Raw genomic sequence first — 140410 nt, 5'->3', positions numbered from 1 at the left:
TGCTGTGAAGCACAGATTCAGTGCGACTGTTCAGAGCTGCTGGTAGTGGGCAGTCTGAAATAAATTGGGCCCTGACTATAGCAGTAGGCATTCAAAACATTTCAGGACTGCATGGGTGGTTGGTTTTGCCTCATCTTCCCAGATGCTCTCAAGCAAAATACATTGTATGTTGAGTATCATGGTGGATCTGTACTGCCTTAGCCAGAGCCTGAGGATCACGGCCATTGCTCTGTCCTGACACATGGCTGCCCTCAGCACTGCAAAAAGGAAGACATAAACAGAGAACCGTGAACAATTGAGCCAAGCAGCATTTAACTAAAGCCTGTTATCTAGCTACCAAGACAATAACAGGTTACAGCTCCTCACCTGTCATGATCCTTGTCCACAAGATGGTATCTGGCCCTAAATGCTACCAGCCTAGCATAGTATGCAGGAGCTGGAATAGAGACTGATCGTGTACACCGGACATACGTGTGACACAGCTGATACGTCAACAGCTGTAGTTCATCTGCAGTAAAACAGTTGTCATCCCACAAGACCTGATAGTGGGAGGGACGGCTGGTTCCCTGTGGAGAATAGATGAGCATTCAGCTGGATCACATCAACAAAAACAGAGACATAGTATTTAAAGGTCAATACACTGATTGAAGATTTAAAGAGTACAGCGCCAAACAAAACTGATGCAATTTTTAGTCTGCTAAACTATAAATAGAAGCAGCATTACTCATCAGGACAACTGTAAGGATTCACTCTCAAGCCTCAGTACAGCAGAGCTGAAACATTACCTGAATTCCTGCGTGACTACAGAGGTAAAAGTCAAATTCAGAAGGATGTGTTATTGTGCTGTCCACAGTAGTGCCTGCTGGTACATTGCCACTTTTACCCACCTATTTGAGATAAGATTATAATTAGTCCACACTTTTCTTTGGAAGTGACCCCAAAATATCTCCTAAAGTAGGCTTCTATTTTAAGCTATTGGAGGATTTACTGCTCAAAAAAGTGGAAAAATATTAAGGTCCTTTATACAGGAAGAATGAAAATGTTCTCAGGGTTCATTTTTAGAAACTTCGCCAAATCCAGCTACTGCATAATCAGAGGGGAGATAAAATTCTTGTTAGCACCATTAATATTGCAGAGTGGAATAAAGCCTATGCTAGTAATTCAGGAACAGAAAGTGCAAGTGCTCTAAAATGAATTCATTTCACACCCTTGTTTGCACTCACTCCTCAGAGATCCATATTTTCAGGCAAACCTGAGATCAACAACTTTTTAAGAAAGTTTCCTTAGTTGTCTTGTGGATTTGTGACACAGGCAAATCTCACAGTTGCATCTAGAGACAAGAGAGGCAACAAACTGAATAACTGGAGTGTGTCAGGAATCCCGGGCTATAAAAACCCAACCTACACACCCAGATAGAGGAAGAGAGGAATATACTGTACGCTCACCCCAAGAGGGGCTAGAACAGGACACCCCATCTGACTGCTTGATTTAGAGCAAGGGAGGAAAAAAAAAAAAAAAAAAAAAGAGAAGTTGGTCAACCCCATTTTGGTCTTGTAGAAAAAGCCTGTCCCTGCACAAGATTGCTACTATTTGTACAGATTAATTCTGTTCCAGTGTGTGAGACGGATTCTAACCAAGCCATCTACTTTCTCATTGCCATTATCTTCTTGTTTATATATGCCCAACACTACTTGCCCTTTCAGTTTTGTCAGCGCAAAACAGTCTGGTGTGATGCCTTTTCTGTACAACGATATAAGTTATTCCTGGTCTATAATCTTCTTCCAAACTAATACAGGCCTTCCGGATTGCTATAAGTTCTGGCCAAGCTACCTAGAAATAGAAGATTTAAGTATTAGGTGTTGAATTTGGCATATATAATACTGTTCTCATTCTTTTCATGAACAAACGCCACTTCATAAAGAACACGTTCAGAAACACTGTACCTGTACCCTGTGTTTTTCCCCTGGAAAGCACTATGAAACTGCAAGTTGTCTCATTAAATAAACATAATCCACATATAGATTCTGAAGGGCTGACCTCCACTCACAAGCAAAGAGAAATCATTAGACAATACCTGTTTCATTTGCCCTTCTGATACTCCCCCTCTGTAGTAAATGATCCTTGTAGGCTTGAAACGAGTGGATTTGTAGAACTGGATCAATAGTTCTCGCACCATGTTAGTCAGGTCCTGTATCACCTCCTGACTGTATAGCAATTCCTGGGAGGTCTCCTGACGGGAGGTTTGCACGCGCACTGTAGCACAATAACGGCTAGGATGGCCATCCATGCTGCCTACTACAGCAGCAATAGATGGCTTCTTTCCATCTCCAGCAGGAGGGTGAGTGACATCTGCTCCCAAAAAGATCACTGGCTGCTGGAACACCGAGGGCCTGTTTAATGTGATTAAAGTTTATTAAGAAGTAATAATAAATAAAAAAAGGAGAGGGGGGAGAAGAGATGAGGAAGGAAGAAAATTACAGCAAAGGAAGGTATATCCAAACCATTCTACAAAACTGAAATTGCACCAGAATCTTTAAGGAGCAAGGTCTCTGCCTCAAGCTCTTAGAAGTCCAGAGACAATATAAAAAGCAGAAAGGAAAGGACCAGAGGTAAACAAAGTTACAAGCATGTATCCGCTCTTTCAACTAGAGGGAAAAAAAGCAGTATGTTTAAGGAGATGGTAGACAGACTGAACTCACAAGTATGGAGAAGATAATTAAAAAGACACACGGAAAATAAGCCTTTGTCAGATTGTTTTCACACATAGTGCTGGACACCTTTAACACTACAAATGTTCTTCAGTATATGGCTTACTAGGCAGATTATGAATAAGGAAGCATTTTTATCTGTCTGCTTTAGACTGGGGCTATGTACTGTTGGTAACACGCTTATTTTGAAGGGTATAATTTTAGCTAATAAAACAAAATAACATCATTTTGCCTGCCTTCAAGGAGGGATTTAATCTCACCTTTGATGAGGTACAAGTACATTGTTGATTCCGCCAAGCTTTGCATTTATCTTCAGACAAAGGTTGGACAGTGTTTGTGGTGAGGTTTTCACCACATTCTTTACCTGAACACACTGAGTGGCCATTCCTAGAAGAGTGTCACCAACCCGTTTTACTTCAGCTGTAACAGAAGAATAAGTGAGTGGTTCAATTACCTGAACAATCAGTGGTTCCTTCTGCTGTTTCTTATTTTTTCTAAATGGTGTACTAGTGTGCTTAAGGTTGCAGTGACAAAAAGCCCATTCTTTGTACTTTTTCGGTGTACTTGTATACAGCCAGTCTCCTAATCCCCCCTTTTAAACGAAGATAGTGCCTGTTCTTTCTCATGAAGTGCATAATGAGATGTCCACTTACTGTACAACGACCTAACACTTTACAATCACCATTCCATACCATACACAGGTGTCTTTCCAGGCAAAATCACCACAATCAGCTGCAGACCAACGTAAGTCAGTTTCAAGTGTTTAAACATGGGCTCCACACTGTCTGCTCCCTGGGCGTATTTGCAGAAACAGGGCTGCCCCTGGATTGGCATCCCTGCATCCTTGGAAATCTTACGCAGCTGGTCAGTAAAACTCCTGTGAATGAAATATAAGTGGATTTGGCAAGTGAGACTGGATCTGGTCTTTTTGCTGGTATTTCACTTTCCACACATTTAAGTTGAAAATTCTGATGTAGGTTCCCAATCTAATATTGATGCTCTGATAAGTTACTACTTATCCATCAAACATATCTGAACAATATTACAACCATAATTTTTGCTGAACCATTTCAGTGGTTCAAGTGGTTCAAGCCTTTGTTCTTTGGGATTCTGTAAAGCAATTTGAAGGACATGGAAAACAATCTACATGGTCTGGGAGGCAGTTAAGGTTAACATGACAGACAAATAGTTCAGGATTTCAGATGAAAGACTACTGCCAGTTATTTGCAAAAATAGCAAAATTCAAGCAGAATATAATCTCCAGAGCAGGAAACCACCTCAGGGGTAAGGAAATTAATCCTTTTCCTAACTTGTCTATTAGGTTATGAATTCTGTCAGTCTCCTCCCAAGCTGTAAATATTTACAACATTGCAGAATTATTGTTTCTTTTTACTGCTGGATGCATTAAAATTGATATCAATATACAGCACAACATCTTTCAGAAATATGGGGGAAAATAAACCCTAAAATAGTCATCTTGAATAAATGGGAAAATACTTACTTTAATAAGTCTTCCCTGCATTGTTTTTGAGGAGCAAAGCAGGCAACAGCCCAAACTTTAATCTCAATGCCAGCATAGAACTGTTTCCCTCTCATGTCCCACACACCTTGGTTTGGTGTAGCCACAGTCTTGTTCTAGGCAAAAATCAAAGGCAAATTAAAAATAAAGCGCTGCTTCATGTTGACTACAGCAGAACAGCACTCAGACGCATGCAAGCCTTATTAAGAAGATTTATGGAGCACTTAACTGATTTAAATCATATCTTTACAAGAGATCAAGTACTCACCCTGCCTCCATATTGCAGCATTGGTGCTGGTAAAACTCTGCCCGTTAACTCTGTCATTTCATTATGGACAACAATACCAAACTCCTTCAGATATGGATCAGGTCCACCAACCATACTATTACTTTTTACCTGGTGAGAAGAAAGTACTTATGCAACTAAAATAATGTTTCATGTGGCTCTACTGTTTACGTAACAAATAGACTTCCTATTTTAACAAAATCAGATTTTTTAACTTCCGCAATTCTTGGTTTTTTGGATTATCATCACATATGCTACAATGCTTCTGAAAGAGACATATAAACAGACAAATGCAGACTGTTTAGATGGGGAGAAACACAGAACTTAGTTGAAACCTCTTCAGCCGTGTTTTTACAAAAAAAAAAAAAAACAAAAAACAAACAAACAAAAAACCCCACTATTTTCCATATATCCAAACCATAACTTACTAGTCTACTGATTTCTTCCTGTCGGTCCGGTGCAGACCTTGCAGTTGCTTTAATCATAGTTGATGTCTGATTGTCTGTTAGCTTCTTGATACATCTCTGGCCCGCCACAATGTTACATACCTACAGAGCAACAGAGTTAGAGCTGGCATGATACCCTTTAATAATACACATATCACAACCCAAGAGTAGCAAAGTTAGATTCTTACTTCAAGTGGTAAGTATGTGTGTTTCTGTTCCTGTCCTACTTGAAGACAGGGAAGGTGCGGATATTTTAGCTGCAGACTGTACTTCTGCTTAAAATACTGAGCTACTGTACACTCCATAGCCTGCCCATTTTCCAGCTGCAGAGGAAACCTATAAAGGATATTTGCTCTGGTTAAGCTTTTCACACTTTTTACCTTAAAAAAAATCTATTCCAGAGTAGTAACACTTAAAACATTTGTTTTTCTTCATTATTGGATCTTTTCTTTATGAAAAGATTTTATAGAAAATATACTGAATTTATTATAGACAACTCAAAAATTATAGCCTGTAATAACTATATTTAAAAGCCAGGACAGTTTTAATTTTCTTGTGCTGAAAGAAATAAAGCAGTGGTCTAAACACACTCTATTCCTCTACTTCACTAAAATGAAGCATTCTCTTGAACCTGCAAGGCTGCTTTGCCTCTAAAATCCACCGTTCTTGCACAAATAATATATAAAAAACCCCCTCTAATCTCACAATCTTGAAAATCGTTTAAAAAAAGGATGTAACATACGTCTGATGACTAGCTGGTCGCCGAGTAACATTGCAAACTCGGTATTTTCTCTTCATCTGGCCACAGTGGGTAACCTCTACTTTTAGACCTGAAAATCCAAGACAAAAGTCACCGAAATAAAATCAGACGTAAGAGTCACCCTTGAGAAAGATGAAAACAAAAAGGAACAGGCTAGCTTCCAGAATGCCTGTGAATTTTTATTACAGTATAATATTATCAAGTTTCCAGTATTTTGTTGCAGGGCTATAAAACAGGCCTTTACCTCTGATTTCTTTGGTAAACTTGACACGCTGGGAATCTGTTAGAGGTTTTGTTTGTTCATTGATGTTCTGAATGTCCAAGACCTCACACATGAACTCAATGATAGGCTGGGCACGATAGAAAGCAGTTGCTGACACTAAGATTAAAGAAAAAAAAAAAAAGACATTAATTTAGAAGCAGCAAGAACTGTTACGTAACTGGTACAGAAGTTTCTACGTACCGTCAATGTTGAGCATCATGTTCCACATAGCAGGCCTGACAGACTGGTGGAAACCAAACCAGACCTCCCTGCCACCACCCAGAGGGTGATAATAACCTTCAGGGGGGGAGAAGAAGGAGCGACCCACAGGAGTGTACCTAAACAAACAACAACAAAAACCTCTGATCATTCCTGTCTAATAAACGCTTTTACACTAATTCCTATAGTGTTTAAAATACCACATTTCTCCAGTACGTTAGAACTGTTAGAACTAACTTCTGGAGTGTCATACAAAAAAACTTTGCAGACAGAGTGGTTGGAAAAGCCACAGTAAATTACTGTTAGAAACATGACCAGCACATACAAGTCCTGAGTTGAGATCAGATTTCCTTACTCTGCTGCAAATTTGTAAGGCAGGCATTGAATTACACAACAGCATCACTCATTCCTTCTACAGCAGAAGCAGCAGAATAGCAGCAAGTAATAACTAATGAAAATGTAAGTCAGACAGAAGACTAAACCAAAAAAGAAGATACCAAAATAACCCACCTCATGGAGGGAAGATGCCGTGTGATTACATCAAGTGCCTGTACAGAATCTTCAGGAACTTCATTCAAATGCCCTGCCAGAGCTTCCAGCAACAACTGAAGGCTGACTACTGACACCCACTGAATGGATACTTTAAATGTCTGGTCCTTCCCCTCTCCTGGAAGTGTCACCTCCATATCCACCTTACACAGGCAGAATAAAATAAAGAACAAACCTCTGTGATAGACTGAAGACTACCACAAAACTAAGCAACATTGTTTTTTTCTTGGATATCCTCTGAATGTACATTCGTGATGATTACTTTGCATAATTCTCTTAAAATATTGCAATCAGTTAGTTTTCTTAGGATTTTGAAAACTTGTAATTTATTTATTTGAGGAAACTGCACTGAAGTACCTTTACGTGTAAATTTTTAGCAGTAATTAGTATGGTAACATCAAAGCTCTGGAGAACTGTGAGTCATTTTTGTACGTCAGCCAGTTAATAGCAAGATGATGTTCTGTGTCCTTAACAGGAGGGCAAGAAACTCTTTTCAGTCAAAAGGAAAAATCATTGGGAAACGCAAATTTCAGTTTTTAACACAGTACTTGAAATTATTCTCACACACCATTAACCCAAAGGGTAAATGTGAACTCATCCTATGTACTCCTCCAGGCATTGTACCAGCAATAACCAGATCCCTGGAGAGAAGAGTAAATGGAAGTTATTTACATTTTGTATCAGGACCTTTCAATAGATATTTCAGTCTGTCAGAACATGGGTAGAACATGCCAGAGAGTATGGCCCAGAACATTAAGGGCTAATACACCTGATTTAGCTGTTAACAGCACTTGTGCCATAAGTTCTTGTGGAATAAGAGGATATATCTCAACAGCACAGCCAAACCAGAACACCATATTTGTCAGCTATAACTACTTTATCATTAGCGATAGAACAAATATTGTAACAGAGAAAAAAGCAAGTTGCATCAGGGTGTAAAACCTCCTTGCAGATGAAAAACCATAATGCAATAGTTCACACTATCACGGACAAGCTCACTGACAAAAGAGCTAGAGAATTAGAAAACTGAAGATGACAAACCTCAGTAGAGCATCTAATTTCTTAGGGAACCCTGACTGACACCACCTGTAATATCCAAACCTATACTAATACATTTAGCAGTAACTTTGGTTTATGTCAATAAAAGAACACTTTTCAAGCTAAACTGCAACATTTTTTTTCCATAAAAACTTAGAACTCCTCATAACAACACTTACTCTATCCCGGCCAATAGGTAACGGGTGTGCAGTATACATGTTCCTTTTCCCATCGTATCCAGGCTGCCGATCACCAAATATCTGCATTTTGAAGTGTCTCACCATAGTATCCACCACTTCTCTACAGAGGGATTTATTGAGTTAGGTTGGAGCACAGGAAAATTCAGCAATGACATTACACAATTTAAAATTATGCACTTGTGTTTTCTTAAAGGAGCTGGGTATCAGAAACAACAATGAACTTGACTATACCCAACTTTTTAGCAGACCCTAGAGTAGAATAAAGACCTCCAGACTAAGACACCTAAGTTTCAACACACATGCAAGTGTCTAAGCTCCCATTACTGTCAGCAGAGATACAGGCAATGCAGACAGCAGAATCTGGACAGCTGTACAAATATAAGAGCAAATACAAGCATCTATCTTCAGGTTAGCTGAGGTGTTCTATAGATTAAAATGACTCTACTGAAAAAATACCCATTTATGGACACCTAAAAACGTTGGTGTCAGTCTCCATGCTGAATTCCTTCCTCTCAGGTGCTAACAGAAATCTTTGTATAAATAGATTGTGGAACAATTATTGGGGATATTCGCTTGTAGACTAGAGAATAAAAATAGCTTTAGTTTAAGGCAAGATTCTTCTTTATAATACATTTTTAGTGCCTTCTGTATAGCAGTCCAATTCCAAAAATCTGAATAAAAATAAGGAGAAGGATAATATTACATCTCAAGGAAAGATTAGGCAGCTCCTAAGAGCAGAACATATACAAATTGTCCTTTAGCAGCAGAAAAAAATTCTAGGATGTACAGTTGCCTTAAACTGAGGAATCTAAACATTTTTTTATTAAACGATTCATACCTGTTCACTCTTCGGGGGCGTTTTTCTGGTTTGATATCTACATCATAGTGATAAACATCAATCTTAGGAATCTGAACCTGAAAATGATTGGCTAGCAGGCGGATGGGTTTCCCAACAGTTCCTAGGCCAGGGCGACGGGGTGGCTGGAAAAGGCTTGCTGGAGGCCCTGTAAAAGTCAAATAAATATGTATGAGATATAATTTACCATTCACTGCAGTATCCTTTCAGGTGTTCTTTAGTTGAAAAGGCTTTCTGACAGGGCAGAAAAATCTTATGTAGCTTTCTGAGGTTGCAAATCAAAGTGTTCCAAGGGGCTCATGGCCTTTCAACAGCTCTAATTTTCCAGGTACAAAACAACAATGTATTCCCCATTAGCGTTAAATTTCATTCTCAAAATTTCAGTGATGTTTACTCATGTCTGTCGTTTATGAACTTGACAGAATCATGAGATGGAATACAGCCATTTACATTTTTTTCTTATATATATATAATATGGCAGCATAAATATAAATATTTATATATAGATTCCTACTATCATTCATAGTGATGAGTGATACACTTTTTCACTATAGACTTAAAGTTTGGAAGTTAATGATAGTCACCCTTGGCATACTCGGGAAATAAACCCCCAATTTTACCTGAAAGCTGATATGATCTGGAAGTGGAGGAAAGGATATACTTATTCTAAACTAAATTAAAAACACATTTCCATATAGACAAAAGCAATTTTGTCATTTCCTTTACATCATGAACATATCACTGCTGTTAACAGTGAAATACTTTTCAACTGGAACACAATTTCGGCAAATTTTAAATTCTAACAAAAAAAAGAGGAATGCGAAAAAAGTTTAGGCTTTTTTCTAAAAAGAATAGTAAGGAAACAAGCATAAAGACAAGTATGATCTCTTAATAGATGTGAAGAAGGTAACATATTTGGACAAAAATAATAGCTTCAGAAAAAAAGAGTTCTAAAGAAGAAATTAGAGGCTTAAGAAAGTACTCAAACACAAGCTAGTCACTCTAATCTTTAGTTAATTTCCTCAAAGTGTAAGATCTGAGATACCATGTTAACAAGATTAAACAGACCTTAAAAAAAAAAACAACCCAAATCTATCACAGCCTCAGCTGACACTGCACACAGATCAATTTGAATTAATATACTTTCATGTTTTTTCTATATCTGCCAGTACTTGGTGTAACAGAAGTTTCTTCTCTCCATTCTATAGACAGTTTCTTGTTGCCAGTGACATTTGTTGGAGTAGCAAAGAGGAGGAGGAAAAAAGTATTAAAATATAAGAATGCAATAATAAAGTAATAACATAACTTAGGACAAACTTAGTATCACAAGGCTGTGTCAGCCTGGCAGTATCCATTTAAATCAAGGGCTCATAGTTTGTATCAGAGGAGAAGAGAGGAGACAGGATGAAGGAGAAATAAGCTCATTTTTGGATAAAATTCAATGTGCAGCAATAAACTTAAGACAATCCTAAACTAAACCCGAGACTATAAATCCAGGGAGCTTTTTATGCATTGGTTCTTCAGGCCATCCAGTGGCTACTAGCATTACCAATTAAAATTAAAGATTTGAGGATAGAAACCCCGAAGTGTTTTAAGGGCATGTAAGCAGATGCAGCCCATTTGACAGATCAGTTCTCTGAAGTCATATAGCACCGTGGCTCTTGTGCCAGACATCTAACATGACAGACACCACTGACTTTGCACTCACATGAATAATTGTAACCCATCAACAAGAAGTTCGTAATGCTGTAGTTAAACCGGTTGTGGAGTACAGTTAGTACTTTTAAAAACTACAGCTATCCACACAAGCATGAATCATCAAGGGCAATCAAAGTTTGCTGTGCTTATTTGGATACTAGGGAGATGATCCATTAATCCTGTACTAATTAGTCTGAAGTAGTGCGAGTGCTGACCTCCTGCAAGAGATTAAATGATAACTGTTTACCCATTTTGCTTCTTCAGTATTGATAAATTTTGTAAACTGACATGGCAATACTGACCTAGGCCAGTTTTGTCAAAAGGAGACGAAAGTTACATCATCTTCCCTGAAATCTTTTAAGAAACAGCTTCAAACAGAATAAGCTAGAAGTCATCTTCTTATTTGAAAAGCCAGGCTTCCTTACAAGTCACACTGATTTTACCACTCTAGCCTAAACAGCCCAGGCAGGGTTAAATGTGCTGTTACTCTTGATTTCTTCTATCGTGTGTTGATCATGCACAATTAACCCTCAACCAAGTTGCTTCAGACAGGAAGTAGTTTTACAAAACTAAAAGAGGATCTACTTCTAAAGCTAAAGTCAGAGAGTATCTACTGCAGCATGTATCAGTACATTGGAGAGTTAAAGCAATCCCCCCACTAGCTATCTTAAAATATGCTTCTGGAATTCATTTGGAATTGCATCTTCATGTTAATAACCATTTCCTATTGCACCAAAATGAACAGTACTTCGACTATATCAATGGTTTGATCACAAACATAGCCGGTAAGACACACAAGGCCACTTTGGTCAAGAAATACATCTTGCAGACACAGGTAAATGCCACACGGGAAATAATGCTATCATTTAACCACAGACAGTTTAAAAAAATAAAAAAAAATCTTTTCAGAAAATATCAACTTAAACTCTTAACAGTAGCCTAATGTCAAAAAGTTAAAACTTGACAGCTGCACAGTTCACAACACTGGCATGCTGTGAGCAGTTAGTGCGTACAGTTAAAAACCCACACGTGTTTTCCTGCCTCCATGCTGTTGCTGTTCCAACTCCAAGCCGCTTCCACGCCTAGAGCCCAGGGGCCGCACTCGGGGCACTATCCCGTGCGCTCCCACGAGGGCAGGGCGCCCCGCAGCCCGCACACACAACTTCTGCCGCTGGCAACCCGCTGCGCTCCGCGGGGCTCACGCACACCCGCCCGCCAAGTTCGGCGGCGCGGCCAAGTTCCTCGCGAAAGCAGGAGCCCGGAGCGCCGGGCCGGGCCAGGCGGAGGCCGGCGGGCAGCGGCGGTGCGGGCGCGGCCCGCGGCGCGGCCCCGCTGCGCGCCCAGGCCGCGGCGCCGCGTCCGGGCAGCCCCCGGCGGGCCGCGGCCTCCGCCGCTCCGCTCCGAGCCCGGCCCGGCCCGGCCGCCCGAGCCTGACAGGGCCCGCGCCCCGCCAGGCCGCGGCCGCCCGCCCGCGCTCCCCCCCCTCCCCCGCCGCCCGCGGCTCTCACCGGGTCCCAGCGCTTCCATGGCGGCGGCGGCGGCCTCGCTGCGGTCCCCCCCGGCCCCGACGACCGCCCCGGGCCCCGCCGCCGGCCCCGCCGCCGCCGCGTAGCGCTTGATCTCGGGAATATTGGCTGCGGGGTGGGGGCCGAGGGGGGGGAAAGGAGGAACAGCGAGGGGTGGGGGGGACGCGGCGGCGGCGGGGAGCGGTCTCGGCGCTGCGCTCCGCCGAGCGGCGGCGCAAACAATCCCCCCGCCGCGCCGCGCCGCCGCCGCCGAGCCCGCGCGCGCTGCCGCCGGCACGCGCCGCCTCCCCCTCCGCCCGCGCGCGCGCGCGCCGCCCGGGCAGCGGCCGCCGGAGGAGGAGGAGGAGGAGGAGGAAAAGGCCCCTGCACGCTGCCCGGCGCCGCGGGCGCGCGCGCTCCGCCCCTGCCGCCGGGGGCGCGCACGCCCGCACCCCTTCGGCGCCGGCGCCGCAACAGGTGAGGGGCGGTGCCGCCCTCGCAGCTCCGCCCCCGCCATGACGGTGCCGCTCTGACAGAGCCGCCCCCGCCATGATGGCACCGCCCCCGCCATGACAACGCCGCTCTGACAGAGCCGCCCCCGCCATGACGGCACCGCCCCCGCCATGACAACGCCGCTCTGACAGAGCCGCCCCCGCCATGACGGCACCGCCCCCGCCATGACAACGCCGCTCTGACAGAGCCGCCCCCGCCATGACGGCACCGCCCCCGCCATGACAGCGCCGCCCCGACAGAGCCGCCCCCGCCATGATGGCACCGCCCCCGCCATGACAACGCCGCTCTGACAGAGCCGCCCCCGCCATGATGGCGCCGCCCCCACAGCGCCGCCCCAGACCTCCCCCGTCTCCCGTCTCCCCCCAGCGTGTGTTTTAGGGTATTTTTGTCACGAGAAGCGAGCGGTTTTCCCCAGCGCTCCGCCCTCGGAGGTGGAACTCGGCTCTCCTCCCGCACAAACCCCTACTTCTTTCAGACATTTCTGCTCAGTAAAATTCCTCCACGGGCTGTACTGAACTGCAAGGGGAAAGGGTGTATTCACTTGGGCCCTGCAGAATTTCACAAGTTTAATAATTAGCTCTCCAAAAACCTAAAGCTCGGAAATAGTGACGCCACATTACACAACATGCTGCCTAAGCCCCCCGGCCCGCGGTAACAGCCGCTGCTGCTTCCTCCGGTGCTCTGCTGCGACCCAACATTGGGGAACTTGCCCAACTTAATCACACCCAGTATAACTTCCTACACCAGCTACACAGCATTAGTTGTATTTAGAACACCTGAAAAATAACATATGTAAAAGTCACCATGAACAGCTGCAAATTTGAACATTGTTTATATCTCTGTGCTGTAACCAGGGCCAGCACCTCCACTAGCAAATTTTGTGAGTGAAAAACGCACTGATAAGTGTAACAGGCTTGCTTACCAGGGCTAATGATTGATGTCTACCCAGCAGCTAACAGTTGACACAGAAATCAATAATAATTATGAGATGTCACTCAGAAGCTGTCTGAAAAGTCACTGCAGTAGGGAATTGACTGGTTTGGTTATTAAACTCTTGGTGTGCATTTTACAACTAACACTATATATCCCTTTTTGTGCCTTTTTTGGTCAATCTCTTTTCCTCCTTCCACCAGAGAAGATCCCATGGGCTGGCTTCAACAAGCACTGGAAAAGGAGTGGGCTCCCAAATAATAAATTCAACAGGCTTTATTATTTTTAATTAACAGCCAAGGAGAGGCCATTGAAATAGCACCCTTTACTGCAGAAGTAACTGCTACACCCTCTGTCTTGCATAGCCACAGAAGAGAGATAAGGCTGAGGGTGCGGGTGCACCTTGAGAAAGAAAAGGGCTGGCTGATGCAGGATTTCAGGTGTTCAGGTGCAGAGGACAGTGGGGGGGCACTAAAATCAAGGGGCCTGCCAGTGCTCTGCTTACTGAGATGCTCCGTGAGCACCACCAAGGCATGCAGCATAACCTAGTATTTTTGGTTTTGTTACCTGCAGTTTAACCCAGTTTGTCTCTGGTTTTTCAGCCCATTTTGGGGAGCCAGAATCTAAATAAAGGGGTTGCTGATGCTTTGCTTTTTAAAAACCTTTGCTGTTTTAGTGAATGGCTTCCTTGCACATCCCACTTTTCTCTTGCTATTGAGTTCTGTTGAGCCAACAACTCTCAACTGACTCACAGGGTCAGAAGTCAAAACATTCCATAAACAATAAATGCCAAGTCCATTTTATTTGCATTTTTAAGCCTACAGGGTTTGTATTTTCAAGATCTTCTCCACAAGTGGAAGCAACAAAAATATTTTAAAATAAAATGAAATCTGAGAGTCTCATAATTGCCTGGCACTAGTTGAATATTTAAGGGAAACACTAGTACTACAAGACTTGTAACAAAAACTCCATGAGGGCTGGCAACACTTCCATGCTATTATTCAGCATATGTACGTATATGTAGGACTATTTCAGATTTGTTATGCATATGTGAACTATCATAGTAGATCAGTCCATCTGTTCAGTATTCCCCACAGAACTGTGATTGATACCAAAATATTTCAGAACATATACTTTTTTTCTTTTTTTTGTCCTTAGCTTGCCTTCAAGGACAGATATCAAGTTACTGTTGTGCAGCTTCACAAGACATTCACACACTCGGGTGTGAGTGGTTATCCTTACTCACCAGGCTGGCAGCAGAAAGGCTTTTACACTCCCATTAGCAAATGCCCGCAAGAGGCACGGGGGCAGGTCCACACCGGCCCGAGAGGCGCCGGCTCGCGGCAGTCCCCGCAGCAGGCTCGCAGCCGCCCCGAGGCGCCCACCCACACTCCGAGGCCCAGTAACGCCCCCCGGTCCGGGCCCACGGCGAGGCGCGGCAGCTCGGGCTGCCGTCCACCAGCGCCATGAGGGCACCCAGCACGGCCTCGTCGGCCAGAGCGGCCGGCAGCACCCCCCTCTAGACACACCGCGGCAGACGAGTCACCCCCCTGCTCTGACAGCAGGGGAGGGCGCCACCCAATGGCGGGCTTATAGGGCGTGCAAAGCCCTGAAGAGAGAGCCACAATTGGGCGAGGCGGGAAGAGGGTGGGACTAGCCGGGGAATCACCCAATAAAGAACAGAGGGGGCGGGGCTATGGGGCAGCTCTGAGCGCCGACTGGCTGATGCCAGAGGCGGGGCGGGTCTTAGGCAGCGCGCGAAGACTCGAAGGGTTTCCTACCCGGCTGTGCGGCGGGAGGTTTTGTGTGGAGCCGGGACGCGGGTGCCGGCAGCGGCGTCATCGTCGCGCGGGCCGAGCCATGGCGGCGGCTTCTGCTGAGGTGAGTCTTGCCGCTCTGCGCAGCTGGCCATCGGCGGTCCGCTACCTTTCCGCAGGCTCAGGGCTCCTCTAGCCGCGGCGGGGAAACCGGCGGGGATGGCTAGTGAGTGAGGCCGTAGCGTCTTCTCGATACCGGAGCGCGCCGGCAGCTCCGCGCCTTCTCAGGACTCCGCGCCTCGGACAGACTACGCTTCCCAGCGTGCCTTGTGGCGCCCCCTTCTTCCGCCTTTGCCGCGCGCGGTGCATGCTGGGCGGGATCGTGCCCGGCGGGCGCGGGGCATGTCGGGAAGGCCGGTAGCCCTCCCGGGCGCTGGGCATGCTGGGAGGGAGGCTCCGGCCTAGGCGTCTGCAGCGCTGGCCGTGAGGGGTGGCGGCGGTTAGGGCCGGCCCCGGAGGCCGCGGGCGGCCCGGCCCGGCTCGGAGGGGGCCAGCCCCGAACGAGGTGTCCCAGGGCATGTGTGTGCGGGACTGGCACCCTTCCTTTGTGTCCGCGCTGGCAGCCCCTGGGCCCTTGCCCGGGGCTGCTGTCTAGAGAGCAGGCACAGGTGTCCCCGCTGCCACCTGCACCGTGTACAACGCTGCTTTAGGAGATGAAATTGCAAAGTTTCTCATTTTCTCATTGTAATAATCAGTGGAGATCTTGCTGTATGCTGGTTTTTGTTTTTTCCTGTGCAAGTTAAACATTAAACATACTTAAAAACCAATAAAGGTTGATGTTGCATAGTTTCCCCTCCTGTAAATATGAGCTAGTTCTTACAATGAATACTGTGTGTGCATATATTCCTATGTGAAGTGTCAGCCAAGGTCTTGGAATGAAGTTAAGCTCCATGAGTCATTACTGCATAAACAACATTTATCGTAATAAAGAAAATTTTACTTTGTAGCTTCACTTAGAAGATTTGAAATCAAACTTGCAGAAAACCCCTGACAGTGATTCTGACAGCGGACAGGGCAGCTGTGAAACAGGCTCTCCAGGTCACTCCAACAAGGGAGTAGCATCTCTTGATGATAGAGGTCTGTAATATTGTGCCTAGAGGTGATAATAAACGTTTTTCATTTTACAAATAACTTATTGGAAAGTTGAGATTGTGTGATCTTTGGCCTTCTAAAAGTCGCATGTTTTTGTTAACCTATATGAATTCAGACTGCCCTCTTGGTTGCTTAGAATGTGGGCAGAGAGATACCTATGAACATCATAAAAACAATTCCTGAGGTTCAAAAAGACAAATGGGATGTGAATGTCTTAATTGCTTATTTTCTTTCTTTTTTATGATTTGCTTGATCTATCAATGGCAATATGATATGCACTTATTTAGTTACTGTGTTTTTATTATTGTTTGGGGGAACGTTACTAATTATTTGTGAATAATTTTTAGGTTTTTTTTTAAGTCTAAAATCTTAAGACTTTCGCATAAATTTAGGTCAATTATATATTGCATGATAGGAAAAAAGTGGATTTTGAAAACCTGAATTCAAGTTGTTTTGCTATAGTTGTTGAAATCTATGAAATTTAAGAGGTTTACATGTAGAGTTGTATTTAAGCGATTGCTTATTAATTAAGTTCACATCTCTATAACATGCATTCCTTTTTATATATATATTTTGTCAGATTCAGAGGAAGAGATTTTTGTAAGTAAAAAAGGAAAAAGCAAAAGGTTATTTCAGGACAGTGAAAGTGAAGATGAAGAAGACAACAGTGGCTCTTCTAAAAAGAATGATACTCCAGGTGGAGTCATGGAAAATGGAGAGGAAAAGGAGAACATTACCACCCAGAGGAGCAAAAAATCTCATCGGGTTTGCCAAAGTCTGCTGGACAGTGATGACAGTGACACTGGTGACCGACAGCAAATTGAAAACTTTGAAATGAGCAAAAAGTCTGGCTTATCTGAGAATGAGTTTGGAGAGGAGAGACCCCTAAAATCTGGGAAAAAATACAAAAAGCATAAACGTGATTTTGAAGAAGAGACAGCAAAAAAATCTGTAGGAAAATCGAGGAGGAGAAAGGAGAAAGAAAGAAGAACTGACTCTATTAAACAGTTAAAAAAAGAAAAGAAGCCTAGAGCAGAGGTATATATTTTTGACAGAAAATTCCAAATGTTTCCCCAGCTAAGTTAAATTATATTTTTGCACTTGGTTATTGTGTTTCAATACTTCAGCATCACTTGTGTCTACATTACAACAGCAGATGTGGTATCCACAGAGCTATAGTTCTGCTATAAAAAGATAATAGTTTTATTTACAGAGAAAGTACAGATCCTAACACTTGATGATTTAACATCAGTGCATGGGAAGTCAGGCAGGGATAATGATAATGGGTGTCTTCTTGTGACAGAAGGGGTTAAAGAGAAGAAAGTTGATAGAGGTCTATGTTCGTTTGGTAATTCTGTGATCTTAAAAGTGATGTGTTATGCTTCATTTTTTCCCTCTTACTCTGCTCATCAGCAATAGTTAAATGACATCCAGGTTTCTCTTTTCCCCAGTGCAATTATAAGGCTATAGCATCACAAGATGGAAGCAGAGCATACCAGCTAATAGCGTCAGTTCAAATTGAGTGGCCATAGAAACACTGCCAAAAAACAATTTTGAGGATAATAATTATGTTCATTGTTTCTATTTATAAAATATTTGAAGTATTAATTTATTATGTCTGAGAGGTTTTGGTCTTTAGTAGTTCTTGAAAGTCTTTATATATTATAGAGATAGGAAACTGCTCTATGAATTAGTTCATCAACTTGCGGTGCTATGAAGTGAGTATGACTGGCTTTCAGGGCATAAGGTGCTGAAGTATGGGTGGCATAAACCTTTTTTAACTTGTTATCATCAAGACCTTTTGCAAGTAGTCTTAAATTTTTAAGACTGAAGAGGAACTTCTGATATGAACTATGCAAATGCTTTATTCTTATAACAAGCAGGTAGATGGTGGTGAGAGGTATCCTTTTAATGACAGCGGATGTCTTCTTGATGACAAAGAACTTTTCGATAATGGTTTAGAAGAGGAAGAGGAAAATGATTCCCTCCCAGAAGATGAGGAGTCACTAGAAGCTATACGAGCAGCAGTGAAAGACAAAATTAAAAAAAAGAAGGTAACGATACATAGAAATATAAGGTTATTGGTGGGAAGTGTTTTACCTGAGTGTATATCAAACTTTGTTTGTTTGTTTGTTTGTTTTGAACAGTGCTGCTCTTTTGCTATAACAAATAACAAAGGAGAAAGTAGTGTTCTATTCTTTGTTCTTAAGGAAGGACAGATGTTTTCTTAGAAAGATAACACTGCAGTAAAAGTTTTGGAAATCTACCAGAAAAATTGTGCAGCATTTGTGTTTTAATGTTTATGATGACCAATGAAAATTCTGTGCGATTATTTTGACTGTTGACTTGTTTGCCCTTGGTCGTGCCTATGTATCTATTGAAATAAATGAGTCTGCTCTTACGCACTGTAGAACAAAGACCTATTTTCTGAGAATGAAGGCTACAAACATGTGTTTGATGATGAGAATGAGGAACCCATATTTACAGAACCAAAAAGAAAGGTAAAGCATTCCTCTTTTTAAAGCTGTCATGTTAAAGTGACTCTCCTTGAATGTTTTTTGTGTGATATCCTTTAGAACTATCCTATTTTCTGCTGGTTTGGTGTTCTCCTTTTCCTGTTCAACTGGCTGCTTTAGTCTAACTTCTTGCTATTTGAAAGGAGAGGGGGTGAACTCTATTTAGAAAGTATAGATGTAAACCCATATTTTGCTTTGTGACTTTAGAGGCCTTTCTTTTCTTTTTTTTTTTTTTCCCTTAAGGAGCGGAAAGCAGCAAGGTTAAGTAAAGAAGCCATTAAGCAACTGCACAGTGAAACCCAACGACTCATTCGAGGTAAAACTTAAATTTTTTGTAAGTAAAGATATATACTATTAAGATATTTAGGGGAGAAACTGAAAGAACGTATCTGAGAAGCAAGATCCTGCTTTCACTTGGCATGAATTATTCAGAGTTAAAGACTGCAAGACCATTTTTAATCAAGAACCTGTTTAAAGGTAGCTTTGTAATTAAGGAAAAAATCCTGCTGCAAATGTGGTATCTCACTTGTGCCTATAAATTTGTCTTTAACTAGTTATGTAAAGTTAGTTAATATTTAGAAAGTTAGATAGGCATGTAATAAAATTGAAACTGGTCCTGCCATTCTGATATTAACAACATAGTTCTTTTCCTAATGAATTCTGGGCATGTTGCAAACTTGTTCTTCAAGACTGTAAGCTGTTGGAACTCTTCCCAAATACCTGTTTTTGCTATATTCAAATTTAAACGATGCTATTAGAAGCCTTGAAAGCATATTTCTTGAAGCACACTCTTCAAACTTCAAAATCTAAAGTTGAACAGACCATAAACATGAACATTTTTCATAAGGAGACTACATCTGAAGGAAAAGAGGAACTAAAAGCAGATGTGGTGTTTGTGCCTAGTCAGATATCTTTGCTGCAAAGTACTTGTCTCAAGCTCCTTTGAACTTTTGAGATACCAAATCAATGTATACTATAATGCCTTTGATTACTTTTTTTAAAATTTTCTTTCACCTCTTTTCTCTGGTAGAGTCATCTCTGTCTCTCCCGTATCATGTGCCTGAGACTAAAAGCATTCATGAATTCTTCAAGCGTAGACCTCGACCAGTGTGCCAAGGAAGTGCCATGTTATTCCTGAAGTAAGGACTTAAGCCTTCCTCATGATATTTTTTCCATAAATTTTGAGGATAACCAGACTTTGCATGAGGCATGCTATTGGAGTAGTATCACGTACACATCTGTTCTGTATACAATTAGAAACAATATTGTTTCTAGTTTAAGTGTGGCTATTGCTTCGACTGCGAAGTTTTATTAAGAAACTATTGCTATTTGCTAGGTACCTTTAATTCCATAAACACCTGGTAATTAGGAGTGTGTCGTTGTTAAGGCAATCTTTACATAGTCATACCATTGAAGTAATTAGGACCTAACAGTCCATATAAAGTAACATGCAAAGTTACTCTGAAGTACTTTAGACTGAAACCTAACTCTTTACTTGGACAAGTTCTGGTTTTGAATAGTGTATAGTAGAATACTAAAATACTACTATGGTCACAAAATCTCTCTATTTGTTTATACTGTGTTGTGATAAGGTAACTAAATGATATAAACTCAAACCACATTAGCTTCTGTATTTCCTCAAAATAGTTTTCCATACTTATTTCCTTTAATCATTAGAAAATGGTTTCTTTCCTTCTGAGTTTTAAGTAGACCTCTTCTCTCCTTTCACAATAGCCATGTTAATGGATGGTATATTTCTTTTTACTTTTGTTAGGTCAATGAAGTATCAGGTCTCTCTAGATGAAGAAACTGCAGGTACAAAGAATTTAAGCATGGATTGCAAGGATGGGCGGATAGAAGGTGATCAGTCAGCAGCTAGTGAACCAGAAACAAGCCTTAGCAGAGCTGTTAATGCTACTGTGAACAACCTTCTTGCTGATGAAGGAGAGAACTTAACAGAAGACTGTGCTGAAAAGCCCAGACAGGATGATGCTGATATTTACACAATTAGGACTGTAACAGCTGCTAATAATTCAGAAGAACAACAACATTCTAACTTTCTAAGCACTGACTGTAGTGAACAAACGGAGAATGAAATTCCTCTGGCAGCTGGAGAAAATGCCCTTGAGCAAAGAGTCAAAACAGGACCAGAAGCAGCATGTGAAGAACACAGTCAACAAGTGGCACCTAGACTGGTGGCTCAGCCTGAAAAAGTAAGGAAATCCAAGTTGGATAAACTTCGGGAACTGGGGATAGACCTGTCCATCAAGCCAAGGATCTGCACTGACAATGAATCCTTTATAAACCTTGATGAATCTGATTCAAGTAAAGGTATCATTATTACTGTTACTGTAACCTTCTCTGATCTGCCCAAGTGAGCAGAATCAAACTGAATTTAACTGGAAAACCTCTGAGGAAGGTTTAGGCAATCGTGATAGAGCAATTCAAGCATGTTCTCTTACTAGTACAGATTCTTTGCTTTGTGTTAGTGTGCATTTTCTTTCATATGATGCTTAAAAGAGAAGTCTGGACTGCTTACTATTTGCAAGCTCAAAGGAATGCTCAGTTGTAACTAATTAATGATCAGTAATTTATTTCCATTCCGCTCTAGTAAATTATATTAGTACTTAAAGCAGGAGGAGTACTTTTCCAACTGATCTAAAACAGGGCATGCAGTAGTTATCCAGAAACAAAACCAGCCCATGTTCCAAAGTATTGACCACTGATTTTGTTAAAAGTCATAGTTGGATAGCACTCAAATAGCTTACTTCTGTAGAAAAAATGTTCTGAATGTCTTTTAGGTACTGCAATTTGCACATCTGAGTTATTCTTCAATATTAAATCATTGAACCTTTTTTCAGAGCAAGAGTGCCAAAGGTTAAGCAATTCTATAATTCCATTAAATCTACATGTATTAGAAGATATATGAGGATATCTGGGCTAGATGCTACTTCCTTCATAATATGCAGAAAACTGACCTCTGCCAAGAAATAGGGATTTTTTTCTTTTTCTAAGAAGTCTAGTTTTAAATATATGTGTTGACAGAATCTTAGAGATGCCTGGTGACTGAAAGGGTAGACTGTAAATGAAATGAGATACTATGGATAAATCACAGTTAACAGTAAGATGATTTAAAGTTAGTTAATACCATTTAAGTGCAAGTTACAGCAAAATATTGTTCAGTAGCTTACTGTATTATAAATCAAATAGCATTTCTTTTAGAAACGCTAAAATATTAAAAGTTTAGAATTTTTAATTAACTTCCTTTAATATATTCTTACCCTACTCTTGTTACAACTTCAGTACACAAGCTGTTAGGTTTTTTGCTCTTGTAAATGCTATCAAATTCATTTAATTTGCATTTTGAAATTTAATTAATGTGCATTTAAAGAATTAGAAGCCTTGAAAGCACGTTTCTTGAAGCACACTCTTCAAACTTCAAAATCTAAAGTTGAACGGACCATAAACATGAACATTATTCGTAAAGAGACTACATCTGAAGGAAAAGAGGAACTGAAAGCAGATGTGGTGTCAGCAATATTAGTTACGGAAAACCTAGATGAAACAATCCACACAAAGCCAGGTAGGTTTGGGAAGAGAAGTGATGATGGTTGAACTGGAGAACACTTTGTTGCCCCCCTAGCTTTCTTTTCCCCCTCATCTCCTCCTTTCCCCAATCTGCCCCATGAAACACAGATTAAAGAACTCTTATTTCTAGAATTAGTATGTATATGTTTCTTTTGGATGTTTTTTTTTCTAATGTGTATTGCCTGTTTAAAAAAAAGTGGAGAGAGAGACCTCTTAAATTGTACTGGCTATTGAAGAACAGGTTGTCCTACGTCATATATTTGCAACTAGTTCTCTAGATTCTTTTCCATCTGTCTCAATATTTTGTATAAGCATTCGCAAACACTGTTCTCTTCCATCAGCCCTCTAAATGTAACTCTCATATTCCTTGTGTGCTATTCTCATTTAGTAGTTCTTCCATCCCTAATTATTTCTATACTGCAATTCTTAATAGTATTAAGTATATATATATTTGCAAGTAGAATACATGTGAATGTGACTGTCACATTAAAAGAAACAGATTATTTGACTGGTACTGTAGGCATGTATTATTTTTAGCTGCTCTTAATTATCTCATGTGCTATAGCACATCTGCCCATGGCAATTGGAAGCTGTTCCCAAAAGACACAGTAGAAAGACGGACCCTACTATTCGAAGGCTGTGCCAGTGGCATCTATGGATAATGAGAAATCTTGATAATTCATGAGATTCTGTTGCCTCTCTAAATGGAACTCGTTGAAGCTAGGTGCTCTAGTTCTTCAAGCTGCCAGATCAATTCATAAAAAAAATTTAAATAAGTAGTTTTTTAATTCCTCTTTTTGTGCACAGAGATATATTAATTGGATGTTTGAAGCAATAAAGCTTAAGGATTCACTGTAGTACATCTAATACATAAACTTGTTCATTTCTGTGTAGGTGAAAAGCTACAAGCATTGAAGGCTAAACTCCAGGAGGCCATGAAACTCCGCAGAACTGAGGAACGCCAAAAGCGGCAAGCCCTGTTTAAACTAGATAATGAAGACATGTTGGAGGAAGAGGAGGAGGAGGAGGAGGAAGAGATGACAGATGAGTCTGAGGAAGAGGAAGAAGGCAATCATGAGGTTTATATGCAGCATTTTTATATAACCTATTCAACTCCTTGGCTCTGGTCATCTTTCATAATTAGAAGTTGTACATTTATTGGGGTAATTGCCAAATAGTTCTGAAGAGTATGAAAAATTGTTACAATTAGAATTTTCAAGATTTTACTTACCTAAAACTGAACTTATTAGTATTTTCTTTCTTTGACTTAACAGTATTAAACCTAAAAATAAGCATATGAAAGATTCTAGTGCTACTTGCTCTTTTTATATATCCTTGGCTCATTGTGCACAGAGGACAATTTTCGTGGTACGTATGCATACCTAACTGAAATCACCTACCTGGTCTGGGGTAGGATTAGCCATAGCTTTTCCTTTTTAAAATGGATCTGAATGGCGTGGCTATTCCAATTAGCACCTCTGTGCTAATTTGCTCAGAGTGGGATATCCAGGCATATGTAAGAACTGGCAATGCCAGTCTGTTTCATCTTCCATGTGTTAAAATTTTTCTTCTAAAAGTATCCATGAAAGTAGACGGATCAAAGCAGTAAACACTACATACCTGATTTTTCTTTTTCCTTTTTTAAGACTGTGGAATTTCTCCTTCGGGAGGCAGAGGAAGATGATGAAGATTTAGAAGAGAAACACATTGAAGATGGTGATAAAGAAACTGATAAGGAATCAATTGATGGAGAAAAGGTGGATAAAACTGTGCACTGTGATCCTGTTCCCAAACCACCTTCAACAGAGTCTACATTGATGCTGTTTAAAGACAGCTCCTCCAAAATGGGGTAAATGAATCAACCTTTAGAAATGGTGCCCAAGCAATTTTAAATCTGATTAATATATATGTTAGTATTCCATGCTTTAGTATAAGCATATGTGATGTCCTTTTAAAGTGCCTTTTATAAGCATTTTTTCTGTCTAGTTCCAATAGTTATACATGCATTCATATGTATATATATTGCTAGAAAACCAAACAACTGCAATTGTTATCAGCTAAATTTTCTATTTCTTAATTGAAGTCTGCCATGTGCATTTTTTGTGTGTTACTGTGTTTTTTGCTGATAGGCTTAATTAAACAATAGAACTTCGTCTGGTATATATTAGCAAATACGTTTTATTTAATAAATTGCAGATATTCTCTTCCTGATGAGAAACTTGAAATAGAAGAATCTGCAGACAAAGGAGCTTCCAAGTTAGGTAAAGTGTATCTACTATTATAACTACTTTTTTTTTGTTTTTTTTTTAAGGGCACATGTAGAATGTTCTAATTACTATTGGTATTCAATATTTCTATTATTTCATCATCTGTACAGTTGGAGAGTATGATTATAAATTTTTTGATGAAGGACTGAAAGGGCTTGAAAGAAGCAAGGGAGTATAAAACTAAAAGTGATATTGGTAAAAATGTAGGAACAATCAGAAATCAACAAGGTGAAATGCAGTAGAAAAGTGTGATGTGGCTCATCTGTAGAGAAGTCCAGCATATAAGTACAAAGTAATGTATTTCTGGCAAGATGTTGGTGTTGCAGAATAGCATCAGAAGTTTTTACTGGCCACACATGAAATTGAGTAAAAGAATATGACGCTTTTACAAAAAGTCAGGTATTTGGGAATGAAATAATAAGAACTTCAAACTAGAAAACTCTGATACAGGTGCTAGAGAGGTCTCAGAAATGTTGCCTTCAGTTTTGGCATTGCATTTTAATAAGATGTAGACATATTGCACAATAGATGAACAGAATGTGAATTTGAAAGAAATGAATTTATTTTGTCTGGAAAGGAGACCGGGATGAATATAGTTGTCTTTCAGAATATAGTAAGATGTCATGAAGAAACAGCAAATAGCTATTTTTCATGCCCCCTGCATATACTAAAGGAAGAATTTAATTCATTTATGGTTTGCTTATAAACAGGGAAAACTTTATTAATACAGGAGTTAAGCATTATATTAAAATATTTGCTTTCTTTTTAGAAGATGATGATTCATTTTCTCTGCCAACACCGGCAAAAGATAATAGCCATAACAGCAGCTTTGAGCTAATTGGCTCCATGATTCCATCATATCAGCCCTGCAACAAGCAGATGTCACGTGGAGGGAACTTTTTATCTGCAGCAGGAGGTTTCAGGTCACCCTCCCCAGGTTTTTTCAAAACAAGCTTTATCAGTTCTGCTTCCAAGGTAAGATTCTCAGTCCTATTCATGTCATATACTAACACAATGGATAATGAATAAATACATTTAATTCTGATTGTCATATATGTAAAAAATAACAATAGCAGAAGAAGGCATCTAGCTAACATGCTTTATGTGACTAAGATTTCAGAAAAGCAAGCTCTCCCTAAAGTTTAAAATGTCTCCATAATGGAGTGAATTAAAAGACATTATAAAAGCTTACAATCTAAAGCTTCAAAGAAAAGATGTTATAACCCACTTCTGGTATCTAAAGTATATTTGTTGTATATTTTCTTAAGTATACTCACATGGGCTACACAACTTCTCATGTCAGTGAACTCTTAATGATATATCAGAACAATGTGGGTATACTTTAATTTCTTTTAAGCCTGCCTGTTGTTTATCCTTTAAAATAGCTTAAATGTTTTATCCAGTTCTTGCTTTTGATTTCTAGGGTTGCAAAGCAAATAACTTGTACATTTTTACATTCCATTGTATAGAGCTCAGGAAAGATGTCTGAGCCCTCTCTTCCCATAGAAGATTCCCAGGATCTGTATAATGCCTCTCCTGAGCCTAAGAGTTTATTTCCAGGGCCTGGAGAGTCACAGTTTCAATTTTCTCTGGAAGATGACACTCAGAGCCAGCTGCTTGATGCAGATGGGTAAGTTACAGGTATAAAGGATGACATTTTATGCCCTTTAACCAAAATAGGACATATAGATCAGCACTTGGGATTTAGGAGGATTCTTCTAGGTTATATAGAGAGGTTGTAGAGTAAATAGCTTATGTTCTTCTGTGCTTTGGTAACTTTTATATAGTACACTGTGTCGATGAGAACCTTCTTTTACTAATCAGTTTTATTTCTCATTTTAATATAAAAGAGCAAAAATGACACGTTTAGTGTATGTACATAAATATTTTTTCAAATGTTCTTATTTGTATTTACATTATCAAGTAAATCAGCAATTGTGAAAGATGTTGTGATTTGAATGTATCTGGCGTACGCTTTCAAGATATATTAATTAAGGAAGCGGACCGATAGCAGTTATTCAAAAAGACAAAAGTAGATCAGAAATCAGATTCAAGTGTGGAACCCCATAATGTTACTTGTACAATAATCATAGGAAATTTTCTGGAGAAAAGCTCTTCTACTGGTCAAAAATGAAAATTACAAGATTTTTCTAATCAAAGACTTTTTTTCAGATTTTTGAATGTTGGACAGCATAGGAATAAATATCAGTCCTCAAAGCATCGGCTGACTCTGGCTAGTATGGATGAAAATGCAATGGATGCCAACATGGATGAATTACTGGACTTGTGTTCTGGACAGTTTAGCAGTCAAACTGAAGACGTGCCAAATACCAACAGCAGCACAAAGCAGAACATGGAAGAATTGCTCAATCTTTGTTCAGGAAAATTTGTATCTCAGAGTATGTTCTAAAATTCTGTTCCTAGCTTTGCTGGTGACCTGATCTATAAGTTTTACACTAACATACACTTTAGTTCTGGTCACTAATACAAAATTTGGAACTTCTGAGCATTCTGAGAGCTTTAACAATTTGTCACCTTCATAGGTGCATGATAACGTGTCATTTCTAAGATGCTTTCTGATGTTCTAGGAGCTCAAACATCTCTGTCTAATAAGTTATCTTACTCCTTTTTTGCAGCAGGTTCTCCAACATGGGCCTCTTCAGCATCTTCTAAGGCTGAAAAAGACAGTGACATAGAAGATCCAATGGCAGAAGCTCTAGCGCTTTGTTCAGGCTCCTTCCCAACAGACAGGTTAGTGTTATTCTTCATAGATTTATGAGAGTTTATAGTGGCAGTTGTCACATTTCACTCTTGATATGTTTTCCTCTTTCAACATCGATTCAAAATGTCACAAGAGAAAGTGTGGTGATGAAGGGGAGGAATATTGCAAATTGCTCAGTAGTCATTCCTTAAATCAGCAGCATATACTGACAGAAACATAAGGAAATACAGAATGTGACAGCTACTGTAAAGGGAGATACATCTTTGTCTTTCAGTGATACTGGAAGTTCTTCAATACACTTTTCACTAGTTCTGAAGAAAAGACTGTTAGGGATTAATAGTCCCGAAAGAAAGACTGTTAGTAATTAGGACTTTAGGCTTCTGGGCTGTTGCCAGACTGCAAGAACCATGAAATTTTCTCCACTGTTTAAACTGGAAAGGCATATTAGTGCTTGACAAAAGGATAGTGAGGCTTAACAAACGAGAATATTGAAGGAATTGGAGATTATTGAAGGAATCAGAGTAAATTTGGAAATCAATATTTGCCCCATGATTTCTGCAATTAAAGACCTGAGGACTTGAAACATTAATGCTAATGGGGGTTTTAAGCATCTAAAGCTACGTGCTGTTGGGAGGCCATAGCTCTTCAGACTCTTTCTTAGATAGTTGCCTGAGAACAGCTAACATGACAGTTGCAGTCTTTCTTTGAATTATTGCAAAGCCATTGTTGTTGGTCAAATGAAAGCATGTATTTCTTTCATTAATTTTTCCCATAGGGAAGAAGAAGATGAGGAAGAGCAAGAAGAACTTGGTGATTTTCAACTTATAACAGATGACAATGCCTTTGATAGTGAAGAGGTATGAGCTGATGGAACAAAGTGATTGCTGCAGTGTTCTGACTATAAGAAATGCATTTATCTTTTCATCATTTTTAAATATATCCATCAGTGCAAAGTATCATGTCTTCCTGAACAAGTTACTGAGGTATTTTTAAGACTAGTTTGGATCACTAAAAATGTCTGCTTAATATTCCAATATACTGGATAAAACAACTTAGCTTAGCAAGTCCTTTGCAGTCTGTAGTGTTATAGTCTGTATTTATTGATTGAAGGACAGGGGAGGCTGATATTACAAAACAATCCACTTGCAGAAATTCCTACATTTCTGTTGTTTGTTTTGTTTTGTTTTGTTTTGTTTTTTTTGGACAGGATGAAAAAAGTGATGATGATGATGCTGAAGAAGCAGAAATTAGTGATGAAGAGGAGCTGTTGAGACATAGACTGGGCTTGAAGAAAAAACTGTAAGTAGATTTATTTTATCTTAACTGCCAGAAAGAATAGAATATTAATAGCAGTAGAAATTTTATCTATAATTCCTTCTCCTACCTCAGTATTAATGGCTTGAGCACAGCTGTTTCTTATCAAGCTACTGTTTATGTGGCTCTGGTGTTTGGTTTTATGCTTTGGTGCTGTTGGGTTGCATGAGTTTAACCATGTTGATAGTGGGCTGTAGAGGAGTGAGTAACACTTAAAATAGAAAGCAAAAGGCTAGGATAAAAGCAATGCAATGCTTTTTTCACCAGAAAAGCGATTAGGAGAGTGTTGCTCTCATTCCTTGTATCTTAAGGTATTTATTCTAGTAAGTGAAACATCTAGTTGACACTTATTGTGATTACATTTGGTAGACAATTAGCAAGAAATCTAGTAGATGACAATAATCTGGGGTATGGCACATTGGCAGGCTGTGTAGGTAAGTGTGCAAGAACTCTAGTCCTTTCAAATGTTACAGGTGAATCAGTTTCTCTTCTATGATAGGTGCTAATTTTATCTCAAAATATAGACCTTGCTTTTGGAAGATTTGTGTGATGATTATGAATCTGCCAAACTGAACTCTTTTAACATTCTTTTATAGAAAACTACAGGATTTCATGGAAGATGAGGCAGAGCTGTCAGGGAGTGATGTGGGAAGTGAGGATGAATATGATGGCGAAGACCTGGATGAATATGAAGAAGAGATTATTGATGAGGAACTCCCTACTGATGTGGAATTAGAAAATCAAATCCAGAAACTACACATGTCAGTGACAGTATGGGTATATGTTTGTGTGTGAAGTTATGGCTCTCGGGTATAATCTGAACTAACCCAAACTTCTTTCCTGTGTTTTAATAGGAAGGCAATGCTTGATGATGACAAGCGTCAGTTACGCTTATACCAAGAGAGGTATCTCATTGATGGGGACCTGCACAGTGATGGCCCTGGCAGAATGAGAAGATTCAGATGGAAGAACATAGGTGCCTTTCTGATTCATAGTCAGTAAATAGGGGTGAAAGTTTGGAAAAGGTCATTGGGTAAAAGGTGCATAGTATGTCCTGAATGTTTCCTTTGGAAATAAGTGATACTATGTATTTAAATAGTCATTTTTTTTTTTGTTTCAAACAAGGTGGAGGACACTTAATGCACTAGAGAAAATTCCTGGTACACTGGCTCTGCCTTTGACACAAGACTTACTTATTCATAATAGTGCAGACTGGAGACTGTCCTTGGGTTCTGCATAGAAACCAGTAAATTAAGAAACCAGTAAATTAAGGAGAAACATTCCATGTTTTAATGGTAGTGAGGAGTAAGCAGTGGACTAGGGCAAATGTAAATTTTAATACTTATTTGCTCTTGGCTACTAAGTTACCCTGTATATTTAAATAAGAATGTGGTTTACGTATATGTAAGGAACACAGATTCTGTCTGCAGAATGCTTGAATATCCTGCCTTAGTACTTCTCTGTATTCAGAGCTGGCCAAGTGGTTCTAATATTGTCCAATGATGTACAGTACTTCCTGTAGGTATGTTTCCACTGGATCTTTTATCTCTGTTTTGCTAGATGTTCTGGTTCCAGCTGTTATCCATCTAAATGAAAGAAAGCATTCTGCGTTTAATTCACTTCTGAAATATATTTTCCAGAATTGTTTAGAAAAGATAATTCTTTTCTTTTCTTGTCTAGATGATTCTTCACAGATTGACTTGTTTCAGAGAGAGTCAGATGATGATGATGAAAATGAAGAGCTTGATGAGACAGAGGCAAAGTGGAGAAAAGAGCGATTTGAGCGAGAACGGTGGCTTCGCGAGCAGGTATTGATTATTTTTCAATAAGGTATCTTGTTAATCCTTCTCAATACCAACCAGATGTGAAATTGTTAGGTGATCAGGTTAAACTCCGAAAAAAAATACTGTTCATAAACATATCCTTGTTCATGTTCTCAACATGAGTTTTGCTCTTTTTCTCTTCTACAAATATTTAAAGCGGGAGCAACTAACTCAGAATTCAGAAGGGAGAGGCAAAGGAACTGTGTTCTGAAACAAGTCACTATCAAAGCTAGAATAGGTTTCTTGTACTGGGAACATAACTCCATGTTTTAGAAGTTTCAGCATTAGGTTAGCTTTGTCAACTGAATATGATGTTGTTCATTAATAGAATGAGGATGATAAAGTATCTAACAAATCACAAGGAACTTTTTCAATGGGGAAAAAAAGAATATATAAATCAAATGTAATAAAAGAGCTTGGTCTACTTGAATTACTGAATGAAATGTTCATTCTTAATGTAAGCTTTTTCAATTTGACAAAATACCTTCTCTGCTACAGAAGGAAAAAAACAAAGAGGAGGAGGAAGAGGAGGAGGAAGTCGGTGAAGATAGCCAATTTATGAAACTAGCAAAAAAAGTAACTGCTAAGTCCCTACAGAAGAAAGGTAAGTCCACTTCTTATTGAAGTGGCAACCACATGAGAGAGAGAGTTTAACTTTCAGTTGTTGCTACCTAGTCTCCAGTATCTATCAGTAGTATAAAGCTGCAGATTACTTTTGTCTGCAGCTTTAATTGTCTGTTGTCAATTCTGAGTTCTTTAGTTTGATATAAAATTTATTTTGATAGAAAATTATATTCTTTCATATGAAGTTCAAAAACTAACATTCTCCTCATTGTCTCTGTTAGCAAGCCCTGTAGTAGTGGCTCAAGAAACACAACTGTTGCCCAGGAACCCATTTGAAGCGTTCAGACCTGCCACTGATGTCCAGGTTGGTAATGGTTTTGAAGAAGGCTATTTCCATACTGCATCTATAGAATGCATCTAAGTCAACTAATCCTAGATTCTGGCCATCAGTGCTTTGTATGGTGGTGAGGAAATACTCGGTAACATGTTAGTAGGGAATAGTCTCTTCTGTGAAGAGTAGGCTACTAAAAGAGCTGTCATGGTTGTGTGTGTGGCTTAACGTAGCATTTCTTTATTCTTCAGCTAAAAAATGGATCTCTCTTGAATAGACCTAAAGCTGTACTTCAGAAGCTAGCAGCAATGTCAGAACTTAATCCAAATGCTCCTCGAAATTCAAGGAATTTTGTCTTTCACACACTTTCTCCAGACAAGAGCGAAGATGCAAAGGAGAAATCAAAACTTCAGGTAAAGATTTATGTGGGAATATATTGTCAGTTGTGTAATGTTCTGCTGTGTTATAGACTGCTGGCTGATTATGCAGCTCTTACTAGATTATTTAAGAGTACAGATGTTAAGTATTGCTGAGCAGTTTGCAGCATTGGTATTTTAAATATTTTCAGTGATGTCCAGTTGTACAAGTATGTGCTCTCGCACCAAAGATGTACTCATATAATTCAGAATTTAAACTGTTTGGAAATTTTGTTTTTACTAATGTATCCTTCTCCTTTATAGGTGAAGAAAAGAGGTCCTACTGCAGTAATAACATCCCTGGCCAAGCGGCCCAGGATTGACAGCACAGCACAAACGAGTCAAAGTCGAAGCATATTCCAGTACTTGGAGAGCTGAATGTTTCTGTTTAGGGCCAGAAGTTATATCTTGTCTCTTTGCCAACTGCAGTTTGGTTTGCAAATCTCTGTCAGCAATCATCCAGAAAGAAAACAGTTGCTATACTTCCTTTACTCTGCTGCCATTTAGCAAGTTCCAGTAATTTCCAGGCAATGGTCTTGTTTATTCTTCTTAGTCTTTCTCAGTGTTCCATGGCAGACAAGAAAGCACGCAATCCATACCTGGACTGGAATGAAATGCTAACTTGATCTCTGCCCAAGCATTAAGGAAATTTACACTACTGTATACAGTCCTCACAACTTCAAGTGTTTCAGCAGTATCTATTCATTATTGAAAATACTGTTCATGTGATAGGTATGATGCAAAGATGCTGCAACAAATTTAAAGCACAGATGAAGGAAGTATTCCTGCAATTTTGGATAAGAAGGAAACAGTGTTAAATACAGCAGGACGTATGTTGTTTATGCTTTCATTACTGACTTAACTATGGTTCCCTTCAATGTTTTATTTTCTCTAACATTAAGCATTTACTATCTTGGTGTCTTGAGATGTTCTAGTTTACACTTCAAATATATACTTAAAAAAGGAAAAAAGCACCAGTCTTTTATGAGGCCGTATGATCGAGATTTCTTTCCAAGCTTTTATTACTGTTTATATTCATAGGCATGTGTATGAATGTGTGTGGAGAGGGAAGAACGTGAATGGCAGATACAGGAGAGAAAAAGATGTGCAGGTTTTTTGTTTGATTTTGGAGTCTTTTGCTTTGTTTGAACAACTAAAGGCTCTCTTAAATTACCTGTCCCCTTGTTTTCATTCAAGCTGCAGTCCTCCATGGCAAATAATCCCTTTCTGAACAGCTAGAAATGAAAGGCCTTCCCTAGAATGAGGAAAGGAGATAATAAGGACCCATTATTCACAACTCTTCTAGATTGTATGAAAGAAACTTAGGATGTAACTAGAATATACAGCATCTCTGATTATATGCTGAATGTGTAAAAAGTAGAGACTTGATTATGGTAACACAATGCCCTGTTCTGTGAGACTGAACATCTTTCTAAGACTTCATTTCAAATACTTATGTTGCTGACTCTGTCAGAGAAGAATCTTGAACTGTAAATTTTGTAATATCATAAGCATACGCCTGGTGTGCTACATGTAAAATATTTTACTGTATATTATGTTTATAAAGAATTATGGTACAAATTGGAGTGCAATTTTACAATAAAACCTGTTTTTAATTTTAGAGGCAGTTGGAATTAATTTATAGGATTTCACTCAAGTTGTGTACATGTGTTTTTTTTCAAAATGTTCATCTATTTTTTCTTTTCTTTTTGGTAACAACAACTGAATCCTTCAGTAACAGCTGCACTAATATTGAAATATAGCAAAAACTACCTTCCCATGTTTATTGGAGTGTAAATTCTCAAGTCTTCCACTTGGATTACATTTGCATAAAATTCTTGGCCGTAAGAATATATTTCTTTTTAATGCTTCTGTAGTTTTAGTTTTGTTAGTTCCTTTGTCATTGGCTTGAGGTGTGCTTGCTGGCTTTATTGAATTTGAACCGGTACTCTAGACATGGCATCTCAATCTAGCCCCTTAGAGTTTGTTTGTTTGTTTTGCTTTCGAATAGCTGGATATCCTTATTTTACTTTGCATATAGAGCAAACTTGGCCACACTGCTCCTGGCTGTGCATATACAGTAGCTTGGCTAATGTCATCCTCTCCAAAAGCAGAGGCAATGTGCACTTAAGCCTCTGTGGGTGTTTTAAATTTACAAACACATCTCCAGTTCACTCACAGCTATGGTAGTAGCATTACACTTGCTGAGAACTCTCTCTACTGGGACTTAATTATGAATGTACTAACAATAAGATAAATATTGGTACCCAGTGGCGTGAACTCTGAAGTCCCTCGAACTTTCAATTCTTAACTCCCTTAACATCTCATTGAGAGCGCACTTTGGAGATTGCAGTGGTGTTAATCTATGTTAAATTAGTTTCATTTATTACCTGCCTCATAGAATGCTGAGACACAGCACCTCAGAAAGATTCTTAGTCTTTTTTGCTTACTGAAGTTTATATGCAAACTATAATCTTCAGGAATGCAGTGCATGAAAACATTTTCCGAGTGTTAACAATAAAAAAAACCTCACAGTTGCATGAGATTTTTGTCAAATATGTTGTGCTTTTCACTTTTTTTAATGTGTCTGTCCTTTAGAAGTGCAGTAGGTAAAGACTGCAAGTCTCAGTATAGGACAGATCATTATTCAGAAGATGAGAAACAGAGTGGGATTGGAAGGGCTATGATTTGACAATTCAAATCTATTTTTAATGCTTCTAACAATTTTAATAATTAGCATAGCTGGATCTGGGGCATTTGAAAATTTGTTTATTTTTTAGGGAAGCAAATGAAGGAGGAAAAATCCTTTATCAGCAATCTCTAAGGGCAACTTAATTGAAAGTGGATTACTGAATATCCAGTTAATTGTCTGTGTTTACACTGATTTGTAAATTATACTAATTCAGCACAGATTTACAAGGAAAAAAAAATTCAAAAGCTGCAACATCCAGCAACTTTTCTTAGTTTCACAGTTAATTCCTGCCACTAGAGAGCAGTAATAGATTATCCTTCCTCTAGGAAAAGGGGGATGAAGTGCGATTAAATCTTAAAATTTACTCTGACTCAAAGGGAAATTGTTATAGTTTTCCATGCTCTGCAGAACTGTAAAGGGTTAGATGCAAATTAGCCACTTCCTTAATTAGACATATACTTTTTCATGCAGAGGTAGTAGCTTTAAGAGGTATCTGGTGGAGGAAGAATCCCTCCAGAAGTTTGTCTTTGCCATAGCGGTCTCAGAGACCTCTGCGCGGGACGTGTTGCTGGGCACAAAGATGGCATTTGTTCTGCCTTCCCTCGGAATAGAGCTGCTACCCAGGAAGAAAAAAGGATGTTTCGCTTGTTCCAGAGCTAATTATTTTAAGTAGGAAAATACTATCAGGCCTGAAGAGCTTTTAATTTGAAATACAGGGAGCGGGAAGAAGATTTCTGGCTATTGTTGCTCCGTGTAAACATTTAACACCCCCGGTCCCCCAGGTAGAAAACCTCCGCGGAGCCGAGGGCGTGCAGAGCCCTGTGCCGAGCCCCGCGTGCTGCGTCCCGCGTGGGAAGCGCCGTCCGGGCGGCGCTTCGGGGCGGCAGGGGCGAGAGGCCGCGGGCAGCTCTTACGGGAGGGGCTGCACCGCGCCCCGAGACGCTGCCGCTCCTCGTGCCGGGCTCCCCGGTGCCACCGGGGACGAGAGAGCCGCGGTCCCGGCCGCGGTCCCTCTCCGCGCCGCTGCTCCGCCGCGCTAGCTCGGCGCTGGCTTCTCGTTTTCCGCTATCGGTTCGTTCGCTCCTCCCGGCGCTGAGATGATGCAGTTGCGCTAAAAGGGAGGAAAAAAAAACAAAACCCTCTCCCTTCTGCCGCGGGAAGTGCCAAGCGCTATCCCAGGCTGGCCGACCCGGCTGAGCGAGGGAAGACGGGGACCAGCCGCCGCGGAGAGGGGTGAAGGGGCGGGAAGGAGCCGCGCTCACAGCACCCCCCCCCCCCCCCGGGGCAGGGGCCATTTCGGCCTTGCTGGAGGCGGGAGAGCCCCTTCCATGCCGTCGTCGGGGGCTTCGCCAAGGGCTGGTTGGCGCTCGGAGCCCGGATCCGCGGTGCCCGCCGCCGGCTTTGCCCGGGAAGCAAGGCCCAGTCCTGACGCCGGAGCAGGGCGGCTCCAGCGGGGCCGTCACGGCCCTCGGCGCCGGGCCTCGGCCTCCCCGCCCGCGGTGCTGCCTCCCGGCTCGCGGCGCTGGGCCTCGGCCTCCCAGCTCGCGGCGCAGGGCCTCGGCCTCCCCGCTCGTGGCACAAGGCCTCGGCCTCCCCGCCCGCGGCACAAGGCCTCGGCCTCCCCGCCCGCAGCGCCGGGCCTCAGCCTCCCCGCCCGCGGTGCTGCCTCCCGGCTCGCGGCACAAGGCCTCGGCCTCCCCGCCCGGCGCAGGACCTCGGCCTCCCCGCCCGCGGCCGGGCGCCTTGCGGGCCCGTGGGGCCGGCTCGGGGCGCCACTGCCCGCCCGAGGGGCCCGGCTCCCACGAACCTGAACCACGGCGCGGGAATTCAAGCCGAGCTGGTAAGCGAGAAGCAGGGCCGGTCCTTGGTCCGTGCTGGAGGTTAGCATTGCAGGCACGTTTATAATCGCAGCTCTCACGGCCGCACGGCTCCTCAGGGGCTCGAGGCAGCCGCTGAATTATGTTCTCTTCCCTCCCCCCCCCCATTTTGCCAAGAGACTGAAAGGGGGAGAGAAAAAAAACTATTTGTTTGTCTTGTCTAATTTAATTTACGTTATTTATCAAACAGACAGGTTATTTGGGAAACCAGATGGACGCAGGCTAAAATCATCTGTATTTCCAACACGTGAAAAACCGAGTCAGAGTGGACGCAGGAGCGGAGCGCGCGCGGCCGGCGGGGCGCTGCCGAGCCTCTCCCGCCCCGGCCCCGAAACGCGGGGTAAAGCCCCCCGAGCGGCAGGGCCCTCGCGGACGTGGCTCCTGCGAGAGCCCGGCCCTCGCGCCCGCCCGAGCCCGCGTTTTAGCGACGAGCCACAAGCGAGCGGGGAGCGAGTTGAGCCGAGACCTCCCGCCCCGCTCGGTCCCGCCTGCCCCAGAAGCGGCTTGGCCGGCGGGGGGGAGACCCGCCGCGAGCAGCGCCGGGCCGCTTAGGCCTGTGAAACCAAACTTTCATTCTATATCTACTAATAATGTTAATAACAACATTACGCGTGCTCTTTGCGGACAGATGTTCAGTCCTTGGGGTTTATTGTTTTCTCTTGTATCACCCAGAAGCCCAATTTATGGCTAACTCTAGCTATGCTTCTCCAAACAGCAGCGATATAAACCAGCCGTAATTAAAGAAAATAACAGAAAATATTGCAGTGCAAAGGGGAGAGGTGAAAAGCAAATCTTACAGGTTTGTATGAGATTAATTTTATTTTTAGCTGATTTTTTTTCTCTGCTCCTTAGGGCTGTTTTTATGCAACATGCTCTATGCTGCTTCCCTTACAGGGTCCCATTGATTTTCAATATTTCATGATGCTCGTGCACATGGTGATGAAGGACCAGGATCAGAAAGGCTGGTTCCCTTTGGAGGATGAGGTGTGCCCTCGTTCACCCGTGTCCTCGCACGCAGCTGGCACCAGAGAGCAGCCTGCGGAGATGGACAGCCCCACGGCCCACGCTGGCCTGTGATTTATGAGGAGAGCCAGAGACCCTCGAAGATGAAAGGTAAATGCCCTGGGCTCTGGAAATGGCCTCTTCCCTGGTGCCCGGCTTCCTGCGGGCAGCCCCTTTGCTCCCCTGGGCTCCGTGCTTGTCCTCACTGCATCATCCTGCCGCAGGCCCCTGCAATGGGCAGCGTGTCCCCTTGCAATGGGTCCTGTGTCCCCCTGCAACGGGCAGCTTGTCCCCTTGCAATGGGTCCTGTGTCCCCCTGTAACGGGCAGCGTGCCCCCCTGCAACGCTCACGCCTGGTGCTCTGCACCCATCTGCCTCCCGACCCCAGGGCTGCAGCCTCCGGGCTTGGCACTGCCTGCTCTGGCCAGCCCCGTGCCAGGGCCACCGCGCCGCGCTGGGGCGGGACGGGACGAGGAGCCCCGGCCATGCTCGGCTGTGGGGCCTGGCTGGAGGGCAGCAGGGGCCAGCGTGCGCCGGCGCCTTTCTGCACCGCCCAGTTTCCAGCTGCCGCGGTTAATGGAGGCTCGTTCCTGCGAAGGAGGCGTGATTAATCGCCGAGGCACTAACGCCACATCCCCAGCTGCTCAGGATGTTAATAGGGGGTATTTCCACATTCCTATTTTACGTCAAGCCTGAAGGGGGGCTTGGAAAACCCCCAACCTTTCATAATTAAATACCAGATTAGGAAAATGGCTTCCCCCCCCACACCGTGCAAGCCCGGCCACGGGAGCGGGACAGGGCGGCAGCAGCGGTTTCTCCCTCCTGCGCTCCGTCGAGGGCAGCGTCTCCGCGTTCAGCCCCGAGCGAGTCTGAGACCACAGGCGGGTCGGCTCCTGCTTCGGCAGCCTTCGCTCCCGCTCCGGGCTTGCCGAGCGCGGGCGTCCTGCCGCGGAGGGGTGACCTGGACGTGCGACGGCGCGGCGGAAGGTGCGGCTCCCCCCGCCAAAAAGAGCCCCGGGGGCTTTTCGGGGGGCCAGTGCTGCCGCCGGCCGGGCCGTGGGGAAGGAAGGGCCTGCAGCAGGCCGCAGGGCTTGCGCGGCGGCCGCCGGCTGGGCGATGCCCGCGGCCTGCGAGGGGAAAAGCGCCGCGCCGACATCTGCTTGGCGTTTGTTTGTCTTTCATTTCCATTCATTCCCTTCCTCCCCCCCCTTCTTTTATCTTTCCATCTGCATGGGCCTAAAAATAGGGCTGTAGCCTGACTTTATCTGCTCCGCGTAAGCCGTTGCAGACTTCAGTGAAACCCCGCTTGCAGCCCGTCCTTTTCCCAGGCTGGACGAGGAGAGGAAGGGGCCGATTTGTCCGTGCAGGCCGAGCCGGCGGCGCTTTTCCAGCCTGCAGCGCAGCTCAGCCCTCGCCTTCCGGCTGCTGGAGTCCCAGGGTCTCCGGCTCCACGGCCTCGGGTGGGATGCAGGATGCGGGATGCGGGATGCTCTTCCAGCTAGGGGGGAAGCACCAGACAACGAGCGACCACCATGGGGCACTTGGTGCTTGCACCCTTGGGAGAGCGCGGGGAGCAGAGCCGGATCCCGGGAGAACGCAGGCTCCACGCATGCGTCCAGGGCCCCGGCGAGGACGGGCGTTCCCGGGAACCCCCTTCCCGACGGCTCTGCAGACGCCAGGCACGGCCCCATGGTTCCTGCGCACCGCGGCGGGGATGCCCACGGCAAGCCGGGCGCCCCGGTGCTGCCTCTGCTGATGCGCCACGGTGTCCGTCCCCGCTCCCTGCACTCTGACCACGTGCTCTCCGCGTCTTGTCCTTCGAACACGCCTCTGCTGCCCGCACGGAGCCCCGGCTTTGCCCGGCGCCACGCTCCTCATTTCAGGCCGTTCTTCCCAGCTCTGCCTTGCCTTCGCCCCCCCGCCCAGTCCCTCGTCCCCCTCGTCGGGGCCGCGCGTGACCCTCCTGCCGCTCCCGATGCTGGGCCGCGGGAAAGTCCCCAGCGCTCGGTGCAGGAAAAGCTCCTCGGCGCTGGGCGGCGAGCGGCGCCGGCTTCCCTGCGCCCCGGCCCCCCCGGGCGCTATGAATAAATCATTGTGGTATTAAAGAGAAGCAGCTGCTTTTCTGCTTTTTTCCTTTTTTTCGACACTCCATCCGTATCCGCGCGGCCCCGGCGGCACATGCTCGAACGCCGGGGCCCCATTGACGGCCCCTGAAGCATAGCAATTGATACACAGAGATCCCCAAATCCTATTCAGGGGCCGCTTTTCTGCACGAGCAGCCTCTGAACAGGCAATTCGCGGCTCTTTTTGTCGCCGGGGTTAAGTGGTTAAGTGTGGGGAGATCCCACAAAAGGCCTTCACTCCATGAAAAGCTATATTTACATTGTAATCGCCAAAGAACCGCTCCGTCGGTCAATAGCGGGACGGCGGAGGCGAGGGCGGCCCCGGCCCAATGCCGCGGGATTACGTCCCTGGCGGCAGCTGCAGCCGGGGCTCCGGGCCGGGGGTCCTGGCCGCGGCGGCGGCTCTTTGTGCCCGGCCCGGGGAGCCCCGTCGCAGCCTCGTTAACCGATGCTCCACCGTCAAGCGGAGCCGTCCTCGTGCTCGGGGGAAAATCGTGGTGCCGTAACGGGACCGACGGAGCGGCGCGAGCTGCGCCAACGTGCGCTTCCCTCTCCGCCGGGAGCAATTTCCCCGGATCAATTAGCCGATCTTCCAAGTGATACCCGGCCGCGGGAGCGTGCCTCCTCCCCCTCCTCACACGCGTGGGCCTCAGAATTAATGATTTCCCTGCCAGCTCGGCCAGAATAAATAGCAATCGCAGCCAGGGAAGGTCCCGGGCTGGCCGGGGGAGCCGCGGCCGCGCCGCCCCCCTCCCGCCTCGGCCACCCCCAGTCTCCTCCATGCTTGGAAATGGAAATCCAAGTGCTTTTACACTTATACACATGCTCCGGCTTCTCCCGACGCCTGGTGTAAGCTTTATGAGAGAACAAATTTTAAAAGTGTTGCACCGCACCCTGCAGCCGCGTGGAAATTGCAGTGACGAGGCTGAACGCTTCGGCTGAGCCGCGGGGGCGATCTCCCGCGTCGGGCGAGGCCGCCGCGCGCCCGCGGACGCCGCTCTCCCCGGCGGGACGGTTTTCCCTCGGTACGAGCCGGGCCGCGGCTGTTTTCCCTCTCGGTTTGGCTCCGGCCGGGGTTTTTCAAAGGCTCCTGAGCAGCGAGCGCCCTTCCTCCCCCGGCCGGGCGCATGTTGTTCGAATTAGCATCTAAATGAAAGGATATCGTTGGTTCCTGTACGGCGATAACAAGCTCTGGTAGCAGAGGGAATTTCACCCATGCAGAGAGAATTTGCCGCGCGGTTCCCGCCGGAGGAGCCGAGGCTCTGCCGGCCGCTCGCCGGGGTCCGTTCCTCCGCGACCCAAACAAGTTCAGGGAAACGCACCCACCAGGAAGCGGGAGTTTATCTAGGAATGCCGCTGTAATTGCTAAAAGCCCTTGTTTCCGACATGGAAAACGCGGCACATTTCCCTGCGAAGGCCGCGGCGTGGCGCCGGCCCAGGAAAGCGCTCCCACTGGAAACGCTGCTGGGAGCTGCAGGCGTTGCCCTTTCCCGGCGTTGCCCTTTCCCAGCGTTGCCCTTTCCCGGCGTTGCCCTTTCCTAGCGTTGCTCTTTCCCGGCATTGCCCTTTCCCGGTGTTGCTCCTTCCTGGCGTTGCCCTTTCCCCGCGTTGCCCTTTCCCAGCGTTGTCTTTTCCCAGTGTTGCTCCTTCCTGGCGTCGCCCTCTCCCGCCGGTGCCCAGTCCTTCCTCGCCGCTCGGTTCACATTACATCCCTCCCTCTCCCGTGCAAAAGGAAAGCGAGAGGAAGGAAGAACAACCAGAGCCCAGAACGTCGACGTTCTGCCTTTGCTCATGAGCAGGGAATTGCGACCATAATGAAAACTTCCACTCCAGCCAGGAGGGCATCGCCCGCTGGAAAAGGTCCTTTCTTCCTGGGGGAAACCTGGCCAGCTCCCACCCCGCGGCAGCCTCGCCGAAGCCGGGCGGGCGCCCGCCGCCGAGAGCCTCTGCTCGCCGCCCTCCCGCCTGGCTGCAACGCGCACGGCTGTGTAACTTCACCCGGGCAATTTTAATTTTTTTCAGCCCGTCCAGGCTGTTTTGCTCTGCTTGAATTTTAACAGATGTTTTGACTTGTAGTAGGTGAAGGAGAAACTGCAAAAAAAAAAAAAAAAACAAAAAAAAAAAACACGTTTTTTGACTTGAGCTGGCTCAAAGCTCCCTAGTGGAGCAGCTTCCACATCAGAAAATTCTGATTACATGCAAACAAAACATTTAATCTCGCTGAATGCCACAAATACAAATCTTTCTGGTTAGAGTCTATTGCAGTTATTAATCAAAACAGTTCAGCTGAAACTAAGCCTTTTATCAAGTGTTGTGATAAAAGGATGAATTAAAGCATTTATGGAATGTATCAGATTTGTTTGCAAGACCGAAACACTGATCTCAATTTCAGTCCTGAAGTTTTCGGTATGATGGGATCCAAATGTCGAGCCCGTCTGTTTGCAGCAGTTAGGGACTGCAAGGCAGCGCGTTGTGGCGAGCGCTTCGCTCGTAGGCTGGGTACGCGCCGGGAGCGGCCGGCGGTACCGCTTCTACGAAACGGACCCGGTCCCGCGGGCGGCGGGGAGCCGAGCGGCCGGGCCGGCGGGGCCGGAGGCGGCCGGGGAGCGGCCGGCGCCACGCCAAGGATTCCACGCTCCAACGCTGCAAACGCTCAAGTGCAGAAATCAAATGATGGAGAGATTTCACTTAGCCCCCCCCCCACCTTGGCTCAGCTGAGGGACGGTGATGAAAGAAAAAAATATATATTTAAATGTAGATACTGGTTTGCGTCCCCAAATCTATGGAGACTGACAAACCCGCTCGCTGCTGGGAGGCAGCCGCGGAGCTGCCGCTGGCGTTTCTCTCCCAGGCGAAGTAGCAGCCCGGGCGCTTTTGCACAAATTTGCTTCCTTTCGTGCCCGCTCCGGCCTTTCCCGGCGGCCGGGGAGCAGGGGGACGGGAAGGGGCGCGGGGCCACGGCGGGGAGCCCGGGCGAGCGCGCGTTCCTCCCACTTCCTTTCAATTTCCCAAACAATTTCCTAATCAGACCTTTCTGTCTGGATTTTATTAGTGATTCACAGGCCAAGAGGAAATGGTGATTTTGGGGTCCTGGTCTAATGGCAGGGGTGGAGTCGGTATCAATATTGCCCTTTTGTAGCTAAGCAGCAGACAAACCGCAGAGGAAACATCTAAAGGACGCCAGCTCTGCTCGCTTGGCACCGGGTGTCTCCTTGAGGGGAGATAAATCCCCTTTTTTGTGGGTTATGAAAGCAAAGAGCGTTTGGGAGCAAGAGGAAGGAGGCTCTTCTCCCCGGAGAAGGTCGCAGCAGAGAGGGGGGTGGCAGCTGGCGCGGCGCCCCGCAGACGGGACGGGCACGGGCACGGGGACGGGCACGGGGATGGGGACATGGGACGTGCACGGGGATGGGGACGGGGACACGGGACATGCACGGGGACAGGGATGGGGACAGGCACGGGGACGGGGCCGCCCGCTCCCAGCCCTTCGCAGAGGCATCCGGGGGCTGTTTCCCCGCGGGCCGCGGCCTCCCTGGAATTCCTGCATTCCTGGCATTTTTTCATCAAATATAGCGCGTCTGTCACCGCCTTTGAGTCTGATCGAAACCTCACCTGTTTTCCAGGTAGGGGGACAGGGCTTCGCCTTCCCCTCGCCTCCTTTTTCCCCTCTTTTGTGGCACTTTCCCCCCCAAAACCCCACCGGGGGCTTGCAGGGAAGAAGGTGCTGCTCCCGTGGGAGCTGCAGGGAGCTGGCGGGCCCGGGAGGCCACCGGGACCTGTGGAAATGAAAGCGTCATCGCTGAGCTCTGTGCGGCCGAGAGGGCGACCCGGCGGGGCCGAGTCAGGCGCGGGGCAGCGCGGGGCTGCGGGGCAGCGCGCTGTTTACTTTAATTTCTCGGAGAGCTTTTTGGGAGATTTCCCCCCTCTGTTATTAAACTCAGATGAGCCGCTGGGGAGGTTAGGTCGCATGTGGTTCAGGGCGCTTTTTTTTTTTTCATCTATAATTTCTTTTTTTTTTTTTCTTTTGGCAATGTTGCGCTTTTAACTCTTTCGGGGCGGTTTCCCAGGGCCGCGGGAGCCGCCGGCGGCGTTTTCGTTGCAAACAGCAAATCCGCTCCAGTCTCAGTCAGATCCGGCCGGTCCCTGGGGCCGGCGCGCGGCTGCACCGTGAGCCGCAGCGCTTTGCGGCAACACGGCCGAACCGAAGGGGCAACGGGAGACTGAGCCGCGGAGCCGCGCTCGGCCGGCTCGCGGGGCGGCAGCGTTTGGGGGGAAGCACCCGCGACGCTGGCGAGGCTCCGGCGAGCGACGAGCGAAACGCCGGGCTCGCACCTGCCCGGCTCTTTTCCTGTGCTTGGATCTGCTGAAACCCGAAGTGCTGAGGCGCAACCGTTGCTCTCCGAGGCGTCCCCAGGCGCAGAAGGTCCCAACCTGCGGACGCTTTCGCCTCTGCTCTCTCTCTGAGGAGCGCATTGCTTTGCATTTAATTCTGGCTCCCAGCGGAAGCTAAATGCGAGCCAGCACGAGCACACACGGAGCTCAAAAGCAGAGCGGAGCAGAGCAAAGCAAAGCGGAGCAGAGCCGAGCAGAGCCGAGCAGCGCAAAGCCAAGCCGGTGCTTTGCCCAGACTGTTTTTCTTCACTGCCCGTTCACAGCAGTGTCCAAGCTGGATCCTCGCTTCCTTCCGTGACAAGCATTATTATTTCTCTTCGTAATCTCGTGCCCAGTGCTGCCGCCCGCGTGGTGCCCGCGCCGCGGGGCTGTCTCGGGACAGGAGCAGCACGGAGCCGGCAGGCGCTGGCTAGCGGCCTGCTAGGCAGAGGGAAAGTTAAAAGAACTTATTTATTGCTTATTGCAACCTATCGCGCTGCTCGGAAGCTTCGCGGCACCGCGGAGGAAGGGCGAACGGGACGGGCGGGCGCCGGCGGCCCTCGCCCTGCGCCACAGAGCCGCTCTGTCCGCCGACGCTCGCGGCGCCGCGTGCGACCCGCTCGCCCGGCCCCGCGCTCCTCGGAGCCCTTTGATGCTGCTGCGGCTTCTCCTGCCGGGGCTCGCGGGCGCCCGGGAAGAAAGGCCCCGTTGAGAGCAGGGCGCCGCTGCGCCCGCGGCCCCGGGGCAGCGCGGAGCGGGCGGAGGGACCGGGAGCTCGGGGAGCTCCGGGGCCGCGGCACGGATGGGCTGGGAAGGAGGCGCCGCGTCCGCAGAGCCGCTGCCCCGGCCCTGCTCCGAGGGGTTCGCGGGCGCCCGCGCGCGTGCTGCAGTGGGGCCGTCCCGGCTGTGGGGTGCAGGGTCCTCGTGGGGCTGTGCAGGGTCCCCGTGGGGCTGTGCAGGGTCCCTGTGGGGCTGTGCAGGGTCCTTGTGGGGCTGTGCAGGGTCCACATGGGGCTGCGCAGATTCCCCATAGGGGCTGTGCAGGGTCCCTGTGGGGCTGTGCAGGGTCCCCATGGGGCTGTGCAGGGCCCACAGTGCTGGGTGTGCAGCCCCTCTCCCCCCGTGGGTGCAGCCCCTCTCCCCTACCCCTCCGTGGGTGCAGCCCCTCTCCCACCCCCCCGCAGCAGACCTCTCCTGCCAGCTCTGCTCCCCCAAACGCAAGCGCCCCCCCCCCGGGTCTCCCCCGGTCTCCCCGGGGGCGCGGCAGACGGACACCCCGCCGCGGGGGCTCCCCGCGCCCGGCCGCGCCCCCCGCGCCCGCTCTGCCGCCGTCGCGCCGCGCCGCGGGACGTGGGCAGCGCGTGACGCTTTCCTGCTCCCCGCCGCGGCCCCACTTCCGCGCGCGGCGGCGGCGGCGGCGGCGACGGTGAGTGCGGGCGGCGCGGGGCGGCCGCGGGCCGCGGGCCGGGGGGCGGCGGCGGCGGCGGCGCGGGGCGAGAGGGGGGCGCGGGCGGGCGGTGCCGGTTCGGCCCCCGCCGGCGGGGGCTGCTCCTCCCGCTCGCTGATGGCTGCAGCCCTGCAAAGGGCCGGGCGGGGACGCGCCGGCCCCCCGCCCGCAGCCCGCCGCCGGCATTCGCAGTGCTGCGTGGGGGGTGCGTGTGCACGCGTGGACAGCCGCGCGGGACCGCCGCGCCGGGGCTCCGCAGCGGGCCGGCTCGCTCCGCGCCCGCCGGGCCCGGCACCGGGCTGCGGCAGTCGCCTGGCCGCCGTCCTCGCTGCCGGCATCACGGCCTGCGTCAGCGCCCTTTCCCTGCTGCGTGGTTGTTTTTTTTTTTTTTTTTTTTTTTTTCCTCTCTTGCATTTTATTCCTGCAGTCGCGGAGCTGCATGTAACCCAGGCAGCAGCGTGGCTGCGGGCAGAGGGACCCACCGCTGCTCCGTGCCCCGGTCCCAGCCCGGATGCAGGCGCCTGGGGGCTCTGCAGCCACCCCGAAAGGCAGGACAGCCCGTCTCCAAAGAGGGACGTGGTTTTAATCCTGCAACGCGCAGCTTCTGGAAGGCTCTTCTCCTCCGCCTGCTCTGGTGGGAGGGGGATCCCTGCATGCTCTCAGGTGGGGCCCACAAGGTCAGGTGGGTCTTGGTGGATCTGACATGTCCTGTGGCCAAAATCCACCAAGCTGTGTGTGATGCTGCTGCCCAGCCCTGGGCCCCCAGGGCACGGCCGCTGGGAACACCCCAGGTCGAAGCAGACAGCACTTGTGTCCCCGATTTACCAAGCAGTGCCCCTAACTCATAGCAAATTTTATTTTGCATTTATATGCTATTGGAGAAGCAGCTTCTTCCAAATAAACCTGCACAGGCGCAGAATTAATTGCATCCCCCACAAGCAGGGCTGCTGCTGGAGGAGAGCGTGTCGGCAGCGTGCCCCGAAACGAAGGCGCAACAGCTTGCTGTCACGAGGAGCGGAGGCAGGCGGGGGGCGGCTGCCCCGGGGCCGGGCTCCTCGCCTTTGCGTCGGATGAGAATTTGTCCCAGGACCATTTGGGGTTTCTGGCCCGGGGGCGTGCTGAGAGCGGCAGCGAAACGCCAGGGAGAGGGAAGAGCCCGTCGGCCTCGGGCAGCTGGGGTCTGGCCTGGCCCGAGACTTGGGTTCATCAGCATTACAGAAAGGCAAATGAAGTAACAGAGTATTTCATCTTGCCGTAGCTCAGCAGCCAGCTCCGGGCATGCGGGCCGGCGCCTGCCCGCGCCTCCGCGCAGCCCCGGCGGGCCCCGACCGGCGAGGATCCTCCTCGGCGGCCGTCACGTCTTGGTGTCTCTTTTGCAGACAGGAGGCCGGCAAGATGTTTGCGGTTTTCCAGCCCGACGTTGGCTCGAACGCCCCCTTCCACGAGGGCCAGCGAGACGCCACGCTGGGCGCAGCCTTCCCGGGGGACGGGCAGCGCAGGCAGGACACCAATTTCAACTTCGTTGAGGGGGGGTTTGACCGCAACGAGAACTGGAGCCAGGCAGCACCGGGGACCCGCGCGGCGGAGAGCTCCAGCCGGAGCGAAAACACGACAAATCCGTCCGATAATCTGCTGTTATTAGTGCAGAGACAGCTGGTCCAGGGCAGGCTTAGGGATGCCGCCCAAAGCCTGGAAGGAGACGGAGCGCGTCTCCGCGCGGACCTGCGGAGCCCCCCCGAGGGAGCGGAGGGCGGCGGGCCGGCGGGGGCCGCGACCGAAGCCCGCGGGAAGCCCCCGAGCTCCCCCGCCGAGGACAACGGCTACGCCAGCAGCTCCCTCAGCATCGATAGCCCCGACAGCATCTCCGGGGGCGCCTGGGAGCCCCCCGCCGCTGCCCAGCTCCAGGAGAGCCCGGCGGAGCCTGGCGCGGGGAGGACCGAGGCAGAGAGCCCCCCCGGCGCAGACACCCTCTTCCCAGCGCTGGCGGAGGCCTTCCAGCACATGCAGGACAAGGAGAGGTTCAAGGAGCGGGAGAAGGAGAAGCACCACATCCAGCTGGTGATGTACCGGCGCTTGGCGCTGCTGCGCTGGATCCACGGCCTCCAGCAGAAGGTCGTGGACCAGCAGAACCGGCTGCAGGAGAGCTTCGACACCATCCTGGACAACCGCAAGGAGCTCATCCGCTACATCCAGCAGGGCCTGGCGTGCCCCGGCGCCCCGGGCCGCCCCGGGCTGTGAGCCCCGCTCGTCTCCTGGGATCCGCTCTGCTCCCCTCTCCGCGCCGCAAGGAGCTTCTCCTGGCCCTTGCCCTCTGCGGTGGGGCCCGGGGCCAGGTTTTGCTCCTGAGGCTTTTAAAAGGCACGAGCTGCAGGCTCTGCCCATCCCGGTTTCCGTGAAGCATGAAGACACCACGCAGGAGATGCCGCCCGGCATCTCCCTGGGCCACGGCAGCACAAGGTCCTCCCACTGCCACAGAACCCTTTTTAATGAGTTTTCATCTCAACTTCTCCGACGCTTCCTTCTCCGCCCAGCTGCTGAGGGGCAAGTACCAGCCGTTTGGCCCCCACGCTGCGTCCTGCTGGTCTCGGGGCTTGGGCGGCCCCGGGCTGGGGGCTCCGAGGCTGAGATCTGTGCTGAGTCTGTGATGCTGAGACTCATCTTTCAAATCTAGCTTAAGGCCCTTTCTTTGAGTATTTAAAGGCAGGAGTTCATGCCATCGCTTTACTGCAGCTTCCTGAAGGGTTGTCTAGGAAAATGCATCCCTGGGTTGGAGCACGGGCGAGGAAGCGGTCGGGCACGGCCAGGGCACGGCCGAGGCCACCAACTTAATTAGGCACTTCTAAAATTGTCTTTCCTCTCCCAGTTCTCTCTTCTATTATGCCAGTACCAGTGACCATCCCCCAAACACCTGATCCAAGGAGGGGGAGAACATCTGGGAGAAGCCGCATGGAGCTGAAACCCTCCTGCAAAGGCCCGAGCGGGGGCCAGCGCCCGGCGGCGGCCCCGCGGAGCGGCTCTGCCTCCCTCCTCGGCGTGCGCCTGAGGTCTCGCCGCTTGGCAAAGCATTTCGGCCCGTGACCCACTTAAAACTGACCTCAGAACACTTAAAAGTAACTTTAAGCATCAACTGATTCAAGTCCAATATAGATATTTTAGATTGCATTGGATTTAGATTTTCTTTCTTCACGTGTATACGTCTGTCCGCTGCAGAACACGCTGTAACATGATGCATGGCCAGGAAGCTGCGCTCAGACTTGTGCTGTTTGTGTTTGTATTTGTTTATCACTTCAAGGAACAAGAGTATTTTTTCCAGTTGACACTTTATTCAGAGGACTGCCTGCAGAATGCCAGAAACGGTCTTTAGTGGGGATGGGAAAGGACGTGCCGGGTTTATTTGCTGTATTTCCGTAAGTGTTAATCTGATGCATGTTCTGTTTACGTGTTGATGCACTGCAGGAGGAGGAGGAGTGTGGTCAGCGTTAAGCCTGGCTCTCAGCGCCGTCTGGTTATAGTCCCAGTTTCACCCCGAATTTCTGTGCAAAGTCAGGCGCTAATTTGGGTTCTCGCCTGCCGGAGGAGGATGACGAGAGATTTCAAAGCCGCGGCTGCCAGCAGATCTCCTTCGAGACGAGCTGGGCAGGGCGGAGGCTGCCGGGGGCTGCGTGGTGCCGCGCGCGGGGCCGGACCGCAGGCTGCCGGCGACGCCGGCTGCTGCCGCAGTGCGGATAAATCCCCGCCGGCGAGCGCCCGGGGCTGCCGCGGGGGGCTGCGATGGGGGTCCCGGGGAAGGGGCGTTGCACGGGGCGCTCCCGGGAGCGATCCTGCGCCGCGCTGCCCGCTCGCTCCTGCTCCGCGCCTGCTGCCCGCATCGTATCGCAGGTGCGCGGCCACGGGCGCGCGTCGCGCTGTCGGTGAAAAGCCTGGAGGAGAAGCAGCAGAGCCGGCGCGAACCTGTGAACCCCTTGGCTCCTCTGCAAAGGGGCGGGGGCTGGGGGGGCCGCAGGTACCAACACCTGAGCCTTGACCTGGAGGTGACTTTGCCTCCGGCCTCGCAGAGATTAAACGGAGATGAAAAAAAGGAGCTGCAGCAGCCCTTTGAACCTTCCTTCACCCCTCTTTTTTTTTCCTTTCCTCCCCCCTCCTTCCTGCTTCTCCGTGGGAATTCGGAGGCGCAGCAGCCCCTTCCGCCAACGCGCACGCCGGCCGCGTTGGCGGTTCGTGAAGGGAAGCTCCGGCAGAGCCGCTGCCGCCCGCTCTCGGGGGCCGCCGGCGATTCTGCCCCCAAGCCGGTGCCGGCTGCCGGGGCGCGCGGGCGTCCGCGGTGCGAGGAGGGCTCGCCCGCCCGCTCTCCTTGGAGAGACGGAGCGGTTCTCTGTTTATCTTGGTCAAATGCTTTACACAAATAATTATTTCCAAGGTAAATATTGTGAAAATCCAGATTATTTGCTCAAGAAATGAAAGAATAACTGCGGGGGCACATCAAAGCGGTGGATCTGCTCTGTAAGCAACGGGCTTCCTCCGCGGTTATTGGGAGTCCTTGTGCCTATGCCCCGAGAGCTGGTTTAGATGGCCAGGTTTGATTTGCAAAATCAACTTCATACAGAGTTTTTCCACCCCCATCTCCAATAACCAAATGAGATTTGTGAATTAATTAAAAATCCTACCAACTGCAGGAGGAAAAAACAACAGAGAGGCAAAACCCAAGGACGCCGAGCGGCCGGCAGCCTCGGAGGGGAGCGCGGCTCCCGCCCTGCGCCGGGCTGCCCGGCCCCGGGACGCCGGAGCTCGGCCAAGCACGTTCCCCGCTCCGGGGCCGCGGCGGCTCCGGCGGCCCCCACGGCCCCCGCGGCCCCCGCGGCCCTGCTCTCCCTGCGGGAAGGGGGAGCGACGCTGGTGCAGTGACCAGCGCCGCCAGGCCCGCAGCCCCCGGCGTCGCGCAGCCTCCGCGCGCGGGGAGAAGCCAGCTACGCACCGCGGCGCGTGCGAGCCCGAATTTCCATACGCGGCAGACAGGGCCCTTTGTTTTTCAGGTCTCCTCTGTAAGTTTATTGTTATTATTTTATTAAATCCCTCTGACACTGGACTGATTTTACTGCACAGAGCAAGATTTGGCAAACCTTGCTCTTCTTTGAAAGCATTAAAAAAATATATCAAGTGTTTATGAAGGTTTGGAGGGAAATATTTTACCGTGTAATTTGAATCTGTTCTAACTATTTCCAGTGTTTTGTGGGCTTAAGAAAGTCTTTAAAAATAAAATCAAATGATGTGATAACTGAGACTATGAAAGTACAAAAGAAAGTTAATCATCTTGGGCCATCAACATACTGTAAGCCAGACTGGGGCATATTTAAAACCTCTTGCAGCTTGTTTCCACTCTGAAAAGAGACTCTAAAAATGACCTCGTGGGATCCCCCCGTTCATCGTGTCTCAGACTTGCAGCACTCACACGTTCAGTTTACAGTGGAAAAAACGTTTTCCGTCCTGCCCCAGCTTTGCCCGTCGGGGCTGCCCCTGTCTCGTGTGCTCAGGATGGGCTGGAAACGGTGCACTGAGCTCTCCCAGGGCTCACCGGGGACGCTCAGGGCACACGAGAGCCTGCCCACGGGGATGCTCTGGACACGCATGAACCTGCCCACGGGGATGCTCTGAACACGCACGAACCTGCCCGCAGGAATGCTCCGGACACGCACGAACCTGCCCACGGGGATGCTCAGGGTGTGCATGAACCTGCCCGCAGGGATGCTCAGGGTGTGCGGGGACCTGCCCACAGGGATGCTCTGGACACGCACGAACCTGCCCACGGGGATGTTCAGGGTGTGCAGGGACCTGCCCACAGGGATGCTCTGGACACGCACGAACCTGCCCACGGGGATGCTCAGGGTGTGCAGGGACCTGCCCACAGGGATGCTCAGGGTGTGCGGGGACCTGCCCACAGGGATGCTCTGGACACGCACGAACCTGCCCACGGGGATGCTCAGGGTGTGCGGGGACCTGCCCACAGGGATGCTCTGGACACGCACGAACCTGCCCACGGGGATGCTCAGGGTGTGCAGGGACCTGCCCACAGGGATGCTCTGGACACGCACGAACCTGCCCATGGGGATGCTCAGGGTGTGCAGGGACCTGCCCACAGGGATGCTCTGGACACGCACGAACCTGCCCATGGGGATGCCCAACATCCCCCTGCAGCGTGGGATCCTGCTGAGCCAGCGAGATGCTCTCAGTCCTTATAGGATCCATACGTGCTCCATGCTGGAAGCACCTGCCGCTGCCTGGGAGGTCTCCGGGGGCCGGCGGGCGAGAGGAGCCCTCCTCCAGCCGCGCTGCACCGGCCGAGCCAGACGCGAGCCGACGTTCCAGCTGCTTGGGGCGGCGAGTACCGTGCCGGCGCTGGCAGCGGGGCCGCTCAGGCGCCGGGCGCACGGCCGGAGGCGGCCAGGCGGGCAGGCGCTCGCCGCGCGGCTCCCCGGTTCGGCCCGCTCTCTTCCCAGAGCTGCTTCCCGCTTCTCTTTTCCAGCAGCCCCGCGATGGGAGAGGCAGCGAGTGCTCGACTGCGCTGTAGTATCAGATGAAAACACAGTTTGAGACGGCCTTCTTTAATGATTCCCTTTGAAATGTTGTTGCTTCCTCACATCCCCCTTCGGGGTAGAATATTAAGCAAGAGCAACTCGGCTGGAAATTCAGATTGTTTTCGTGTCTGTTTTCATTTACATTTTAATGATAGAGAAATCTTATAAATCAGGCTATTTGCAGCACGGCTCCTCGAAAGAGAAGGGGGAAAACTCAGCTCCGGCAGGCTCGCCGCTGCCGCGCGCGAGCGCCGGCGGGAGCTGGGACTCTCCCGCGTGGCGGCGGGAGCGCCGCGTGCCCCCGGTCCTACCCGGTCCCTGCCGGCAGCGTCGGGTTGGGCCGACGCCGCAGCCGGGGCGGGGGCTGCGCCGGGGCCTGGCGGCAACGGGAGCCCGAGTCATGAGCTGGGCAGGCCTCAGCCGGGCGAGCGGTGCCGAGCGCCGGGGCTCGCCGGAGCCGCGGCAGCCCGCCGCGCCGGGAGGCGGAGGGAGCTCCCCGCCCTGCCTGCGCTGGGGTGCAACGCGAAACGCCGGCGCTCAGCAGCCCCGGCTCGGCCGCGCTCAGGGGCTGCAGCCACGTTTGCCGTCTCGGGCTCCTCCATTTCCCCCTATCCCGCCTTAACGTCCCTGCTGCCCGGAGAGGGAGAGCAGCGTCCAGCCCTCGGGCACGGCTGGAGGCTGCGTCTTGCACTAGAGCAAAAACCCCGCGTTTTTAGGTCTGCCAAGGGCTCCGGAGGTTTCGTTCTGTCTCCCGTACCAGGCTCCCGCGCCACGTGGGCGGTGATGCCGTCGGTATTTGCACGGGGGGTCGATGCTGGTCGAAGGCCCCAGGGCAACCGGGGAGGGGGGGTGGACGGTGCTGCTTCTGAGAGGGAGCGAGCACCGTGCCGTGCCGTGCCATTGCATGCTGTGCCGAGCCATGCTGAGCCATGCCGTGCTGCACCATGCCATGCCGTGCCGTGCCATGCTGTGCCATTGCATGCTGTGCCATGCTCTGCTGTGCCAAGCCATGCTGAGCCATGCTGCGCTGCACCATGCCATGCCGTGCCATGCCGTGCCATGCCATGCCATGCCGTGCCGTGCCCCCGGCTGTTCGGGGACCAAGCGGAGCGGCTCTGGTAGCCGCCCCGGCGCTGCGGCCCCAGCAGCGGCGGCAGAGCCCGTGCCCCCCAGCCAGCCAGGCGCGGGGCGGGCGCTCGCGCCCCCGCCAAAATCAGCCCCCGGACCCTGGCGTGCGGCAGAGCAGGAACGTTTTAAAAATTCATGAAAACAAGGAACACAAAGGCGACTTAAGCGAAGCCAGCAGCGCCGGGCCGGGTCTGTTTGGTGCTGATACTGCGCAGAATTAAGCGGCGCTGGTCTTCCCTGCGGCCAGAGGGTGCGGAGAGGGCTCCCAGCGGAGCGGCCCCGCACCGGCGCCGCCGACGCTGCGCTGGGATTGATAACCCGGCGCGGGGCGGTGGGGGAGGACGCTGCTCCGGGCCGACAAGCCGGCGTTTATCCCCGTGACAGCAGGCGAGCCAGAGCCGCAGGCCTTGCGGGGAGAAAGGGCTTAGAGAGCCAAGCTTCGCCCCGGGCGGCTGAGCCGGGCCGGGGGAGGAGGACGGGCGCCAGGCGGGCGCAGAGACCGCCAGGGCTTTCCTCCCCGATCCCCAAATCCTCCTCCTCCTCCTTCTCCTCGGTGCTGAGCACCGTGCGTGGCAGCCTGTCTGGGGGAAGGAGCGCGAAGGGGAAGGAGGAAGGAAAGGAGCTCCAGTGGTCTATCCTCCTGGAGCAAATAACACCGAGCAACAGCGAGAGGTGCTGCGGGCGCCCGGTGGGATGTGCAGTGCTCCGGCGGGCTGCACAGTGCTCCGGTGGGATGTGCAGTGCTCCAGCAGGATGGGCAGTGCTCCAGCGGGATGCACAGTGCTCCGGTGGGATGTGCAATGCTCTGGCAGTATGTGCAGTGCTCCAGTGGGATGCACAGTGCTCCAGCGGGATGCACAGTGCTCCGGTGGGATGCACGGTGCTCCAGTGGGATGTGCAGTGCTCTGGCGGGATGCGCAGTGCTCCAGTGGGATGCGCAGTGCTCCAGTGGGATGTACGGCGCTCCAGCAGCACAGCACCCAGGGTCGGTGGGCAGCGGGTGCCTCCAGGCCAGACGGCTGCGTGTTTGGGCCCAGATCTGCTGAAAGCTGGGCTCTGCGTGGCCCCGGCGCTGGGGCTGCCGGGCGGGAACGGGGCGCCATCCGTCCCGCTTCAGCCAAACACGCCACCAGCGCCGGGGCTCTGCCGGGACCTGCTTTTCCAGAGCGGAGGGTGTTTCTCCAAGGAAAACTTTCAGAAAGGATTCGGCCTTGTTGCACCCCGGAAGAAGCCCAAATTTTAAAACCTTGATGTTTTTATGAGACAGCGTTCTTGTTCTCCAGCCAACCTGGTTGGCAACTCCATCGCTCGCCGCGCCTGCCGCCGGCCCACCGCCTCCGTCGGGCGGCCCTTTGCCTCCTCTCGCTGCTCGGAGCGGCAGCGCCGTGCGCCACGGCGGCACAACGGGACCGGGCCCCTGCCGGCTCCCTCCGCGCCTCCCGGCCGGCCTCATCCCTGACGGCGGCAGCAGCAGCCCGCCGGGGCTTCCCGGGGACGGGCTCGAGGACCCGGGCCTTGCCGCCGGCGCCCCGGCACCCGCGCTCGGGCCGGCGCCCCGCGGGCTAAGGCTGCCGGCACGCCGGCGCCTGCCTCCGGCTCGTGCACCGCCCCCTCCTCTCCAGCCCCTTGCAGCAGGGCTCCTCTTCCCCATCCTCTCTGCCTCCCCGTTTTAGCCTCTCTCCGCTAACTTTAATTTATTATTTAGCTCCCACTGCATTATTAAGGGTCAGGCGTTCGGGGGATGAGGCTTGGAGAAAACACGCTGCAAAAAGTGAGGACGCGCTGCCTTATCGGCGGCGTTCCCGGCTCCCGGCCGCGGGACCTGGCCGTCGTCCCGGGGCAGCCGGGTCCGGAAGCCCCTCCAGGCCAGCGCCGCTCTGCTTCACATTTGGGTCGGTTTTGCGGGCCCCGGTTTTTGCTTGGAACTGGCCCAATCTAGCACGTTTTGCAGTGTTTCCTGCCTCCGGCGGGCGCCCGGGCTTCGCGGCCGCTCCCGGGCGCCGGGGACGCTGCACGTCCAAGCAGGTCGCGCGCGGGAACGGTGAAACCTGCAGGGAGCCTCCTGCAAATTAAAGGCAGCCCCTGAGGCAAACTTTCTTAGAAATTACCCTGCTGATTAATCGCTCCCAAAGTGACTGGTGATAAATGAAGCGATTATGGGACCGACCTGCCAGTAGGGTCGGATTTTTTTGGAGGGGGCGGGCGGGGAAAGTTCACAGAGCCTCCAAACCCTGGGGCTCTGCAACCGGCCCGGCAGGGAGGGCAGGCTTGCCGAGCCGTGCCGAGCCGTGCTGAGCCGTGCCGAGCCGTGCCATGCCGTGCCGTGCACCCACCGGCGCGGTGCAGGCTGCCTGCAGACTCAGGCAGGCACCTCCAACGCGTATATCAAGCTGTCGTCCTCTTTCCTTTGCTCCTGCAATTGAAAACGTGTTGGGAGCAAGGCCGCTACCGCGTCCCGCCGTGCGGGCCCTGTCCAATCCCACCCCGTAGAGCGGGCCGAGGGCCGGCTGGGGGGACGGAGCCGGGAGACCGGAGCTGGCGCGGGAGCGTCGGGGGCCGGCTCCAGCCCGTGGTGCGGAGGGATTTGGGGTGCTGCTGCTCTCAGCTGGCGTTTGGTGGTCCCTGCGTGTCCCGGGGGCTAATGTGCGTGAAAAGCAGATTTATTTTCGCCTACGTTTCATATTCTTCACGCTCCGCGGCGTGAGACAAAAGATCAGCTCTTCAATGGAGTCCTTAGAATAAACCTTAAACCTCATCAAATCCAATCCGCCAATAAAAATTGCCCGAACAAAAGGCCAGGGACTAGGGGTGGTGGCAGGGGCCTTTTTGCTACGATAACAAGTTTTCACAAGACTGTTTATCCGCACAATTTGGAACGACACTTAAAATCTCTAATCCCAATAGGCATGAAAGTGCTTGTCCCGAGCAAGCAGGTGGATCGTGCCGGAGCCGCCGCGCTGCCAGCGAGGCTCGGTGGAGGCCGCGGTGCCGGCGGGGGTCGCCGGGAACGCGCCGAGCCGGGGCAGCTGCAGCCTGAATGCTCCTCTTTAACCTCAAAGCCTCGGCTCCTTCCCCTGCCCACCGCCCCCGCGCGTCCCGGCCCCTATTCAGGCTCCTTTTAAAAGGCAGCAAAATGGTTACAAGGTTTAAAGCAGAGGCGAGCAAAATGCTCCACAGAAGGGAGGACAAAGGAGCGCTCGGGGGCTCGTCCCTAATCCGCAGCCCATGGAAACGGAGCACGGGAAACCGGGCGGCCGCAGGGATTAAACCCCTGCCAAGGGGAGGCTTTAGCCCCGGGGCCGCGGCGGCGCTCCCGGGCTCCGGCACGGCCGCGAGCAGCCCGGGAAGGGGCCGCGCCAGGCCCCGTGCCCGCGCCGCCGGAGCGCCGCTCCGCTCCCGAAACGCCCGTTCCTGGGGCCGAGGCGGGAGCACCGGCGGGGAGCAGCGCCGTCGCTGCGCCGGCTTTTCGGGGCGCGGGGAAGCGCCGGGTTTGGGGCTGGCGCGGACCCCGGAGGAGGCCGGAGGGGGATCTTCCGAGGCGGCTGAGGATGCCAGAGCGATGCGGTCGGGCCAGCCGGAGCTGCCGGGGGTGGAGCGAGAGCCCCCAGTTCGGCCCCTCCAGCCACCAGCCCGGCGGTGGCGGCCGGAGCCCGGGGGCCTCCGCCGGCAGCACGCGTGCAGCGCGCGCGGCACAGCCGGCCCGGCGGCCTGGGCGTCCCCAGGAGGGACCGCACGGACCCGGGCTGGCGCCGGAGCCGGTGCGCCCCGCTGCTTTCTCCGCACAAATCCTTCGTTCCGCTTGCACACGAAATTCAGTGAAGCGCCAGCTGCAAACGGTGGCTGCTAAACTGCCGAATTCGGGGCCCTTTGGGGTGCCGGGCGGAGGTGCCAGACTGGTGCAGTTTGTCCTTTTGGGGATTCTCCCTTTGGCCTGGCAAAGCGGCGGCTCTTCCTTCGCTGCTGGCTCGGGTTGTGCTTGGGAGCAAGGGGATCGGTGCGGCGCTGCCCGCCGGAGCGCGGCCGGGGCGCTGCGAGCCCCTTCGGCACCCTGTAACCGGCGGAAATAGATGCTTGGGGGGACGCGGGGGAGCCAGGCACAGCCCGGCTCGGGCGCTCCGGCAGCGAGCGGGCGCCGGCACCCCGCGCCGCGGCCGGTGCGCTGCTGCCTTGCACCCCGAGGCGAGCACGCTCTGCTAGGCGCCGCCGTGCCCGGGGGACCGGCACTTCCACCCGCGCCACTCGAGCCAGGCCGCCCCCTCCTGCGCTACGGGGCTTGTAGCGAAAAGGACCCCCACGAAACCGAAGCAATACTCTATTTGGCCAGGTCATTTAATTTTTCCTCCCAACAAGTTTATAGCAAATCCAAAGCCCTTGAATAAAGAATTTTATTTAAAATAATAATAATAATAGAGACAGTGAGGTTGTGCTTTAAATTAGCATTAATTTACAAAGCCCAGACAGATGCACTAAGCAAATTGCGGCCATTAACGTATTAACCGCGGATTTCTCCCCGTGCTCCTTTGGGTCCAAAGTGTGAAGGCCGCCGATGACGGTTTTGCTTTCTTCCAAGAGCGCGGGCCGGCGGGCTGCCGTGCGCGGCGGGACCGACCCCGCGCCGTGGGCGCCCACGGCACCTCTAATCCCCTCTTTTAATTGATTACCCTCACCCAGCGCTGCGGGCCACCGGGCCGGGGACCCACCCTCTACAGATTAGCACCCTTTAGTTTACAGATCAGCCACTTTTTCAGTCCTTTGCCCTGCAGCAATGCATGAAAATAACACTAATCTCATTAAGGACAGAAGGGAGCCCTTCAAAGTTTATTAATAATGGGAGCAGACAGGGAGCGAGCCAGGCCAGCGCTGCCGCGCCGGGTCGGATTTCAAAGCGAGGGGGGGACGTGGCTGGGGCTGTGCCGGGGGGGGGGGAGGTTCCCTCGCCCCACGGCGAGCAGGCGCCAGCACCCAGAACCCCGACCCGGGGCGCCCGCCGAGCAGCACCCAGCTCGGCGCCTCCAGCTTTCCCGTCGCGTTGCACTGAGCTGCTTCCCTCGCCGCCTCCGGCCGAAGGGAATTTCCTAAATGATTGCAAGAACTCATCGCCTGGAAAAACCTGAGAAATGAGACCTTAAGTTTCAAACGCCGGGGTGAAATGGCCTATTTGGGAAAAGATGAAGATTTTTGAAGACTAAATTACTGTTGTAACCCCGTTTTCTGGGCCGTTATCCCTCTTGGGCAGGATTGCAGCGATCCTCCCTTTGCTTGGGTCTGCTCAGCTTCCAGCTGTGTCACCGCCCGGGCTGCCGCATCCAGCCCCGGTGCGGAGCCCGGCGCGGAGCCCCGGCTCGGGCAGACCGCGGCCCCGCCGAGCCCCCCGCACGGGGCAGAGCCCCGCCACAGCACCCCCCCCCGCCGGGTGCAGACCCCCGCCCGAGCTGCGCCTCCTGCTCGAGCTCCCTCCCCTCCCCGCTGCCCAGTTACCGCCCCGCTAAGCGGCACAGCTGCGGGGACCTCCGGCTTCGCCCTTTTGGGCTGAAACACGGCGGGTTTTAACCTGACCTCGCGCCGGTGGCGCTAACAGGAGCCGCGCGATGAGCCGCCCCGCAGAGCCCCGGCGAGGGGCCGGGGGCCGCGAGCACGGGGGCCGCGGCGGGCCCGAAACGCCGCCGGGGCCGGGGAGAAGCGGGGAGCGGGACCCCGCGGAGGGGCCGAGGGAGAGGGGCCCCCTCCGCGCGGCGGGGAGACGAGACACCTTCGTCAGGCGCTTTCAGATCTACGGATTTAAAGATCCATAAAAGTGATAAGCAGGCTATTAGCGTTCCAGCGGAAGCAGTTTATGAGAGATCATCCAATTTCTTCAGAGCTGCCCGAATCCCCACAACAACGGCCATGCATTTTTAAAACATATTCCGCATAAAGTGTTCGGAGGCTGAGATGCATTTTAAGGGATGATCCTTGATTTACTGTCTGACTTCAGAAGGGAGCGCGACGCCGCACCGTTTTAACGACAGCCCGGCTTGCTTTGCGCTCCATCTTCGCGGAGCTCAGCGCTCCCGGACTGCGCGGCCGGGACTCCCGGAGCAGCCCGAGGGACGCGGGTGCCCGGCTCCGTCCGCGCCGCGCCGGGCTGGGTGCAGAGCCCCGGCTCGAGCTGGTGGCCGGGGCCGCGGGCTGGAAGCAGCAACCGCGGGCACCGCTCCCGCTGTCGGAGGCGTGGGAAGCGCTTGGAGCCGGGACTAACCCCCGGTGGGGGTGTTTTTCAGCCAGGGCGTTTGGGGTGTAAAACCAAAGGCTTCCGGGGGGGTCTGGAGGAGGATGAGAGCGAGCGAGCGGAGGAGGGAAGGTCCCAGGCTGTGATCCCTCCAGGCCTAACCTAATCACCATCGCTCTGCATTATTACCCTGCCTAACGCGGCATGCTTTTAAATAAAATATGCAAAGATTTCTCAAATTATTTCCCCGGGGCAAGTGCGTTTTCTATCTTCGCTCGTGCATGTTAATCTGAAAAATGCAAATTCCGCACACACCCCCATCTGTTGGGGCTCGGCCATTTATTAACTTTTTTCTGAATGTGAAATGTTTCTTTCTTTTATATACATATGAGAAAGCAATGAGTTTTGTTATCTCTGCTTCTGTTTTATTTCATTTAGAGAGAGCAGGGTTTAATGGATAGAAAATATATATATACAATAAAATGGCCCTGGGGTGGCAAGGATTACGATTCACTCAACGCCGGAGTTTTCATCAGAGATTGGTGCTGGCAAGGATCGGGGCTACGAGGATGCTGGGCCTGTTCGAGGAGGAAATGCTAATGTCCAAGGGCCACGATTTTCTTATTTCTCCGGGCTGACTTTGCCACCGGGGCCGGGAGCCGGCGCGGCGCTTGGGGGCTCCGCGGGAAGCAGCCGGCGGGCGCAGGGCGAGAGGCCCGAGACGCGCGGGGACAGGCTGCGAGCGGAGCCCGGCCCCGTGCAACCGCCGTCGGCTTTAGGGCTCTTTGCAAAATCGTTAGACTGACAAAGGAAATAAAAAGCAACCACATGCAAAAAAAAAAAAAAAAATAAAATAAAATAAAAGGAAGGGGGGGAGCAGGGCACCGCAGTGTTTTCCCTGACAAGAAGCGAATGTGACAGAGCTCAGCTCATGCAGCGTAATTGGCAGGCTCTGCCCAGCGGAGGCCCCAGACTAACCTGCTCGGAGCCTCGTGCCGGGGCCCCGCGGCTCTGCCGGGAACGCCGGCCCGGCGCTGCCGCCCCGGCGCCGCTCACCTGAGCAGCGAGGCACGAAGCGGGGCGAACCTGCGCGGAAAGGCGAGGCGAGGCGAGGAAAAGCGCTCTGGAAACGCGATCGAAGCGTGCGGTCAGAAACGCCGCTGCGCAGCCGCCGGCGGCCCCGGTGCCAGCGCCCGGCGGGGACGCTGCCTTCTCTTTCCCGGAGAATTCCCGCTCCCGGTTCCCGCAGGCCCGTGGAAGCGAGGAAGGGTGCGCGGTGGGTGGCGGCGGGGCGGCTCCGAGGCCCCTTCCCCGGCCCGCGCGGTGCCGCGTTGCAGGAGGTGCGGGGAGGACCGAGCCCCGAGCCGGCCCCGCTCCCGCATCCGCGAGGCCTCCGGAGCAGTCGGGAGGCGGGTTTGGCAGGAGAAAAGCAGGAGCTGCCGACTTGGCGGGAGACTTGCTCGGGCTTTGGGAAGAGCCCGGTCCTGTTTTGTCCCAGGAAGAGAGAAACATGGGAGAAGAGAGGGACAAAATTGGGGGGGTGGATAGAAAAGAGGAGGGGTGCGTTTTGATTTTCACTGGAAGGCAAATTTTCCCAACAGCCGAGATCACATATCTTGGGACCGTTTCCTTATTTTCCCCACCGCCAATCCTTAGCACCCATCCGTCCTTCCCTGGGGAGCGGTCCTGCCCGGCAGAGCGCTCCGCCAGCGATGCCAAAGCAGGTTCAGCTTCCTTGTGCTCCAGATGCCGGGCAGCGACTTGGTGCTGCTGGCTTGGACACTTTGTATTAAATATAGTTTTATTAAAATAGTTTCCTCTAGACATTTGAAAAAGCAATGCCAAAAACAATCACAGCCAATTATTTGGACATGGATTAGAGAATAAGTTTATCCATGGGAAATCATTACAAAGCAGAACGGAAAAGCAGCTGCCTGGAGCCACCGGGGACAAAAGTCTCTCTTTTGGTAAACTGCAGAGGAACGTCAGCCCTGAGGCTTGCGCGGGCTCTGCCTTTCGGCTTCACGCCGACGGCTGGCGGAGGCACCCGTCGCCTGGGTGCCAGCGGCTGCTTGGACCTGTCCTGCCCGGTAACATGTTCCGTGCACAGATGGATTCTCTGGGCAGCAGCTTATCTCTTGCTTTCAAACAGGGTCTGGAGGCCCTGGGATAAATGAGCCGGCAGGTTTGCCTCGTCCCACTGCGGTTTCCGCACGATGGCTCTGCACCCCCTTGGCCAGCGCCCGCCGCGGCGCCGGCAGAGCCGCCGGTCCTCCCGGCTCCACGCAGCCCCGGGCGCTGGCTGCCGGCGAGGAGCCCCCGCTTTGCCGGACGCCTGTTTGAGCAAGAAAAAGCTTTTCCCAAAATCACCTGGACAAAACTCCAGCGTTGGCCAAAGGCCTGGCTGCACCTGGAGATGCTCCTCGAGCTCTTCCCTCTCCCGAGCTGCTCCCACCCTTGGGCCGGCTCCCCGTCCCCGGCTGCCTACCCGCCACGGGCTCGGGGGAGAGGGGCAACCGTGTCCAGCTGGTCCCGGAGGAGAGACGGGCCGTGGCGGAGCAGCGGCGTGGTGCGAGCCCGGCTGCGGGCCAGGCCCCGCACCGGGTGGCCGGCCCCGGGGCGGCGAGCGGCGGCGCTGGCCCTTTAAAGCTCCGCTGCTGAGTCCTTTTTGCCTTTTTTTCCCCCTCTCTTGTTAAAAGATGTCTGCGAGGGGAGCTGCCAATCTGAAAAATGATCCTTTCTTTTTTCCATTTTCTTCATTCTCTCCTTCTAGCTTGTGCTCATCTGTTCAGGTGAACCTCAGGCACATTCATTAAATCTCTGTCTCTGACACCTCAGCTGCTTTGGAGCCCTGGGCTGCTCTTTCTCTTTCCTTTCAGTGTTTTTTTTCTCTTTCCCCATCTCTAAGCCCGCCTGATCAGCACACTAAAGCAGGGCGAGAGAGCAGCAGAATAGTTAACTAAGCATAACTTTAACTCCCAGCTGCGGAGTGGCCGGGTTTGCATACGCCGACAGGCGCGCGGCGCTGGGTGGTGGGGAGCCGGGAGCCCGGGGAGCCTCCGGGAGCCCGGAGCACCTGGGGAGCCGGGAGCCCGGGGAGCTGCTGGGAGCCACTGGGAGCCTGGAGCACCTGGGGAGCTGGGAGCCCGGGGAGCCGCCAGGAGCCACTGGGAGCCTGGAGCACCTGGGGAGCCGGGAGCCCAGGGAGCCGCTGGGAGCCACTGGGAGCCTGGAGCAGCCAGGGAGCTGCCAGGAGCCCAGAGCACCCAGGGAGCCACTGGGAGCCCGGAGCACCTGGGGAGCTGCCAGGAGCCCAGAGCACCCAGGGAGCGGCTGGGAGCCTGGAGCACCTGGGGAGCCGCTGGGAGCCTGGAGCACCCGGGGAGCCGGGAGCCCGGAGCAGCCAGGGAGCAGCCAGGAGCCTGGAGCACCTGGGGAGCCGGGAGCCCGGAGCAGCCAGGGAGCTGCCAGGAGCCCGGAGCACCTGGGGGGCTGCCAGGCGCAGCACTGCTCGCGCCCTCCCCGGGCTCTGGTTCGGGACGGAGCCGGGCGGCGAGCGCTTGTGCACGGCAGGGTTTGGCGGTGACCGCGACGGCGGTCCTCTGCCCCCTCCTCCCGCCCCGTCCCCCTGGCGCAGAGCCGGGCGGGCTGCGCGCCCCACAGCTCGCCGGGCCACGCAGATCCCATCGCGCCCGCGAGGCACCGCGCGGCTCGGCGTGCTGACGATCTGCCGCTCGGCCGAGAGGGCCGCAGCTCGTCTCCGGCGGCGCGTGGCTGCCGCTTCCTCCGGACGCAGCCGGCGAGCGGGGCTGCAGCGCGGAGATATAACCCGCCGGCCGCTTCCAGGACGGATTGGCCTCGGCTGCAGCTGGCCCCGGGCCTGGGTCCCTGCCGGCTGCTGGCGGCCCTGGAACAGCCCCGGCGCCGAGCAGCGGCCGAGCCCCGCGGCCCTCCGCGGAGCCGGAGCGAGTCGCGGCCGAGGAAGCGCCCTGGCCGCGGGGGGACGTGTGGGGCGGCGGATGGCTGCGGGCTGGTGCCGGGTTCGGTGCAAACGGGGCGGGAGCAGCCGATGTCCGTAGGGGGAGGAAAGGCCCAGGAGGATGATGGCGGCGGAGCTGGGTCCGGACCCGGACCGAGGGGTCCGTGGGGAAGCGTCCGAATCCTGGCTCGGCCCTAGACGCGCAGCGCCCGGCACCGGGGCAGCGGGCTGGTAGGTCTGACGTGGAGCGGCGCGTGCTGCCGGGGACGGGCCCCCGGCGGCTTCGACACCGAGGGCAGAGCCGCCCCGGGAGGCTGCGCTGAGCTCGGCCCCGCGAAGCTGTGAATTCCTGCAGAGTTTTGTTAGCGGGATCGGCGCGCAGCCTGGTGCCCCGCTCCGAATTAATTATCCGCTGACACGATTTTGCTTCTTTCCCTTTGTGTTATTTTAATTAACAGAGATCTCCTCCAAGCAAGCCAGCTGTCATGTAAATTGTAAAACTGTCAGCATGTACAGGAACTTAACAGGGATTTTAAAAAAGCATTGCACAAAAGGATGTGCTACTTTCCCTTTTTGTTTTTTTCTTTCTTTTTCTGAATCTGGCACATTTGTAAAGTTGAAAAAAAGTGTGTAGATTAGGGTGGGGCCATGGATGGAAAAAGCCCAGCTTTTATTTTAGACTCCTTCGGTAAAGGGGTCACCAGGTGCTGGCTCAGTGCAGCAGGGCCGTGGCGGTCCGGGGAGCGAACTCCCCCGGGAGAGCCACGCGCTGCCCCGCTGCTTCTCAGCTGATCCAAAGGGAGTTTTTGGTCCACCTGGCTACAGGGAGATGCAGAGAAGCCGCCAATTTCCCGCATAAACTACAAAGATCATCCTTGCCTCCCTGCGCAGGTCCAGCTCTCTGCAATACCCAACACTGCTCTCAGCGGTACCGGTTTATTCTCATCTCCCAGCCTCAAAACACCTCTTGAGAAACAGCACTGTTTGGAAAATGTTACCATACGCATCGTGAGGCTTTCTAAAGAAAAAATCCGCATTATTCCTGGGTTTTGTCATCAGTCCCAGTCAAATACTTTTCATTAGGATCATTTTCTTCCAAACAAGCCGGCGCGCGAGTCTCTGCCGCCCTTTCATTGCTCCGAGTCCTCTCCCCTCCTGTCTGAGCAGGCAGCAGGCGAGGCGAGATCCACCTTGGGCCGTACACATTTCAAACGAGTATCAACTCCCAAATCTCGGAGAACGGCAGCCGCAGGGGAAGAGCAAGCTGCTGGTTACCCCGAGGGCAGAGCTGAACGCAGCCACCGCCACGGCGCGCCGGCCTGGGGCCAGCCTGCAGCGGCGGCGTGCCGCACGGACTGCCGGCCAGCAGGCTCACACCCCGCCACCCAGCACCACACCCTGCCTGGCCTGGAGGCAACCTTTTATCAGTCAGGCATCAATGGCACAACGGCACAAGCATCTTCTACCACTCTTTGTTTTTTGTTTTTGTTTTTGTTTTCTCTCCAAGGAAGGGCTCCTCGTAAGTTAGGCAAAAGTAAAGAGCAAGGCATTTGCTGTAACTTACCCGTTCTGTCTGTTGTGGATTCCTTCCCTTCCCATTCGTCCTGAACTTGATACAATTGCATGTCAAACGTCCAGCTGCCAAGCTGAGACACTCATGCAGACTGTCTGCGCAAGCTCCCTGGTCTGTGCTTAGACACCCACTTGTACCTAGGCCTAAGATTTCTGACTGTAATCTGAAATCAGCCAGTGCTTCCTAGGATCAGGCTATTCAAACAAGCAAAACTCTTTGTTAATGGGACCCATATGTCTTTGGTTAAAAGCTGCTTCAGCAGGAAGAACAACAGATGCGGAACCAAGCGAGTGTAGATGGAGGTATGGTGGGAGTTCACGCGAGGATATTCAATGGACATCTAATTTCCCCCGAATGCAAGCAAAAGCCTCTGGTAACCCTACAGCGATCAATTAATATATGCTTCGGCTAAATCAATGCAGGTTAGCAAGGCTCAACTGGGAACTCGAAGAGGATAGCAAAAAGCAAGAGGCAGCTCGCACGCCGACTGCCCGGGCAGACCTGCAGGGCAGCAGGACGCCGAGCGCGGGAGCCAGGAGGGAGGGTGTGCTGGGGCATCCTGGGGTCCTTCCACATGGGATGACCTTGGTGGGACCTTGCAAGGAAATGGTGCATCCCAGATGCTCATAAAACCTGCTCTGTGACAGGTAAACGTCTCAGGTGCTCCTACAGCATTTTCTCCCTATCTATTTTAGGTATTAGATCAACAGCTCAGGGAACGGTCCAGCTTTTCTGCCGAATGATTCTCTATGGATGTCCTTCATCCCTAAAGTGTACAGACACTGCTCAAGTTTGGATGAAGACCGAGCTACTTTATTTTATTTTCTCCCTTCCTCCTCAGAAATTATTTCTGATGTCATTTAAGAACAAAGCAAAAAGATTTCAAACTATATTTTAATGAAGAAGGAGGGATTTTCTTCCCCAGCAGCAGCAAGGAATAAAAGCCTGAAGACAGCTGAGAAAGCTGCAGTATTAAAGCCCAAATGCTGAGCTTATCCAGCAAGCTCAGCCGGGCTGTGAGGGGTCCAGCCTGATGCCGAAGGCTTCATGAGGCCGATTTCCCTGGGGTTTGGATATGCCTGTCACATATGGAGGTTCCCTCCTCAGCCCTGTTTGCCATGCCAGGCATGTTGCCTTGTCCACTGAAACAAATGACCTTGAGCAGAGCTGCGGGTCAATAAAATAATTTGCTAACTGATCCATCTTCTGCGGCAAACAGATGAATCAACTTCGGCTCCCTGGGCTGTTTTATGTACGGATGGGAGAGCCGTGAAGTTAAAATAACACGTGCGTACACATCCATCTCCGTGCAATAGAAGGAAGGACGGCTCCAAGTGAACAGATTTGTGTATTCCAGGGTGGAAAAGGGATCTGTGCGTTGTTTGACATGTGACCCTCTGAGTTAGGTGGTCTTCCTAGGGCAGCATGGCCTGGATCTCCCTCTCCCTTGGAGACGCGTTCTCTCCTCTCTTCCTTACTCTTTCGTCACCTTTTCCTCTTTACCCTTCTGCTGTTTCCCCTTCCTGTGGGGTTCAGTCTCTGGGTAGCTACATGAACACCCTGCCACAGGCTGGATCCTGCTCCTGCAGAAGCCACACAGCTCTGCACGGCAGACCCCTGCTTTTACTGGTCTCCCATGCAGCGGAGCACTAAAAGCGATTAAGAAATAGCCGTTCCCACCACAGTGACACGTCTTCCAGGAGCAATTGGCAGGAGGTGGAAAGGAGCTGGAATCAGACAGATGAACGCTAACCAGCCGGCGTTCCCAAGACCTGGAGTTTGTGCATGCGCCTGGCCTGCATTTGTTTCAGAGCGCAGCAAACTGGGGCACTCGGAGGTATGGGAGCAGAAAGGCCCTGAGGCCGCCTGTGCTCAGCGAGCCCCTAATCACAGCGAGGTGATTAATGCCCTTCTGCTCCCGTGCTTCACTGCTCCGTTCGTGTGCTCCCTCGCTCAGCCCTGCTCTCTCGGCAGGTCCTACACCGGTGGGCAAGAGGCAGATTGGTTTTCAGGGGCAACGCTCCATTTCCTGGTGAGAAAAGCAAGGACAGAGCAGGCAGAGAGGGGAAGAGTGGTGGGGCAGAGTCAGGGCTCAAATCCAGGGGCTTGTCTTTGGCCATGAAATGGAGTTTGTGCATTAATGGGCTTTCCCGGGAGAAAGGGGTTCTCATTACATTTGTCACCTTTCCCGGAGGATCCCAGCACTTCTGGCACTGAGCACTGGCCTGGCTAAAGGGTGTTCGGGGCTGAGGCTCAGACCCGACGCTGCTGCCCCAGCTCCTCTCACCTGCGTGTTGCTCGGATGGGCCAAAGCTGCCAGTCCCCTTCCATCGCTTCTGGCCAGAACCCGGGAGCGTTTCCCTGCTTACGCAGAAGGATTGGCAGCTGAATTACAAGGCGGAGGAGGAGGGATGGGAGGGGAAGAGGAGAAAAGGTACTTTCAAAATGTTTATTAGCTACTACAGACAGATGTGGACAAATAGAGCAGTATGATGAACCTGTTGCCCGTTGTTTTAGGCTGTTGCAAAGGAAGTGGTGCCTGGGAGCAGGAGCCAGCCCAAACTCTCACAGGCAGCAAGCGGCCAAGGCGCTCCACAAGCCCCAGCAGCTCGGGGGCTCCCCAAAGAATTGCATCCCGGCTTTCGGCAGATGCTGCTGGGGGAAAATAGCTACCATACCTGGCACTCTCAACTGTACAGAGGAAGGATGAAGAACAGTAAGCTCATGAGGAGTAAATGTCACCCACCGCTGCTGAATTGCACAGTTGGAAACATTACCTCCAACATGAGGTGTCTGCACCTGAGCACGCTGGCCTTCCTCCCATCGCCGCCGCCTCCTCCCCCTGTGACCTCGCCGGGGAGGCTCAGGGTTAGCCCCAGCTCCAGGGATTTCACAGATGCCCTTAACTGTGCATGCAAAACCAAGGGGAAGCAGCTCCCTGCAGACCCCACGAGTCTGCACAGAGCAGAAGAGCAGTGCTGACCCCAGTTCTCCCTGATTGCTGCCGCCTCCGCCAGAAACTTGTCTGATTCCCAAACTCCTCCCTCAGCAGCTGGACCACAGAGCTGGGAGCAGAGAGTGGGAGTCCCGGCCCCGCCACGCTCGGACAGCACAGACTGAGCCCAGTGCTGCACTCGGCCACAGGAAGGGTTATTTACAGGGAGAGAGGGACCCAGGCTGGATGGTGCCATCCAGCGCCTCCCCTCCGCGTCCCCACGCTCGTTTGGCCGTGGCCGCGTGAGCGGGGAATTACCGGCTCTGCTCCCTCCTGGGCTCTCCCTGGCGCGTTTAGCAAGGCCGGGCACCGCTGAGGGGCTGCAGACGAGAAGTTAGTGAGCGGGACCAAGTGGCAGTGCTCGTTACGGGGAGGTGAGGGGTGGCAGCGTCGCACGTCCCGGAGGTTAACGAAGCTGCCGCGCGCAGCTCGCTGGGCACGGGTCACCTCCCTCCAGACCAGAGACGGGGGTCCCCAAACGAGCTGCTTGAGCCAGGCGCTAGGGTTCAGCGGGAGCCGCAGAGCGCTCGGAGGCGAGGAGGAGCGGGGTCCTCGTCCCTCTCCTGCAGCCCGCTGGCCGGGCAAAGCTCGCTGTGCCCCAGCATTGCTGCAGGGCACTTCCTGAGAGCCATTAAGGCAAGTTTGGTAATTAATACCTTCCATGCATGAGGAAAAATGAAAGGCAGGTGGGAGGAGGAGGGGAGGGGAGCAAGGAGGAGGCAGCTCCGTTCTGACTGCAGTCGAGAATTTTTTTCTCTTGCTTGTTGTTGCTAATTTGGAGCCTCCCGGCCGCCGCGGCGTTCACACCTCCCGGACGCGCTGCTAACAGCTGGTTCCCGCGCAGCTCTGCGGTGCCGCTGGCGCGTGCCTCTCGCGGCTGCCCGGATCCCCACGGGTCCCCGCTGCGCTGCGATCCCCGGACCAGCCGCCGGCGCCAGCGAAGGCCCCGCGCCGGGCAGCGCGGGCTCCCAGGCGCCCGGCGCAGGCCGACAACGGGGCTCGCAGGCAACCGCTTCCAAAAATTCTCCTCCGAAGCCACCTGGCTGCAGAGGGTTACAGGAAAGGCCTTTCAGTACTAAAGAAAGCTCCATTTCAGCGCCTTAAATACAGTTTCTTAACAAACAAAATGTTTATTTTCCAAATAATAATAAAACAGAAATCCAGCCTCGGGGCATTCAGCCAAATGGCTGCAAGCTCATTCGAGCATGTGTCCATTACCGTCTCCCGCTTTTCCGAACCGCCCGCTGCCTCCCAAACTCTTTTTTCCAGGAGAATGACTGACAGACCCTGATCGATGCTGATTTCGGTCTTAAATAAACACATTGGCCCTGGTTTGCAGGGGAAGTGTGAGGTGTCGGCATTTGGCTGACAGGCAAAGAGAGAGGGCAAACTTTGCCCAACGGACGTTTCTTTGTTTTTTTCGAAAGCAGCCAGCAATACATTTTATCTTATAACAGCGTTATAGCATGGAAGCTGGGTAAAAGCTGGGATGTGGCGGTTAGGAGGGTTTTAAGACACCGGTTATTTTGTGTTTCTCTTTTTAACTTGTGTTTTGTGCAGACAGGAAATTAACTGTGATGGAGTTCAAATAGTCAAATACTATTATCCTCCGGAAAAGGTTCATTTATCTCTCTGTTGACTGATCCGATCATCTAGCAGGGAAAGGTGCTTTACTGTCGACAGTTGCTGCCAAGAGAAAAGCCCTTTGATAATTTGCTGAGCTATAGCCATTCTCTTCTGCAAGACCTACGGAGCTCCAAGAAACCCCAGAGATCCTTGGGATGCAAAACGGGCAACTCGTGCACTGCTGACGCAGGTCCCAGCACCCCAAGGAGGAGCACGCGGGTGCTCAGGGCTGTGCGGCTGCTCGGGAAAGTCACGACTTCGGGGAACGGCTGGGTACGGACTGGGACTCCCGGGCTAGCACCGCTTTGGCTTTTGCACTACACTAACGTAGCTCTTCAAATTACTAGAAGTGGCACTTGGGTGATGGGTGAACTCTGACGGGTTGCTCCAGGTTTGCAAAATATTGATGAAGCCAAATTTTTGTTCCCTTCTGAGTGCCATTTTACCCAGTTCAGCACTGTTTGATACCCTAAGCCCATTTCTTGCTCTACCGCAGCACTAGGCACCAGTATCAGAATAGCAGCAGATAAAGTTTGTTACTGAAACAGCCCTGGCAATGTCCTCTGCATAACGCACACCACAGCCTCCCCGAACACTGCTGGGTATCCATATTGTGGTGGCTAATTTGTGAGGTGACTTCTTTATCTCTGCATCTCTGACCCCGGCATGCCAGGCAAACTCCAGCATGATCAGAAATAAAGGTGTTCTGACTCGAAGGTCACAAGTTACTGAGCCGAACTGGGAAAGAAATTCCAAGAGAGCAGTTTGTGATTGTTTTAATTAAAGCGGAGAGGTAGGGGAAGGGGGCAAAGAAACAGCTGAACAATCAAACAATGTTTGCCCCCCCCCCCGAAGATGAACAGTTTGAGGTTTGGTTAAGAAGGCTGAAATCGTCTTTTTAAAGGAATGTAAAAATGTGGACGTTGAATGATTGACAAATAAAGGGCACTCTCCTTTAATTTAAATATGCTCCCAGTTTGTGCAGAATATGTTAATTTATACATTGCCTAAATAGCCAGTAGCTATTGTCTGTAAAACCACATCAGATCAGGGCAGCAGGGCAGTTAATGTACTGGCTAGATGTTACGGCTGGTCAGTGAAGCGATCCGAGCTTCCTTCCACTGCCTCTGAAACCCTAAATGGAGTAGCTGAGCTGTAAAAAAAATGCCAGGGGCATAAACTGAAGTTCATTCTGTCGGCCTTCAATAGGACGAGGCGTTCCTTCTCCCGAGGGACCCAAGCGCGCCCTGCAGATCTAGCACGACTCGCGCACCCCTGTGAACCAACAGCCTTTGGACTCGGTGCGGGTGGAGGAAGAGCTTCCTTCGGAGTCCTGCCAGCCCTGTGCCCCCACGGGGCTGGTCCGAGAGGCGTGGGGTGCCTACCGTGCGGCCCAGCGGCCGGCAGACGCAGAGGCTCGTCGCAGCTCTGCAGCTGCCTTTCTCTGTCCCCTGGGCAGGCTTCTCCCATCTCTTCCTGTGCCTTGATTTCCTCCTCTACAGCCTCTCCAGGCTCTTCCAGCCCATCTCTCTCTTGCGGCCTTAGCCATGACTTCTCCCACTCTGCCTTCCTGAGTTAGGGCTCTCATAATCCTGCAGCAGCTCTCAGCCTCTCCCGAAACGTCCTCCTCCCTTCCTGCCCATGCCCTTCGCTGGGGTCCTCTTCCTCCCCGAGCCGCTCAGCCTCCATCCACCCCAAGCGTTGTCCTCCTCCACTCTCTGTTCCCAGGGCAACCTTCCTCCTGTTTTGTTTCTGTCTGGAGCTAACCACACATTGACTCTGACCCTGTCACCCAGCAGACCTGCAGCTCTCGTCAGTGCCTGCTTTCAGGGACCTTTCCATGAAGGGAGGAGAAGGACATTGTCCCCACGGGGTTGTTGTAACAGGAGGTGGAGAGTCTGCCCCCAGCCGTGCCTGCTGCAGGAATGAACACGGCAGAAGCGTTGCAGGTGTCCCAGCGGGGCCTGTGGCTTGCACAGGTAAGAGGTGGGTGTGATGCTAACGCTGGGCCTTGGAGCCTCCTCTCCAGCTCCTGCTCACCTCTTGCCCATCCTTCCCAGGGCACAGCACCCGCACACCCTGCTGTGCTCCAAAGCATGTCTAGGCAGTTTTTTCCTCCACCCATTCACCAGGGCAGATAGGATCTCCCTACTCCTTCATTGGTTTTGCTCTCTGCCCCAGCAGCTTTCCCAGCTGCCTTCCCCTCCCTCCCCGGGTGCCTGTGCCCTGGCCGCAGCCCTCTGCCCTGGCTGGGCTCTACTTGCCCCCATGTCCCCTAGCATGGTTTCCAGAGGAGGGTGGCAGTCTAGTTTTATTTTTAATGCTGTGACATTTAGCAATGCCAGCAAGTGAATGAGACAGGGTGTCGCATAAACTCACCTCTCTGCTCAACAATATTTATCATTTCAGAATTTTCCTTCCTTCTTTTTTAACTTTCGTTATCACTAGCATCCAAGAGTGGGATCTGAGATGGCCACAAGTGCTTATAGAGAGTCTCTGCCCCAAACAGCAAACAGCCAGAACAGACAAAAGGTAGGAGCAAGGATGAGACTGTGATTGCACAGAACATGAGCCAAGACGCAGAGCAATGCAGTGACTTGTCCAAGACCGCAGAGTGAGCACGTGGGAGAGGTGAGGCGAGGAGAGGTGAACACTGGTAAATTGGGCCCTTGTGCTCAGGGTTACAGCAATAATGATGCAGCAATGAGTAGAACAGAAGGCTGAGACCACGAGGTGAAAATACTGCAGGCCAGACTGCCACACAATGCTCTGCTCCCACGTGGGAAGTAAGTGAGCTACCGAGTGCTAAATACTACCCAAAACCTGCACAGCTGTCCACAAACATTAGGCAGAAGTGCCAGGCCTGAGATCTATCGCTGAGCCATCAAAGCTGCGGCAGGGCCAGCTCTGGGTGGGTGTCTGGCTCTGCATGTGTTTGTGCAAGCCTGGGCAAGGAGGCAGCGTGGCACGCGTGGGCACGCGGGCGACAGGCCCCTTGCGCGTGGCTGTGCACGCCCAACGTGCCTTCCCTTGTGCGTGCACGTGAGCATGCGCGCGAGGCTCTGTCCACGGCAGAGCGTCCATGGCAGGTCCCAGTGGTGCCCAAGAACTGGGTGTGATCCAGCTCTGACCTGTTTGTACATCAGCCTTCATGTGAAGCCAGTATTTGGCCTGGTCACTGGAGCAATCTTTAATGCAGGGAGGCTTCTAATTAACAGGATTCTGAAGTTAATTAAGACAGTCTTTCTCATCTTGTTTAGATCTTTCCATGAGGGCTCACCAGGGCAATGCTGCTTCCCGTGAGCGAGTAGGGAGCCTTTATTAACCATCAGCGCTTACACCATGGGGCTGTCGTGTCTCAGGACAAGGGTCTGGGACGTCATCTTACACGACTGACAGGCTCTGGAACATATGTTTGTCTAAAGGACTAAACAAAATGCACCATATCTCAGACGCCAGCAAGTCCAGACAGTATCGCAGGCTTCCCGGTCTGCTCTGGGCTGCAGGGGCTCTTGTCAAGCCACTGTAGTAACACTGGCATTTAGTATAAGCTTCCTGGCTTGTAGCTTTGAACATCACCTTTTACTGGGACTGCGGAAAGCAGAGCTTCTCAGCAAATTTATCATAGCTTAAATGCTTGCTGGACTGCAGCAAGCTTCCAGCCGGGGTCTGAGCAGCAAGTGAACAGACGTGTCGGCTGGCAGAGGAGGCTCTTGCCTCCGAAACACAGATGTAATGAAGCAGCGAATCAGCCGCCGTCCAGCACAGCATGACTGCGAGCACGCACGGAGCGGAGCAGGAGGACGAGCCCTGCTCTCCTCCGGAGCATGGACGCACTGAAACGGGTGAAGCTCCCAGACCAGTCCCCAAGCATCTGGGCAAATGAGGGAAAAGATGAGCACGAGCCACATGGGCTAAGGTCAGCCACCCCCTGCGATAGCAGGTATTTCACCCTATCTGGGATCAAACTGATGACAACTGGCCTCACAAGTTTAACAAGTCCTTCTCCATATTATTGCTTCAGTTTTGTGTCAGCAATAGGTGAAGGATACCTGATTTGCAGGCATGTACTTCTGCTCCTCTCCTCAGCTCACAGTGGTCTATTGAAGGTGACAGTGGATAAAATCTTTGTGGGTGGAAGGAATTTTAGGATATTGTCAGCAGTGCTTACACTGCAATATTAAGCTAAGAAGTGTAGTTGCCGTCCCAAGCCAGGACAGAGATCTAGGCTGCGATCTCCAGAGGAATGAATACCTTCAATTCTCCCCAGAGCTAGCCTCCCAGGGCCAGAGCTGTGGAGGCAAGGGAGTAAATTCATTTCTTGTATAAATCTACTGACTTCAATGAAATTGGCCTCATGTCTCCAATATTAGTCCAGTAAACTGGCAATATTATGGACTTATCTTGCTTAAGAAAGGTCCGTCTCTGCATTCTCAATGCCTTCCCGTAGATCAGTCTGAATTAAGTTTAGAATGATATGATAAGTAGTAATAATACTGCTGCCTTGTCCCTAATTATTTTCAATATAATTATGTACCCTCAAGAAACCTTTTAAATAGCACACTCTCATCAGTGCTCTGGTCCAAGGGATTCATTTGTTTCAGAAAAGAAATATTCTTGGGGCCAAATCCTTCATTAATCTTTACTACAGATAGACTCTTACTGAAGTCAATAGGGTACACGTACATCATTTGAAGATGTGAGGCTATGCTGAGTTACTCGATCCAGGCATCTGGCCAGCAAAGTAAAAATTCTGCAAGCATCTCAGAATTTAGTTTGTTGGCAGTATAAAGCCTTTGGCAAGAAAAAAAAGCCTGGGAGTCTGCTGTAAAGTATCAGTGAAAGTCTCTGAGTTTCACTGTGCCTTTTATCAGCTTATCACGCTTTCTTTTCTCAAGTTTTAATCCCATAGAAGTATTCTGTTTCTGATGTGTGAAAGAAAAAGAGCGAGAGATTAGATCCCTTTGCTTTAAGTGTGATGCTGTGTTCCTGGCTTCTGCCTGGGCAAGGGAAGGTGCTGAGTTGCCACTTTATCTTCCAAGGTGCTCCTAATCAGATAGGTCTGTCGGTGATGTCTGTGTGCCCTGTGGGCATGCGCTGGAGTGAGGCTGCTTGCAGGAAGCAGGTCCACCCGTGGGTGGGTGTACTCTGGGGTGCGGCACACAGACCTGTGCAGACTTGGATCTCTCTGTTAGGACCAAATTGCACAGGGAAACATCTCAAGGCGCACAGCGTGTGTGTGATAATTGTATTTTGTCTATACCAATACATGGCGTGTGAGGGTGTGCAAACCAAGGGTGCTCTTAGTAGGAGCGATCCTGACTGTTCTAAAAGCAAGTTGTTCTCGGTTGAATTTTCCTTTTATCCTAGTTACCTGCCGCCTTCCCATCCCAGCACTGGCTGCATGTCCAAGGGGCTGGGATTTTAGTGCATACTGACCACCCAGATCCACACTGATGTGCTCCTGCCTGCCTTTGCAGCCCTCTTCAAAGCCTGTGGGATGCCAAAGGCAGAGTTCAGTTTGTGGGTTTAAAACAATTCAAGATCTTTTCAGGAGAAAAAATCTGTATAAATGGATGTTTTCTCATGACTCCTGGATTTATTTTCTTGCTGGTGCAAATATTTGGAATCCACCTGGAGTTTGATCCTGCAGAGACACTTCTGTGCTTCATGGGAGGCATCCTGTGTGCTCCCCCGGTGTCAGCAGGTTACTCCAGTGAGTAAAGCTAAGCATATGTGTAAACCAAGGCCCACTAGAGCCCTGGAACAGGGTACAGGTACAGCGTCATGATCAAGTTTAGATCTCTGAAATCCTTTTGGAGAGAGCTTCCTAGTTTGGGAATTTTAAAGCTCAGCCCAGGCCTCTCTGTGCATCCCCAAACAACCCTCATCTCAGACTGTCCTTCCTATACCAGGGCTTAAAAACAACGGTGAGTTTCTGAGGAAGTTGTCTCACTGAAATAGTTAATGAGAAATTATACCATCCCCCACCTCTCTCCCCCCAGCTCACCACCCCACTAACAACAAAAAAAAATCAGAATAATAATTAAAAGATGCCTAGAAACGCTCTTGGAAGAGCATAAATTCTGAAGATGAAAGTAAATGATTAAAATAATTAAATACTTCAAGTTGACAAGCAGAAGCAGAATCTTGCCAACGGACATTTGTCGGTAATTAGTTAATTAATCCTAACACAAATTATAAGCCATAACAAACCAGTCAGGCTGAACGCAGCCGGCTGTTCAGAATTAAACTTAGAAAAGAGGGGGTGAGAGAAAGAAGAAAGCAAAGTTTTAAGATTCTTGCAGATTTGAATGAAGATGTGCAGAAGCTGGGGTCTGTGCGGGAAAGCAGTCGAGGGACAAGGCGGGATTTGCTGGGGCAGGAGAGTGACTCCCCCGTCCTTCCTTTCTCGCCGGGCTCTCCCCGGCTGCACTGCTTGCTCCGCTCGCCAGTTCCCCACTTGGCTCCTCACCAGCCTCCTTCCACACCCCTGGCTTGGCAGTCCGGCTCTGCTCACACGGGCAGACCCTCAGCGCCTCTGCCAGGTCCCTCCACAGCTCCCACGCAGCATCTTCTAGGGAGAGCTCGGCCTCAGCGAGCCCGGCACAGCACCCCAGGCTCCACCCTGGGGTGGAGGGAGCTTCCACCCTGCTTGCTTCTCCTTGCATTTCTGCAGTGCTCAGTGAGTAACAACAGTGTCGAAAAGCAGAGCACCTGGTCCCTATGCATCTTGAGAGGGGACTTGCAGCATATGCCTGCAGCCATGGAGGAGGCGGTGGGTCACCGGCCGGTGCCGGGCCACTCACCGAAGGAGAGGGAACTGCGGCACTGCTCAGGCTGCGGTCTGACAGGCCCTGGTGGTGGTACATCCCTAAGGGATCCTGCAAAGCTTTTGGAAGTGATGGTTAGAGCAAGGAGACAAGATCAGCGTTGGGCTGTAGGAGCCCGGTGGGATGGTCAGAGCAGAGCCCACGCTGCAGTTTTTGAACGGGAGCTGCCTGTTCCCTGATGTAGCAAGTGTTTGTAAGGCAGACTGAAAAAGCAGGGTCAGTGCTTGAGAGCTGGGTCCAGCTGAGGAAAACTGCGCAAAGGATACAACGCCAGGCACACAGTCACCCGGGACTTCGTGTGAGCCAGGTGCGTGCCAAATTGCTGGTAAGATTGGGAAGATGGAGATGCTGCTTTACCTTTTGCAATGGGAAGAGGTTAACGATCTGAAGTCTGGTTTCTCACCTCTAGTCACCTTGGCTCAAGACCAATTTTCAGCCCTAGATTAAGTGAGCCCAATGATCCACACACAAGACATGGTGAATGACAGCTCATACGCGGCAGCGGAGCTCCGTATTAACACGTAGAGCCTCGGCAGCGGACAGGCTGAAGGGCCAGACTTTGCCTTTCCTCCAGCACAACAGGGCTCTTGAACAGAGAGATGGGAGCGGGCGCTCCTGCGGGAAGGACCTGCGCCGCCCCCGCACAGGGCCACTTCCATGTGACGAGCTGGGCCAAATGACAAGCAGGCTTTTATCAGTGGGGGAAAAACTCTGGAAATGTTTTGAAAGAGTAAATAGATACCAGGAAAGTGTGACTTTCTCACAGATTTCAGACTGTCAGAAGAATTCTGAGTGACTTATGTGCCATGTCTGGGTATATATAATGTGGGCGGAAATATTTAACATGTGAGCAAACATGACTATATACTTACATGTTTTATATGCAGGGGAGAAAATGATTATTTGAGAGACAATAAGAAGTTAAAATTGAAATAACATAAGACTCATCCTTTTTTGGCCAAAATTCTCCCAGATGCGTGTGGAGCATGTTCCTGTTTGCTATAAAATCTATCTAAAGCTCCACTGCAGAGAAAGTTTTATTCTGCGTGTGTGTGAGCATGTGTATGCGTGTGTTCTAAGTGTTTTGCATTCTATGAGCTCTGACCTTCAGAGGGGAACAGAAGGAATATTTTCCCCCCTGAGGCTAGAGTTGTCAGTGAAATGTCTGTCTTTCTTAATAATTTCAATCCGGGTGACAGGGGACAGGGCATTTTGCTCTGAACGAACGTACTGTAAAAACTGTCAGATAGAATTTGTCTCAAGAAACAACATTTCTATCTATTCAGGGTCATAATTACAGGCATCTTATGACCTGTGGAGCAGCACATTTTTCTTAACTGAGAAAGGAATCCTAAAATAGGTGGTTTGGTCTTCTGTGGAGCTTTGCATTAAACCTAAATGGATTCTAACAAGCAATGGCGATCTCTAGCCACAATGCCTTCTTCGGTTGTTTTGTTGTTTTTTAATCCAGAACAAACTGTGCACAGAAGTGACGTAGCAGAAGTGAAGGGATATAAATTGCCTTTCACTGGGCTGGAGTAATGGTCTATTTTGTCCTGTATCCTGTCTCCTAAGTGCCTGCCTCTCTGAATTTCCTCTGACACTCAAAACTGACAGTGGCCAGCGTCTTTTTAATGAGCTGAATAAGTAACTAAATGGGTAATTAACCAAATAAGCATGACGATAATTTGATTGTGCTTTCCTCACTTTTAAAGCACAGGAAATAGTAGGAAAAGTAATAATTCAGTGACCAGCAGGAATTCAAACAGAAGGACAGGAGGGTGGGGGCGTGGGGAGCTTTGACTAGATGTTGCTGCCTAAAAGCAACATAAAGCTCCCACAGTACTGGAGAAATCTTTGTTTGATTTGTTAAATATTTTGATTTCTCGATTTGTGCTTACTCAGTGTGGAAAGAAGTATCCAATAATTTGAAACAGCTTTTCTTTGTATGGTTTAATTTTTCAGACAGCAAATGGTTATGAAATGGATCATCCCAGGGGACCCCACAGAGCTGGACCGCTATGGGTCACACACCGCTCAACATTACAAATCATTCTGGGATCACCAAACTGTTTTTGCATGATGGAGCTTTTGCAATGGTAGCCTGCAGTGTCCATTGCTTTCCTGCCTCACCAAGAAGGTTTAAGCAGCATTTCAAACTGAAAGATAACCAAAAGGCAACACAGCAGCAAGAGACTGTGACACACAGTGTTACTGCAGAGGCTCCAGAAATTAGATATTGGGCAATAATGCTTGCTGTCTCCTGGCATCCCAGCGGCTTGCAGTGACTCTCCTCCTGTCCACAGCAGCGAGACAACTATGACCACGGCAAAACCACGCAACAGGAGCATCCCACCGAGGAGCAGGGCCCCAGCTGGTCTCTGAACCATTCTCACCTGCAAGATCAATCCCGCTGGAGACTGATACAAGCGCTAATCAGCTCTATTGACACTACAGGCGGCAGGTTACAATCCATTTTCACCTGCAAACTACAATCGATGCCCCATTCTTGCCATCACAGGCAGAGGGTAAACACTCTTCAATAGGTCTGGGATAAGGGAAGCGGAGCAGTTCGCTAAGGGCTGCCTGCTCGTGGGTGACTGCTGCAGGATGTAGGGCCCGCAGGACTGTCACTGCCAGACGTTGACATTTTCTGACAAGTTCAGTAAGAACAAGGACTCTTAGGAAAAGGTTTTGCTGGCAGAGGACATGGAGGACACATTCTCTCCACACTGACTTCAATCTCAACCGCTTGGGAACCTGCAGGAAAGATGAACAAGCATTTCCTTGTTCTGAGCAATCCCACTGCAAAGCCACTGTATGCCTGAAAGCGAGGACTGCAGGGAGATGCTAATAGTTCACTCAGCATCCCAGGAGAGCCAGGCTCATGATTTAAATATCACCGACAAAACTCCTCCATCTACATAGTGTTTAACACCCATCTGTCAAAACAAACATGTGTAAGAACGATTCTGCAATCTTTGCTAGCTGAAACATCAGCAAGTGCTGTTCTCCCCTGGGGACCTAGAGGCACCTTGGGGAGAAGGGTAGAGAAACACACAGGCACCAGGGACTGCCCACCAGCCCGGCATGGAAGGGACACCACTAGGTTTGTCCCTGCCCAGCTGAAAGGAGAATCTGTTTAAATTTAACGTATTTAGGCCCATAGAAAGTCAGCTTGAGGAGATCCGTGAAGTCCAGACTGAGGGATTAAGAATAAAGCTCCGTATAAGCTTTGCAAAGTTCATTGCGAGGTTGTGTGATCCAAATGGCACGCTTCAGCAGCTAGAGAGGGGCTCAGTGATTCGAGACGTTTCTATTCCTGTCCATTCCGCTAACATGGCCTGTGATCTCCACTAAATCACTTCTCCTCTCCAGGCCTTCATTTCCTGCACCTGAAGCAGCAGGAACATGGGGCTCCTTTTCTTCTCTGGAAAGCACTGAACTCCCAGCAGGAAACCTTGTCTAGGCATTACTGTAATTGTAACACTGTCTTTACTAATACCATATTGAGACAGATCATAGCAAAGGGCAAAAGCCAGAGCAAACAACAGCCAGACTGAAAAATTCTCCTCATACCGCAGTTGCATATCATATCAGAGCCCCTGCCCGTGGGGCTGCCCTGTGAGTGGGGGACAGTGCAGGGAGCTGAACCTGGGCATCTCAGTGCACCGGCCAGCTTTGCTTTAGCACAAGGCAGCAGCAGGGTGCTGCTCTTCTGGAAGGGGAATAGGAACCTGGGAACGCTGCAGTGGAGACGGGGTAGAACCTGTGGGGTTTTCCCCTTCCTCCGGCACGTTTAGCTGGCATCACCTACTGGACCTATGACTGTGTCCCCTATAACAAATGTTCTGTTGTTGTAACAGGATGAAGAAATAAGGATGCCAGTAGTCAGGCAAATAGCCAACGGCCTAGGAGTTCAGAAAGCAGAGTGCTTGCTCCTGGCTGAGTAACTGTAAACACATCTGAGCTTCTCTCACCGCAGATCTGTCTCCAACACAGCAGTATCTGTACTGCATGAGAATCCACGCAGCCCCTATGCTTCTGGGTGTATGCAGATCTGGGAGAGACCCTGTGGGGAGCCTCAGTACCATGTTTCGCTGTATTACAAATGTCAAAAGCATGGTAAGTTTGCTAAGCATTAAAATTATAATCATAGACGATGGGTGAGCAATCGCATATAGGGTGGCCAGGCAGCTGATGTCTGGCTGGCTCAGCAGAACGTGCAGCCCGATCAGGTAAAAGTTAGCTTGTTGTGTAAAGGTAAGAATAACAACTGCAATATTTCATGGACAATGTGTGAAGGGGTGAAAAATAAGGATGAAGAAAAAGAGCTGCTGAAAGCTTTTCAAAGCCAGATTATGTCTTCACGGACGCTGTCGTTTCGCAACTGTTGATGTAATGACCTGTCTGCATTTCCTACTCAGCACGAGGATCTCTGCTGGAGCAATCAGCACCTAGTAAAAAGACTGTGATGGTTTCCTGTGTAAATATCATCTTAAATTAGAATGTACTGGTCAACTCATGTCACTGGAGGAGAGGAGCAATTACTGTCCAGGCCAGATCCACAGCTGGTGTCAGCTGGAACAGCTCCAGTGTTCACAACAGGGCTCGGAAGATTTATATCCAGCACAGAGCTGATTCTCTGGGCTGTACTGAGGACTTTTTTTACTAACTTATATTGTTTTATAGGTTTTCCCATATGACTATATGATCTGTCTGCCTTTGTGTAGAAAACAATATAACAGCTATTCATCCTTACCAGCTTTTCTATTTTTCTTTCCCGTTTTTCTCTTTCTTAACCAGTCTGTCCTTGCTGAGTTCTCTTCATTGCATTTTTGCATTTATCTTTACACCAATTTGTTGTCCAGAGAGTTACAGCAAATTAGGTAGTAAAGTAAAGCTGCTTCCTATTGGTGGGTGATCTTTTTTTTTTTTTTTTTTTTTCAATTTCATTGCTCCTTAGGATCAGCCTTCTTTCTTAAAAAGGAATCAAACTTCCTTCTAAAAAACACTTTACTTGCTAGAAACTCTGATGGGAGAATGGGAGGGACAGTTCCCACCCCAGAGTGTCACCTCTCTGTCACAGTCTCTTGCTCTCTGAGCTCCAGTCCTGCTTTGTAACACTGGGATGGTTCAACTCCGCAACTTATCTGGACCGAGTGGGAAAAGATACTCTGAGGATCACTGAGTCTTTGGGTATCTCAGTATACTGGACACAGGATCTCAGCATATCAGAAACTGGATATTGTGTATCAGATATCTCAGTACACTTGAGTTTTATGTAGGCTACTTATTAGTCCTGTGTTATTGCAGCAGTTGTTCATGGAATATCCCCCACCAAGGTCACATGAGCACACACATGTGTATAAATACATGTAACTAGAGTATTTGTGTTGAAAATAAAATGGACAAAGACATTTGATTTTAAGGCATGCTGCAGCCTGTGCAATTTCTCTTTAATGCTAGAAAATATTTCCAGTTTCTGCCAGGCACAGACATCTTGCCGTCCTTATTACACCAACTCAGTAATGTCAGAAATGCCTTCACTCCAGGAGAGGTAGGTGTGTATTGTATGTATGTGTGCTTCCTCAACAAGGAAATTCAATCTGTCAAGAAAATTCAATAACAACTTTAACATTTAATTGTACCCTAGGGCCCAATAAAAATCAAAAAGCATGGTAGTTGTTGATTTTTTGTTAACCTTCTCTTAAAAATGGTCTAAAAATATGACTGCTTAGACTGGCTGGCTGTATATATGTGTGTAATATGTACAAGAGATCTACAGGGAGAAATGTGTTTAAAACTTTAGATTGGATCCACACAGCAAAATACACTTAAGAACTGGCACAGAGCTGGACCATTGTTAGGTAAAAGAAAACATCCTGTTTTGATTTATGCACGCAGCACTCAATTTAACAAGTGTAGCTAGGGGCAATTGGAAAACAGTCAAAATGGTGAATTTGCTGCTTACACTCATTTATACTGTTTCCTAAAGACAACTTGCTGTTGCTTTTTGGCATGTTTAGTGTTTTTTAAACCACACAAAGGTTATGCCCAGTTCTCATAATTACACAGTGACTTTCTTGGTATAGGTGCAGTTGGGCATTTGCCATGTGCTGTAGCATCCAAAGTTTTATTTCCTGGGGCTGCATCCTTTATGGTGACTGCCACGGGGTTTGTAATGCTTCAGTGGGCCCTTTCATCAGCGTGGTGCTGCGTCTTTGTGGAGCTGCACTTAGTGAACATGTTAGACGGGGCTCAGGCAGGGACGGAGTCTAATCAATAAACCAAGTGCCAGTTGGACTTGCTCCGTTCGCCAGAATGGTGTCTGCAGTTAGACAGTGTCCAGTCAACCAGGGCATTCGCTTTGTTTCTCTTATAATTAATTACCTACGTTGTGGTCACACCTGGAAGCGTCTGGATGTTGCACAGCAACCTAAGAGAAGACATTTTTCCCAAGACATTTAAGCAGATCGAGAGTGGGGAAAAAAGAAGAAATAAGGGAATAACAGGGAATAGCATTTAATATTCAGTAGCTGTCTGAACCTGTGTCCAGCCAGGCAATGGAACTGAGCAACACCGTCAAAGGCCTCTATCCAAGCTCATGGATGACTTCTGAAGCCATCAACTGATACAAAAACTATCAGACACCTCTGAAGCTCAGAATTCAGTTTTCCCTTAGTGGCTGGCATGGACATGTCAATAAGAAAAAAAAAATCTGGTATTGACTCAGTGAGTCAATCTTTACAGCCTGCCCCTTTGACTACGGGGGATCCTGCCTCGGGATGATGTCCAGAGCAGCAGGAGAGACTCCGGACAGGACAGGCTGAATCGGCACGTGCAGTTACCTGCTGCAGCCGGCCAGCTCTCGCCGCAGAGTGCAGCAGGAGCAGCAGGGAGCCTCGCGCAGTGGCTCGGGGCTTGGCTCCGCATGCAGCTGGCACGGCGGGCTATTTCTGTCACAGAAAGATGGGCAGCAGATAAATCACTCCACCGTTCCTGGAAGGATTTCACTGTCTCTCTTCACAGTTCAGTTCCCTTTGACTACATAGATCAGAGGCTGCAGAGTGCCAATCATTTATTTCCCAAAGAATTTGTGCCTAAGGAACAGTTGCCTTACAAGCAGAGTTTATTATTTCTTTCCTCTTGGACCTCCACTGAATGTCAATAGAGAGCAAATCTAGTTATCCATTCTGGCAGAGACAACCAAATTGGTTTGGTGGTGTTTTGCAAAGCATGTGGGGTAGAAATTGGGTGTGCAGTCATCGCATTTCTCATTTTCTACAATATCTCCTTGAAGACTTTTCCATGGAATTATGTTGTTATTGCCATTGAATTGTACCTAACAGGGGGACAGTTTGCATGAAACATCTGCCACCACAGGGCACAGCAACAGGCCAGGCAAGCTGCCCGCACCAGGGGAGCACACCCACCCCTCACGCCCTCCAGAGAGCCACGCTCCCGATGCAGCGGGACCCCTGGCCTTGGCCGGCGGCGAGCGGGGCTCAGCGACGCCACAGGGCCTCGCAGCGAGCCGTGAGGAGCCGGCGGCCGCCCGCCCTGCGGGGCGCTGACAGACCAGCCGCATCCTGCCTTCGCACCCTTCCCACGGCCGCCGCCCCGGGCTAGGCTCGTTAGGGCAAGGCTCATCATTAGCGAAGAGAGTTATAAAAAGGGGCGAACGGGCCCCAGCCGGGTTTGAGCCGCCTCACGGCGAGGCGAGAGCCGCCGCCCGCCTCAGGGAGCTCGCGCGCCGCGCGCGCTCCGCGGCCCTTCCCCCCCCCCGCCTCCCCACACGCGGCGCGGGCCGCGGCTCTCGCGAGCGGCGGCGCTGGCGTCATCGCCGCGCGCCCCGCGCATGCGCGCGAGCGGGGGCGGCGCGACGAGGGGGAGGCGGCGGCGAGCGGCGCTTCGCTGTGTCACGGCGAGGCCCGGCCCGGCGGGGACGGCGGAGCGCGGCCGGCCATGGAGTACCTCATCGGCATCCAGGGCCCCGACTACGTCCTGGTGGCCGCCGACACCGTAGCGGCCTCCAGCATCCTCCAGATGAAGCACGGTGAGGGGCGAGGCGGGGGTCCGCAGAAAGGGGCATATTGAAAGAAAAGGCCTCAAGGAAATTAGCCCGTTCCTGTAACGGGAGATAGTGGCGCCCAAGATACGCGAACCAAACTGTAGCGTCTTCTAGTTTCTTTATGTGAGGGAAAAATCTAGGGGTTTCTCGTGCCTTCGAATTAATCCCAGATTAGTTTTTTCTACCCGCTGTTGCAATAACATGGACTAAAGTCTCTTTTGCAAAATATAACGGCCTTTAAAATTTGAATGTAATGCTTTTAGGAGTTTTTTCTTTTTTAAGGACGCTGCACTTCTGATAATCTTTATATGAAATCATTAACATTATGGCTAGCAGTGCTGCTACCTGAATAATACATCTCTGCTCAATCTGTCCAAATCAACTGGAGTAGTGTTAGGAAGATAACTGTGAAGCATATCAACACATGCAACCCATGTATGTGACCTCTTTAAGCAATATTTTATGTAAACTAATGTGATTGGTGCCAAATAGCTTTGCTGATTCTGTTTCAGGAAAATGTATTTACACCTACGATTTATTTTCCTTTGGTGAGAAAAGCCCACAAACTTTAGATATTTGCATAGAATACTGTATTTATTAATATTTGCTTCGAACTCTTAAGTAGATTGCAAAGACTGTTCAGCCTCAAAAGCAGGCACTGAACTCTCCAGATGTACAACTTCTATACAGTTTTTAGATGCTTTAACCCTTTCAATCCTATTACTGAATTGAGACATTTCAAACATCTTGCAAATGAGATTCAGCAGCATTTAGTAAATGTAAAGTGAGGTTCAGATATGGAGATACAGAGTTTGTTCTCTAGACCTAGCCTCACTATTGAGAAGCAGTCTTTATTTCACACCAGCAGCCATTTGATTTCTTGTTTGAGTCTCACCTGAGCAGTAGTTTGCTTTAACTATACAAGATTGGAGTTTTAGAATGATCACAGAATTGTCATCTAGCTTTGTTATGGCAACTTGAATTCCTGCAGATATACACAAACAAGTTTTAAAGCTAGTTACAAGTGAAAATCTCTAGTTTACTGTTCCTTATTTCCAGAATATCTCAATAGACTGCTTTGTAACTTGCAATCAGTATACAGATATTTCATTTTTTTGCTTAAAAAAGTGAGACTAGTTAAACATTGGCAACGAATAACAAGCAAAAACATTTTAGTTGCATTTATTCATATTTCTCATATTTAAAGCACAGTCCTGGATAGCAGGAGGAGGGGAGAGTTTTGACGTGAAATTTGATTCTGTATTTCTTAGGATTGGTTTTTCTTATCTTCTTGCTTTGTATTAAATGATATTTGTTTATAATGCAATATATTCAGGTAAAATAGAATAGTTACCAAAGTTCTTATTTGTGAATCAGGAGTGCATCATGTGTAGTATTAAATTTTGTCTGAACAAAGTACTCTGAAATTCTAGTTGTCATTTCAGTGCAAAAGTCATGTGTTCCTGGAATGCCTCCCTTCCTGAGAAAAGCACTTAATGCATTTCATCTTTGTTTCTCTTGGTGGTGTGTGTTTAACAAGAGTCTTATGTACTACACTATAAACTAATTGTGAGAAACTAAATGTTTAAGTTTACTCGGGAAGACTTTTTGGGAAGCGTTCCAGGATGTAACGAAGTTATCAAAGTCTTAAGTTAATGGTTCTGAAAGAAATCGTGATATGTTATGATACTGGTAAAATAACTTACTCTTTTCATGACCATAGCTATAATGTTGTTCTTTGCCTAGACCATGACAAAATGTTTAAAATGAGTGAGAAGATCTTACTGCTGTGTGTTGGGGAGGCTGGAGACACTGTACAGTTTGCAGAATACATCCAGAAAAATGTTCAACTCTACAAAATGAGAAATGGTGAGTGAAGGATGAGAAGTGTTACTGAGGGTTTGGAGCTAAGAGTTGATGATAGATGTAGTTTGCAGTTGAATGTTAGTGGAAAGTGCTATTCTAGTTTTAAGGGTTTTCATGTTTTTAAATTTTCTTGGAAAGATAACGAAGGCAGGATGAAGTAGTAGATTAGCATAGATTCGAATATATAGAATAATCCAACAGGCTTGTCCAAAGCCCTTCTAACCTTGTAGTAAAATGAATGAATGAAATGTGATAGGTATGTTAGTAAAATATTTCTCTTTATGTCCATTGCACAACAACTGTTACCAGTTTCTCATACACCTGAATGAAAAATTCAGGCTACAGGTGTAGTATTTTACTTTTCTGAAATTGTCCATTTTAATGGTGTATATATACACATGAGCTGCCTGAACTTTGAGTGCCTTTTTTGTGCAGGTTATTATAATGTAGTTTCCAGAATAAACTGGAATTAAATTAAATGAAATAACAAGTTGTCATTAAATAATGTTATTTCAAAATAGGACTGGCAAGTTAAAGTGAAACATGAATATGAATTTGCACTGTTATCAAGAATATGTGTATTTCTTCACCAGGTTATGAATTGTCTCCTACTGCAGCTGCAAATTTTACACGCAGAAACCTAGCTGATTATCTTCGGAGTCGAGTGAGTAGCATGCGAAAGATTTTGACAGTATGAAGGATATGACTATCCAATTTTTTTCTCAGTTCTTAATAAGTTACTGTTATTCTTTTGTGTAAGTAAGAGCAGTTAGCTTAAAGCTCTCTACACTTACATCTGTAAAAAAATCTGCCGTAAAATATTACTTGTCAAAATATTTTTATTTTCCTTGCTTATTTTATTTGACCTAGGATGCTATGCTTGCTTATTTTATTTGACCTAGGATGCTAAGGTCTGACTAGTTTCTTCAGGTGGCTGCTTGAAGCTCTAAGTGTTCGTTTATACTTTTCTCTATTTCAAACAAGGCAGATGGAGGCAATGGAAAGGAACAGTAGAGGAAAGGAAAAGGAGAATTGCGGCCAAGGATATTAGCTTAAAGAAGATTTCAATACTCTGTATTGACAAGTACCTTGCCCATACTAATTGTTCTAAAAATCATTAATGTGAAAACTGAAATTTAGTATGAGATCTGGCTACCTGATTACTGTGGCTTTTCAGGGGAAATTCTATCTTCAAGTGATGGAATCTGATAAAGTGGCTTGTCTTCAGCGATGACTTCACTTTGCTGAAGGGGTGTGCCTTATTAAAAATTGATCTGTTCATTCACAAAATAGTTATCAGTTAACAGTAACTAATAGAACTATAGCCTTAAAATTCTACCTTTAAACCCAATAGGCAATAATTACAAATACTGCAGACAGCTAACTGAATTAAGAATCTTTACCATTAAGATAAGGTTGTCAGTTTTCATGTGAATGCACTGAATCAGTTTAATCTTCTCAAAATGATTTAATAGAGCAAAGCTTTTTGTACTTAGCAAAAGTCCCTTTTGTAAACAGCCTGAAGCTTTTAATAAGTATCAAAAAGGAGCTGGAGTTGTTTTCAAACTGCAATTACTGATTTTTTCATGGTATTTTTTTCAAAGTATTTTTTAATAAATTCATCTCATCAATCATTGTCCAGCTGCTTTGCTGGGGTACCATTTGAAGCCTAGTATGGAAGTCAAGATGTCTGTGTTTATGTAGAGCCAAGCAAGATGAAAGACAAATTGGTGTCTCAGGACATCTGCTTTCCAAACGGTTGACGTGGGCATTTGATAAATGAGTATAACACATGGTTGAATAAAACTTATCTCCTGGGGTGAAAAGGCTTAATAATTATTTATGTAAAATGTTCTGTTTTCAGCTGAAAGATGTCATGGAAAAACAAACTGACACTTAAAGGTCCAAGACTAGGGAGCATTTCATTAGCCCTCTGCCCAACACATAAACAAGAGCAATGGGAGCAAAAAGGATACTGAAAATAAAGTTGAACAAATCTGTCAGGGATAGGAAATGAGATGAATTAGGTTGGTTGCTATTCCAATAGAATTTCAGACTTGAAATGATACAATTTGTTAGAAGATAGCACTTAACCATCAGAGCTGTTGAGAACTCTACATGTGTAGAGTAAGGCCCAATCCCTTGAGGAACTTGTCATCCACAGGAACAATGGAAGATCAGTATTCTCATTTCAGATATGGGTGACAACTGAAGATAGCTGCTTGTAGAGCAAGTCAGTAGAAGAACTCAGAGTCAGTGAAGGATTCTGACTGAATTTCTTATGAAATACTCTTCTGGTTTAAATATGATTTCAGCAAATTAAGTGGATTAAAAATGGTTGGTAAATGGTTGTTCCTTAAAGGAAAGCAATGCTGCTTTCTTTAACTCTTATTCGGATGTAATTTGAAAGACCTGTGTGTGTTTTGCATAGAACTCTGCTGTTTTTCTGGTCGATGCTGAAGGAGCAATACCACTGGGTGCCTGTACATTGCCTAGATGGCTCTCAGCTGCCTGACATTAATGACTTGTCTCATAACCTGCACATATGATATAGGTGAGGCTGACTTTGAATGTCCTGCCCACTTGAGCACAGGCAACCATTTGTTATGTAAGATTAAAAATATCACTAATGAGAGTTGTAAGGCAAGGCAAACCTGGCTAGCAGAATGTGACATGATGTGGCAATGTTGTCTTCCTCTGTGCCATATCCCTTGAACCCTGATCCTCTGCACTTCCCTCTTTCCTGAGCCCATGCTCGTCTTCCAGCTCACCTGCTCCAGATGGGCAGCACGGTGGGGAGAACGCTAGCAAAGGCAGATGTGTGTGTTTACCGGAGACAAAATGTTGTGCTGTTGCAGATCGCAATGCCCTAGAGCGAATGGTGCACTTTGCCACTACTGTCACACTACAGTGGTCTCTATACTGTAGGGAGAACTCTTTTTCTTTAAACACAGACTTCATGATTTGATTGCAGGGTTTTCAATTTGATGCTACAAATCTTGACATCGGAAGACTTCCTTGAATTTTGTATGTATTATAATCCTTCTAGTATCAAGCGAATTAACAGCAGCTCTATCTATTTAAATTGTGTATTGGATTCAGGGAGCTTACTGACTTAATCATGTGCATGATAAAAAATGGGAAGGTAACATCCTCTGTTAGGAGGAGAAAATAGTTTAGAAGTAGAGAATTTGGGGAGAAGATGCTTAGCTTGTTGGTGTATTGACATTTCAGCATGTAAAATTCTTACTTTGTTTTGGAGGGCTAGAAGGTATGTGGGGGAGTGTCTAACACTGAAACAGAATGGTTTGGGGCATTATGCAGTTACCACAGCCCAGCCCACAACAGCTTGTTCTTCACTATTAACCCCTGTCTGTGTTCTTCCCTGTGTTAGCTGGTTTGATTTTGTTTGTATTTATAGATCATTCATCACAAACATAAGGTTCTACAGTGTAGTTGCTTGTTTTTTGCAGCAGTTGGCAGTGTGTTTAGCAGTAGTAAGTTTCTATCTTTGCCCTGTAGTGTGTGACTTTTTTTAATAATGTTTTTTTCCCAATTTGAAACCCACTGAGGAGGGTTGTATTTCTTCAAATGTTAGTGATTAATAAGCAAAGGAGTGAGTTTCTGCTATTGGACAGCCAGGGGGTTCATTTGTGAGCCTTATTTGCTGAGTGGAAAGATCTTTGGATTAGCATGCAAAATTAGTGGGGAAAACAAATACTGTGTTAACTAGCTGACATAATAAGGCATCTGTGTCATGTTACATTTAAGTCAATACATTTTGAAAACAGTTGAATTACAACATGGTTGCAGCTTTAACAAAGCATGCAAATGTAGAGTTCTTGCTAGAGCATAAATGGGTTGCGAGTTCAAGAAAATGTTTGCTGCTTTTCACATGGGGGATGATAAACAACAAGATAATAGTGATGTTACAGCTTTATGCCTTTCCCTATTCTGTGGACATCACTTTCAGTACTAGGCCAATGTGAGTCCTGTGCTTTGTTCTCCTTGAAATGGAGAGTACAGAGTTCTAGTGCAGTTGACTTGATCAGTTCTAATTGTGCTAAACTTTGGGTTTTATTTTTTAGGCCAGTGAAGTTTCTTATGTCAGACACAAGTGCAGTTCTGAGTTTCTAAATGTCTGTCAAGGTTGGAACAAACCTCATGGATTGTGTAGTCCAGGTTCCTTTTTGGCAGTCATTCATATTATACAATCCCTTCCTCTTGGCAGGAAGAATTTACCTTTTTTTATATATATATATCTCATAGCATGTATGGTTTTTGATAGGATTGCATATAAATATCCATCATAAGAGTTGGATTTTTTTGGAAAAATATTGTTGTATTCTAGAGTTGGGGCTTGGAACTTAGCTGGAAGACATGTAAGTTGTAATATTTATATGATAATGATCAGGTTAAACATGCAAGGCCAGCAAGGAGCAGTTCTCCTATAAGAAACTATTAAAGTGGTACTGTAATATCTTAGGAATGACTTGAGCTTCTTGTAAGTCTACCTGTCAGTTTCTTGTGATGCAAAGCATAAAGTGTAATGACCCTGGGCTTGTAACTTTGAGATAATTACGTTGCTGTGCTGTTTTCTTCTGCTGCTGAATAGTCTGCCTGTATTTTTAAAAGTTTTATGCTTTTTTCTGAAACACAGATCTTATACTTCTATCTAGTGTTTTTTTTTTAAAAAAAATTATTGGTTTCCATTTGTTTGTTGTAATTAAGACTAATGTGGAAACTGCTTTGGTACCAGCTGGCTCCTGCATGGGGTAGTGATGCTGTACTTCTCTTCCACTGTTACCTTCTTCAGCCTCCTAGATGATTCACCTGCTAGTATTGCAAATGCTAAGCTTGGTACATATAGCATGTTAAGTTGCAGCGTATTATTGGGGTGGTTAGAGGGAACCAAAATAACTTCCCCCTCCCCCAAACCTTCTATAGTACAGCGTCTTGTTGTGATGCTATGTTTAATTATAGGTGACAGGTTCTGGCCTGAATCCAGAGATTGTCAGTTCCTCTCTCCTTGTCCACGCTTGGCAGGATGCTTCCTCACGCCCACCTCTCTCCCCCTTGCTGTGACTTTGGCTTCCGCCAGATGTCACACCGCTGCTTGTCACCGCCCAGCCTTCCCGTTGCTGATCTTGGTGTTCTAGTGTATTTATCACAACTGTTCTCTTAGCTGTAAATTCTGAAGAATTTCACACATCTCTTAATCACTGTTGTTATTTTAAATCAAACAGCATGAAGTGCAAAGCTACTTTGGATGAAAAGTATTGCCTCCAACACTAAGGTTAAGTTAGCAAAAAAAACTGTTTTGAGTTTCTCCTGAAGTGTTAGTCAACCAACCTAATTGGAAGACCTTTGTAATTACAGCAATCTTTTTCAAGAACTTTAAACTCTTGCCATGAATTTACATATAAAATCCAAGGCTATATTTAAAATGAAGGACTATCTGGTTATTAAAGTTCAATGTAAAACTAAGTAAATATTTGCATCTTACTGCGTCCTGATTGAGTCTGGGGTTGATAAGTCAGTGTATGGCAGTTTGAACTGAGTCATGTTGACTAAACAAGACTGAAAGGATTGAAGTGTGCAGGAAGATCCCAGTCCCAACAGAGATGTTACTCATGTTGAGGTGCAGTGAAAATTTTCCTTCTACTGTTTGCTTCCGTTTCTATCCATATTATGAATGACTGGACTTAACAGCTATGGTCTTGAGTTCCTACATAGTTGGAAAAGAGCTTTTGTCTAAGGCTTTTGTAAAGTTTCCTTTGTGGTAAATTTTGACTCATTTTGCAGGGTTTTTTTCTGGCTAAAAAATGTAGTTAGCTAAATGGAAATGAGTTGAAAGCTTTAAGACTCACTGCACAACATCTGGAATTATGAGAGCAGTCAGTGGAGTAGTTTTTCTATAATGGATTGTAGCCTTTTGCTCTGAAAACCGTAGTGCCTAAAGTGCTGGGAGATTGGTTGGTGGAGTTAAATCTCTTCAGCTTTCATGTAGGAAAGCCTGCACAGTTTTCAAGTTTTTTGAAATCCTTCTTGGCTCAGCACTGCAAAAGGTAGCCTGGATGTTGCCTTAGATGCTGACTTTGAATTTACAATACAGGAACAAATTTGATGAACATGAGTTCTGGTCATAAGTGTTGTAGACTGACAAGGTGATCTACACAATTTTCCTGTATATTAAGTGTCATTTGAAGAGAGACTTTTTGACCAAGTGATAGACTTCATTGTCCAAAGTGAATTATGTACTTAAATGTATTACAAGTGCTGAAAGTTGTCTCAAGTATTCTATTGTGTTCATTTTAATGGACAGTATATAGAAGCAGTTTTAGCAAATGTATGTAATTCCAGGTTCTTTTTTGAACCTAAATTTAAAAATAATTTATCATATATATCCTCATTTTATGTACAAATCTGGAAAGAAGAGGTATAGGGACACCTGTTTTATTCATTATGATAGAATGCAATATGAAGAAAACTGCCTAAAATATGAAGCAAACTGCTAAGGAGTGGCTAGACTTTCAAGTATAGCTCAACAGAATAGCATGGTACACTAATGCAGTTGAGTGGTCTTTTTGGCTAAAATGTAGTTATTTCCTGATCTTCTTTAATAGGTTGTTTCTGAAGTCATAAACAAGAATCAGAAGATAGATATTAAGTTGTCTTAACTTCTAGTTTAAAGAAAACTCTCAACCAAACAAAAGCTATTGCTGCCATAATGTTGCCATACCAAAGTAGTTGTCTGTTTTGAATGGAAATAAACAAATTCCCTAGCTTTTTCTTATTCATTTGATCATGTTAGCCTAATATTAAAGACTAAATTTGGTACATGCAATAAAAGTCTAACTCTCAATTAAAAAGATAGCATAATATTGTGTGCAACTGTTCATACTGTATGCAAGTTTTCATATGTGATAAAATGGTCTGTGGTTACCTGCAGAGACTGAGGAAAACAGGATATTGAGTTAAAGTTTTTGTAAACTGTAAAATGTTCACAATGTGTTCCCATGTTGACAGCAAAAAGTCCATGGGTTTATGTTGAGATGAAAAACTCTAGTGTGAAGATATTTTAATTCAAGTTTTCTTTAATTTTAATGTACCATGACAGCTATTTAAAAAATAGGTTATAGGAGAATTGTAGACAGTTTAGTTTTGCTTCTTGGAGTCCATAATACTACCAAAAGACCTAATCTGTTTTTCAGTTCAGAGGTTGAACTCTCCTGCAGACAGTACTGATGTAATTGCTAGTAGCCTTTTATGGTAAACTTTAAATTATGTATGTTGCTATTCTGTACGTAGCATGGGGAATTAAGATTCAAGGATTTGGGTGTGGCTGCTTTAATGAAAATACGGTTTCCATTGCAGACCCCTTACCATGTCAACCTTCTCTTGGCTGGCTACGATGACCATGAAGGTCCAGCCCTTTATTACATGGATTATCTTGCAGCTCTGGCTAAAGCTCCCTTTGCAGCACATGGATATGGTGCATTCCTTACCCTCAGCATCCTTGACCGCTATTACAAGCCAAGTAAGTGAAGACTGTGGAGAAGAATTCTCTTCCTCTTTAGTAAATTAAAGGTTTAAAAATCAGAATTTGACATTTGAGTCAGATAATCCAGTACAACTGCTGCAGTATTACAGACTTGAACTTGACTTTTTGCTAGACTACAAATATAATTTTAAAGATTGCCTTCTGTTTTTGCTAAGTGGTAATATGAAATTAGACAACCATTTGAAGTGCTTTCCTGTTTAAAGTGTAACAGACTAAAGTTTCATTTATTCTAAAACATGACTAGATTTTCTTAGACCATTAGCTGCTGGTAGTCTGTGTCTAACAGCATTTTGATAACTTCATGTTCCTCTGTTTGCTTATCTATTGTTTATGACACATTTTTCCAAAGTATCAATCTATAGTGTAGTCTCAGATCTATACCTTAGACTGCCAGTTTTATGCACATGGTAACTGTTGATCATAATTCTCCTATGTGTCTAAAGTCTTTTGAATCATAATTCAGTTCTTTGCCAAAGAACAATCTCCATTTACAGATGAGGAAATGTGCAAAGCTGGGAATATTGTTAATTTGACATCTTTCGATTTGGCTGTAAAACTAGCTTACTCCTTGCTATGTGTAAAGTAGGGTAGCATTGCTATTCAATTAGTAATACTTTTATCTCTCTTCTGCAATAAATCCAGCCATAAACTGATATTTTATTCTAATAGGAGTTCTTCTGCCTAAACAGTGAGTGCAGGTGTAGAACTAAAAAAACCCCTCTAGAAACAAGTTGCATGTGATCCACAGAGCTTGGATTTTTATTTTACCGTTTCTCTTGTCCTTTGAAAATGATACTGCTCCTTTTCTCCTTTTCTTTGTGAAAGGAGAAAATTAATGAATTACAATATGTTGTCATGGCTTGCCATCCCTATAGAGTGCTAGGTTTTATCCTAATGTGTGAGAATAGCAGGGGCATCACACACGTGCCTTTCCCATTATTAAAACTAATACCCAGCAGGGAATGTAGCACTAAAACCAATCTCCGCCTACTTTCACTGACTTGCAGCCGGCTGTGGACAGATGGAGCTGATTTAAAACTGTAATAAACTCGAGAAGAGAGAGACGGCTGGACTTCTCCAAAGCCCAGTCCCTGGCCATGGGAGGCAAAATTCCGTCATGCTTCCCATTCAGTGTAACAAATCGATTCTCAATGGCTTGTTGCAGCGTGAGCCCTTCAGTGCAGGGCATCCTCAGTACATCTGGAAAGTGTTTTCTGTGAGCTGAGAAGGAGTTTTTAGTGCTCAGCTGAAAAGTTGTTTAAATTTAATAAAAGTTTCTGTTGAGAGAGATGGCCTCTAATTAAAGCAATCTGTGGATGTTTTCTCTTTCAGGTATCACACGTGAGGAAGCTGTAGAGCTCCTAAAGAAATGTCTAGAGGAGGTGAGTGGCTGAACTTAAGCCCATGTGATCTTGAGAAAGGAATGTTTGTTTGCATTCATTTGCTGATATTTTTCCTGTTCCTCTTGTTGCATTTTTTTCCTGTCTTTGCCAGAAGGGGTAATAAATACACATTGGCCAGATGTGGAATAGCTACTGAGGAAAAGGATTTGTGGGCACTTGCATTGTCTTAGTGTGGTTCATGTCCTCTAGAATGTAAACTTTAAGCTTAATTGCTTTTCTTTACTTCTGCTTCTTCCACGCTTAGCATAGTATTGATGCAGACAGTCTGACTTTTCCTTTTACATTGTTTCTGAACATAATGCAAGCATCCTTCTGTTACTACTTTACATGTACGTAACTAGTACATGCTTTTAAGCACATTTCTCTTTCATCTTATGAAGAAATGTAATAGAGATACTACTTAAGAAGCTGTTCCATTTTAGCATAAATATCCTCTCAGACTACCAGTCTTTCATTGTGTAAAAAAAAAAAAGTCTATCACAGTCTTCAAGGGACAGAATTGAATTGCATATAGTTAGGAAGAAACAGCTAGGGAAATCTTGGGAAGAAGTATTATATTAGAGATTCTATTTGACATCTTTTTGAAATACATACTTTGTGGCCTAAGTTGTAGCCTACTCTAGCTTTCCTTAAATGCCTTCCATGTTAACAGGCTTTGTGTATTTTACATCTCTAGCCTAGTTAGGCTGGTCTAACAAAGATAATCTTATGACAGATTAGTGAAAAACTCTAGTTTTGGTGACCTGAGATAATAGAACAACCAGGATGAAAAGTTAGACAAGAGAATTTTTTGATGTGCAACAGCATATCAAAAATTTTGCTTAAATTGTGCTCTTTATTTAAGCTTTGAATGAATCTCGCCTCTTTTGTCTTTTCCTGAACAGCTTCAGAAACGCTTCATCCTGAATCTGCCTTCTTTCAATGTCCGGTTCGTTGACAAAGATGGCATCCATGAAGTGGACAATATACTCCTTCCCAAAGCGATATCCTAACCTGTGAGATCGATCTTCAGTGGTAGTCTTTTTTGTTCACTTTCAGATTTTTCTATTCATTTGAAGCACACAAGTCATGTACTGCACTGGGATATCAAATAAAGATTCACATTTATATAGCCAGTCTTATCTTTTTATTCCACTGATCCTTCTCAAAAGTATTTTAAGTAAATCATTTAAATGAAGATGAAACTTGTTACATTGTTAATGGCTGCATATTCATTCAGGTTGCATATTCTTTCTCTGCTATTCTGAGACTTTATACAAAGTTTATTTTACTCATTAAAATTTTTCTGCCTGAAGTTTCTTTGTGTATAGGGAAACTGATACTGTATTTTTTAGAAGATGATTTATTGTAATCTGCTTTCACATTTGAGCATTAAAGGTCAATAAACAGAGGGCAGAATTATTTCATAGTAATTATACTAGCATCTGTTGAATACTTCCAGAGACTACTTCACTGTTTGCAGTATATAAAAAATCTAGTTTTCAAAGGCTGTTCGTTTGATTTTATTTTTAGTTTCAGTTTAATGCAACTGAAAGGTGAAAGACTACTTTCAAGAAATAGAATGAGACTTAAAATGCTATAGAGTCCTATTTTTAACTCATCTGGTAATAGTTCTATTACTGGGAAAGAATATTCTCCTTCCGCTGGCAAAACTGTCTCATAGCTGCATTAAGTATTTCAAATAGAAACAGATTTATCAGTCATTTTTCTTAACATGTCTGTACATTCAGAAGTACATGAAGGAAATTCAATAAGAAATTTCCAACATTTTTCATAAATCCTTGGATTAATATCAACTGTCTAGAGCTTTTTTCTTTCCATGAGAATAATCACTAGTCTTTCCAGGGTTCAGATGATGCTTCTATGTAAAAATTACAGTCACAGAACAACCTCAAGTAACTGTCACTGTGCAGCTGGTACTTGGTCTCTGCCTGTAAGTGGTCTCTTTAAGATGAGTTTCAATTCAGGGACTACTGCCTGGATGAGTTACCCGTTTGAAATGTTCTGTTTGGATGCTTCCTTTAGCTTTAAAATGTTTGTATATATATCCTGGAAACAAAGATGGATGTGTATGAGATTATGCACAGACTCTTTGTGCTGCATGTTTTAACATCTAAGTTCTCAGGGTTGGGAAAGGTAAGTAAATGAGACATTTATCTTGGTTTGTTAAAACATTTTTGATCTTGCTCTGTAGTGCATTTTCAAGATACTTCCATTTTTATTTACAATAGAGATGAGACTCCAAATGTGGCTGAGGAACCACTTCTCTCTGCCATGTGTAGGCTTACTCTGAAATCCTGCCTGTGCTGAAGGTAGTGGCAAAAGCTCCATATACTTCAATGGATAAAGAATATTGTTCTCTTCCCTAAAAGCTGCCAATATAAAAAAAAAAAAGTATTCCCATTTTACAGGGAGTGTGAACTGGATCAAGTTGCTCAGTGTCATTGAAGAAACTTGTGGCTCCAATGCCTTAACTGATCCTGCTCCTTTTAAGACTGGCCTTACTTAAATCTAATTTTGAACTCAAGCTCCATCAGGCTTTGTAGTTTTTAATTCTTTCCAGAGTAACTTTAATTATCAGCCATTTTTATTGTAGTTGTGGCTGCAATGGCTTTTATTTAAAGCCAATGGCATATAACAAACACTTTACTAAAACCTTTGTCTTCTGAAAACACTTTCAGCTCCTTACATATAAGAAAAGAAATCCCAAGTATTTTCTCTTGGCAGGTCACATTTAATGTAAGTAAAATCTTATCTTTGAGTGTCCTAGTTCTTCTGTGATGGCAATCTCACCCCTTCATGTTGCATTAATGTATTTTTGTTTAGTTTAATATGCAGCATCTCTAATTTATTTTACCACTGATCTTGAATGTTTTTACAGGTTTCCTGTCTCTTTTCAAAGTCATTGCAGGGTGGCTAAGTTGATGTGATATTTTTGTCACTGCATATCCAAGTAGTGATGTCTCCTTATTGGAGATATTCTTTGTTTCACAAACCCCAAAAGGGGTGTTGTGCTATTAGATCATGTTAGTCTGGCAGAGGATCTGCCTGGAGTTTTTATTGACACCTATTTGCATGCAGGTGATTAATAAACATAAAACGATTATTCCATTGCAAACACCCGTGTTGGATTCAGGTTGGAGTGGAACATATGTTTTGCCTGAGGGCAAGAACCAGGCTCTGAATTCACCATTGAGTGAAAGATAAGGGGTTGCATCAGAAGCTAACAGAGCAGCAACCTCTAGAAATGCAGACATTTATTGCCAAGCAATGGAACAAAAGAATTGACCCAAAGTGTAAGGATGTTCTTTAGCATTTAATGAAATTTATTTAGGGGACTTTTCTTTCTAGAACATATACATACATACATATATATATATATATATATTTAGAGAGAGATATAATACTCTTGCCAGATAACTTTGTGGATTGTTTTAAAGATGTCTATAGTGTTGATCTTTATATTCACAGAAACTCTAGCCTTTTTTTTTTTTTTTTTTGAATGTAATATATGATCTGTTTGAAAAGCACTTTAAGATTTCTTATTTTGGTTCCTTATAGAAAAGAAGGCCTCTTGTTTTCAGTAACTGCTTTAGTTTTAGCCCCTGAAGCATTTGGAAACTGTATTTTACCTAGAATCTAGGAATACCTTTTAAAAAGAATCCATCATTCTGTTTGAAAAGCATCTATACTTAACACTACATGTATCTTAAATCTTCTCTGAAAGAATTGATTACTGCAAAGAATAGTGCTTAGTAGTAATACAAGGTTTTAGTTATTTATATATATTGTATCTAAATCATGCTTTTAACAATGGTAAAGTATTCCTGGGTTATTGTTGTATCCACAGTGAGCTGTTTTGCTTTGCTTTGGCTAGTAATTCTGACCATATGTATTACTATGAAAGCCTCAGGGCCTAAAGAGTTAACAAGGCACTTTTTCTCGTTTTAGGTTTCCTGTTTAAAGATGGTCTTTTCCTGAGCACTGTGTGCATGTAACAGATCATTGCACCAGCTCATCTCTTCAAGAGCTTAGTTTGCTATAAGATCAGTTTACAAGGGAAAAGAGCCTGTGTGCCTTAGGCCATGTCGACATTAGGAGTGCTTTGCTGAAAGCAGCATCTCTCCTAGGTGCAGCACTCATAGGCCTGGCCTAACCTAAGTGCTTGTGCTGCTTGTACAAGCAATTGGCTTGCATCAGTAGACCTTACAGGCGCAGTTTACATGGGGAGAAGCTTCTCTTTTTTTTCCTTGGTGTTAATTATATCTTTTGGGGGAAGAAAAGCTTCCTCTACTGCTGTACTCGGCCATTATGTTAGCTACTGATGGGGGAGAGCGCCCCTAGTTTATTCACTAGCATGTGTGTTTTCCAGAGGTCTCTGATTCAGGAAATTGCAACCTCATTCAATTAAAAAAAAAAAAAAAAAAAAAAAAAAAACAAGCTTCAGGTATAGGCAGGTGAAATGCCTTGTACCTGGGGCAAAGTTTTTCCATGTAAACCTAAGGCCCTTCAGAGCAGGTATGCTCGTAGAAATCAGTGAGCCAGTGTAGTGACTGTACAACGACAGAATAGAATAGCAATAGTATTTGGAGGAATCATATCCAAACAGTATGCTTAGTCCATTCTGAGTTTGATTTTTGTGGTGAGATAAAACAGTTGCTGGCAGAAGCCTGTTTGCAGCAAAAAGAAAAGGAGCCATCAGTCTCCGGAGGAGATACAGGAACAGAGTAGGCTGGACTCTCCCAAGCAGGATTATTCATGTGTTCTTGTCTCTAGTTTTGACAGTAAGTTCCTATGTGAAGTTATAGCTGATGCCAGGGCTGACATTGTGGTATGTTCATAGTGCTTAAGAATGGTTGATTCTAACTTGCACATGGAGTTGATTGTTTTCCTACTTGATGCCAGGGCAGAATATTCATTCTTGTACAAAATATTTTGATATCTAAGGAAGAAAAACCTGTGAATCTGCTACTTATGTGGTACAGAACACACACAGTGTATATAAGGAAAATACACTTATCCTACCCATAAAAGTAGGTTTATCCTTCAACCCTTTTTAAATTCTTTGTCTTCAATGGTTTGACCTTATGCAGAGGTTCCATGTGTTGTTATCAGTCTACCATCAACAGTAACTAAGTGCAGGAAATTCTCATGTGAGCACTGATCAAGCCAAACAGACAGTTGTTTTAACAGATTTTAAAAAAGTGAAATTAATACATTTTGTTGCATTTTTCCATGTCCTTGACAAGTTTGAGCCCCTGTGTACTCATGACCTGCTGAGGACTATGTTAAAAAATAAAACAGTTGTCTGAAAAATGTAAAGTGACATTTTAAGCATTTTGGTTCTGTGCTAATGTGCAATTAGGTAGTTATCCAATAAGCTTATTCATGTAGTCTAACTCGAGACAGCTGTGGAAGGGGTGGAGAAAACCCTTTATGAATGGTGAGGAGGGAAGGGATGTTTAAAGGAATCTGTTTCAGAATTACTATTATGTTCTTCTGTGTATAATGTAGTAAAGCATTAAAGATTAGCAATTTTTTTAAGGAAAATTAAACTCTGCTAATCAAATCTATATTGAGGTAGAACTAATATATGCCTACATCTGAATACCAACAAATGCAGTGTAAGTTTTGAATCTTTGGCTAACTTAGTTTTATAAAGCAGTAATCCAAACAGCTTGATTGTCACAAGATGGAGACAACCAAATATTCTAATTCTCTCTGAGATGGTGACCTGGATGAGTATATTTTGATGAAATTCTTCTAAACTGTCTAAGTCTACTTTTGGCACTTAATGAAAATTATTTGGGGCTCTGCTGAAACCTGCAGGTTTTGTTGCCTGTTTACAAGATTTTGCATATTTCAGCGGTTTAATATTGGGGCCTTGCTTGCCCTTTGTCAATACCGTGCAGCTGCCCTAGCATTCTGCTGATCAAATGGTGTTTAGTATTCATACGGATAGCAACTATATGCTAGGATAAGATAACAGTGGAAGTGAGGCAGAGTTCTACTTTATAAATTTTTCTCATTGATCAATTTCACTAGTTTTTTGTTTGAAAAAATCTTTTATTTTAAGCTAATTGCATTTCCTTTGAGCCCTGGACTTGCTAGTTGCGTGGACACGTTACATACTGCATGGGAAAGGAGCAAGCTGTGGTTAACTTCTGAGAAGGTAGTATATAGTGCTTAATAGAGGCTGCACTGATATCATCAGATGGTTTTGGTGTTTATGTACAAACACGAAAACAATGCATCTTATCTGGTTAATTTACAAAGACAAAGATAAAGCTGGCTCTGTCATAATTTATCTGTTTCTGTAGAGCTATTGACAGTACCCCATTAAGTAGCACCAGAGTGCCTGTGGGCTTAAGTGATGCTTGGTCTCTACTGCTAAATGTTTCACTTGAAATGCAAGGTATGCCTCTGCCTCGTTACCAGAGGTCTTTGGGCTCCTAGTTTAGTTTGTGGAGAAGCCTTGCGTATCTGGCAAGCCTCTTCCATTCAGCAGAGGGCAGTGATCTTGCACGCACACCATTTACTCCAACTCGCCTGGCCACTTCATGTCTGCACAGAAATTCTGTGTTAAGGAGAACAGATAGTCCCTATTAATATATTGCCCAACAATGATCGGATGTAGAGGTTGTTTTTTTCTCTTGGAAGGTGCACATCTTAGAAGAAATAGTTTTGTGAAAGTAATTATCTGTATTTTCAAAAGCAGTGAAGGCTAGGAGACATTATCTTTTCAACAACTGAGTTTTTTGAATCTTTGAGGGTTCTGCTGCTGGGTGAGACCAGATACGTGATGCAGGATTAGAGGGTCTCCTGGGATTACTTATTTCTATTTTCTCTTAAAAATAGTGATAAAGTTCAAACTTTTTAATTTTTCTGTATAATCATCCTTAAAATACTGAACCCCTGAGTGGGCACTTTTAGGAAGAAAATGATTGAAACTGGGTCCTAGACTTCATTCGTTTTTAGTATTCACCCAAAGCACATTAGAAACTTACCCAAATTCATTTGGGGCTTTCGTCTGGTACAGCTGATATTCTTAAACTTGTGTATTTGTATTTACCTTAGTGTTTATTGCCCATGCTTTGAAACATCAGGAAGGCTGGCTGTGTGAACACTGCCAGAGGTCAGCTTGCCTTCATCTCAGATGTTTACATAAGCTGGTTAAAAATTTGAGGTTAACCTCTGCTGATGTATTTAGGAGCTGTAAAGACATACGTTTTTGGTTTTGTTTCCACATTGGTTTCAAAATCTGCAGAGAACTAAACCAAAAGGTTCTTTATGTTCAAAATCTGTGAAGAAGCTCATTAACACATTAATGGAAAAAAGCATTGGCTCAACCTGAACTGAACAGAGCTATTCTTCATAGTGCTCAGCTGAAATACTCTTTAGCTCAACAGATTCAAAGGTTCTGTGACAACTTTCTTCAAGGATGTGTCCCTTAGAACAGGAATATGCTTTTATTTACCACCTTTTCATCAGATACTAAAGACTTCAGCAGGGTAAGACCTAGAGCATAGATTCTCCAACCTGTTTGTCATCTTAGTGTTACAAAAGGGGTTGCATAGGGTGAATAGATCTCGTGCATCTTCCGTCTTGCCTGTTTCTCTGCAGGCAGCTGAGTGCTTCCCAGTTTGCTGCTTGGATGTGCCTGCTGGGCTGGTGAGCATACTGGTGGCTGGCCATGCCACGCTGAGGCTGTGATGGGCAATGTGTCCCGCACACAGATGCGGGTGTACTTTGCTCCTAGTTTGACGCCAGAGAGCTATGCAGAACTTGATCTTCCTTGCAGAGAGATTCTGAATGTTTCGGAGTTAGAGCAATTTGTACTGGAAGGTACTGAATTTGTACTGGTTTAGGGTGGTAATTACTGAGGTGTTCTGTAAGCTTGCTATCGAGGCCAAATTAGCAGGAAAGTCTGTAAGGTGTAATATACTCCTGACATGATGAGGCTGGGGGAGAAGAAATTAAATGAAAACAGGTCAAGAGTGGGAGGCCTGGACTGAAGCAATTCTTTGTGGTGCCAGGGTCCATTTAAGACTCAAACCAGCAGCAGGTTACAAAGAGGATGTGAGAAAGGTTCTTCTGATTGTCCGAGCTAAGCAAACTGGCCCTTCCACTGGTCGTCTCCTCAGCAGTGCCTGTAACACCTACAGCCCAGGAACCTTTGGCGTGCTGTCATCCCAGTTTGAATTCTTTTCTCCTTGTTCTCACACAGAGCCAACAGACAGTGGAGCAGAAAAGGAATTTTTAAAGGAATTAACTTTTTATTATAATTTAAAAAAAAAATTTAAATACTATATCTTTGCCTGAAACTGGTGAAAAACTATTTTTTTTCTTGTAGTTATAGTGCTTAATCTTGAATTATCTGGATTTGGATTCCAGCTTTTTCCCAAACTCACTATGTGGTCCTCTGCAAATCATTTTAATTCTGTATCTTGCATCTGTTTTAATCTGTTTTAAGATGCATGTCCAGTGGAATAGAGATTTCAGGGTAAGATCTCTGCACAAGGCCTGGCACAAGGAGGATTTAATCTCTGGCACTATAAAGTACTACTGGAACACAAATTTAACCCTCCTGAGACTTAAATACTGTTAGATATGCGGACTACATCAATTTTAGTGAAATGGTTTCATAGGAAGTGGTTCTTTTTGAAAATATTATTTGCTTCATGCCAAAATGTAAACCGAGTGGAAACATCCCTGGATGACACCGTCCGCACAGGAAACGCGGAGAAGTCCTCTGTTCACAGTTCTGCTGAGCTTTGGGATGAACGAGGCCTCCAAGGTTTCCAGTAGCAGCTCCTCCTTCTCTTAAGCAGCCTGGTGCAATCCACCCTGCAATAACTGGAAGGAACAGCCAAAATCTCATATGCATCTCAAAATGGTATTTGTGAAATACAAATGCTATTTAAAGGAGAGAGCGGGGTGAGGCTCAGTGGGGCTGGCCGGCTCCTGTCCCTCGGCCGCTTGGCGTTTGAGGGCGGCTGTGGGCAAGCTGCCACCTTTCCCTGGTGCACGCTTCAGCCTTGGTTTGGCCCAGAAAACGCCCCTTCTGAGCTTGAAAGTGAAGCTGCTCCTGGTTTTGCCCTCCGTCGCTGGGGTGGAGGTGTTAGCGAAGTTCCCACTGCAGAATTGCTGGGTGGCACCGTTAATCTGAGTATTCAAGCACCAGCCACAAACGAGCACATTTCTTAGGTATTTCTCTTCCCATCTAACTACCATTGTATAGAGATAAGTTTTTAAAACTGCTACATACTTATCTCAAAAGTGTGATCAATAACGAATACTTAAAATATGACTGACTGCTCTGGGGCCCTTGCCCCGACCCCTCAGAGACCTGCGAATCGTCCTTTCGCTTTTCCCTGGAGAGCTTTGGGAACGAGGATGCCTTCCTCGGAAGGTGTAGGCAGCACAGCTCCACGGGTAGTAAGCAATACGAGTTTCCTCTGTGCCTGGTGCGGCACAGCTTTTTCATCGTGCTTGGGGAATGTGATTTATGTATCTTTCATGAACTCTAGAATAAAAACATGTAGTATTTCAGCTGCTGATAGTCTGAAACTCATCCAGTAGAGAACTCCATAGATGCACGCTGTGTCTGCAACACGAGGTGGACTGCAGGCTGTGAAGGCCTGGAGTGGCCTGTGGAGCAAATGTGCTTCGCCTCTTCTAGCGTGCGCTTAAGAACGAACTCGAGGTGCTATTACAGAATTGGCTGAAACAAGCTTATTCGGTGAGATAACGAGTAGAATCACATACGTCATCTGAAATTTTGAGTGTGTGCAAAGAAAGACGATGGACCAACTGTCTCCTTCTGTTTGTCGAGTGCAGGTCAGTCAGGAATGAGTCATACCAGGAAAATGCTGCCTTTGGGGATTTTTAACCAGTTTCAGACTTCGTACAGCAGAAGAATTCAGGAGGGGAGCCCAAGGCAGCCCTGCCGGGACAGCCAGTGGAAAGGTGAGAGGGTTGTAGCATCCAGACACGTCCTGACATGCTGCAGCTGGGAATTCTTGGAACAATACCTTGATCTTTCTCTGAACTAATCCCACACCCCAAAAAAGCTGAGCTGTCTGTATTTAACAAACCTTCTCTAATGGTGACCTTTGCCACCAAAATTGGGCCCATCTTTATGGGAAACACTTCTGATATTATTTTAACATCTTGTTTGATGGGGAGAATCAAACAAAAGAAGCATTTGAAGATGTCAGTATAAAACGAGCCCTCCAGAATAACAGTGGCATCGTGGTCACTGATTGCCTACTATGTGAGAGGCAACCGGGTGCTCTCAGCTCTGAGGTTACGGGGTCAGATCCTGGATATGTGTTAGCCCTGTGGAGCAATGTCTGGAATTATTATTGCTATTTACGTTACTCTGTACATTGAAGATGTAGGGACGCTCAGGTGGCTGCAGTGGGAATCCTTTGCAATGTAAAGGAGGTCGTGCAGGAAGGCCAGATGACACCTTTCGGCTCAGCGTGTTCAGTTCTACGTAGCGACTGGGTTTAGAGTGTTCCCCCCAAAGTCTGTTAGAATAATTAAGACTATAGTGGTATGTTGCACATGACAACTGTGATATCTGTCTAGTCTGCTAAATAATCTCTAATAATCTCTAAAGCAAGCAAATTGCATTTGGTTTACTGCCTCATTTGAAAATACCTTTGTTTTTGGTGTTTTGATTCAATTGCATTAACAGGGGAAAAAAAATCTTCCTCTGCTTACTGACTGTGTGGTTCTTTGGACTCTATATGTAAAGTCTGAAATTTAATGGACTCTCTCATACATGAAAGAATGTGTTAACTATAGGCCAGCAAAGTCTGTTTATTTCTCGTTTCAGCACAGTTATTATTATGATGGTGTTTTTAAAGTAGGCTGTTTAAAGGTAATTATTTCATGCAGAATGCCAACACATAACCTCTGCTTGTTTATGTTAATGATACAACATAGTGTCCCAGTTCAATGTTAACCTCAGTTCTCAGTTTACACTTAGGATAGTTGGCTGTTAGGGAATGAAGAGGGGTTTTTTTGTTTTTTGTTTTGTTTTGTTTTGTTTTTCACTTGTCAGGGATTGTCATGTGGCTTCCCTGGACTTGTCATTCATTCAGAATTAATTCAAAAAAGATTTCTTTTCAATTCCCCTTTAGGACTGAAATTCCAAAGTGTTCTATAACAAGGGTAGAAACCACGAGCCTGAAACTATTTTTACTCTTTGACACAATCTCATGTATTTTCCCATGGCGATATTTGTAATCAGTGTGGGAATTTACATCAGGGCTGAGCACTGAATTGTGTAGAAAGCCTCTCTCTCTTAGGATGGAAAGGCAAAAAACCCACAAGGGGACGGCCTTATTTGACAGTGACCCTGGGAGGGGACCCAAGCACTAACTTACGAACACGAGATGGCCTGACACAACCTCTGAAATCTAAGCTCTTTTCAAGTATCAGTGCAGGCATGCAGAGATGGAGGCTTCCAAACTTCCTAGTCCTTTGGGGAAGTGAAAATCTCAATGCTTTTAAAATGCTGATCCTGTGTGACATACCCAACATCGGCATCTGTGGCAGAATCAGCAACTGAATCCAAATCATCCAGCTTCCTCGCAGTTAGAAGGCGGTTGGTGTCATCCTCGCCTTTCAGGCACCGGGCTGTACCTCACAGAACATTCCAAAGACTTGCAGCAACCCAAAAAAGGAAAATGAGGAAGGAGGTATTTTCTCTAGCTGGTGGATATAGTATGTAATTTGACTGTGTTGCTCATCGCTACTGCGTCTAAGAATTTGTTGATATTCAGAGTACCCTAATCAAGTCAGGTTTTCATAATACGATTGCGTTATGAAATGACATTTCACTTTATATTACATTGTGCGTGCATATGCTTTCATCATGTATTGGCATGTCTTTTACTTTTCTGATACTATGCACCAGAGCATGTCTACAAATTGAATTATTTCAGGATAATTATTCCTAAATAACTTCATGTAGGAAAACCTGTATTCTAGCACAAAAACACCTTGTTCTCCTTTATCATAATCCATTTTAAACATGGATTATGCAAATGCAGAACAGGGCACTCCTATTTTGGAATTTAGGAATAGCTTTTGTGCTTTCAGCTCACACTCAAATAGCTTTGAAGTGCAAACAAGCCTCTAATGTGTGTCTACTATTTCCATTCTGCTTCCTGGCTCCTCCTTGTTGCCTGCCTCTTCTTTCCGGAAGGTCCATAAAGAAACGAGATCTACAGAGCCTGCCAGTTAGGTCTTTGCTTTCACACGCTTCGTATCAAGCGATTTTTCTGATCCGATTCCCATTGAACATGCATCCCTAAAGTTTTTGACTGACCGATCCCCACAAATTACTCTAGTACACAGTTCCTCTCATGTTTTACGGAAAGGGAGATCATCTTTGGAAGCCAGCGATCCCTTTTCGAACCATTTGGTTATTTTTCTATTTTCATCAGCCTCTTCTGCAGCCTCCAGAGAAAAACGGCAGGACAAGCTCCAGTGTAACAGTTGTTGTAACGAGTCAGACCCGTGTCCCTTTCTCTGAGTCTCTAGCTGTGACCAGCACTGGACATGAAGGGAAGAGTATGAAAACACGCTTCAAAATCTCCTCTCTTCCATGTTGCCGAAAGCCGTTTACATGCCTGCTTTTACGAGTTGCCGCAGCTTCTTTCTTCCGTTCATTTGTTTGAACCTGCTGCCTGATCATTTCATTTGGTGGCTCGTCCCTAGTTTTAACGTAATCGGTCCCTGTTTGCATTCTTTTACGTCATGGTTGTCTGTTCCTTTGTGTCCTTCCCAAGCGCAGCAGCTCTGCTCCGTTTGGCCGTCAGCTCGTGTCTCGGATCGCTCTGACTGCTTTTCTCCACAGTGGTAACGTTACCAGTTTGGTGCCAGTGCTGTGTGTCACAGGTGGAGGAATAGCACCCAAATGCACAGGTAGTACACCACATGGCATGACGTGTCTGGTCTGTTAATCCTTTTCTAACAGTTCCCAGCATTTTTGTTTGTTTGTTTGCACTTCTAACCTCCCGTGAGTCCTAGGTAGCTGTTTTCGTAGTATTATCTGAAATAGTGCCACAAACAGACGCTAACTTAGAGAGCTTCCTTGCATACAGATTAGCAGCATTATTTTACCTACCAATTTATCACTCACTCTCTTGATACCATGAGGTCCTTCTGCAGCTCTCGCAGGTTTAGATTTGACTATCTTGAATAGTTCTGGAATATTTGCAAACTCATTTCACTGTTCATGTCCAGTAATACCAGAGGTGCCAGCCTGCTCTGCTCCAACAACTTGCAGGATCAGGGCATCAGTGCCAGTTCATGTCATTCTTTGGACTTGTTATTTGTTGACTGCATAGATCAGTCAAATGCTGACCATGAAACTGGAGGACATTTTATTTTAAATCTATAGAATATTTCATGATGCAACCACAGAAGCAGAAGGATCCCAGTTCACAAAGACGATGGAAGTGTTTTCTTCAAATAGAAAGAGGTTTATTAAGATAATGAGAATGACATTGTGGTGTAGGTGTTGTACATCTATTGCAGCATTAAGAGAAACAACAGCAAGTACAAAATCCTGCAGAACTTCTATACTCATTATCATCACAGCCTATTTTGTCCATGCTACAGTTTTGTGTATCCAAAACTTCATTCCCATTTCTAATGGCAGAAAATCCAAAGACTTTCATCTCTCTCTCAAAAAAAGAAAAACCAACTCAATTTGATATAAATAACTCGCACGGGACATTTTAAAACTTTCAGATTTAATTACACATAAATAAATATATACAGATTTAGAACAGTTCAGTTTGGCCTGGTTCAAGTTCTGCTCCTTGTGCTTTATTATTATCATTATTATTTTTAGAAACTTGTGTGCTGTTACTTATAGGTCATGGAGTTTTAATTACTCCTGGGTATAAGTTAACTTGCTCGATCCCCCTGCTGTGAACACAACAGCTGGGAAGGTTCTCCTTGATCGGTTCCTGCCTTGGGAACGATCCGGGCGTGAGGCTGGTTCCTCCCCTCGTGGTACGGCTCAGGGCTCCACAGCCCTGCGGGAAATCCGCGGTGAGTCTCAGTTTGCTGTAAACTGTCCTGAAACTGTGTGACGTCCGAGGCAGTTCTGGCCATTTTCTCGTGGCCTGGCTTTAGGACTGGGCTGTAGATGGTGAAATAGAAAGGTTTCCTATGTGTTTGCCTGTCAAAAACAGGTGATAAACCAGGTATGGCCAGTGATCCAGCTCCCTCCCCCTCTGCTGTTGTGCCTCTGGTTCTTCTGTTGTTGAGGCCTTTGCTCACTCTGCTCAGGTTTTTAGTTGGAACAAATTCCTGGAGCACATCAGGATTTCATTATGGGTTTAAAAAAACAAAAACCAAAAACAATAAAATAAAATTGCACATAACTTGGCTTCCTGCATCCATGTTTTTTTAAAAAAAGGCAAAACACAAAAGCCATCAGCCTGGCTTTTTTCTGAATCTCACTACGTCCATTAGAGTTGTTTTTTTCCTTCTTAATTTTTTTAAATCTTTTTTCTCCCTCTTTTATTTGCTTTATGAGTTTCATCCCAAGTTCAAATGTAACAGTTTAGAAAATGGTGCACGGAGTTTTTTTTTCCCCCAGTGCTGATAAACCTTCCTATCATGCCTGGGGAAAGCTCCCTCGCTGGGGAGCGGGAGAGAGACAGCATGTTATTTCCGATGCTTCGCTTCCTTTTCTGATGCTTTGGAGTCTCCAGCTGTGTGCCCATTCCCTGTGCTGTTCATGAACATTTTATCCAGCCCTTTAAGGGACTCTACCAGGTAGTTCTGGAAGGCTGTGAGTGCTGCACAGATAGCTGGGCCCCCAAAGCCGTGGGTTATCAAGCTGAAATGAGTCAAACAGCTCTGGACACCAGGCTCTAAGATGAGCGAGGGGCGGCTGTTCCCAAGCGGTGAACGGTCCTGGGCTATCAAATCTGCAAACTCTTTGCAAATTTGCCTAAAAGAGAAAAGTTTGTATTACTTGAAGTGGTCTTGGAAAGCTGCAAGGATATAGCTTTGTCTGGGGTTTCTTTACTTGCTCTTTGTTTCCATAACAGAACTAGCATGAGTTTTCTGCTCCAGCATGGAAAGCACCTGCATGCAGACAGGGTAGGAGCTGGTGCTGCTGCTGCCACTTTGAAGTGACACGTATGGCACTGCTGTATATGAGCAAGTCCTTCAATCCATAGCAATTCTTCACTGTGCTGCACATCTTTCTGGATATAACTGTGTGCAGCATAGGAGCCCCTATCTTACCTGCAGAAGGATAGGTTTTTGAGGCAAAAGCTGCTGTTCCATTATAGGATGCAGGTATCTAATATCCCAGTGCTTTGGTTGCTCATTGCAATCTATACTCACTTGGTAGCCAGCAGCATGTTCTTCCTGGTGTGAAGCTCGGTGGGGTCGGAGTGCTGTCGGCACAGGTACTCTGCCGCTGCCTTGGCTGGGAACTCCGTTTCACACACGTAGCCAAAATCCCGAGCGAGGTGAACAGCTTCACCTACAAGCAGGACAGGGTAATAAGCTGTGTCAATAACTGTGTGAAAAGGGAATGCTTTCTGTAGCAACTCCAGACACCTCACCGAGGTGGCCTGTGTCTGCTGTGACTAGAGCACTGCTCCCTTCTCAGTTGCCACCCAACAGCTCTCTTCACCTTTGGCTCCAGAGCTGCTGCAATGACACCACTAAGACTTTCTTATACTCAGCTGTAAGAGAGTTAGTCCACATGGATCCCAATGAACCATCGCCAGCCTTCAACAGAAGATGGTTCCTTTGCTAAGTGTTAAAAAGGCATGGAGCTGGAGCTGGCTGGAGTTAGGGCAGGACGAGGCGTGACTTGCTGAGCTGTGCTCCAAAAGAGAGAACAGCAGAGATGTTTCCGACTTGGCTGCCCTCCTCCTTGCATCTTTCTTTCCCCACTTTCTTCCAGTTTCCTGCTTAGCTCTCCAAATTAAGAAAGTTATAGACTAGTCTCAGAGGTTTAGACAGGGGCTGGAGGGTGAAAAAGCGATCTTAACCCATGACTGCTAGACAAAAAAGGGGATACGAGAAAAGCACAGAAGGAAGGTGTTTATATCCTCCCACACGAGCAGGAAGCCCTCGGGGTGGGCACACAGGCAGCGTATCCATCACCCCATGGAAATGCCCACCCATTGATGAAATTGATCCATCTTCAGGCATCCCCATGGAAATAATCAGAGCTGATGGCAATCGATCATGCCCAGCACCCGAAATCCTGGCTGGACAGGCAGAGCTAATTTGACTTGTCCCCTGCTGCTCATCTGTATTAGGCCATCCATCCTAATAGTATTAACCTAGATCCCACCACAGCCTCCCTAGGTCTGAGAGCTGAGTCTGTAAAGTCACGTTATGGGCAGAGTGCTTGTGCTTCCCATATCAAGATTTTACTTTTCACTGTGTCTCCTCCTCCAAAAGGAAAAATGTAAGGTGAACCTAGAGAATCAGAACTGGAGTACTTTGTATGTTAAAAAGCAATCAAAATATTGACTGCAGAAAAACAATTATTGTAGCAATAAAAAGGGGGCTCTCTATCCTCATGGTTAAAGTCAGGATTTATTTACTGCTGTGAATGTGAGTGGCTAAATAACTGAATGTTTTAAAGGAGATTTGGGTGCTGGCTTAGAGAGGTTTCAGCAAAGTGCTCCAGCTTTTGAAACTCGTATTAAAGCTACTGAGTCAGAGCCCAGGGAAACTGATTCTGGAAGGAGAGTGCCCAAGCACCCACAGCAGTGTGTGGGGCACATGGGCAGACAGGGGCCAAGGAGTCTTGTCTCACTGCAGGCACAGAGATGACAGCCTGCTAGCCTGGTTGAACACAGACCTCTTTCTGAGAGCTTAGGCATGCTTCAAAAGTCTCTGAACCCTCTGCATGCTCCTTCGATTGCTCACTACTCAGCATCTCCATGCAGTTTACAGCCTTGAGCTTTCTGCAGAACATGTGCATGGAGGACACCACTGAACTCTGTTCTGCTCCTCTACAATTCTAGCAGGATTCACTTCATTTTCACCAGAAAATCTTGAGGCCTTTTAAAGATGATCTAAACAGACAACTGTGAGATACAAAAATGACTAATGCTCAGCAGCGAAGAGTGATGGATGTGAGTTCAAATTGTGGCAGAGCTCCAGAAGCCAGGCAAATAACTTGCTAAGTCCTGGAGACATCCCTCTGATAGAGATTGCACAGCTCCGTCTGTCTAATGCACTTCACTCGCACCAGTGCCGGTGATGCCTTTCATTTGTGTGTATCGTTCCCAGACACCCTTTTCCCCCATCTGTAGGAACAGGGTCAATGTAAGAAAAAAATATATCATTGGCATCCAAAAAACACTTTTTTTTTTTCCTTTAAATGAGTAGTCATTGGGAAGGTGGAGGGGAGAAGACAAATTAAACTTAAGAGAGCAAATGATCAAGAAAGAGGGAGGCTGGGGCATAGGGTGACAAGCTAGTTTCTGTGCGCTGAATAATGACAAAGCAATAGCACCTTCCTCTCTGTGAAACATCTCCAAGTACCATAATACTTATTTGCAGGAGGAGAAGAAATTATATCTGTCCAGCACACATGGCACCACTTTTATTTACTGTGAGTTGGTAAGCAGTAACCAAAACATTAGCAGCCACCTGAAATCAAAATGTACATTTCTTCCTTCCTTTCTTTCTCTCATTCTTTTCTTTCTTTTCTTTTAATGGAAATCAGCCTTTCATTCAGCACTAACCAACTGCCCTCAGTAACAACCTCCGCCTAATGAAGCGGGTCATTTAATTTACCGGCAACAATGGAGATGATTTTCTATTCAGAAACTGCAGGCAGCTGCCTCCAGCACGCTGGGCACAAATACAATGGATTCCAAAGCTAGAAGGGAGTCAGAGCTGTCATTTCATTTGTTTGTGTCTCGTGTCCCTTTCTCCAAAGATGCAGTGGCGACATCATCATTTCCATAGTGCAAAAAGTAGGAGGGAAGCAAATAAACAAGCAGCTTTAAGCTGGGGCACTTCATACTTTGTGGACACGTCGCGCACTGCCTGTGGAGGCTGCGCTGTTCGTATTGCCATAGCTGTGCTTAGCCCTTAATGCCATGCTCAGAGATCAGCTGCTATGAACCTTATTTCCACCTGCAAGACCTTAAAGCTGCATAGCTTCTCCTCTGTGTCTCACTTGTCTCCTGCTGTCTGAGCTTGGAGGCTGCTCTTCCTTACCTGAGACAAGGCACAGACCCGAGCGAGGTGCTGGAGCCCCAAAAAACCACATCAACGCTGGCCAAGGACAGCATGCTCAGTGGCACGCGGGCATGTGGTGCTATAGGACAGCTGCAAATCTCTGTGTTAAATTTTTAACAGCTCTATTCAAGCTTTTTTTGTATTCGGTTTCTGTGAACTTGACAAAATTTTGGTAAACCTAGTTCACAGAAGAGAATGGTAAACTTATGTATTGGCAAAAGCAAGCTTGCAGCTATGAAGTTCAGTCTCGCTCGGGTTCTGAATGCCTTTTCCAAGATGTACCAAGACTTGTATGACTAGTCCAGCAGAAATGTGTGAGCTTTGGAAGACAGCTGAGTTTGAATTAGCATAGAGGCGTACGCTGGGATACGTCCAGTCTCAGCTTGAGTTAGTGGTGACGGCTGCATACTTTAAGTGTTTTCGTTTGTGGAAAGCTACAAATGAGAGATATTGAATGGGCAAAGGATCGGCACTCCCATCATACAAGGGAGTAAAGAAAGGCTCTTACCTTCCACTAGGGATGTCAGCAAGGTGACATTTGCAGCTTTACGCCTTCCTGCAGGTAGATTTAGTCCGATTTTCTCTAACCTTTCCCTTAAACACCGGCCCCCATTCTTTGATTTTGCTCTGAAAGAAGAAAACAAGGAGGAAAAAAGATTCAGTTTAAGTTTCTGGGTTTTAAGAGAAAAAAAGAAAAAGCAACTAAAACATTACTCTCCAATATACTGTAAACAACTAATTTCTCATTGTCACCATTAATTTGAGATGTGAGACCTAGTAGAGAGCTGGCTTTAGAGCTATTCCCCCGATTCTCAAAACACAGTGCAGTCCCACATCCTTTGGTGATTACGAAGCTTCTTTGAGGGACGTGCTGCTTACCTCCGCAGGACCCCGCCAAGGAGAGAGGCATTGAGACACTCGGGAGGAGAAAGCCGCCTCTGCACCTCCCCGACCGTCACCTTGTACTTGGAGGTGGAGCTGAGAAGAGAGAGGCGGCCAGGCACAGAGCAGAAGACCTCGTTGGGATTCGTCACCCCTCCAATGAGACCATCTTTGTTCATTGACAGGGTGGAAATAGTGGTGCCATTTGCCTTGGAGGGGATGGGCACTACGAGAAAAGGAAGGGAGAGAGAACAGGAGACTGTCACAGAGAGACTCCAGGGTTAGGGAAACAGCTCGGTGATTCTCATGGCAGCTTTCTAGACACCCAGCACACGTGCAGTGCTACCAGCCGATGGAAACATGCCTGGCTATGAGGTCTGTTAGTCTCATGTTTTCTGCAATAATGGAAAAGAGTACTAGAAAAAAAAAAAAAAAAAAAAAAGGAAAAAGTCCAGACTCTGCTCTCACCTGCTTACCCATTCTTCCCAAATCCAGTGGAACTAAACCCAAGGTTTTAGGTTAATTTCCTGGAAAGCTAAGGACTGTCTGCAGCTTTGTCTAGGTCTGAAACCAGCTTCCTCAGCCTGTCTCCCCTAAGCACCTTAGTGGTGTTCTGGGTGGCACAAAACGCTCACCCGCAAGCCCCAGGCCTGGATGCTCTTTCTCCCTGGGCTTTGGGAAGCCACCTACGTATAGGTTTGCAGGTGTGGCCCAGTTCAGACCAGCACAGGTCTGCATCCCACTGGGCAGGGTCAACAAAGCTGAGCCCTTCATGCCCTGCATAAAACTTGGGAAACGCGGGGATGGCCAAGAGCCATATTTGCAAATACGCAGCCCGTGGGAATCAGTGGAAAGACTTCCTTTGACTTTAGCTTTGGATTAGCCCCACAACAAGCCACAACCCTAAACTTTCATCATCCCTGATTTAAAGGAAGCTTGAGAAGATCAAACCTGATTAATTCAGCACAAACTTCCTTTTACTTAATGGACAAACGTCAGTTAACACAAGCAGTCAGGCAGTAGTGAATGGGGCATCGCACCGGACCCATGGCATCACATCCAGGATGAAATAAGTACATTTTTCCCATACGTCACTTTAGCAAGAAACATTCTTAGACGCAATAAGAATTTATGAGTTAAAGCTGTGGCTGATGCTTGTGCCAAATCTCTTTGGCTTTTATGTTTTGAAATTAATAACCAATTTAACTCTAGAAAAAAAGCACGTTTTCAAAGAATCCAGAGTGGACTGCAAATGCCATTGCTCCAGCTCATTTCAGCCCTGGCATTCTCTGTGGTTACTTGGTAATGCTTGTTCCATAATGTACATTCAAATGGTTCATACAAGTAATACAGCAACAAATACCAGGGTGAGATGCAGATTTTATGAAGGAAATACACATGCCCAAAATGAAACAGAAAAGCTGGAAATTAATTGGGAAGGGTAAATAGACTGGGCCTATTAATGGGAGCTTACAATCAGCATGTCGTAAATACAGCTCAACAACTTGTTAGTGTGGCAATAAAAAGTAGCACATGTTATATAAAAATGGCTGATGTTTTAAGACTAAAAGATGAATGGAAATGAGCTAAAGTACATTAAGTTCCCTCTCAGCATGCAACTGTGACGAAGTCAGGGGACTGAAGAGCAAGATGCACTGATTCCCCTGCTAGAGTCAATAATTAAATTACTGGCATTTACTACAACTGTAGCTAGTTAAGGAATGTTAAGGGAAGAACAGATCCAAATAAGAAATTACCATGTGACCTGGGAAACCAGAGCTATTTCCAGGCAGCAGCAATTTCAGAGCTTTTTTCATAACCCTAAAACAGGTAATATTTGTCCCTGGGGCACACCCTTAAAATAAGAAGTCAGAGCATGTTTTACAGATATCCATGCATCGCTGCAAAGATGTATGTCGCTTCAGGTCTAGGTACCACAGCAGATGTGAGTTCTGCTGCCGTAAGTGCCTCCATGTAGCCAAGACACCTCTGGAGAGTATGTGTTTTTTCTTGTGCCATATCTTTTATTAACTGCTGTGGATCAATGTATTTCTATGAATTTGTCTGTCTGCAAAGAGCTCTGCATAATGAATATATTCACATATTTGTGCAAGCCTGGAAATCATGCACTGGTGTGCATTCAAGCCTTCATGCGTGGCTAGGGACCTGCGTGTGGATATGAATGACTGAACAAGTCATGCAGGAGAGAGGGAAACGTGCTTCACCACACTTGTCCATGACACATGGCACCTGAGTAAGGAAACAAACCTTTCTGGCACCAGTATCAGTTAACACCAGAACCTATGGAAAATCTTGCCTGGAGATCAGAAAGATCCAGCACTGTCATGTGTTTGTTATTCATTCCACGCACAACAGCAGCGTGCTTTGGGAGAGGGTGGCCCCATGGAGGTCCAGACAGTGCAGTGTTGTGGGTGCGGAGTTCATGGGAAGGCACTGATCAATGCTGATGCACAGCAGTGTGATGGCATGGAGACACCACAACACTTCTAAAACATGTACTGGCAATTTTAGAAATGTTCCTACCATCAGAAACAAATGCCCCTGGAGAATGGTAAAACAGACCCTACTGCTCTGAAAATTAATGCCCAAAATAGACGGGCCATCTCTGTTATGTGCCACAATCAAACCATGCAGGCATCATTACTAAGGACCCCATAACAGAAAATGATTATTGGTGTTACTCTGCCTTGAGGCCTCAGCTGAGATCAGAGCCCCATCACATTCAGTACTGCGCACACATGGAATAACACAGCTCATCATGGAGAGCTTGCACCAACAAGAGCAAAGCATACAAAATGCAAAAGGAGAAACAGAAAGGGTGACTGGCCCAGCATCACACAGATGTTAGCAGCAGCGCTGGAAACGGAGCCCAGGTCTCTTGAGTCCTGTAACAGTGCTTCATCCATTAGACAATGTTGCCTCAATACAACAAGAATAAACATAGCCACATTTGCCATTAATTATTAATTATTATTTGACCTCACCTGCTGTTTGCCTGGTCTGATCTGCAGCTTGTTTGCCCATAAACATGCTGCAGGAGGGAGACAAGCTACCATTAAAGCCTGACAGCTTTGTTTCCTTGGCTTTTGGGGAACCAAAATTGTCTCTTGTCATCTGAGCAAACCAAAAGTCCCCCTCGATCTTCAGTTGCTGCTTTCCTGTTCCCGCAAGCAGCAGGTGATCGGAGCACCTGAGCCAGCCTGCAGACAAGAAGGAAGCATGAGACTCTTGCAGGTTTGCATGATGCCCAGCAGACAGCACGATGCCCTGGGGACATGAGCACACAGATCCCCTGAGTCCTGGTGCCATATGCAGGAGCAGAGGGCATTTCCAAACCAAGACGCGTGCATGCAGGCAACTGACCCCTCTGGGAAGTACTACTTGGTGCTCAGCACAGCATCATGTCAAGATTTCATCCAAGTTACAGTGCAGAAGAATAAACCACTGGAACAGAGACATGATTTCGTGGCTAAATTTTGGAGCTCCAGGGTGTTGAATAGTCGTAACACAAACCACCTCTCTTATTTCTCCTGGGAGCACTCAGTTCCTCTGTGCGCCAGCCAGAGGCAATGCCAAGTCACACGGTGAAGACACAAACCTGAACCCCACACGAACAGTTTCCAGCCAGTGCAGCGTTAAGGCTGGGAACAGAAACATTACATCAGTATCGCTGTACCGGACACCTCTTTTGAGGTCCCCTGGGGTTAGGCTACAGGAGATACCTGCCCTTGGCACTGGGGAAGGATGTTACCTTTCTCTCAATAACCTGTTCTCCACTCCTGGTCTCAGTGGGTAGACTGTCCTCAGGCCGGCAAGATACAGGATATGAGACACAAGATGCTATGAGATATGGGCTGTACAGAGGCAGCTTGGCAGAGGCTCAGCTCCCCTATGACTACAGAATACAGTTTTGTCATCAGAAATGCACCCCAGAGACTGCTCATTCATACAGCAGCAGGCTGACACATGGCCCACAGGCCAGCGAGGAAAGGGTTATATGCACCTCCCCAAAGCACAGGTGCTTGGCCTCCTCCCTGGGACCCTGCCTGATGAACTGGACAGGGCTCAGCTGGGTTGAACACCCCTAGCCCAGGAAGGCTATAAAGGGTAGAAAACAGGCTGCTTTTTCCTTGGTGTGGCTGCATTCAGGTTGATTTAGGAAATAGGTGTGATTTCTTCTGGGTGCATGTAGTGCCTTAGTCCTTCCAAGGGTATGTGTATGTGCAGAGGAAGGAAAGGGGTTTTAGATTTCTAGTGTCTGCTCAGAAACCTCTTAGGAAGTATAAGCTCTTTTTCTCTTCTTGAGACTCTCTTTGCTATGTACTATCATCATTATTTATTAATCCCATAGGAATGGGGTCTTATCAGGTCCATGTGAGATCTGAAAATTGTGATAGATAGATAGATGAGTGGAAGCCAAAAAGGGGAACATGTGGCAGCTGTGGGGGGAAGCCTATTTCCAGAAGCTGAGATATGTAGACTCAGCTGACTCTCTCTGATCCAGAGGCCTTGTGGCAAAGGTACAGCTGAATCTGGAGAGAGTAAGATCTGTGCTGTACTGCTAGTTCAGGCTTATTTGCAAGCAAGAAATGCTGGGACTGTGTGAGTCTTCTGAGAAAAAAGAACTGTTGAGTTGCCAAATGGGTTCTTGACTTTCCTATCCACCCCAGGAGCTGGGGATGTAGGACAGACACCAAAACCTTAGGTAGAGTTCCAGGAAGATGAGTTACTGGTGAGACATGCAGACATGTCTACATGGGGAGAAGATCTTAGTTGGTTCGTTGAAACTCTACAGCATTGCAGGTTTGGTTTGTACACTATGTCTTGTAAAATTTTGTTCTTGCCTTTAGCTATTAGGCTCTCCTGAGAGCTTTTTCCCTGGCTGAAGTACCTCATCACTGATGGAGAGGATTTTTTTCAGTCTGCATTTTGCTTAGTTCAGATTCATTCTGTTATTTTTGATTCAGCAAATCCAAATTGTCTTGATTTGTGTTAGTGATATTCAGCAGCTTACATGGAGATGAGCTTGGATGCTTATTTTCCACATTAAAATCATGGTGAAACATTTTGCCCTGATGAATTTCCAGGCCTGGAGGATGCAATTTCTGAGTCATGGGGCTGCGGATGGGCAGTGGGACTGATGGCTGCAAATAAATACTGCAAGGCTGCACAACAGAAGCATCAGAAGGATCTGGTTTGAAAAGGAAACCTGTGATTTTGAAATATAGCTGACGTGGTGCTTTTCCCTAAGACCTCAAATGCTTTATGCATTGCTAGTCTTCAGCCCAATGCTGATACAGGACTTGCTGCTTAAGCCATTAACTAAGTCTCAACCCTTGTGTGAGCTGGCTCACATCTGGGCACAATGAGGCACAGAACAAGTTAAGTGATTTACCAAAGATCAGGCACATGGGCATCATATGAATACATGCACTTCTGGTCCGTGGGAATGTTTTCGCAAGCAGTCTGGGCTTTATGATGCTTCCTAAAAGTTGGGCAATAGCTGTAAAAAACTGATTAAATGTGGTCTCTGTTTTTATAATTCCAGACTTTCTTTGTAATGCTATGAAATATCAAGGCGTTGGTCACTATCATCTTGTCTTGTGATATGCTGTTGTATTCTGAAGTTAGCTATTTAAAATGGCAGTATATCAATTATAGGTGCGTGACCAACTGAATGTTGAAAGGGAAACAATATCCTTATTTCTTCTGCGTAATGTCACAAGATATATTTCTATGATGCTTAGCATCTTGATGCCTCCTTTAAGGTTGCAATGGAGGTACCACTTGCAGTATAATATACATCTCACGTGCATTGAATGGCAGTGTAAAGAGTGACGCAAAATCCCACGCGACCCACCTGCCTTGGTGCTATGCGGCAGGTTCACACAGCTTCATTCTCCCTTTGAACAGGAGAAGCTTGTGATCTCCGGTCAGAGATGCCTTTTTTTGTGCTGAGTCGGATCTAGTTTGTCTTTTAAACATACCTTGGGTGTAACTGTCAGGGGTGATGAAACTTGCACAACTCAATTAGTTTGCTGTGGTGTGAAAATACCTGATTCAGAGAGAGAGAGAGAGATTTCAAAATAGGTCCTGGTTTCTAAGAACGCCGAAGGCTGTGTCACATAACTCTCCTGAGTGCTTTCAAAGAAGGCTGGACAGATCCTGCCTCCATATAATTGTCTTCCCAGATCCTTTGCTTCCAAAAGCATTAAAGGAGCATGGCTGATGCCAGTCAGGACTTCTGGAGTCTGCTTCCTTCTCTGCCAGGGTCTTGTTTTATGACACCGGGCAGGTCATCTCCTCAATTTGGGCTTGAGTGTCTCCATCAACAAAATACCTGGGAGGGATGTTGTGATACATAATTAAACTTGCCAAGTGATCCCAGGATGAAAGATTTCTCCAGGTGAAAAGTTCCTGGATGATAAATGTAGCCAGAAGGAGTTGGTTCAGTACTGAAGCACAGGACTTAATGACGCATCTTTGAGAGACAGACAAGTGGAAAGGCAAACCCTGCGAACACAAGGTCCTCATCTCTCCAGTGTGATGCTGCAGATGTCAAGGGATGCCAGAGGCTCACTTCTGTGCAGTGCTTTTCAGGAGATACAGCCTGCAAAGATGAAGGTAAAAGGAGCATCCCAAACCCTGAATTCTCTGAACATTTTCTCTACACTGGGCAGGAGGGTAGAAGAAGAGAAACACCACTGGACTGATGAGCAATCAGCCTGTGAGTCAAGTGACATGGAAGAAGCAAGGAGCCTAGTATCTTCCATGTTAGGGGAAGGTGTTTCAAGATAAAGCGTGAATTTTCTGTTGCTCCCACCCTGGTTTGCAGTTGACAGTCCTATATGTGCCGTGGCAGGTCCCTTGGCTTTTAGGTTCCAGGTACAAAGAAAAAGGAGCAAAAGAAACATGCTCCTCAAAGGCTTTTACCCAAGAAGTTAGGAAACCTTGAAGAATTTCCTGCTTTTTTCCAGATTTGTCTTTTTCTCCTGTCAAATGAAGAGCAGGTAACTCTGCTTCATACATTGGGGAGAATAAGGCTGAATTTCTCGGTGACGATTTGGAATTACGACATGGGCAGAGCTGCAGCCTTGCGCTTCTGTCACCTGCTCGTCCCCTCCTGCGTGGTGTGAGGGTCCAGGGTGACGGTGCTCCTCCTCCAGGCCTCCCTGCTGCCACCTCTCCCTTTCTAGCAACAGATTTCTAAGCGTACACGTGTGTAAAGCCCTTAGTGGGTTCCACTTTCCTGCCAGACCAGCTGCTGCTCTTGGAGACCTATCAGTGGGCTCCTAATTCACATTTGAAAATAGGAACCTGGCCAGAGACTCTCTGATACTGCTCTCTGGGGAAAATTGTGTTCTTAGCCCCCGGTCCAGCTTTGGGCTGGACCAACAGAGCCACTGCAGCTTCAGCTTTGGTATTTCTCAGACTGAAACGATATATCCAGTTGGCTTCTTCCCTCCAGCGTGTCGTTCTGAAGCAAAAGGGTTAAGAATCAGTGAACTCTGCCACAAGGTATTTCAAACAAGACAGATACCTGTCTGGATAAAACCCTTCAAATGCTCATCTGAATTCGAAAGTAGATTTCAAATCTGCTGTGCTTACAGCCCTTCCGTCTGTGCATTCACAAAGGTGTCGGAAACTACCCGTTTATTCCTGAAAACTTTTAAATATAAATATTCACTATAAGCAAGCTTGTAATCTCCATTTAGTGGTGAAAGGACAATCTGCAACACCCGTGGCAGGCTCGGCGTGTTTGTGCCCAGAAGGAGCCGCAGGATAGCGCTGCCGATGGCTGGAGCTAGTTAGCGGCCCCTTGGGTACTCCAGGCGGATGCTCAGATGCTGACTATACACAATCAACTTTTTTTTTTTTTAGAGGAAACGAGATTTTACCTACAAAAGGAAAAAGATGAAATACTGATTCATTTCCATATGAGAAACATGCTACGTGCTTGTGAATAATTTGTATGCAGGAAAATTTGTGGTACTTGGAAATTAAATTGCTTATCGTGTTATATTTGTTCAGTTTCATTTCCAGCTGAAGCTCGGGGTGCTATGAGGGGAAAAACAAGTCCAGAGGGAACATGCAAATCACTGCCTGTCTTTTACAAGTCTGTTTTCTTCTTTCCTTGGATACATTACAGGTAAATCCTCCACCTCAGCAACATCAAATCCCTGGATATTGAAGCTTTTGTTGCAACATCTCTTTTAAAAGTCAGAGTGTGCTGAAGCTTAGATTGCATTTTAAAGAGGTGGCAGTTAATCCTCTTAGGAGACCACCTGTTATAAAGCAATCTCTCATCTTTAGGCACAGCAGTCTCCAGCTATTCCAAAAGCACCTGGGACGCGCTGGGCCAGTCCCTCTCTCGATGGCTATGGCCAGCTCTGCTGGGTCCGGCCTCGCTGCAGCTCCACAGCAAATAAAGCGTGACGGGGGCCCACGTCCCACTGCTCTGCTCACCCACCGAAGAGCACGCCTGCGCTGCGCAAGCCTATTCCCGGCGCCCCGCACGGCAGCCGCCGACGTCCCGCTTCCAGGGAGCGCCGCAGACCCGGGCGCCGCGGCGGCGGCGGCAAGCCGAGCCCGGAGCCCGCTGTGCCGCAGGCACCGCGACGAGGGGCTGCAGCCCGGGCCCGACCCCGGGTTTCGCGCTGTGCCGCCGCCGCCCTCTCTGCAGACGGTGTCGGGAAGCTTCGGCTGCTTAATGTTTGTGAGTAGCCTCTGATGAAAGGTGCTCCAGAAAGGCACAGGATTACTGCTGTCTTTCAGGAAGAGCTTTCAATGAACTAATCTAACCTTAGTTTGAATGTCTCTGGTGTAAATTATAAGACAGATACATACATAAAGAAGTATCTGCGTGTGGGTGTGAGCCAGAGGCAACTGCTCCTGCCGTGACTTTAAAAGCCCTTTTTCGATGAGGAGGTGCTGCAGAGTTCAGCTTCTTCAATTTCCTGGTGCTTCAGCAGGGAGGTATTTATTGATGGTCCAAGAGGAGGAGGTCAGTGCCATCAGCTATATTTCAAACCCGCAGTCTGTAATTATCCTTTCTTCCCAGAGGGGATTATACAGGTATTTTCTTTATCTTGAATGCACAACCTGAATCAAGTCCCCATGTCAAAGAGCCTCTCTAGGAAATGCCGTAATCGGCTCGAAGGCCTTTTCAAATGGAAGGATGGAAAGAATCTTGTTTTTATCTCTGGGCTTTCCAGATTGCTGAGCTCCGATAGGTAAATGGATCTCGGACCCTCGAAAGAAAAGAGGTAGCAGGAATACAAGTCAGAGCCTCGAACGATTCCCACGAGAACGCAGACCGGGAGAGGTCCCATGCCTATGCAAAGCTCCTCCGCTTACATTTTGTTTCCAATGCAAATCAATACATTAGGATATGAACTAAATTTTAAGGTGTCATTTGATGTTAACTGCATTTCTCTTTCTGTGTCACTGGTACACACAGTGCGGTACTGGCAGTATTCCACTGGGAAGTTTCCTCTTTCTGGTGAGCTTCAGGCCAATTTGTTAAGATATTAAAGTCCTGTTACCCTGAGACTAGAGGATACATAGTCAGTTAAAGAGAGAACCAGGTTATTACGTTGTGTCTTTAAAGGAATGGCCAGTCAATATAATAACAAAAATTACTCAGATTTTTGCAAAAGCATCTTGTATTCCTTCAGGACTGGAAAGAGGATTAGTAAGCAATTTGTAATTAATAATTTCAGCTAATGAATTTCCCTTCTTTGCGGCTTAGAAATAACTCATCCTCAAATGCGGTTGTCAGTCAGAGTGTCTTGTGAATTTTGGGAAACTATTCTCAAATAATTTGCTATGAATAACCATGAATTTCACTGCTTTACTTGATTTTATGAATTATATTTTGCTGTCTAGAGTGCCTCAATGGATAACTGATATAGCAACCTGAATGGTAAACCGAGGCATAATCCCACTGGAAACCAGCAATATTTAAGATTAAAACGTCCTCCTAGCTTATGAAGCTCAAATTCTCAAGCATTCATAGAAAATACATACAGAAAGGTTTGGGTGCTGCTTTTGAATGTCAAAGTGTATTTACAAATACTTACTACACCTTTTTTCCTACTATTCTTTGAAAGAACTGCTCTGATAACAATACTTCATTGGTCTTCTCCTGTGAGTGATACTGCAATTCTTACTTCTACCTTTTTAACTTTGTTTGAAAAGTTGCAATTCAGTGCAGTAATTCAGATTATTTCATTTTCCCTCCCCTGACATGACCTTTTTTTTCTGAATTTGCAGCTAAATCCTTTCACATCTATGTTAGAAAAACAATAACGACTATTTAAAATTCAGTTCAATTTTCTGCTCTGGATGGATCTAAGCAGCTCTGTCTCTTTCTGTACAGATTATGTGCATTTCACAGCATGGAAAATACGCAGGAATTGGGAAGGCAAGAAAATAAAACGGGAGGCTAGAGAGCTCTTAACTTAAACAAGAGGAACTGGGGATCTGCAGTGTTCGGTGCTGATCCCAAGGAAAGTTTCTCACGAAATGCCGCACTACCGGCCTGGCTCGGATGTGCGAGGCAGCAGCAAACTCTCCCAGACCCGCACGCGTTCTGCCCCGTAGCATTAAGCACCACAGGTTTATTCATTTAGCAGCACAAACTCCCATTACATTTTGGCAACCCGTGTACGGGATCTTTATGTGTTTAAACAGTATAATCCATTTTACAGTAACATGCTTGAGAGGTTTTTCCCTGTATTCCCCACAGAAGCGCCTGAATTTGTGTGGCTTGGATCTACATAATCTGGAAGGGGAGAACAAAGATGCAGTGTCTCTTAGAAACGGCTACGGATCCTGTGTAAGCCAGGGTAATGTTAGTATCAATTTGTTAAAATGTATTTAGATTATTGAAGGGCAAAAGACCCTTCAGCAAAGATTAGACTTGAATAATAATAGCAAAATACTTCTCTTCATATAGAACTTGCTGCCAATCCACAGAGCATTTGGGGAGGGTTTCAATTTGAGTTTCAAACCACAGTAATGTAAATATGTCAGTTCACCTGCCATTTTGGAGTCGTCGGCTCGCCTGGGGGTAGCTTTCGGGGAAAGACACCGCTCGCCCAGTATTATCACAGTGAAAATGGTCTTACTTTTTCTTGCTCAAAAGATGCCCTGGCTTTTTAAGGCCTGCGTACTGGCAAGATGTCAGGGCATACCAGACATTTTGCAGCTCACTCAATACCATGCTCCAACGAGGAGCATGCATCCTTGGACCAGGCTGCAGGACATGCAGCGCGGAAACACGCACACTGGAAAGTCCTCTCTGCACTGGAACAAAACCTGCCAAGGCCCAAAGGCAAACCTCACGGAAGGACCAACATCAGCATCTTTTGTACGAGGAAAACAATTCTGACCAGCCACAGAAGTGGTGTCAGGAGGAATCCAGCCAGCCACCCAGAAAGTCATGCATCCTTACGTGAGTTACTGTAACTGCAGCTCTTACGGCATCTACAAACTCTTGCGTTGTTATTTCAAAAACTCTTCCAATCTCTGCTAACTTGGATCTTTTGCTTGAGCTACACACTGCAAGCCTGAAGCAATCCTGCATGCCCTTGGTCAAAGAAAGGCAGGATATCCTGCTAGCACCACATCAAATGCAAGATGCTTTTTCCTCGCGTTTTCCTTGAGGTGTCACCAAATCTCTGCGCTCAGGCTCCGTCGAGCACAGACAGTTTAGCGGGGGGACGCGGCACGTCAGCTCGCTGCCCTGCCCGTGGGTCGGGCGCGCTGGCTGGGGCAGAGCGGGGCCGTGGCCCAAAGCCCAGGGCTTATTGCCTCCTTGGCCTGAGCCCTGTGCCCACAGAGCCCGGAGCATGGGCAGATCCCAGGCAAAGCAGCACACAAGCAAAGTTGCTCTCGGGAAGCGCCGTCTCCACGCGGTCGCCTCGCTCGGAGACACTGCTCGCCCAGCCCGGACCTGCCCAACCAGTCCAGAAGGAATAAGGCCTGACCTGATCCCTCGCTCCGTGGCGCCTCGGTACTTGGTGACTGATGCTAGATAAATACCTGAGATAGAGGGTGGGGAAACGCAACCCCGGCTGGAATCCCAAGCACGCGCTGCGGACGCTGGGGAAGTTGGGAGACCTTTTCACGCTGCAGAGACGAACCCGCTCCGCAGCTTCCTACCTCCAGCCCCAGAGCACCTCGCTCCTGAACCGCCTGGCTCTTGGGCACACCGTGTTCTGGGGTATTTAATTGCAGTGGGTCATCTGGGCTCATTTCTTGCACTTCTTTCTCGCTCCCTTGTGTGTCCCTGCTCTTCTCCCCTAAGCCACGATATTTAACCTCTTCTTGAACCAAGGATGATGCCCAGACACAGCAGAACTGGGGGTGGTATAGGGCACAGAGAGACGATGGCTGAGCATTTAGCAGCTCCAAGCATTATGTCCATATTTGCTAATTAGCATCTCCATTAAGAATTAAAATAAACAAACACATGGAAGGACAGCAAGGATGAGTAATTCACTAGGATCACACAGGAAAGGCTGGGATGGTTTAGTGCTTAGGGTACTAGTCTGAGAACCTCATTTAGGCTCTTTAAATAATTAAGATAGCTTGCATGCATTTTTTTTCTGAGATCACATATCTTGGAATATTACTAAACAGGCAAATAACAGGGAGGGATGGTCTAAGTTTGGCTCTGCTCTACCACAGGCTCTGTAGGACCCCGGGCGAGTCCCTGGGCTGGAGCACACAAACAAGTTGCCGTGCGTCAGCGGCCGTGCAGGTCCTGCCCGGCCTCGGAGGCGCCGGCGGCGGCCACCGCCTCGCCTTCGCCCGCTGCCGGGCCCTCTCTGCTCGGTTCAGCAGCTGCAAAATAAATACCTCAGCACCGGCTCGCTTCACGGGGATGTGCCACGGCTGGGGAAACGAGCGCTCAAAGCAAAGAGACTTGGTGCCTGACGTGGAGAGCTCGGGCCGGCAGGGCTTTCCGACATGGGAGCCGAGTTGGGCGCTGGGGGCTCTTCGGCAGCCTCCCCGCTGGGTCCTGCCAGGACCAGGCAGCAGTGGAGACCGTCTCCACCAGCACCGAGCGTTTTCCAGCCTGCTGGAGTGGCAGGGTGGAAGAAGGGCTTCCCTGCTCCGCGCCCCGGCCGGGCGAGGGGTGCGGCACGCGCGGGGGGACGGGGACGTGGGAAGCGGCTCTGCAGCGTGAGCGGAGAGCCACGGGCCGGACTGCAGCATTTGGGGCGTTCGGTATGAACGGGAGCACGGGACCGGCCGGCCTGGCTGCGCCTGGCCCCTCGGCAGGCTGCTGCCCCGGCCAGCGACTGCTGCAAGCAGCTCCAGCAAGGAGCGAACGAGATCTCACGGGGAGCAAAGCGCCCGCGGGGGGAGCTCCCCTCTACCCGCAGGCGGGCAGCAATACAGCGTGTGCTCCAAGGCCACGACTTTCCTAGCTCTCTACTTCTATCCGACCTAGCGTGGCTCAGGATACTCCTGCAGACAAACACCCTCTCCCGCCAGGAACCGGACGGTTCTTTGACTCTAGCGGCAGCGAGTCCTGCGGGCTGACGGCGCAGGGCAAACAATGGGCCGGAAGCCTGTAACCACTTGGAGATTTGCCGCCTTCTGTAGTCACCAAATATCTCCCGGAGAAGCAGCCCGTGACTAACCGCCTCCCTGCCCACGTTCCCAGCGAGCGGTTTGCGCGTGACCTGCTGCCCGTCCCTCCTGCCGCCGTGACTCACAGCCGCAGGAAACGGGGGTCGGAGGAGAAGCTGGGGGCGAAAGCGAGGCCGGGGCTTGCTCAGCGCTCGTCGCGAGCAGGCGGCGAAGCGCCCCTTGCCTTCCACGTCTTCCCCTAATCACTTCCCCTCCCAGCAGTCCCAATCCTGTCGGGAATATTCCCATTCCTTTTCTATCACCACTTTTCCCTATGTCTCTTGCCTGCTTGGACAGCGTTTCTCTTCCATTCCACCCTGCACACGTGCATGTGCTGTGCTCTTCCCCCGGGGCTTTCGTACTGTCACACAGTTCTCCAAATTACGGTACGAGCACACAGGCGGCGCGGACAGCCGGGTCAGCCGGCGCCTGATGAGCCAGCGCTCAGCGTCCCCCTCTCCCAAGGTACGCAAAACCGGCTGCAACCCTGCCCACCCCAGAGCAGGGTCCTCAGCAACTTCAGCTAACGGGCCAAGTCACCCCACTGCCAAAATATGTCACAGCCTCAGAAAATAAGGCATGGAGGACGAGCTCTTCTACCGGCAGCCCAGCACATCTGCTGGTGCCTTGAAAAAAATCTCATCTGGAGTCCACCTCTTGGAAAAGAAACACTTGCTTTGACTCGCAAGCCACATGCCAAAAAGCAACCCAAGCTGGCTTTTCTGAACCTATCCTGTAAGAACGGGTCTTTACATCTAACAAAGAAAAAATTCATTTAAAAACATCTAATTAAACAGTAAGTCATGACAAGGTACATGAAACTTGGAGATAACACATGCCTGGGAGGCACCACGAAGGTTGAGACAAAGCCCAGCGCCTTCACTGGTACCTGAATGTGTTATCTCCCATGAACACACACCTGGTTTTATCCTGGTGCAATTATAGGACATTAAAAATATAATTTTAATGAAGGAATGGTGATCTGGATGCAGTTCAGAGTAAAAACTTTCTTTTAAGTTTTTCTGTTTGATTAGTAGGTATTCTTGCAGCATACACGTAAGTGTGTCTGCAAGAGAGAAGTGCATGTATCTGGAGGTGTGACTGTGTTTTGATGAACACTGTAGCTCATGGTGTGTGCGAGGGCTTGTCTAAACTTTAAAGACTCTGCTAGTAGAGCTACGGCAGCAAACCCCTCCAGTCAAGACACAGCTTGTTCCAGGTTAGACCCTGTTCCCAACCAGGCAAACTGCCCCGGCAGATAAAGCTGCAGAGAGCGTGAGAGCTCTGCCAGCAGAGCTTGCAAAGATAATCCGAAGCTCAGCACGGTGTAGCTGACTGGAGTCCAAACACCTCCGCCCACACTTTGTGGACAGTCTTATAAACGACATGTCTTCACAGCCCCAGGTGTTTTGTAGGATGACCTCATTTATTACCTCTCTCGTCACAGGAAATGATGTTTATCTAATCTCCTGTGAATATCATTCTTTCAGGGTTGTTTTTTTTTTCTTTTTTTCCTTGCCACCTCTGGCTTAATGTGGCATTTCTTACAACTGAATTCTTATCCATGCTGAAGCTATAGAGAAACAGGAATGCTCCTGTTACTGCCAGCGCTGAGCTGCAGCAGGACTGGCCCACATGAAAAATGCCTGAGATCCCACCAGCAACCCTGCATGCAAACCCCAAAGGAAGATTTTGCTTCAAAACCTGGAACTCACGTGTCGTGGCAAGTGGATCTAAGGACCTCGTTCTTAACCTCCCTCCTCTGCTGCATTCTTTAGCTGTGACAGCTACTACTTGCAGTATATCTAAATGTGGGCTCGGAGCTCTCTGAGACATAGCTTTCTGTCTGTGTCCAGCATCCAGCCAAACAGGTCCACATTCCTCAGCAGAAACGCTAGCATTGCCACGCCGGAGCGGCTAAAAACCCTCAGATGGAAATTTAAACAAGTTACAAACATGCAGGAGAAAGCAGCAGCCAAATCCTGCTGCCCCAAACAGAAGTCAAAGGAGTTCGGTCCCTCTTCAGCCCGGCAATGCCCGTGCATGCGTAGATGCAAGCCATGGCTACGTACTGCTCCATCAGTAGTCCAGGTTGTAAAACGCTGCAGCCGAAGCGTTGCCTGCCGAGCAGGGTGCGGAGGATCCCGACTCTCCCTGCTCCCGGAGCTCGCGGGGTCTCTCCTCGCTCACACTGGGCACCGGGGACCACTGCGCACCGGGAGCACCGCCAGCTCACGCCCGGACCGGTGCCCTGGGCTCCTCTCACACCCCCAGGCACCGAGGTGACGAAGCACGGAGATTTCTTTTCTTATTCCTACTAAGAAATCTCTATCAGAAGCTTTCTACTGATCCTGAAAAGATGTCCAATGCAATGAGAACTGCATTTTATAACCAAGATTCATTTTTTTTACTGTGAAATGTAACAGTGTAATACTTGATTTCCTGAACAGAAAATGCCCCCCTGCCTCGTACAGAAGAGGGAAGGACGTGCATGCGGAGCGTGGGCTGCCCGGCTGAAGCCGCGCCGCGGCTCCCACGCGGCAGCGTGTCCGGCGGTTTCCACGTCACCGCGCGAGCAGCTGTCACGGTGTCTAGAGCACAATGGCAGCAGGTGAAGCAGAGCTCAAAATGCCTGTAGCTGCTGTAGCCTGCAGCAGCCAGAGCTCCGGACTAAACTTTTTCAGAGTTTGTTTTACTGTTTTCAAGTCAAGAAAAAACATATTCCTGGTCTTACATTAATGCTTATTAAAAAAAAAAAAAAAAAAGCAAAAAAGAAGAAAAAAAAAAAGAAAAGAAGCACAAAGACATTCTTGAAATACTTTCCAACAACAGGAAGAACAAGCAAATGTGTATGCAAAAGATATTTATAAAGGTTCTATCTCCCTACATGAGATTTTATCCATTTTCTCCTCGAAATAAATGTATTGATTATTTATCATGTCAAGACAGGGAGGGAGCTACAATTCAAAATACTCAAATTCAAATCTCAGCTCTGCCAGCAACAACATGCAGCACCTCAGCAGCTGAACTAAAACTCTTTGGCATTAATGTTTCTGCAACTGTGCTTGGATTCAGCAAACACACCAGCTTTCTTGATAGTCATTTGAACTAACCAAGCCTCTTTTGCTGAGCTACAGGAACGTTACACGGCGCAAACATTTCAGTCAGTGTTTTTCGTGTGAAGATAATTCCCAGAAATAACGAACTAGATCCAGTTATAAAAGAATTTGTGAAAACTGAATTTTGAACGGATGTTTCTACCAAAAAGGTGTCTCTTCGCTGCCCCGAACGGTTCCGACGGACGCAGAGACCCGGGAAGCGCCCCCCAGCTCGCCCTTCCTCCTCCTCCTCCTCCTCGTCCGCGGCCGCGCAGCGCCGGCCGCGCCCGGCGGCCCCGGGCTCGGCGCAAGCGGAATTTCCGCGGCGAGGCGCGGAGCCGGGATGGCGCTGCCGCGGCTTTGCGCCCGTTTGCGCAGGAGGCAGCGCCTGCAGGGCTCCTTCTCTCCCGCTCCCTTGCAGAGGCTTAGCATATTTTTTCCCTCTTCCTTTTCTTTGCTGCTTTCTAAAACCGAGGCCACCTGCAGCAAGGCAGACGCGGAGCGCTGCAAGCGCGGGAGGACACACCGGAGGCGTATCAGACCGCACCAGCTCTAACATCTCCGTAAAAATCGTCTGCAATGATACTAGCTACCAAAACTGTTTAAGTTTACTTAAGAAGGAGGGGGAAAAAAAAGCAAACACGTAGCCGCAAATATTTTGGCATTTCGCTGCCGGGCTTTGCGGAGGTTCCTCCTCCGCGGCCGTACCTGCGACGCAGGTACCAAAGCAGGAGACCACGAACGACGGCCGCCGCCGCCGCCTCGCAGCGCTTTTACTCCGCTGTCAAACAGTTTGCATTAAATCTCAGTCACTCAGTGTTAGTATCAATTTGTGCAAAGGGAATATGGATCGGCTCCAGCCAGATCTATAATTACAGTCACTGTACTAAAGAGACGAGGCATAATGTACCCTGGGGACGCGCAAGGTGACAGCCTGTGCAAGCAGAGTGCTGCTGCTTACAGAGGTCACCGCTGCGAAAGCTATAGAGGGCTCTTCCTTAATATTTAGTGCTATTTTTGACTCAAAGTTCCTGCACTTGGCTTGAATTAAAAGTGTCTTTCAAATACAGAAGTTAAAAGGTCGCTTTAGGGATTCTGGGCAGGTGATTAATATTTTGTTGAATCGAGACAACAGTATCTCGGCAACTAATTAAGGAGAGATTTATCTGTTTTCACATGCAAAGATTTATATCAGAGATCTGTCATAGGGCCATGCTGTGAGGAATTTAAGGATTAATCATAACCGATGTGTTAGTTGAGATTACGGCGCAGTTTATTACAAAATTGTGCTTTTTACATTTACCCATAACTTCTCCTAGAGAAAAGTGTACCAGGAAATGCCCGCTATCAATCTGCACACCTCGTAACTTTTACTATCTGCCCGTAAATCGCTTGGAATTTGTCTTTTTTTTTTTTTTTTTTTCCCTATGCTTGTAAGCCCTTTCCGCCGTGCTCCCGAGCGGGCCGGGTCCCGCCGCCCACGCCAGCCCCGCGGCAGCTCCGCGCTGCCGGGCTGCAGCGCCGCACACACGGAGCGAGTCCAGCCAGGATTCACCAGCATAGCCAAAAAATAAAAAAAATAAAAAATAAAAAAAATAGAGAGAGAGAGAGAGAGAGAGAGAGAGAAAAGATGAAAAGAAAGAAAAAAAAAGAAAGAAAAAGTCCGACTGCAGAATAATTAATTCTGCCCCGTTTGAAATAAAGGCAGTAGTGTTTGCTTACTATTGACTAGCAACTCCTGCTTGCAGGGCTGCCCTTCAAATGCGAAGCAAAATACGTAGTTATGTGAGGATTAACCATCTCTATTGACTTAAACTCGGGAGACTTTTCTAGACGTCTAATGTGAACGGCAGCTTCGCATTTGGATGCTTCTGGATACGAAAAGAATTTTTTGTTGTTGTTGTTTTCTCTTTTAGAGGAGAAGCGGGCTGGGCACCAGGGAAAACCTTGCCGTGGCAAAGCGAGAGAACCGCTGGAGCGGGCTCCGGGGAGGGCGAGCAGTCTCCGCCGGTGAGAACAGGTTGGACGAACGTGTGTGAGGAGGAGGAGAGGAGAGCGGATGCTGCCCTGGGGCAGGGGCCGTCGGGTGCCTCCCGGGGTCCCTCCCGGCTGCAGTTTCTCCGATTCCTGCGGCTCCCGTTCAGATAAAACGCGCCTGCTTTCCCGGGCGTTGCTTCCAGGGCGGCTGACCAGGGAAAGGGCAGCGGAGCTATCGAAATACGCCCAAATAACGCCTCCCCTGCCCCCGGAGTGCTGCCCGAGCCCAGCCCCGGCAGGGCGAAGCGGCTGGGCCGGGCCCGATCCCGGCCACAGCAGCCGCCGAGCTGCCGCTGCCCCGGGACGGAGCCGCTGCCCCGGGACGGAGCCGCTGCCCCGGGGACCCCGGGGCCGCCCGCCCGCGACCGCTGCTCCTGGAAACGCTCCCCCTCGCCTCCTTTCCTTGCCGCGAGCAGCTTCGGCTAAATTATGCCGGCTGCTTTGGTGAAGCCGCGCTGCCTCCCTCCCACACCTTGCTTTTAGATTTATCGATTTCTCAAACTGCTCCAGGAAAATCAGATGCTTTGTGCTCCTAAAGAGAGATCGGGAGATTCTGTGCAGGGCATCATAGACGCTTTAAAAGCTACAGTCAAAATCTAATTATTCTCCAAACAAAACATATTTTGCACCTTTGTTCCAAACACAGAAGTTAAAGAGAGAGAGAGAGAGAGAGAGAACCAGACAAGGAAGAGCAAGTGTCTATAGGCAGAGAAGCTGCAGACAACTTGTATCCACAGGCCTCTGCTTTTCAGACGGAGTTATTTTCTTTTTTCGAAAGAGACTAGAGGATATTCAGGCATAGATCTGGCACGAAATAACAATAATTCCTCTAGACACGAAAACATTTTTTTTTCTAAATAAGCACACATTTTTACAAGGGGAGGAGAAAAAACAACCCACTGTAACTTCAACCAAACTTTCTAGACACATATTCTAATTGAAGTGTATTTTATAATAGTATTTCTAACGTTTCTGGCACTTACGAAAAAAAAGCAAACGCACGACAAGCATTTCTGTGTAGAGAGAATATGAACGCATACTGCAGCTTGTTGCACGCATTTCTCATGCAAGGGTATTTAATGAAATGCCTCTTAGGTGTTCTAATTAAAGCTAAAATAATTACGGTCATTAATGCTCCACTGAAATGCCTTCTATAATGAAGTTGCATTCCTAGAACAACTTTCATTTAAAGGGGACTGTGATGCACCGCAAATCTCTCTCCCCCCGTGCAATGAAAGCACCGCTGGTGTCGGTGGAGCGCGCAACGCACGGAGAGACCGCGGGGAAATATTCCCTGCTCTGCGGCTTCCCGGGAAGTTGCTCTGAGTTTCGGGCGGGAGCCGGGAGCTGGAAAGTCCCCGCCGCCTCCGCTGCGCTGCGGAGCGGAGCGGTGCGGCTCCGCTGCCGGCGGAGCCCGGAGAGCAGCTGAGGACCGGGGAAGGGACCGGGAAGGGGATGGGGAAAGAAAGGGAAGGGGACGGAGAGGGCGGCTGCGAGGGCGGCCGGAGCCGCCAGCGTCGATCCGGGCTAAAACCCGCCGGCTTCGGCGGCGCTTCGCCTCGGCCGCGGACACCCGGGAGCAGCCCCGCCGCTCCCGCGCCCTCGCGTGTTCCCGGCTCTTTTCATCCATCCAGTAATTCCCTGCCCGCAGCTGAGCTCCGGGTGCCGGAACCTGACAGCGTTCACCGCTGCCCCGAAACCTCTCAGGGCGGCTGCGGTTCACTCCGCCCGCTCGTGCCTAAGACCTCACAGCGGAGGAGTGAACGCGCCTTTCCATCCACCTCCTCCTGCTCGTCTAAAATCGCCGAGAGAAGCCAAGAGCAGTGTTTGAGTATTTCATACAAGTTATTACCCCGTGCAGCCGCATACATCGGTCATGTTCCTAATGCTCCCAACAATACCCCGACGAAGTTTTTATTAGAAAAATATTTTACGGAGTTGAGCTATTTTAACCACAGGGCTTGGCTTAGAAGCAGACGGGCTGTTTAACAGGTAGGAGAGGATCGGCAGTAAATTAGGGAAGGCGGTGGGTGACACCAGCGGCAGCCCGCGGTCCCGGGGAGCGGTGCGGAGTGCTCAGCCCGCAGCACCGCGGCTGCTTCCCCCACCGGCCCCGGGAGAAAGCGGCGAGAAACCCGCGGCCGCGGGGCACCCGAGCCTCCCCCGAGCCTCCGCTTCGCATCTCGCCGATCCCCGGTGCAAATCCCCCTTTATGGAGCCGAAAACGGGGAGCCCCCCGGGGCGGCGGGATCGGGAGCCCCCGGAGCTGCCGCCGAGCCGCGCCGCGGGCGGCCCGCGGGGAGCCGCACTCAGACCGGCTCCGCGGCCGCCGGCGGTGCGGGCCCCGCCGAGCCCCTCGGGCCCCGGTAGCGGGACGGCGCGGCGGCCCCCGCCCCCCCGGCCGTGGCGCTCCCCGACGGCGCCCAGCTCGGCCCGAGGGACGGAAGCGCGGGGCCGCCGGGACCCGCCGCCGTCGTGGCGCAGCGTCGCCGAAGGGCTGGCGCCGAGCGGCACCGCCGCCGCCCCGGCCGCGGCACCGAGCCCTCCCCGCGCCCCCCGCCCCAGGCAGGGAAGCGGCCCCGCGGGCACGGCCGGGGCCCCGCCGGCTCCTCGCAGCCCCCGGTCCCGGCCGAGCCCCGGCGACGGCGGCAAAACCCGCCGCGGCCCTGGCCCCGGTGCCGGCCCGCGCCGCGGCCCCCGGTGCCGGCGCGCTCTTACCTTTCTTGATCACAGACTGATCGAGCAGGTTCATCCCGCCGTCGTCCACGGCCTGAAAGCACCAAAGCGAGAGCCGTCAGCGGGCGGCCTCGGGGCGCCCGCGCGGTTCCCGCAGCGCCGGCGCGGCCGCAGGCTCTCCGCGGAGCGGGCCGCATCCCGCGGGCAGAGCGCCGTGGGGGCTCCGCCGCGGCGGGAGCGGGGCGGCGCGGCGGGCGGCACCGCGGCGGGGCCGGTTCGGCGGGGCGAGGCCCGGGCCCGGTCCCCTGCTCCTGGCCCGCTCTGAGACCGCGGCGGGCAGGAATCGTTGGGAAAGCAAAAGCCCCGGCGCGGCGGCGGGCGGCCCCGGTACCGGGAGCGGGGCGGGAGCCCGCACGGCCGGGCCGGCCCGGCGGGGGCGGCGGGGCGCTTCCTCCCGCGGCGGCTTTGCGCTTCTGCTCCGCGCAGTCGCCGGTAACGGGGCGGGACAGACCCGGCCGCCCCCGCCGCCTCCCTTGTCCCGGCCATACGAAGGCCCGGCCGAGATCCCGGTCCGCGCCCCGCGGCGGGCCGCGCTGGCGGATCGGGCCCGGGTCCCCGGCCGAGAGGCGGCCGGCGCCGGGCGGCAGCGGCCCCGCCAGCGCGGCGAGCCCTCCCGCCCTGCCCCGGTACCTGGATGTCCTCGATGCCGTGGTGGCCGAGGCCGTGGAGGCCCAGCGGGCCGTCGGCGAGGCCGTGGCCGCCGTCGGGCAGCCCGTGGAGCAGGCGGGGCACGGCGGGGTACTCGCGGCGGGGGTCGAGCCCCAGGGCGCGGTGGGTCTGCGAGAGCAGCCCCGCGTCGTCCTGGCGGGCGCGCTGCGGGGGCCAGGCGGGCTGCTGGTGCTGGTGCAGCGGGCTGAGCGCGGCGTAGGGGTCCGCCAGGTGCGGGTAGCCGGGCTCCTGGCCCTGCGCGTAGGGCAGCGGCGGCTGCGGGTACGGCGGCGGGAAGTAGGGCGGCTGGAAGTCGGCGGCGGGCGTGTGGCAGAGCGGCGGCGCCGAGCCGTAGGGCGCCTGGTTGAGCGCGGGCAGCTGCGGCAGGCGGCTCCCCGCCGGCGCCCCGGGCAGCCCCTCGGCGCGGTCCTGCGGCGGCGAGACAGCGGCGGTGAGGCGGGCCCGGCCCCCGACCCGACCCGACCCGGCCCGGCGGCCCGCGGCGCGCCCCCGGCCCCGCACTCACCATGCCCGCGTAGCTGTGCACTAGCATCGGTGCGGGCCCGCGGCGAGCCCCGGGCGGGCCGGGCCCCGGGGGTGCCCCCGTCTCCGCCCCTCTATCCCGCCGGAGCGGCGTCTCCCATCGCCCGCCCGCTCCTCTGCGCCGGCCCCGACTCCATGCGCGCCAGTTATAGCGGCGGGGGCGCGCCCGCCGCGCCGGGGGCGCGCGTCAGCGACACGGGGCCGGGGACGCGCCGCCCGCTCCCGCGGCGCCCCGACGGCTCCCCCCGGCCCCGCCGCCCGGCTCGGCCGGCCCGAAGCTGCGGCCGCGGCCGGAGCAGCCGTCGGGCAAGGCCGGGCCGCGGTCAGAGGGGCTGCGGCGCGGCGGGGGGCGACGGGTGCCGCCGCCCCCGGGGGACGCGCCGAGGCTGCTCCGCAGCCGTCGGGCGGCAGCCGCCGGCGCTTTCTCCGGCAGCCGCGGTGTCACCCACCCCGTGGTGTCACCCCTCGGGTCCCCCCGACGTTAGCTTCCCCGCGCCGGCCGCTGGGCCGCCTGAGCCCCGGGCTGGCGAGCGCCGCGGGCCGGGCCGCGGGGCCGAGTGCGGCCGGCGGAGCCTCGACGGGCGGGCGGGCCTTTGGGGGCGGGCAGGCTGCGGGAACGCGGCGTTGCTCTGGGGTTTAACTTTATCAGCGAGGTGCTAGTGTCCCCGCCAGGAGGTCACCGGTGGCCACCCGGACCCTCTTCGCCTCTGCCCGATAGCGGCAGCAGGGGCAGAGGCCGGGGCTCCCTCCGGGCCACTGCTCCCGATGGGCTCCCAACGGGGAGCTCTGTGCCGGGGAAGGAGTCGAGGACCCGAATGTGCTGTCCGAGGAGGCGGGCGCCAGTGCCAGACACAGCGGGGGAAAGCCACGGAGCGAGGCCAGGCAGCGTGCGCGCCCTCCGCCCACCCCGGCCCCACGTGGGCCCTCCCTCGGGGCTCCCTGCGCGGCTCCCAGCACCGGCACCGGCTCCCTGCGTGCCGCACCACGCACCACGCACCAGCACCGCGCACCGCGCACTGGCACCGCGCACCAGCACTGCGCACCGGCAGGGCGAGCTGCACGCTGGACGGGGCAGCCCTGTGGGTGCGCTCCCAGCCGCGGCAGGGCTCTGGGCTCTGGGGGTGGCAGCAGCCTTGGTGGCCCGGTCCGGCCCCATGAGTGGGGCCATGAGCAGCGCTGGGCCATCCGGAGCCACCTCTGACCCCCAAAGGGACTGTTGCACGCGCGCACACACATGGATGCACGCACACACACACACACGTGCGCACACGCATGCTGATGCAGACACACCCACTGGTACACACAAGCATGCACACGCTGATGCGCTGGTGCAGGCACTGGCACACGTGCACAAACAGCGATGTGCACTGATGCACGCTGACACACACAGTAGCAGGTCCACAGTAACACACAACACACAGACTGCACACACACCAAAACCCACGTACTGACACACACGTGCACACGCGCTCATACACACAGCTGCGCACACACACCCACAAGCACCCTTGCTGCGCCCTGGCGCCGAGGGAAGGGTGCTGGGTCCTGCTCTGCCACTGACCTGCTGCGTGGCCTTGGGCAAGTCCCTGGCCACCATGTCCTCGCTGTAACGCACGCAACGCGCGGCTGCCGAGTCCTTGCTGGGGCCGGACTGCCCATTGCCGTGCAGAAGTTTCCATTTGTGGCGTGTGTAATTTGTGTGCGAGAGAGAACAAACACTTTATCCTAAACTGTAATACACTGTGATGTGCGATAGACATTAACAAACACAATCCCACATTACATTTAATTTAATTCCACTCTTCCTGCCCCGAGCTACAGCTCCCTTCATTTTCATTTTTCCTGTGAATTCCCACAACTCAGACCTCTTTGATTTCCAGGTTTAATTAACAATGCTCATTAAATGATTTTTTATTCATTTCTTTTAATATTACCCTGCCACCTGTCTTTAGGAGGCAAAGGCTGATCATTTATTCTAATTTATTTCTATTAAAGATGGCATTTAAGAGAGGCAGGAGGGATGTGCAGAGGTGTAAAGGGCTGATCTATTCAAATCTCTCCATCTCCCTCAAACGCTTTTCAAGGACGCTGCTCCTGAAAGTTTCGTATTTATTTTCCACCAGATCCATTTCATTTGCTAGGAAAAATTGGATTGGACATGCTGTATTTTGCAGTTATGTTCCAGTTCATTCTTAAAATCCCTTGCTCGCCTAGTCCGTATAATGTTGATTCTTTATTCATCTGAAAGAGGTGAAACTGTGCAAAATCCTAGTGGTAAACACAGCAACTGGCCTGCCCACAGGCCCGCGGCGCCGAGGGGGAGCCGGCCCCGGCGGGCGCTCGGAGAGGAGGTCGTGCTTCCACCTGAAAACGAGACAGAGCGAAGGAAACCTGCCAAGCTGACAAACAAAGGGAAGGAAAGACAAAAGGAAAGGCCGTCCTGCTGTCACCAGCCGCTCCCTGCGAACCACAGAGCTCGTGGCAGAGCCGGCGCTGGGGCGAGGAGCCAGGGCAGCCGGCGCTGGGCGCCTGCACGGCGCGGGGTAACCGCCACGGATCGGACCGGGGCCCGGCCGGGTCGGCTCCTCGTCTCCCACAGCCCCAGCTCCGGCTGCGCTGAGGAAGGGGCCGAGGGACCTCGCAGCAAGTGCCTGTGTGCTGCGTGATGCTGGGCAGCTGCTCGTGTTCGTGCCAAAGTCCGGCCCCTCCGACGGTGCCTCTTCGGAGGCTGCTGCCTCCAAAGCTGCCTTGTTCTGTCACAGGTCCGGAACGGCCAGGGCAATTGCCGGGGGTCATTTACACATGGTGCAAATGCAACTCTACACTGCTATCTGCTCCGCATCCCCCCAGTTTGAAGACCATGCCATGTACAGGTCCAGCCGTGCTTGCTTTTTGCCCTGCCAAATGCCCTTCGTGTTTGCTAAGAGGGTGACACCGTAAAGCTGAGGGCCTCAAAACAAACCAAAGCTCTTCTTGGAACGAAGATCTCCAGGCAGATCGTTGTACATGCTGGCTCCTCCAGGAGTGTGCAAGGAGCTTGAGGGAGCAACCACTGCCTTCAGGGTCAGCGATGAAAGTAACTGCGGAAGTGGGGCCTTAGGGGCACAGAAACAGAAGCGTGTGATCACATCTCACCACTCCAGTCAACGATGAACTGGTTCACCCCCCCAGTGGGGCCTGCCACTGGGAATCCTGGCTTCTCTCGGCTGCTTGGAGAAATGTAGCTTTCTCCTGTCATTTCCCACATCCCTTCTGCAGGAAT

At 48.7% G+C, this 140410-nt stretch overlaps 5 protein-coding genes across 5 annotated transcripts in view; 3 read left to right on the top strand and 2 right to left on the bottom strand.

The window, feature by feature from the left end:
- LOC134150195 (protein argonaute-4) overlaps positions 1-12288 on the bottom strand; it is a 15898-nt gene extending 3610 nt beyond the window's left edge. Inside the window, exons 1-18 of the mRNA XM_062593864.1 lie at positions 12050-12288; positions 8826-8991; positions 7967-8087; positions 6711-6892; positions 6183-6319; positions 5964-6098; positions 5702-5789; positions 5148-5295; positions 4942-5061; positions 4496-4624; positions 4210-4343; positions 3401-3585; positions 2969-3128; positions 2075-2390; positions 1696-1830; positions 786-887; positions 367-566; positions 1-257 (exon numbers count right to left, since the gene is read on the bottom strand). The exon at positions 1-257 is cut by the window's left edge and continues 3610 nt beyond it. Of these exons, the coding sequence (XP_062449848.1) occupies positions 149-257; positions 367-566; positions 786-887; positions 1696-1830; positions 2075-2390; positions 2969-3128; positions 3401-3585; positions 4210-4343; positions 4496-4624; positions 4942-5061; positions 5148-5295; positions 5702-5789; positions 5964-6098; positions 6183-6319; positions 6711-6892; positions 7967-8087; positions 8826-8991; positions 12050-12068 (2586 nt within the window). The 5' untranslated portion in view covers positions 12069-12288 and the 3' untranslated portion in view covers positions 1-148. The remainder of the gene's footprint in view (positions 258-366; positions 567-785; positions 888-1695; positions 1831-2074; positions 2391-2968; positions 3129-3400; positions 3586-4209; positions 4344-4495; positions 4625-4941; positions 5062-5147; positions 5296-5701; positions 5790-5963; positions 6099-6182; positions 6320-6710; positions 6893-7966; positions 8088-8825; positions 8992-12049) is intronic.
- A 3061-nt stretch (positions 12289-15349) lies between these two features.
- On the top strand, positions 15350-32317 carry CLSPN (claspin). Its single transcript, XM_062594371.1, has 25 exons — positions 15350-15370; positions 16254-16383; positions 16979-17436; positions 18279-18452; positions 18810-18899; positions 19158-19230; positions 19945-20053; positions 20689-21245; positions 22306-22497; positions 23397-23581; positions 24149-24351; positions 24699-24763; positions 25539-25744; positions 26239-26399; positions 26942-27168; positions 27406-27520; positions 28267-28348; positions 28699-28790; positions 29402-29566; positions 29660-29781; positions 30486-30613; positions 31127-31232; positions 31474-31556; positions 31775-31936; positions 32204-32317. The coding sequence occupies exons 1-25, from the start codon at positions 15350-15352 to the stop codon at positions 32315-32317; spliced, it is 4020 nt and encodes a 1339-aa protein (XP_062450355.1).
- Positions 32318-45394: 13077 nt separating this feature from the next.
- On the top strand, positions 45395-49169 carry C23H1orf216 (chromosome 23 C1orf216 homolog). Its single transcript, XM_062594093.1, has 2 exons — positions 45395-45427; positions 46828-49169. The coding sequence occupies exon 2, from the start codon at positions 46844-46846 to the stop codon at positions 47684-47686; it is 843 nt and encodes a 280-aa protein (XP_062450077.1). The 5' UTR covers positions 45395-45427; positions 46828-46843; the 3' UTR covers positions 47687-49169.
- Positions 49170-84238: 35069 nt separating this feature from the next.
- Positions 84239-96377, top strand: PSMB2 (proteasome 20S subunit beta 2). Its single transcript, XM_062594084.1, has 6 exons — positions 84239-84418; positions 86180-86302; positions 86893-86963; positions 93677-93839; positions 95196-95245; positions 96151-96377. The coding sequence occupies exons 1-6, from the start codon at positions 84328-84330 to the stop codon at positions 96256-96258; spliced, it is 606 nt and encodes a 201-aa protein (XP_062450068.1). The 5' UTR covers positions 84239-84327; the 3' UTR covers positions 96259-96377.
- Positions 96378-109969: 13592 nt separating this feature from the next.
- On the bottom strand, positions 109970-137158 carry TFAP2E (transcription factor AP-2 epsilon). Its single transcript, XM_062594136.1, has 7 exons — positions 137132-137158; positions 136588-137034; positions 135940-135991; positions 114416-114644; positions 114045-114163; positions 110660-110801; positions 109970-110258 (listed from the first exon to the last, which is right to left on the bottom strand). The coding sequence occupies exons 1-7, from the start codon at positions 137156-137158 to the stop codon at positions 109970-109972; spliced, it is 1305 nt and encodes a 434-aa protein (XP_062450120.1).
- Between the last annotated feature and the right edge of the window lie 3252 nt (positions 137159-140410).

The sequence above is a fragment of the Rhea pennata genome, chromosome 23 (assembly GCF_028389875.1).
Source record: "Rhea pennata isolate bPtePen1 chromosome 23, bPtePen1.pri, whole genome shotgun sequence".
Lineage (NCBI taxonomy): Eukaryota > Metazoa > Chordata > Aves > Rheiformes > Rheidae > Rhea > Rhea pennata.
Note: the sequence above shows the minus strand (reverse complement) of the source record. Positions and strands in the feature narration are given on the sequence as shown.

Excerpts from the sequence above, each read along its gene's own strand:
- PSMB2 (XM_062594084.1), top strand. The coding sequence starts at position 84,328 with ATGGAGTACCTCATCGGCATCCAGGGCCCCGACTACGTCCTGGTGGCC. Across the intron at positions 86,964-93,676 it reads CTGATTATCTTCGGAGTCGA|ACCCCTTACCATGTCAACCT; the intron begins GTGAGTAGCATG and ends TTTCCATTGCAG. Across the intron at positions 95,246-96,150 it reads TAAAGAAATGTCTAGAGGAG|CTTCAGAAACGCTTCATCCT; the intron begins GTGAGTGGCTGA and ends TTTCCTGAACAG.
- TFAP2E (XM_062594136.1), bottom strand. The coding sequence starts at position 137,158 with ATGCTAGTGCACAGCTACGCGGGCATG. Across the intron at positions 135,992-136,587 it reads ACGGCATCGAGGACATCCAG|GCCGTGGACGACGGCGGGAT; the intron begins GTACCGGGGCAG and ends TGGTGCTTTCAG. Across the intron at positions 110,802-114,044 it reads GCTGACATCCCTAGTGGAAG|GTGAAGCTGTTCACCTCGCT; the intron begins GTAAGAGCCTTT and ends TCCTGCTTGTAG.
- CLSPN (XM_062594371.1), top strand. The coding sequence starts at position 15,350 with ATGGCGGCGGCTTCTGCTGAG. Across the intron at positions 24,352-24,698 it reads GACAGCTCCTCCAAAATGGG|ATATTCTCTTCCTGATGAGA; the intron begins GTAAATGAATCA and ends AATAAATTGCAG. Across the intron at positions 27,521-28,266 it reads GGCTCCTTCCCAACAGACAG|GGAAGAAGAAGATGAGGAAG; the intron begins GTTAGTGTTATT and ends TTTTTCCCATAG.
- C23H1orf216 (XM_062594093.1), top strand. The coding sequence starts at position 46,844 with ATGTTTGCGGTTTTCCAGCCCGACGTTGGCTCGAACGCCCCCTTCCAC.